The sequence below is a fragment of the Toxorhynchites rutilus genome, chromosome 2 (genome assembly GCF_029784135.1).
Source record: "Toxorhynchites rutilus septentrionalis strain SRP chromosome 2, ASM2978413v1, whole genome shotgun sequence".
Taxonomy (NCBI): Eukaryota; Metazoa; Arthropoda; class Insecta; order Diptera; family Culicidae; genus Toxorhynchites; species Toxorhynchites rutilus.
In genome coordinates, this window is record NC_073745.1 from 70,645,116 (window position 1) to 70,789,294 (window position 144,179).

Sequence of the window (144,179 nt, forward strand, 5' to 3'; positions counted from 1 at the left end):
ATTCTTGATATTCTTGATATTATTCTTCATATTGTAAATATTCTTTATATTCTTCATACTCCTCATATTCTCCATACTCTTCATATTCTTCATATTCTTCATACTCTTCATAATCTCCATATTCTTCATATTCTTCATATTCTTCAAATTCCTCATATTCTTGATATTCTTCATATTCTTCATATTCTTCATATTCTTCATGTTCTTCATATTCTTCATTTCTTCATATTCTTCTTATTCTTCATATTCTTCATATTCCTCATATTCTTCATATTCTTCATATTCTTCATATTCTTCATATTCTTCATATTCTTCATATTCTTCATATTCTTCATATTCTTCATATTCTTCATATTCTTCATATTCTTCATATTCTTCATATTCTTCATATTCTTCATATTCTTCATATTCTTCATATTCTTCATATTCTTCATATTCTTCATATTCTTGATATTCTTGATATTCTTGATATTCTTGTTATTCTTGATATTCTTGATATTCTTGATATTCTTGATATTCTTGATATACTTGATATTCTTGATATTCATGATATTCTTGATATTATTCTTCATATTGTAAATATTCTTTATATTCTTCATATTCCTCATATTCTTCATACTCTTCATATTCTTCATATTCTTCATACTCCTCATATTCTCCATATTCTTCATATTCTTCATATTCTTCATTTCTTCATATTCTTCTTATTCTTCATATTCTTCATATTCCTCATATTCTTCATATTCTTCATATTCTTCATATTCTTCATATTCTTCAAAATCTTCATATACTTCATATTCTTCATATTCTTCATTTTCTTCATTTTCTTCTTATTCTTCATATTCTTCAAATTCCTCATATTCTTCATATTCTTCATATTCTTCATATTCTTCATGTTCTTCATATTCTTCATTTCTTCATATTCTTCTTATTCTTCATATTCTTCATATTCTTCATATTCTTCATATTCTTCATATTCTTCATATTCTTCATATTCTTCATATTCTTCATATTCTTCATATTCTTCATATTCTTCATATTCTTCATATTCTTCAAATTCTTGATATTCTTGATATTCTTGATATTCTTGATATTCTTGATATTCTTGATATTCTTGATATTTTTGATATTCTTGATATTCTTGATATTCTTGATATTCTTGATATTCTTGATATTCTTGATATTCTTGATATACTTGATATTCTTGATATTCATGATATTCTTGATATTATTCTTCATATTGTAAATATTCTTTATATTCTTCATATTCCTCATATTCTTCATACTCTTCATATTCTTCATATTCTTCATACTCCTCATATTCTCCATATTCTTCATATTCTTCATATTCTTCATTTCTTCATATTCTTCTTATTCTTCATATTCTTCATATTCCTCATATTCTTCATATTCTTCATATTCTTCATATTCTTCATATTCTTCAAAATCTTCATATACTTCATATTCTTCATATTCTTCATATTCTTCATATTCTTCATATTCTTCATATTCTTCATATTCTTCATATTCTTCATATTCTTCATATTCTTCATATTCTTGATATTCTTGATATTCTTGATATTCTTGATATTCTTGATATTCTTGATATTCTTGATATTCTTGATATTCTTGATATTCTTGATATTCTTGATATTCTTGATATTCTTGATATTCTTGATATTCTTGATATTCTTGATATTCTTGATATTCTTGATATTCTTGATATTCTTGATATACTTGATATTCTTGATATTCTTGATATTCTTGATATTCTTGATATTATTCTTCATAATGTAAATATTCTTTATATTCTTCATATTCCTCATATTCTTCATACTCTTCATATTCTTCATATTCTTCATATTCTTCATTTTCTTCATGTTCTTCAAATTCTTCATGTTCTTCATATTCTTCATTTCTTCATATTCTTCTTATTCTTCATATTCTTCATATTCCTCATATTCTTCATATTCTTCATATTCTTCATATTCTTCATATTCTTCATATTCTTCATATTATTCATATTCTTTATATTCTTCATATTCCTCATATTCTTCATACTCTTCATATTCTTCATATTCTTCATACTCCTCATATTCTCCATATTCTTCATATTCTTCATATTCTTCATATTCTTCATTTTCTTCATGTTCTTCATATACTTCATGTTCTTCATATTCTTCATTTCTTCATATTCTTCATTTCTTCATATTCTTCTTATTCTTCATATTCTTCAAATTCCTCATATTCTTCATATTCTACATATTCTTGATATTATTCTTCATACTGTTAATATTCTTTATATTCTTCATATTCCTCATATTCTTCATACTCTTCATATTCTTCATATTCTTCATACTCCTCATATTCTCCATATTCTTCATATTCTTCATATTCTTCATTTTCTTCATGTTCTTCATATTCTTCATGTTCTTCATATTCTTCATTTCTTCATATTCTTCTTATTCTTCATATTCTTCATATTCCTCATATTCTTCATATTCTTCATATTATTCATATTCTTCATATTCTTCATATTCTTCATATTCTTCATATTCTTCATATTCTTGATATTCTTGATATTATTCTTCATATTCTTCATATTCTTCATATTCTTCATATTCTTCATATTCTTCATATTCTTCATATTCTTGATATTCTTGATATTCTTGATATTCTTGATATTCTTGATATTCTTATTATTCTTCATATTCTTCACATTCTTCATATTCTTCATATTATTCATATTCTTCATATTCTTCATATTCTTCATATTCTTCATATTCTTGATATTCTTGATATTATTCTTCATATTCTTCATATTCTTCATATTCTTCATATTCTTGATATTCTTGATATTCTTGATATTCTTGATATTCTTCATATTCTTCATATTCTTCATATTCTTCATATTATTCATATTCTTCATATTCTTCATATTCTTCATATTCTTCATATTCTTCATATTCTTGATATTCTTGATATTATTCTTCATATTCTTCATATTCTTCATATTCTTCATATTCTTCATATTCTTCATATTCTTCATATTCTTCATATTCTTGATATTCTTGATATTCTTGATATTCTTATTATTCTTCATATTCTTCACATTCTTCATATTCTTCATATTCCTCATATCCTTCATATTCTTGATATTCTTGATATTCTTGATATTCTTGATATTCTTGATATTCTTATTATTCTTCATATTCTTCATATTCCTCATATTCTTCATATTCTTCATATTCTTCATATTCTTCATATTATTCATATTCTTCATATTCTTCATATTCTTCATATTCTTCATATTCTTCATATTCTTGATATTCTTGATATTCTTGATATTCTTGATATTCTTATTATTCTTCATATTCTTCACATTCTTCATATTCTTCATATTCCTCATATCCTTCATATTCTTGATATTCTTGATATTCTTGATATTCTTGATATTCTTGATATTCTTATTATTCTTCATATTCTTCATATTCCTCATATTCTTCATATTCTTCATATTCTTCATATTCTTCATAATCTTGATATTCTTGATATTCTTGATATTCTTGATATTCTTATTATTCTTCATATTCTTCACATTCTTCATATTCTTCATATTCTTCATATTCCTCATATCCTTCATATTCTTTATATTCTTCATATTCTTCATATTCTTCATATTCTTCATATTCTTCATATTCTTCATATTCTTCATATTCTTGATATTCTTGATATTCTTGATATTCTTATTATTCTTCATATTCTTCATATTCTTCATATTCTTCATATTCTTCATATTCTTCAAATTCTTCATATTATTCATATTCTTCATATTCTTCATTTTCTTCATGTTCTTCATGTTCTTCATATTCTTTATTTCTTCATATTCCTCATATTCTTCATATTCTTCATATTATTCATATTCTTCATATTCTTCATATTCTTCATATTCTTCATATTCTTCATATTCTTCATATTCTTCATATTCTTCATATTCTTCATATTCTTCACATTATTCATATTCTTCATATTCTTCATATTCTTGATATTCTTGATATTCTTTATATTCTTGGTATTCTTGATATTCTTGATATTCTTATTATTCTTCAAATTCTTCATATTCTTCATATTCTTCATATTCTTCATATTCTTCATATTCTTCATATTCTTCAAATTCTTCATATTATTCATATTCTTCATATTCTTCATTTTCTTCATGTTCTTCATGTTCTTCATATTCTTTATTTCTTCATATTCCTCATATTCTTCATATTCTTCATATTATTCATATTCTTCATATTCTTCATATTCTCCATATTCTTCATATTCTTCATATTCTTCATATTCTTCATATTCTTCATATTCTTCAAATTCTTGATATTCTTGATATTCTTGATATTCTTGATATTCTTGATATTCTTGATATTCCTGATATTTTTGATATTCTTGATATTCTTGATATTCTTGATATTCTTGATATTCTTGATATTCTTGATATTCTTGATATTCTTGATATTCTTGATATTCTTGATATTCTTGATATTCTTGATATTCTTGATATTCTTGATATACTTGATATTCTTGATATTCTTGATATTCTTGATATTCTTGATATTATTCTTCATATTGTAAATATTCTTTATATTCTTCATACTCCTCATATTCTCCATACTCTTCATATTCTTCATATTCTTCATACTCTTCATAATCTCCATATTCTTCATATTCTTCATATTCTTCAAATTCCTCATATTCTTGATATTCTTCATATTCTTCATATTCTTCATGTTCTTCATATTCTTCATTTCTTCATATTCTTCTTATTCTTCATATTCTTCATATTCCTCATATTCTTCATATTCTTCATATTCTTCATATTCTTCATATTCTTCATATTCTTCATATTCTTCATATTCTTCATATTCTTCATATTCTTCATATTCTTCATATTCTTCATATTCTTCATATTCTTCATATTCTTCATATTCTTCATATTCTTCATATTCTTCATATTCTTCATATTCTTGATATTCTTGATATTCTTGATATTCTTGTTATTCTTGATATTCTTGATATTCTTGATATTCTTGATATTCTTGATATACTTGATATTCTTGATATTCATGATATTCTTGATATTATTCTTCATATTGTAAATATTCTTTATATTCTTCATATTCCTCATATTCTTCATACTCTTCATATTCTTCATATTCTTCATACTCCTCATATTCTCCATATTCTTCATATTCTTCATATTCTTCATTTCTTCATATTCTTCTTATTCTTCATATTCTTCATATTCCTCATATTCTTCATATTCTTCATATTCTTCATATTCTTCATATTCTTCAAAATCTTCATATACTTCATATTCTTCATATTCTTCATTTTCTTCATTTTCTTCTTATTCTTCATATTCTTCAAATTCCTCATATTCTTCATATTCTTCATATTCTTCATATTCTTCATGTTCTTCATATTCTTCATTTCTTCATATTCTTCTTATTCTTCATATTCTTCATATTCTTCATATTCTTCATATTCTTCATATTCTTCATATTCTTCATATTCTTCATATTCTTCATATTCTTCATATTCTTCATATTCTTCATATTCTTCATATTCTTCATATTCTTCATATTCTTCATATTCTTCAAATTCTTGATATTCTTGATATTCTTGATATTCTTGATATTCTTGATATTCTTGATATTCTTGATATTTTTGATATTCTTGATATTCTTGATATTCTTGATATTCTTGATATTCTTGATATTCTTGATATTCTTGATATACTTGATATTCTTGATATTCATGATATTCTTGATATTATTCTTCATATTGTAAATATTCTTTATATTCTTCATATTCCTCATATTCTTCATACTCTTCATATTCTTCATATTCTTCATACTCCTCATATTCTCCATATTCTTCATATTCTTCATATTCTTCATTTCTTCATATTCTTCTTATTCTTCATATTCTTCATATTCCTCATATTCTTCATATTCTTCATATTCTTCATATTCTTCATATTCTTCAAAATCTTCATATACTTCATATTCTTCATATTCTTCATATTCTTCATATTCTTCATATTCTTCATATTCTTCATATTCTTCATATTCTTCATATTCTTCATATTCTTGATATTCTTGATATTCTTGATATTCTTGATATTCTTGATATTCTTGATATTCTTGATATTCTTGATATTCTTGATATTCTTGATATTCTTGATATTCTTGATATTCTTGATATTCTTGATATACTTGATATTCTTGATATTCTTGATATTCTTGATATTCTTGATATTATTCTTCATAATGTAAATATTCTTTATATTCTTCATATTCCTCATATTCTTCATACTCTTCATATTCTTCATATTCTTCATATTCTTCATTTTCTTCATGTTCTTCAAATTCTTCATGTTCTTCATATTCTTCATTTCTTCATATTCTTCTTATTCTTCATATTCTTCATATTCCTCATATTCTTCATATTCTTCATATTCGTCATATTCTTCATATTCTTCATATTCTTCATATTATTCATATTCTTTATATTCTTCATATTCCTCATATTCTTCATACTCTTCATATTCTTCATATTCTTCATACTCCTCATATTCTCCATATTCTTCATATTCTTCATATTCTTCATATTCTTCATTTTCTTCATGTTCTTCATATACTTCATGTTCTTCATATTCTTCATTTCTTCATATTCTTCATTTCTTCATATTCTTCTTATTCTTCATATTCTTCAAATTCCTCATATTCTTCATATTCTACATATTCTTGATATTATTCTTCATACTGTTAATATTCTTTATATTCTTCATATTCCTCATATTCTTCATACTCTTCATATTCTTCATATTCTTCATACTCCTCATATTCTCCATATTCTTCATATTCTTCATATTCTTCATTTTCTTCATGTTCTTCATATTCTTCATGTTCTTCATATTCTTCATTTCTTCATATTCTTCTTATTCTTCATATTCTTCATATTCCTCATATTCTTCATATTCTTCATATTCTTCATATTCTTCATATTCTTCATATTCTTCATATTCTTCATATTCTTCATATTCTTCATTTTCTTCATGTTCTTCATATACTTCATGTTCTTCATATTCTTCATTTCTTCATATTCTTCTTATTCTTCATATTCTTCATATTCCTCATATTCTTCATATTCTACATATTCTTGATATTCTTGATATTATTCTTCATGTTGTAATATTCTTTATATTCTTCATATTCCTCATATTCTTCATACTCTTCATATTCTTCATATTCTTCATATTCTTCATATTCTTCATTTTCTTCATGTTCTTCATATTCTTCATCTTCTTCATATTCTTCATTTCTTCATATTCTTCTTATTCTTCATATTCTTCATATTCCTCATATTCTTCATATTCTTCATATTCTTCATATTCTTCATATTCTTCATATTATTCATATTCTTCATATTCTTCATATTCTTCATATTCTTCATATTCTTCATATTCTTGATATTCTTGATATTATTCTTCATATTCTTCATATTCTTCATATTCTTCATATTCTTGATATTCTTGATATTCTTATTATTCTTCATATTCTTCACATTCTTCATATTCTTCATATTCCTCATATCCTTCATATTCTTGATATTCTTGATATTCTTGATATTCTTGATATTCTTGATATTCTTGATATTCTTAATATTCTTGATATTCTTGATATTCTTGATATTCTTATTATTCTTCATATTCTTCATATTCCTCATATTCTTCATATTCTTCATATTCTTCATATTCTTCATATTATTCATATTCTTCATATTCTTCATATTCTTCATATTCTTCATATTCTTCATATTCTTCATATTCTTGATATTCTTGATATTCTTCATATTCTTATTATTCTTCATATTCTTCACATTCTTCATATTCTTCATATTCCTCATATCCTTCATATTCTTGATATTCTTGATATTCTTGATATTCTTGATATTCTTGATATTCTTATTATTCTTCATATTCTTCACATTCTTCATATTCTTCATATTCCTCATATCCTTCATATTCTTTATATTCTTCATATTCTTCATATTCTTCATATTCTTCATATTATTCATATTCTTCATATTCTTCATATTCTTCATATTCTTCATATTCTTGATATTCTTGATATTCTTGATATTCTTATTATTCTTCATATTCTTTATATTCTTCATATTCTTCATATTCTTCAAATTCTTCATATTATTAATATTCTTCAGATTATTCATATTCTTCATATTCTTCATATTCTTCATATTCTTCATATTCTTCATATTCTTCATATTCTTGATATTCTTGATATTCTTGATATTCTTATTATTTTTCATATTCTACAAATTCTTCATATTCTTCATATTCTTTATATTCTTTATATTCTTTATATTCTTTATATTCTTCATATTCTTCACATTCTTCATATTCATTATATTCTTGATATTCTTCATATTCTTGATATTCTTGATATTCTTCATATTGTTCATATTCTTCAAATTCTTCATAATCTTAATATTCTTCATATTCTTCATTTTCTTTATATTCTTCATATTCTTCACATTCTTCATATTCATTATATTCTTTATTTTCTTCATATTTTTCATATTCTTCATATTCTCCAATTTTTTATATTTTTCATATTCTTCATATTCTTCATATTTTTTATATTCTTCATCAGCCATTCCATGCCAAACCGGGATAGTGGTTCTCAGATTTTCGTGAAAAGAGGTAATTTTGTTCTTTATCGCAAAACATTAGACCCGTATTTTTTATTTTTTTCAGTAGGGTGACCATTTCCATTTTAGGGTGGTCCGAAAAATCAATTTTTTCTCTTTTTTCCAAACATGGCTTTTTTCAAAAATTCATAACTTCTGAACTACTAAACCGATTCAGATGTTCGACACTTAAAATAAAAGCCAATAAGCTAGTCTTTTTTGAAAAATATTAGGCTTGCGAAAAAAAAAGGATTTTGATTTCGTAATTATTTATTGTATTGGTTTTTTTATAGTTCACATGGTTTCGGGACCAAGGATGCTGTATTTTTTTATATTCTTTCTTGAAATCTGAGGTTTTTTCACATAACATATCCAAAAATCAGAAATGTGTTATTTTTCGTTTTTAAGTTATTATATTTCAAAGTTAAAATGTTTTCAGACTTAGTTCAATATGCGACATTTCCATGGAAGACTGGCTAATTGGCTTTAAATTGATATATCGATCATCTGATTCGGTCCAGTAGTTCAAAAGTAATACATTTCTGAACAAAGTCAGTTTTGGAAAAAAAAGTGGAAAAAAGATTTTTTGGACCATCGGTTAACTTTGAAAAACCATAACTTAAAAACGAAAAAACGTCTCTTTGGTTTCGACATATGTTATGTGAAAAATCCTCAGCTTTTCAGAAAAAACATAAAAAAGCGCCTTTGATCCCGAGACTATGAAAACAAGAAAAAACGAATACAATCAATAATAACGAGAAAGAAATTCGAATTTTCCGCAGGTTTAGTATTTTTCAAAAAAGATTGGCTTTCATCTGATATGTCGATCATCTGAATCAGTTTAGTAGTTCAAAAGTTGTGAATTTTTGAAAAAAGTCATTTTTGAAAAAAAGAGGAAAAAGCTGAGTTTTCGGACAACCCTGACAACCCGTCTTTTCAACATGCGTCATTTAAATCAGTACTTAGTTGAAATTTCGATGCAGAATAACATACCTGAAATGCATTTTTAATTGCAACGCTCGAAGATATGCGTGAAAATTAGAGAAGCTTTCTGTGATAAATAAACGAGAAAAGATTATAGTATTTATGTCTTCAAAATCAAAAATCACACCGCTGTGGTTTGGTACTTACCATGCCATATACAGTTTACACATTGGGTTGTATAGTGTAGGATTCTCCTCCAAACGCGGCAACTTCGCATTTAACCTAAATCGAGCTGCAAAATGGTGCACAGAAAAGCGAAGTTTTGTACTTACCATGATTAATCCTACTTGTCAACGGGTTCCATAGTGTAGTGGTTATCACGTCTGCTTTACACGCAGAAGGTCTCCAGTTCGATCCTGGATGGAACCAGCGAAATAGTTTTTAATGCTACAATATTCGTTGGGCGGATGGCTTTCTTTCGTTACCTTTTATACACATTCTCCAGAAAAAAATCATTTTATACTAAAGTTCAGACATCTGATTCAGAAATTTTCGTGACAGATGTCCCTTAGTCCGATAAATAAATAAATATTTGATTTCAAATCTTCTGACCATAAATTAAATATTCCGTATATTCATCCCAATCGATTGTTGACCTAACTAGAAGTAACGACCTAACATTCTAGACGAAAACCGAAGCCGAACCTCAAATCGCAAAACTTCATTGGACGAAAACGAAGAACTCAACAAAAACTCGCAGAACAGTTAAATATTAACCAATCAACCGTTTTTAGATGTTTAAAAGCCTTGGGAAAAATCCCGAAGATTGAGTTCCCCTTGATTCATCTGACAGACAACGAGAAACCCAAAGAAGTAGTTTCGATATGTTGCTTGCGAGATACAAAAAAAACAATTCCGCACCGGATCTTTACCGAGGATTAAATGTGGATATATTTCAAGAATACCAAGCGCAAAAGATTATCTATTGAAGACAATGCCACGTCGACCGCAAAGCCAGTTCGCTACGCAAAGAAGACAATATTGTGTGTGCGATTCTTTTGAATATCGGTGAAAATGTCAAAGTAATTGTTAATCGTTAATCTTTCGTTCTGGTTTCATTTGCTTACACAACGAAAAAAATTATTTACCGGTGGATTTTATCCTCTTATTGAGTTGTTCGAGTTTGCGGGCTATTTTGGAAACCTTTATTAGAATATGTTGTTTTATTCTCTTTTATTTTTCATTTATTCCAATCAACAACAAAATTTAAATAAGCACTTCTGTAAAGATCAATTCTGAGAATTTATAGAATGTTAGTTTACTGCTTATTATCATTAACATTCGTTGATTATGAACAGGTTCCATAGTGTAGTGGTTATCAGGTCTGCTTTACACGCAGAAGGTCTCCGGTTCAATCCTGGAAGGAACCACTCAACATATTTATTGTATAATACATTCGACCACAATATGATGATAGAAGTTTATAAAGATCTTTCGAATGTTAGTGTATCATGTATCATCATGAAAAGATGAAACTGAATGCTAAAATGGAATTTGGTTGCATATGAATCCAGTTCAACTCTTTAACCTTCTTTTATTAAAACTTCACAAAAACGTTCAGCTGGCACGCGCCATATTCTGCGGCGAGGTTGGCTCCCAAATATTAACCAAAAACTCCTCTGGAAATGGTCCAATCTTTTCAAAGTACTCTGGTAACTCTGAACTGTTGGACACTTTTTCATGTGTAATTTCAAAGTTAACTCCCGCACGGCTTCCTTGCTTGCTGCGGAACGTAAACAAATGGAATAGTGTAGCCGCTCCAGCGATAATCTATCAAACGGATGAACACAAAACTTATGGCTTAAATTAAAAATGGTGACACCTATTCTGGGACACTCTGTACCGTTAGGTTAAGTTGATGAATAATTTAAAAAATAAATTAAATTTATATATTTTCACCTTCATCTACATCAACATCATCACATACACACACATACAAAATACAACACAAACGTCGTCGAAATATTGAACTCCCGGCCCCGTCAGGCTGACGCCATATGAGCCTTAATAAAAATATATATTTTGGAAAAAAAAATCAACATCATCTTGATCAATTCCTATGATTAATTTCTAATGTCAGTTCGTATATGAATAAATTCAGATGTTCTTGAAAACATGGTGTTATAAATAAGAAAAGGGGAAATTGTGTTATTATCGTTAACATGTTAACTGCCACGTCAGTCACCGGTGACTGACACCGAGTTTTCGTTCAGGCCGCGACGGTCACCGGTGACTATAACAGTATAACAGTTACATATGATAAAAAAAGTGAATAATATAAGCATATAACCTAATGAGCATTCCCTTTTGAACAGAAATACCTCCCACTATGATAAGAAACGATGGTCCTAATACGTTTAAAAATATCCATCGAATCGCTATAAAACCGTGGCACTCAACGTGTTAATCGTTTCATGTAAGATTTTTTTTTTCTCTAGAATTCAAAACGAAACAGTTTTGACATCGCAACAACTTGTTATGAGTTGCTAATCAATGGGTTCCATAGTGTAGTGGTTATCACGTCTGCTTTACACGCAGAAGGTCTCCAGTTCGATCCTGGATGGAACCACTAAAACATTTCTTTTGTTTAGGTCAATGAGCGACAGTGCAATAATGGAATAACGGTAATCCACATTTTGTGTTTGTGTGTTGTGAGAAACGTAAAAAATTAGATGAGTAGAGTCGAAGGACTACGAAATTATTATATTCAATTCGCCTGTTTGCCACTTCCGATATTATCCTAAGTAAGAGCAAAATTTAATAATGAACTCTTAAGTAGAATTTTCGGGCTTCCTTGATGCGTTGAATATGTTGTAACTTTGATAATATTCATATCACGTCTCAATCTTAACATATGCTGTTGGCTATTCGTTATCTTAAGCAATGCCTTGTGTTTTTGGAGTTATCCCTTATGTTTACTTACTCTAAAGGGTGTGTCACATCAAATTGCATCACGGGAAAAACGCTGTAGAAATTTAATTTTTAGGAGTTATATCTTCAGCTTTCGCTTAAAATCAGATAAGAGTGTATAGATCACGTTGGCCATACTTCACTGTCAATTTTTCGTAAATTTGGAAAAATGTCGTCGAACGAAAAAGAGCGTCGTGAATTAATCCTGTGCACTCATTCCGAGAATCCGGAGTTGTCACATCGGGACATCGGTAAGATGCAGGGAATCGTCCAATCCACGGTCAGCAGAGTACTGAAACGATACTTCGAGAACCTAACCATCGACCGGAAGGTGAAGAACGGCAAAAATGGATACTCCGTCAGTGAAAAAGATCACAAGCGCGTAGTTAAGCAGTTTAGACGTGATCCGAGAAGTTCGGTCCGGGATGTCGCCAATAAGCTGAATTTGTCAAGTTCATTCGTCCAGCGGACCAAGCAGCGGGAGGGCCTGCGTACATACAAGGTTCAGAAGGCTCCTAACCGCGACGAAAGGCAAAACATGGTGGGGAAGACGCGAGCCCGGAAGCTGTACACCGAAATGCTGACGAAGCCGTATTGCCTGGTAATGGACGACGAAACCTACGTCAAAGCGGACTTTCGTCAGCTGCCGGGTCTGTTGTTCTTCTCCGCAGAGGACAAATTCAGCGTTCCGGAGGAGATTCGCAAGCAGAAACTATCCAAGTTTGCCAAAAAGTACATGGTGTGGCAAGCGATCTGCTCTTGCGGAAAGCGGAGCGCCCCCTTCGTGATGACCGGCACGGTAAACGGGCAGGTTTACCTTAAGGAGTGCCTACAGAAGCGCTTACTACCACTATTGAAGCAGCACGAGGGCCCGACCATCTTCTGGCCGGATCTCGCTTCGTGCCACTATTCAAAGAACGTGTTGGAGTGGTACGAAGCCAACGGGGTCACCTTCGTGCCAAAGGAAATGAACCCGCCCAACGCGCCGGAGCTTCGCCCAATAGAGAAATATTGGGCGATTATGAAGCAGGCCCTCCGGAAGAACCCAAAAGTTGTCAAATCGGAGGCGGACTTCAAGAGAAAATGGATTTCTGTTCAAAAAAAACTACAACCTGACGTTGTACAGAACCTTATGGACGGGGTAAAGAGGAAGGTGCGAGCATACGGGCTTGGGCTCGAAGTATGAATAAAAAGAAAATGCCAAAAGTTGTTTTATAGTTTTTATTTTACTGTCTAAAATTTTCAAAAGGATCGGTCTACTGGGCGAATTTCTACAGCGTTTTTTCCGTGATGCAATTTGATGTGACACACCCTTTAGTTACTCTACGGCTCGCCTCTTTTTCGTAATGTTGTTCAGAGCGGAATTAATCATATTTAGCCGGCGCCGAAAATATGTTCCCACTTACGACATTATTTGCATTCATGTAGACCGCAAATTTTACTAACAACACTGACTCAACGAGAAACAAAACTTTTCTTGAATCAGTTCTTCCCTCAATCGCCGCTCGCCGCAGGAAAAGTTTCTGAATGCTACTGGTAAATAATTTCACTGTAGGGTTATTTCCGAATGATTTTTTTTTTTATAAATCGTTTATTTTTACAGGCTCAGTTACATTAGTTTAAAGGAGCCGAATTCTTAAATATATGTTTTAAAACTATACATAAATAATTTTCCTAACACTATGGTTAGTAAAGTGGAAAACCCATTACTCGCGGTTTACTCGAGTTTAGAGGGTGACATATTCTTTCAGGAAAGGGATGGGATATAAGGGAATTGTTACAATGTTGATGATCACACTCGATTCTTAAATCTGTTCGTATATCTATTGTATATTTACATTTCAACTTATTTTGCTGTTTATACCAAGGGGGCCAATCGCTCGCAATGGATGAAAAGGAGGGTATAAGGACATAGGTACAATCACACACGAAGATCGATAGCTTTAAGGAAAACATATATTTGGGTCATGTAATCAAGGTCTAACCGAGCCAACACATCTCTCACCGGCACATTGGGCTGTCTTCCTCGGGCCCGAAGGGAGTTTTCTAAATTCGATCTGGCGACAAGATACACCTCGCACGACCAAACAACATGCTCGATGTCGTGATAACCTTGACCACAGACGCAGAGATGTTGCTGACAAGATTGAAACGAAAGAGAAGCGCATCTAACGAACAGTGATTGGACATGAGTCGGGAGAAGGTGAGAATAAAGTCCCGACTCAAGTCCAGACTTTTGAACCACGGTTTGAGGCTAACCTTAGGGATAATCGAGTGAAACCACCGGCCCAATTCATCTTCATTCCACTTGCGTTGCCAGTTAGCGATGGTATTTTTACGGACTAAAGAAAAAAATTCATTGAAGGCGATTTGACGCTGGTAAATGTCGCCTTCAATCGCACCTACCTTTGCTAATGAGTCAGCCCTCTCATTACCCGGAATTGAGCAATGAGAAGGGACCCAGACAAAGGTAATGACATAACAGCGTCTGGATAAAGCACTCAAAATTTCTCGTATTCTCTCAAGGAAGCACGGCGAGTGCTTTTCCGGCCTCACTGAACGGATAGCTTCGACAGAGCTAAGACTATCCGTTACAATGTAATAGTGTTCAACAGGTCGTGAGGCGACGCTGTCCAGCGTCCAGTATATCGCTGCCAATTCAGCAATATACACTGAGCAAGGATTCTGAAGACTGTGGGAGGTGCTAAAAATTTCGTTGAACACTCCAAATCCTGTGGACTCATTCATAGAGGACCCATCAGTAAAGTACATATTATCACAATTAATACCCCCATACTTTGAATCGAAGATCGTTGGTGCGATCCTCGATCGTTGATAATCTGAATATCCATGGATATCTTGCTTCATGGACAGATCAAAATGCACAGAGGAATTGATGTAGTCAGGGAAACAAACACGGTTGGGAATATACGATGAAGGATCAACCTGCATGGAGATGAATTCATGATATGAACTCATGAATCCGGAGTGAAAATTTAGCTCGATCAGCTGCTCAAAATTTCCGATCACCAATGGGTTCATAACCTTACACCGGATGAAGAACCGAAGAGATAATAATTTGAAGCGATCTTTTAGTGGGAGTACGCCTGCCAAAACCTCGGTGAATGGTGGAACCTGGGATGGGTTTCGTTTGAGCGCGAACCGCGCTGTCATGGATCAAACGAGAAAGGAAGTTATACTCCTCCAATGGAGGTAAACTATCTCTGGAATTGATGGCTAGAGTAATCGCGTCCGCATATTTTTTCCAGTCAATGTGTCTTGTGAGGTCATATGCCATGTTTATAGATTCAGAAAAATTCGACCCAATGGTGATGGAAATTTTGTTTGGCAAGTGGTCACTACCGTTGGGATCCTGGATTACATTCCACTTGCAATCTAACGATAGTGAATTCGAGCAAAGCGAGAGGTCTTCCGAATGATGACGTTTGTTTTTTTTCATGTATCACTAGCCGACCCAGCAAACTTCGTCCCGCCTCACATTTTTATTATCAATACATCCAAACATTCTCGTTCTCTTACTTAACGAACGTTCAGGGGTCCAATAGCAGAACTATTCATTGTTTGATCTTCAAATTGACCCTTCACAATTTCCTTCTATAAATTACTTGGTACTTCTACCGAAACTTGTCATAATAATGTCAAATTATTTTCAGACACAATTCTCGTTCAAGATTTTTCAATCACAGTCAAATAACATGTTTTCCCGTTACATGGAATACATGTTTAACCCTTTCGTTACGAGTGTCGTCTATAGACGACATCCGCGCGACGAGCTGTGTGTACGATTGTCGTCTTTAGACGACATGAAATTCATACTGCTCTTCGATCACACCAGCGCGATGTGTATACTTTTCGGCGCAGTGCTCCGTACAGGGGTAGCACTTCGGCGGAGCACACTGTCCTAATGAAAGGGTTAATACAGAAAATAGAATAATAAATATTCCTTTCTCGAGTTTTGCGCTTACCAACACTTTTGGCGATTCATTTTTGTTTATATAGTTAGAAGATATATGAGTGCATTTTTTCACCTGAAAATCCATTTCACCATTCGATTGAGTGGCTCTACTCTGACATGAAAGCGTGTAAAATCCGACTCCGTCTCCTAATACGATTAAATTGCTTCCGACTACGACTCTGACTTCATATCCCTGGGTATAGGGTAACCATGAGGGAGTGAGGAGTAAAACTTGCATCCATTTAGCGATATCTTGCTTTGTCTTTCATTTTGCTAAACATTTCGCCTTTTGCTGCCCGCAAGTTGTGTGACGATGTTGTGCCCAAAGCAAACGACAAACTTTACTTTTGCTGCCGACGGCTTGCATCAACCGCTGACCAATCACGACTGAGATAAACTTTCAAACAGGTACTCATATTTATAGATTCTTTCAATAGTTTGCTTTCAAAGCAATTTTCAAACTTTTGAAACAAGTTCGTTCAGCGGGCAGAGAGGTATTAACATTTAAAACTTAATAACATTTTCAATATTTTGCAGCATTTTCCTTGTTTGCTAGCGCATTCTCCAGACTGTCCAATTAAAAAATAGCTATAGAAGACTGCAAAAGACCATCCGAAGTATAAAACAGACTTAGACGTCGTGCACAAATTACGTTACGCGAGTAGGGGGAGGAGGGGGGTCAAGATTTCTTTACTTAATGTGACATAGTGAGGAGGGGGGTAGCCGCGATCGTTGCGTAACAAAATTCAATTTTTATTCCTAAATAAATTCACGTGCCCCTATATGCTTCAGCAGCTAGTTTCGATTCTGAGACCGAATGAGGTGTGTTTCCTGAGCCAAGATGATAATGCACGTGTTTTAATAGATTTAACAGCAATCAGTAAGCAAGCACCGATAGATGCATCTCGAACAGAGTTACAATATCTACATAATAATCTGTATTTCTACAGATTTTTTAGTCTTTTCTAAACCAAGAATCTGTTTTTTTTTTGTGTTTCATACAAAATTAACAGATTTTTCAAAATAGCAATAATGGCTTTAGGTTGATGATATTTTCCCATCTCACCTATTTTAATCATATAGCGTTTTAATAAATAAATAACATCGTTTATCCTATTCCTACTAAAGTACAGAGAATGTAAATTCGGAAAGTGCATCCATACTATCATGAAAACTAATTTCCTTTTAAAGTATATTTTTAAAATGGATTGAAAATGCACATTTCAAAACGAAAAGAAGGGATCAAATCAGTTCAAAAAATATTAAAGCTCGAACCAAAAATACTGAATTCGCTCGCTCTCACTGAAATCCGTCGTTAAATATAACCTAAAGAGATTCAAGTAAGACCGAAATCCTATTTTCCTGTTTTTTGAACTAGTTTTTGCTATTGATTGTTAAATTTAACAAAAAAAACTGAAACACCTGAATTCACTCAGATGAATTCGGACAGCAGAAGACTTTATCTTGCTTTTTTTTGTGTAATATATGTCAAGAGTACATCAAACTTGAAGTTCCAGGACCAGACTTTGGAGATTTAGAAAGGCATCGGATGATATCTACATAGGTGTTGAAGATGTAGAAATAGAAGCTGTTGAACTGGGCGCGAACAAAACAATAACTTTTAGGACCACCTGCTGAACCATCAAATTGTTGGACGAATAAAGTTTGAATAACAAATAAAAATTTAAATAAAACTATACTCGATTAAATTGTTTAGAATTAAAAATCCTGTTTACTACAGTGTATATGTTTCCAGGGATTACGTGGATGCCATCAACATCGTCTAATCAATGACTTCTATGCCAATCGATAAAGCGGAATTAGTACGATATTAAGCCGACTGTTTTACTCATCACTTGAGGACATCCCAGAGCCTTTTGCAAGTAGTGAAATGTAACGACAGGAACTACTGCATTGAACCAAGGAGTAGTGTAAATCAACATCAATTTATATGAGTCCATGTTCCTCTTAGCTTAACGCCGAATGGGTTGAAGGTACCGATCCCAACCCAATCCCAATCCAATGTCAGCATTAATTTTCCGTCTATGTTTGTTCAAAATGCTATGAACTTGTCGAAAGTTCCTCTGATGTCACTACTTGCATATCAGAAACATCCGTAAGAAATTTTGATTCCGACCTGAGCAGATATCTAATTTTTCCATGTTGAACGAACGACTTTCACATTGTGTGAAGATTAGCGTTACGTAACATCAGGGGGGGGGGGCTTTGTCTTGCGTTACTTTTTGTTACATAGGGGGGTGAGGAGGTCAAAAAATGGCATTTTTAGCGTTACGTAATTTGTGCACGACGCCTTATGGAAATACTCACAAAAAGAGTGATATGCAATTCCGATTTTAGCTGTGAAAAATGTGGACTGATTTGAGTCTACATGATTCAACAAAAAAGTGGATCACAAATGAGCTTCACAACATAAAATAAAATTTTTAAATAATTTGTTGATATCACTGAGCTTGAGGTTGCTTGAGCTTGAGAGCTGAGATTTTTTTTCAACGGTTTTATTTAGCTTGCCCTGTAATCTGTTTGTATGTTTGTATGTTTGTATGTTTATAACATGTTTGTCTGTAGCGCTGACCCACATTAATAGAAATTTAACCTCCTTTCTGTTGACCGTGGATCTGAAATTTGGAACATACCTTTATCTCTGTAGTCATTATAAAACTGTGTATTTCATGATCTTGAAAATCCAAGATAGCGGCCGCTACAAAATGGCGGATCACATATTTTCTCAAAACCTCATCGATATGGGTTATCCAAAACCCCATCAATATGGGTATCAAATGAAAGGGCTTGACTAGTAGAACGCAGTTATTTATGAAAAATGCAAATCCAAAATGGCGGACTACATGAGTTAATAAATAAAACTAATTTTATTTTGACGAGAGCGAGGCTCTTCGTTTATTCAACACTAAAAAGGGACTGGTCATTATATCTATGCTAGAGTCTTACAAAGCCTGGCTCTAGCATTATCTCATTTTTACACATTATCTCGTCTCGTTCTTATCGCATCTCTTTCGTTATCTCCTTCTGGTAACATGTGGCAGGGGTCTGGTTTTTACAACGGGTTGTTATTCCAGGATGCGTGCTGACGGAATGGTACAGTACCGATTGCTGCACTGTGTGTTAACTCATGTTTTGTCAAAACCCCGTTAATATGGATATCAAATGAAAAGGCTTCACTAGTAGAATACGGTTATTTATGAAAAATTCAAATCCAAGATGGCTGCCACTACCAATTGGTGGACCACATATTCTGTCAAAACCCCGTTAATATGGGTATCAAATGAAAGGGCTTCACTAGTAGAACACAGTTATTTATGAGAAATACAAACTCAAGATGAATGCCACTACAAAATGGCGGACTACATATTTTCTCAAAACCCGATTAATATGGATATCAAATGAAAGGGCTTCACTAGTAGAACACAGTTATTTATGAGAAATACAAACTCAAGATGAATGCCACTACAAAATGGCGGACTACATATTTTCTCAAAACCCGATTAATATGGATATCAAATGAAAGGGCTTGAATAGAAGGTCACAGTAGATCATGCAAAAAGGCAAATCCAAGATGGCCGCAATCACAAAATAGCAAATTACTTTATTAAACGGTTTTATTTAGCTTGAACTGTTTGTATGTATGTTTGTATGTCTGTAGGGTTGGATTTCAATTATCCACAATTAGCGACTTCATGATATGTCCCACGATTTTATTTTAGTCTTATCAATGCCTTAGACTGATGAAGGAGAGATGTGATAACTGCTAAACGCTACTTGCCTAATTATTTTCTAGCTTTTGAGCTTGAGCTTGAGCTTGGGTAGACTGTACAATTCGTAGTTGCTCTCCGTGATTGACCTGAACCAACCAAATTGCACAAAGAACACACAGAATGACGCTTGGGGCTAGCAAATCATTATCGTTGTGCAATTTTCGGTGATTCGAACTTTAAATGGTCAATAATGACGCCGGCCACGTCCTTACAGTCACCAGGGAAAGTGAAGGAATGTTAGTATGACAATCGCCGCCCGAATCATGGAAGGGATAGTTGTTAGTGGGTAAAGGTACGAATCAGGATTCACTACGGTAAGTGATATGATTATGCGAATTATCGGCTATTCGACGAAACGAAACATCGAAAATTGTACTTGTCACAACAGGCGGGAGAGATTATCTTCAGGTATCCTGACAAGGAAAACCTGTGTTATTATTATTCATCGCACGTATTTTTTAGTCGATATCCAATCGCGACGGCGTAGAGTTAGCTGTGGGAAACCTGAGAAGTTAACCGAGAAAACCCCTCTAAAACCAATCGCATTGGCGATACATTCCAGAGTTATTTATGGGAAACTTGAAAAGGTAACACAGAGGATTTCTCTGAAATCAATCGCCCCGGCGATATATTCCGATATTCGTTGAGCGTACGCCTTATTAACCTTCACTGTGACGGCGTGTCTCCCAATCCGACTACAAAACTGGGATTAAACCATATAAAAACGTCTAAATTTCAATTTGTGATCAGGAACAAATTTGAAGGTAACCCAGATGGTTTCAAGAACTTACAATCGCAAACACAAACATATACACAAAAATGCACTCTACATGCTATACAAAATTACAAAACACACACACACCAACGAACCCTTCCAGCAATACAGCGAAATTCAAAATAATCACACACCGTGAACAGCGGACGTTTATTCGTAAATCACACCTACTGCAAACCAAGCCATCAAATAACATTTTAAATCTTTCCAACATGAAACTGATCTCGTCTATTATTATAAACAACTCGAGAAAAACGTGTACGCATGTATCACATCAAGCAAAAATTTCCAGAAATTGGATCATTACAAACCCCCATGAACACAGACTGGTATGGGAGCCAACACGGCAAATCATATGAACCGTTCAAAATCCAATCAGTGCAAAAAACAAATTCAAAATCCACACTCCATCGGCTCTCGAACGAAACGCTCAAATAATTAATCACATATATACCACAGATAACTACAGACAAACACAGATCCCTATCCACTATAATCAACTATCATCCCAACTGGAAACAATCACGGTACGACAAAAAAAAGCGCAAATTATGACTAAATAACAGCAAAACATGAAGTTGGGACATGAATCCAAATCTGGGATCCGAAATAATAAACAGAATCTGAAACCTTCGACTGAACCGGTAATCTAGCCTTGATTCTCCCCAAAACTCTTTCGTTATCGAAATACACGACAATTGAAAGACATTACTAACCGCAACAAAAATATAATAATATTCAACAGAGAGAATATCGAATGATGAAAGAAAACCAAAAATATGAAATCATAATCACATAATCCTGCATTTTGCCGCAGTAACCAAGTACCATTCCAAAATGATTCCACGATCATTGAACTAGAGATGGGCAAACCGTTCACGAACGGTTCAAAAGAACTAGTTCATCGAAAAGAGTGAACGAACGGTCGTTCTTTTTTTAAGAACGGTAGTTCATCGAGAACGGTTCAGGGAAGAACGAACAGTGTACGATGAACGATGAGCGAAAGAACGGTGTACGAACGAAAGAGCGATGTATGAACGAAAGAACGAACGGTGTACGAACGTACGATATAAATATATGCTGTTGTCGATGCTGCGATTTTCGTAAAATTATTCCCATGTGATTTCGTTGCTGCAGGTGGCCATTTTTCTAAATCTGATTTTCACGTATTTAATATTTTCAATCTTCATTATTATTATTCTTATTTTGAAATAAGAAATTGTATCTAATGGTAAAGCGGTAAATATGCCTGAAATATATCATTCTTTAATATGTATAATACACATTTCAGTACTTTAACCTACCCAAATCAGCGAAGTTGAGGGCTGTAAGGGTGATTTGGTGAAACTAACTAATATCCAACGGTAAGTGAACAACTATTCGAATTTACTTGGTTGATTACAGATTTTTTGGAGACGTTAATCCATATTTTTGGAAATTTTCCAGTGTCAGAAGTCAACATTGATTTCTTTAGAGTTTGCTATAGAGCCGCAACTTTTAAACCTTCTTCTTCTTCTTCTTCAATGGCACTAACGTTCCTAGAGGAACTTCGCCGTCTCAACGTAGTTTTACTTGCGTCATTTTTATTAGTACTTAGTTGAAATTTCTATTCCAAATAACACGCCCTGAATGCCTTCTGAGTGGCAAGCTCTAGAATACGCGTGATCACAGTGCAAGTCGGAGGAAATTTCTTTGACGAAAAATTCCCCCGACCAGAACGGGAATCGAACCCGAACACCCGGCATGTTAGTTATGACGCTAACCACTCGGCCAAGGGAGCACCTACCTATTAAACCTATTAGAAGGTAATTAATAACTATTTAGATTGGTTGAATCGCTTTGATAATATTTTGCAATATGTTTTAGTATTAATAGACGAAGATTTCTCCCATTTCCTACTTTTAAGACCCAATAATACACAACCGAATTTATTAAACGGTAAGATTAAATTAAATATAACTAGACAAATAAAAATTATGTTTTCGTCATTTGCTTTTTTAAAGATGTCTGGAATACCTAGAAACCGTAGTGATATAATATTTGGTACCATTTTGAGAAGCAAGATGGAAAAGGAAAGTGTAGATATTGCCATGTTATATTTGCGATGTCTGCAGGATCCAGTGCAAATTTAAAACGACATCTAAAATCCAAGCATCCATTTGTCCCTCTGGAGAGAGACGTTCAGCGAACTTCGAAATCAGCATCCGAAAGATCCAATCCTAATAAACCTGGACCATCATCAGGTCTCAATCAAGATCAACATTTGAATGCCGAATCATCTTCATCGACGCCTATTCCTGAGAAATCAGTTCCTCAAACTTCACTTTCGAGGTATATTGAAGTTACGAGACCAATATCTATGGATAAACAACGAATGCTAGATGTCCAATTGTTGAAAATGATATGTCGTGAATATCATCCGTTTTCCATCGTTGAAGATGAAGAATTCAAAAAATTTATACATCTTCTTTGCCCGTCATATACACTACCGAGCGGAAAAACGCTTTCCGAAAGCTTGTTGACTGTTGTTTACGACGATATAATGGTCAAAGTGAAACACGATTTAACTGAAACATCTGCAATTTGTCTTACCTGTGATGGGTGGACAAATATTAACAATATCGGTTTTTACGCTTTAACTGCCCACTTTTTCGATAACAACACCAATCTGAAGTCATATTTGTTGGAATGTTCAGATTTCGAAGAAAAGCATACTGGAGAGAACATCGCTGCTTGAATAAAGACAGTTTTGGAAAAATACAGCGTTCAAAATAAAATAACGGCAATGGTTACAGATAATGCAGCTAATATGAAGTCCGCGTCATCAATTCTAAAATTGAGACACCTTCCTTGCTTCGCTCACACGCTCAATTTGACTGTGCAGATGTCTATTGCCAAATCTATAAACGATGTAGTTGAAAAAACGAAAAATATTGTACAATATTTCAAAAAAAGTACGTACGCTCTTTCTAAGCTCCATGACATGCAAGCTAAAATGAATAAAACAGGCCTGAAGTTGAAGCAGGATGTTTCAACACGCTGGAATTCGACCTAAGACATGTTGGAACGAATATTGACAAACAAGGAAGCGATTATATCAACGTTAGCATTACTTGATTCACGATTAAGTTTAGATAGCGAAGATTGGGAAATAATCGAGCACAGCGTGAAGCTGTTGAAAGCATTTTATAAGGTTACCGTTGAAATCTCCGGTGAAAAAAATGTTTCGCTGTCGAAAAGTGCTCTTCTTTGGAAAATCTTGAGGAAGAAGGTCAATCAGTATGCGGCTACTCCAAATATTCCAGTAAAAATTAAAAAACTATCGCCATATACCAAACTATATTACCATATACTAAACTATATTACGGAAAATTAGAATTGTTCCAGTTCCGGTACAAGATAGCGCGAATGTGGAAGAAAGTCGCAAGAATGTTAATTCAACATTGTGGGACGAGTTCGATGATGCTGTTAGCAGACTGCAAGTCAAACAGGACCCAATGGCAACCTCCATTATAGAAATGGATAAATATTTAGCCGAACCTCTTCTACCTAGAATAAGCAATCCTCTTGTGTGGTGGGAAGAGCGAAAATGTGTTTATCCAAATTTGTATTCACTCATGAAGAAAAGGCTTTGTATAACGGCAACATCCGTTCCTTGCGAGAGAGTTTTATCCAAAGCAGGAAATATCTGTAGCGAAAAACGTAGTAGATTAACTACGAAAAAATTTTCTAAGGTCATTTTTATTAATCATAATTTACAATAATTCTAATCCTAACAAATAACTAAATAAAAAACATTTAAAAAAAATATATTCTGATCTGGAACATCTTTTCACTGCTTCAATCTTTTTACTGCGGACCCACAATCAGATTATCTGTGAAATAATATTAATTAAAAAATTGAATCAGTACGATGTAATTACTGATGAAATACGAACACTAAATAAATTGTAGTACACTTTTAGCAGGAACAAAAACTTTGCCATCTGACGTTACCAATTTATTATGAATTTGTTTATTGTAATTATACACATTTCTATAAAGGGTGTGTCACATCAAATTGCATCACGGAAAAAACGCTGTAGAAATTTAATTTTTAGGAATTATATCTTCAGCTTTCGCTTATAATCAGATAAGAGTGTATAGATCACGTTGGCCATGCTTCACTGTTAATTTTTCGTAAATTTGGAAAAATGTCGACGAACGAAAAAGAGCGTCGTGAATTCATCCTGTGCACTCATTTCGAGAATCCGGAGTTGTCACATCGGGACATCGGTAAGATGCTGGGAATCGTCCAATCCACGGTCAGCAGAGTTCTAAAACTATACTTATACTTTCTCATGCAAATAGATTCATTCATACACTATTGCTACTGCTGTTATACTAACAGTAGGAAAATTCGACCCTCTTAATGTATTTTATCTGAACATTAATGATGTTATTTAACAGTTAATGTCTTGTCGTTACCTATTGTACAGAATGATGCTTGCCGATATGGTTAAATATTCTATAATTTTGAAATCCACCCAGTTATTATATTTAGAATGATCACAAATACAGCGGTATCTCGACGACACTGAAATGTAGAAAAATGAAAGCCAATTTTTTTAACAGATAGTAAAAACATGCCATATTGTCCACACATTCATACCTAAATATCTCATTGTGTTTGGCTGTTTATTGAACATACTAATCCTAACACCCGATAGAGTAGCATCGATTCACGATTAATGATTTAATGATTCCCTTAAACATCTGAGTTGTAATCCATTTTTATTCATGATCATTTCTTGTTCTTCATTAATCAATTTCTTTTCACACAATGATATTCTTCTGTATCAATCCTTCGCAGTTTACATTTTACGTTTCCTCGTGTTTAAATATATATTTTATATCACATATAATATCACTTATGCAATAACATAATTTTATCATCTCGTCTCAGAAAATTATGATTTGCTTCATACGTATCAGTATTTCTGTGATTATGCGTGGTCACTACCAAGATGCTGAACTATAGGTGTTTCGTTCTTGACACTTTCAGGACATGACGTGAGACGAGTAGCGAGACGTAATTTTCAGAATTATTTACTTTTTGTTTGGGTGTGTGGTTATGATTTCAATGTCAACTCGCTAAGGAAAATAATTGAAGGAAAAAATAAGCAAATATATATTCGTGGAATATAGTGCACAACCTTCTTTTGCTCTAGCCAATTACTTGTAACGGCCCTTTCCGGATCTCCTTCCCGGTATGTGCATCTCCTCCTCCCTGAGCGAAATCAGTGGAGCCACAATCAGCGTTATTTTTTGTCACTATCACCGTAAGCTGATAGTACTCTTTTCCCCGCCGATGGGAGCCAAACAGAAGTACATTTTGCTTGGAAAGAAAGGCGAAAAGATATACTAAAACATCCTTCTGCACTGTTATGATTCGACAATAAAGCGCGAGCAGCTATTTTGCCAACGAATGCATTTGTCACCAAAAGATACGACTTGTTTTGTAAACAAATTTGTTTTTTCATGAGCAATGGCCGAACAGCAATTTTGACATTGCGGTCCACCTATAGTACTACGCCTTGGTCACTACCTAACGAATGCGCCGTTCACATACGGTGCCGTCAACTATAACCACAAATAAGTTTCGCTTCTAGGAATCTACATTGATAGTATGCGGAGGAAATATATATTCAGAGGCCCAACTGAAAATCGCGTTTGATCCAGCTTTGTAATCGAATTGACTTAGGAACACATACACCAACAGTGTGTTTTACAAGGATTCCTCAAAAGTCCCCACCAAATCACTCTGCATGTTGATGTTGATTTGTCCAGCCATCTATCAATAAAAAATCAAATTATTAATATGGATTTTATGTTTGAAATAACGAACAATGCTCTCTTACCGCTTCTCTTCTTCCTCGTTCCTGCTCCAATTTAAACAGTTCGGCTCGTTTGGCTGCTGACCGAACCAAATTGTGAAGAGTACGTGGTGTACTCGAGGAGGAACTTCCTTGATACGAAGCCTTGATCTTCCAAAACGCGTACCTAGAATAAGCATTCCTCATCCTCATCAAATATAGCGGCATCGCTACGACACTGAAATGTAGAAATTGAATATTTGGCAGATAGTAAAAACATACCTGGAGTTTTGATATTGTTCACTTGCAACAAAGGTGCGCCTTGAATGTCAATAATATATATATGTGATACATAGTTTACAGGCGAATATAATTTCACTTAAACATACCACTACTTTCATTTTTTCACCACTTTTCTTCAAAAGTAAACATCCATCATCTGTCATACCGAAAGAACGGTTCAGAGGAGTTCTTTTCAGTTAACGGTTAGTCGGTTAGCCACTAAACGCTGTTGACATTTCACTTTGTCAAATGAAAGAGCGAAAGAACGGTTCAGAAGATCGAGTTCATTTAAAGGAACGGTTTGTTACTGAACCGTTCATTTAAATGAACTGTTTTGCCCAACTCTACATTGAACCCTTTCGGAAACCCTTCATGTCTTGCATGGCATACATGCACATTGAGTCGCTCATGGTATAGGTAAAAAACAGCATTGCATCACTCCTTTTTGCAATCTATCTCCCCTTTGCTCACTTTCACTGGACGACAACTCATTAGCAGGCAACACTGACGCGCTATGTCTCTTCTTTCTCTCAAACAAGACAACAGTGGAGAGAGATATCAATTGTAGGCATCCGAAACTACGGTGTTTCGAATATGTTTTTGTCACTCAATATATAAGCGAGTGCCGCTCGGAAATCCACTCAGTTATGATTGCGCAACGTTTGAAGTACGATCGTTGGAATGGATGGATGTATCCCTAACACAGACTTTAAAACCATGGAGCCTGTGGAAATCGGCATAGCAAATTAGATGCATTGGAAGGCATCTCTTCATGACGCCAGCTCACTGAACTTCTACGCATACCGTTTGATGATTAGGCAATAAGAAATACAATTGATTACTAAGCCAACGGCAGTCCTACGTCAACCTTGCGGTTATATCATAGGTATAACCCATCCATAGTTTTTTACTTATTGTATTTTTATTATTCATAAAATAGTATTCTGAATATCTCAAGTTCCATTTAATTCACAATTCCAATGAAAAAATCTCAAGTTAAAGCGTACGCTTTAACCCATATTAGGCCAAGCGTTCGAAAAATCGAACAACAACTTCGAAATTTGTTCATGGTTTTGGAAAGCAACCATATGTTAATATTTTGGCATCAAATGATAGCTTAGTTTTTTAGCTACTACTTACCGCCAATTTCATTCATTTTTGTTCAACTTTAAAAATTCGGTTCAAAGTAACTATGTGCGGAAAGTACATAATCTCACATAATAATCATCCATTGAACACTCAGTGCATCGAGTTTCACTCGCAATCTGCATCGAGTTTCACTCGCAATCTGCATCGTGACAAAAACAACGAAACGAAAAATAAACGATCCAAACAAAAAAACACGCCATCTCTTTACTTCTAAATTCAATCTAAGCTAAAATGAGCATCAGAAGCAGCAGCAGAATTTTTATTACGTTTATCTGCAGAGTTTGTCTGCATTATTGAGTACTGCATTGTCAATTTGTAGTTTATTATTTTCCCCCGATATGTCCAACAGGATCCAGTCCTTCATCCCACATCCCCGTTTACTGCATTGTGTCGATTTTATTCCTATTTGTCATCGGCAAGTGGAAGGAGCAAAAAAAGCGCCACGTCTTCCCTACTGGGAGAAGCAATTTAGACACAAAGAACTAGCTCCAAGCGGCGTCGATCGGAGGTGAAATGGGGGGAGGACTGATTTTTTACTTATGTTCCGTTGATTGTCTCAAATATAACTATACCTCCCCCCTCGACATTCCCGCTCGCCAACAAAGCTACAACGGATGCACTAGAACAAACCCGAGAGAATTGAAACGATACCGTACAACAACGGTGGACCAGCTTCAAATGTATTCCCAATTTCCGTTCGTCCTTCTTCAAATTATGTCGAATCCAGCAAGCAAGCCAAAGCCAATCGGAAGTGGCCAGCAGATTGAACTCGGGATCGCATTGGGGGCTTCCGTTTGGGCCAACTTTTCGGGATGACTCATTGAAATTCTTCAGCCAGATCCGTTCTCTTCATTACTGGTTTCAAGCAGCCGGCAACACGTTTTCCTCCCCTCCGAATAATACCAGTGTGATTCGTTCAGGTCAATCAAACTTTTAAGTAATTAAGAACAAGTCTTTTCTTGGACTTGGAAATCATCTTCAAGATTTTACTGGTCGCAACAATTGTTTAAATTCTTTTTTCTTCGTTTCTCATTCGTTGATTCGTCAAATGCAGCATATATTTAAATGTTCATCAAATGCAATCTGCATTTGCTTCTCAAGCTAGAACGAAACTTTGAGATGTGAGCCCAATTCCAACAGTAAACATTACAACGCGGCATTCAAATTCATTGGCATACGAATCATTCCGAATGAGCAAATCCTAGCTAAAATCCGCGCGAATCAGTGTATGATTTATTCACTCCGCAACAACACTACTTCCATGCCGATGACATTATCATAAACTCAATAGGGTGAGACAAGCCGCAACCACATAAATTATGCCGTTGTCTTCACTTCCGTGGCTAGCGCCAAAGCTAGGATCAACACCAGCCTGCAGTTGGAGACGCCGGGACATTACCGTAAGTCCATTCTTTTACCAACATCTTTCGACACTTTCGGGCAATTACAATTTCAATTATGACTCGAATTAAATTTTCAGCACTATTCGAAAAACTCCATGTGTAATTGTAAGCAAGTACTAGAATCAAACAAGATTACCTCCTCTGACGGTAGCCGACTCGTGTACACTCTTCGGACGTGGTTCGTGGTCGTTGCGAGAAACGTGACTTGATCTGATAGTGTTCCAAACGTAAAATACAGTGACCAGCAGGAAATATGACTTACGCTTTCGAATATGAGTTGAACACCTACAAGTTTGTTCGGATCATATTCACTCTATTTATTGAAGTTTGCGGTAATACCATTTATGGAACTTTTTATTGCATTATTAACAAATGGATTATTTCAAATTAAGTATTTAATAAAATACAGCAAGTGCTTCAATCTTCGTATAAAAAAAAAATCCTCTGACGATAAAATGATTGTGACACATAATTGTTCACATTATTCACCACAAAAAAAAGTCCACAATAGAGCTTTTTATCCGAATTAAACATACACTACACATGCTTTAATTGATCTCATGTATGAATGTAATTTAAAACAATTTCATATACGATCTAGCTTGTGCAAAGCTATACGATATCATGTTGACTGGGTGGAAGCTAACTACTCTTTTCAGCAGGATAACGATCTCAAGTATACGACGAAGAAAACGCTCATCTTCTTCCTCTCCTATCTCATCAAGACATAGTTCGCGTGACAATCCCAACATGTAGTGGATCATTTATGTCAACTAGGGTCTGTCCACATACCACGTGTGTAACTTCCCGTCCGTTTCTCGTGAGTGTCTAGCTAAAACCGCACGACGTTCTCACCACAGGGTCGTTCCTCCAGCACTCACCGGCAGCATCAAGCTGTCAATCGGGAATTCGGGATTAATTTCTTAAAAGCGTTATACACATGCTACAAGGGACAGAACCCTCAGCCGTTTTCCAACTTACTCAAAGGCTAGCGATGGCAGCAAAACTAGCAAGCGCCATTTCCACTGTGATGGGGCGCAAGCGCCATTTTCCTTATGTTTTGACGTAATTTCATAGTGATGCGATGTGATTTTTTTTATCTGTTCTGATAGAGTACGATGAACGAGCAGGGACAGCAATATTCACATAACAAATTCTTCCGTAATGAACGTTTAGCATAATAAAAGTCACATGCCTTCTTTCTTGTGAAAAAACACTTTTCCGAAAAGTTTGTCATGCCAAGTATTTTAATCAAAAACAGTCCATCCCCATGTAATGTTACTTTTATTATAGCAATTTTGTTTCAGAATTACAAATCATGTACTAAGAAGCTCACAAAACCATGTACTTTAAATTCATAAAATCAATTTCATCTTAAAGTAAAGTTATCCTAGATTGAAGTGTATTGCTGTTCTCACATATAGCTCATAAAGATCAGAACTAAATAGTTCAAACTCATCAATTTAATTGGTGATTACAAGGATTCCCTAATATGTAGTGTCTTTATTCTTCAGGCATCAAGGGACAAAGCTTCTTGACGATGTCCTCGCCTGTTCAATTTCTCTTTCGGATAAATTGAAGCTGAGTGTTGATTGAAGGATAAATGTCGGGATTGGTAAACAGCTGCACTCTTCTAAATGCTCCAAACGAAACGAAACACATCTTGTAACAAAACTCAAAACATCCTCGCGTAAACTGTATCTGTTTTACTTCGGATAATTTCGGACGGCATTATATTATTTAACACGGATGGTTTCAATTGCATTTTGAATTCGAAAAAATCGGTGCTGTCCATAATTATTACAATCGGGTTCTCAACTACGTTAACCTGCTCGACTCATGCTACAAAGTTGGGAAAGTATGTGAATTCTTCTCCCTGATGCTTCGCTCAACGCAGCATGTTGGAGAAAATAATTGGAAACAGATACTCACATACTTTGATGGATGAACGCCAATCGGTTGTGGAAACAGCGATTTAAATTTGCTGTTTCCACAACAAACTGGCGTTGGTGGCATAGCTTAAATAAAACTGCATTTTTTCAAAAATCAAGCCTATGGCAATGTTTTTCCATCAACAATACACATTTTGTACAGATCCGATTTTCGTTATGTACGCGTATGCTGATTATACATGCAATTTTACAAAAAGTCTCGTACTGAAAATTCTTACCTCTGGCGCTTGCGTCACTTTGCGAGATTACGGCAGTAATGGAAAACTCTTTTTTCCTGATTTTGACGTAGGACTACGTCTTTCATTTCTATACCGGGGTGTAAAATCAAAGTTTCGAAACCGAAAGCGTTACGCCGGAGACCGAGATTTTGAGCGTTAATAGCTCCTGAACAACTGAACGAAATGGTATGATAAACACTTCATTCGAAAGATAAAATGTCTACGAGTTATATTCTTGTTATTTTTTGATCCAAAAACTTGTTTCAATAGCCTTAAAATTGTTCTCGAAACAGGCTATTGAAATCACCAATCGGTATATAAGCGAGCGCCGCTCGGAAATCCACTCGGTTCTAATTGAACAGCGATTGGAGCATGTTGTCGCTGTTGTGGTGAAGCTCTTCATTTATCATGAAAGCGCGGATGAACGGTGTCACCAAGAGCCTGTTTGTGCACCTTAGGCCAGAAGGGAATCCATCAGGAGGAGAGTGATGCCACAAACGGTTCCCCGGGAAGACATCGCTACACCCACACATACACGCGCGTCGCTCAGTCGCCGAAAGTTTCGAGCTCAGAGAGTTCATTCCCCTCTAGTTTTCCTTCCAAATTGCCATCGTAAACCACACCTTCTCTCGATTCAATCTCGCACAAAAAACATACTTAAGCGATATTCTGGTGGTGAGACGCATTCATTTTTCGTGAGGACATCGACAAGACAACATCGTTGCCTAACGTGCTGGAGGAGGTGGACGGCGAAGGATCGACACATACACGCGCAGAATTCTTTCCGTTTGGATGCCATTCAGCATCGAGAAAGTTCCGGAAAGATCTAATCATTGCTGGAAAATAATCTGCCAGTTTCTCTGGGAATTTAAAAATACATTCATGTGAAAGAGTTTATTTTAATGTTTTCTATCCATGTAACACTGTGACCAAATATTTTTCAATCAAGTGCTATTAACAGGTGGTTATCGATTTAGTATTAACAACTGGTGGGCTTCCAGTATCGAGGAAAATGTGGAAATATCTAATCGTTGCTGGAAAATAATCTGCCAGTTCCCCTTGGAATTGAAAATTACATTCAAGCAAAAGAGTCTATTTTAATGTTTTCTATCCATAAAATATCCATATAATACATCTGGTTTTGTGATTTGTCAATCAAGTGCAGTTAGCAGGAAAGCTTCTGAAGATTATTCTTCAGAACAAGGTTTTTCGTATCCTATATTGGATGCATAAAACCTTGTGCGTCCAACGTAACGCTCTCGTTTTCGAAGTCCCTCAAATATTCATTTATTCATTCATTCAGAATGGATTTTGATTCAACTTCAAACAAATGATCTCTAAATCAACGATAGTCCTACGTCACCCTTGCGGTTATACCATAGATATAACCCACTTCCTGTTTTTAGTTGAATAATCATGCCTGTGAACAATTTATATAGAATAATTAATAATAATTAATTAATTCAATTGAAAAAATTGTAAGGGGTTGTATCTAGGACACGACCGCATTTTCGACGTAGAACTACACAATTTCATTATGCAAATCACTTTTTTAGCACTTCGAATATTATTTTAGAATGCATCGAAATTTTTGAAATAACTTTTTAGTTTTTTGTATTGTTACTATTTCAGTAGTAAAAATTTTCATTTGAAATTCGAACAATTTCAAATTGATAGGCCTGGCCTGGTAAACTGATAGAGAATAATATGGATATCGCTACCAGACTGTAGATTTACATATTAGATATATGATATATTAATATATTACATTTACGATTGAACAACGCTGCCAACCCACACCATAATTCCCCATTCTCACTAAGATATCGATCACAAACTATAAACACTTTTGCTTTTATTCCGCTTGAGGTGGAATCGATCCCCACAACATTCAACACTAAGGTATAATGAAGATTTTCTCAGGCTCCTCAGTTTAAAAGTATGTTTAAGGGAAACATATTCTGGTCTGCACAACGACAAGCGAGTACAAAAGTACTCAACACCAAAAAATACCCCCGACTTGCAGGTAGAGACGTCGGTTAATCGTTCTATTAATTCAAAAAGTCGAAAATCTGAAGTTATAATCTATTAATTTTGTATCGAATAAATTGAAATCAATATATGAATACATCGAAAAAGTGTCACTTTAATCGCGATTAATGAAAGAAGACATTTAGACATCACTACTTGCATGTATTTGAAAAGCGGATTCCCTCAGGCACATTGATTTAGAAGTCTGTGTTAGGGAAACACAGCTCGGTGGGAACAAAAATACTCCCAACTCGCATGTATATTTGCAAAGCGGATTTCCACAGGTACATCTATTTTGAAGTCTGTGTTGGGGAAACCATAAATCGGGCCAATCAAAACTTGGATAACGCTTGAAATTCTGCAGTTATTCAATTATTCATCGCCTGAAAAATAACATTTTGTCAATTGTGATAGACGCGTAGAAATATTTCCTATCAATTTATGCAAACATCTTTCCGATCTGTTAAGAAATGTTCGAGTTATAAGCATTCGAAATGCGGGTAGGGTTAGCACACAAATCGACAGAACAAATGTATGGGAAAAAGAAATTCTCCCAGTTTTCATGAATTTAAACCGTTTGGGGATTAGCGAATTGTAATGTTTAGCATATCAAACAAATCTTAGAGATTTTCCGATTCGATTGGTATGCAAATCATGAGAATTCAATCACAGTGAAAATAGTTATTAACGTAAACTTTATTTCATAAAAACGTGACCTGTTTTCTGATTTGGCGCCCTTCCTGAAAGACGTAGTTCTACGTCAAAACACAGTTGGCGTTTACGTCAACCTTGCATATTTGAGCAGCTTAGTTGCCCGTATTTATCAATGGAAGTGTTTTGTTGCTTGATGTTCATTTCAAACACATGACAGTGTGGACATGATGGAGTAGAATTATTGTCTTTCGAGGATCTTTGGGACTAAATTTCCAGGGAAGTACGATTTTGTGTCAGCGAACATAAAGCAGTTTGGGAGGATCAATTAGGTTGATCAAGACAACGACGTTGTGATATTTTGGGAGAAAAATAACTTAAACCACAAAAAACACTAACTTTGAACTATTTTACTTCTGAAATGTCATCAACCGTTTTACGGTCCTTCTTGAACCACTTTACTTAGTCAAAAAAGCGCATTTGCGACATGTACTCATACTTCACCAAAACGACTGGCACCATAAAATCTAAACTAAAGCAGAATAAAGGTTTCGTTCGCTAGAGACATACAACTCGATTCAGGCAAAAGGATGATAGTATGTCTTCATATAGGGGAAATGATCTTGGTTTGTTCGGGTGTTTTCACGCAACTAGTAAATGCAAATCGAATTTTCTTCATGAAAATCACATATAGGGTCTGATCACGAACATCACTGTCACAAACGCTTTCACGTCACTTGCACTTCACTTTTTGTGTCTATCATCATTGTCACGGACAGTTGCGTGTAAAAATAAACTCCGTGAATTGAAAGAGTTCATTCCCGTTTATATGAGACATGTCAATTGCATAATTCCGGGCGTTTGAACGTTATGTCGGTTGCATAATTTCAAAAATCAATAAGTGTATGAGATGCTATTCCATTTGATTGAACGTATGTTTTAGAATGACAAGTTTGCGATTATACCTCGATGATTCGGTATTTCAATGCCAACTATTCGGACTCATTCCATGAATCATTTGCTTGGTGCGTTAGTTTGCTGAATCAAACGCTGGTTCAAAGATCAGGAGAAATACTTGGTTGCTCTCGAATAATGTAGTTGTTGAACATATTGGAATTTAATTTTATTTCCTCTTTCTATACATTACTCTAGAGATAAAGCATGACTATCATGAGTTTAATAATCGATATCTCGCATACTCTTGTACTCAGCTCTGTCTTACTCGTTTGAATAGTGAGAAGTATTTAGTATAGGTGAACGATAGAATCATTTTTAAGAACCGTTTCTACAATCTACAATTTTGATGAATAATAATATCTTCTATATATCAGAATAAACCCAAATTTATCCATCTCATGATCAGTATAATCTGAGCTACTCCCATATGGGATTCTAAAGTTTAATCCTATTATCCATCCCATTCTCGTGTAATTTTATACACGGGACATGAGATTTGATATAATTATTTGACCCTCCTGTACTCGCGTGCAAAATCATAACACGTATACTCACGCACGATGTCACAGACCGAAAATTGAACTTCTCTGTAATGTTGACATTGTGTATTTTTCAGGCTTTATTGACACTTATTTGAAGAAGAAGGTATGATTGAATGAAAAAACTCAAAAAAATATGTTTCCTTCGTTTTTATTATGTTTTAATAGTCTTCTAATTCAGCCTCCTCAAAACAGAGTAATTTTCGATACTCCAGCACAAATAACGAAATTCAAATTTTTCACTGTTATTATTCAAAAAAAACAACTGAATATAATTAATGGAAGTATAAAGAGTTATAAAATAACATAAAAACGTATTAATCGATTGTGGTTTCATTGGAGTAAGAATCAGAACATAACATAACTGCATACTCGAAACAAACATATATTTTGCATTTCATGCAGTTGTTGCGTATTTTTCGGGTCTTTTATCGAAGAGAAGAATATATAACGACCTTCCAGATAATTACCAGATGAACAAGGTTCTGGAATATGAAGTTTGCATGTTCTTCGTCTCTGTATTCTTGGTAAACTAAGAATTAATGTCTTTTTATAAATGGGCATAAAAAGATGATATGAAATGATTTGTAGGAACTTCCCTTTCTTTTTCTTGTTTTCTTGTTGATATTGTCCATTATGAAAAAAATATCCCCGAAACTGTAACTATTCAAAATTACCATAAGTCACCGTTTAGTTTATAGTTTACTGTTTACAATTCTTCCACAAGTGAAATTCTTTCACAAGTGTGTATATGTATGACCATTATATTTAGCAAATAACTATACGGAAGTCAAACATTTATATTTAGCTTTTGAACGTATGAATCTAACGACGAATATATCGACGAATAGTTAATATATGGATCCGTTCAACCCAGTTACAAAAGGGACTGAAATCAAATGAGAGTAGTCGGGTAATGATCTTATGCATTATATTCAATAAATATTCAACGCCACTAACATTAATTTATACATTTCATTCAACAATATTCTAGAATATGAAAAAAGGGACTTGTCCAAAATAGTTACTCCTATACTCGCGTCGGTGTGTCAGACCGAAAGTGGTAAAAAAGTGGCACACGTCCACTTTGTTCCAACATATGCGATACGCTAAACGATGACGAACGACGAAAAACGAAGCTAGAAAGAATCGCAAAGTCGTAGTGTTGATATTTTCTGAGAAATGAACGAATTATTGATTTCTCGGTCTGACAGACCAATGCGCGAGTATAGGAGTGTTAAACAGAAACTGGTCAGTAGCGTCGGTCAGAAGCATAATTTTCATATGAAACATCTGATGAGTTTCAAGGAATTTGCCCAAAGCAGAAAATGATTCAGATTTTCTTTAGACGGATATCAAAATTATGGAAAAAGTACTAGAGAACAATTTAAAAATTGTTAATTTAAAAGCTTTGCAATGACAGATTCATTTTTTTCCTTATTTGAAACTTAAATATTGTTTCATTCAAAGTATGTCTTCAAAACAATATCGTTGGAAATATCTAGTACGTAAAAATAAAAGATCAATGGCCTTATTCGATGTAATTATCGTCCTGATTCGGGTCTTGTCCACCAATTGCGAATGTTTGAATTACAAAAACCAGCTCTGCAATGTTGGAAAAACATTACAGTTATTATTTTATATTCAAAATATCAACAAATCAATATTATACATAATCAATCATAATGATCGTTTTGGACCAGTGGCCTCCATTGCCATTTATGGGGTTGCAACTCTCTGTTAGTCCTTAAAATTGAAACAAAAAATTTCTATTCTTTAGGACAACCGAAATTAGACCTTTCTCCATGTTGCAATCGGGCGAGAGTTACATTTTTAGTCCTCAATTACATCTCGTAGCGCATTTATCGAATCCAAATAAACAAATTTACGGCCTCTAGATACGTCAGGGTTTCGTTCTAAAAATGCCACCAAGCGGGTAAATTGCTGTTTGTGTATCTTTTCTTTCTTAAAAAGCAAGACAAGATTCAAAATGTTAGCAAGAAGCTAAATAAATCCAAAAATCAACTTACTCCATTCCGCGTGACTAGCTTTCACCATCTAAAACACAAGTGACAAATATACTTGTTTTTCCCCGTGGCGTGACAGTATCGTGCTATTCATAACAACACCGAGTTCATCAACGTTGTCACGACGGATGAACTCTTCCGGATTCTACACACACGGTGGCAGCCGTAATAACGTTGTATGTATATTCACTTCGGGTGCAGACCCCCCCACCCCTCCCCCTCTCTTAGGGGGGGGGGTGGCGGTTTGGTCAGCCATATGAATGAAACACAAATTTTCGTATGACTCGAGAATTTTTCAAGCAAATGAAACCAAATTAGGCATGTGGAAACTTTAGGGTGCAATAAATGTTTCTATGGTGGTTAGATACCCCTTCCCCCCTCTCCTAGGGGGGGGGGGGGCGCGCTGCGATACAAATGAAGCACAAATTTCTGCATTACTCGAGAATTTATCAAGCAAATGAAAACAAATTTGGCATGTGGAGGTCATTGGGTGCAATAAATGTAGTGACGGTAGTGAGACACTCCACCCCCCTCTCTAAGGGGGGACTGCCATACAAATGAAACACAAATTTCTGCATTACTCGAGAATTAATCAAGAAAATGAAACCAAATTAGGCATATGTATGTTCAAGGCTGCAGTAATTGATTCTATGGTGGTTAGATACTCCACCTCTCCCCTCCTCTAAGAGGGGGCTGCCATACAAATTAAACACAAATTTCTGCATTACTCGAGAATTAATCAAGCAAATAAAACCAAATTTGGCATGTAGCATATCGGAGAAACATGTTATTTACAAGTGGTTGAAAAATCTTGAACGAGAATTGCGTCTGAAAATATTCTGATATTACAATGTCGAGTTTTGGTAGAAGTACTAGGAATTTTATAGTAAAAGGTAATTTTAAAGGGTAGATTAGAAGATCAATCAATGAATAATTATGCGAAATCGATACGCTTAAGCCGAAATATGGAGTGGAACTCTTCTCTGAATTTTTTTCGAACGATGGCGGAAAAGGTTTTGTATTGCTTTGGCGACAACAGCTAAACTGATACACTGTGGCTGGACAGTTACGCAGGGTAGGAAGGTGAAGTGGAAATCGAGAGTGAAAATAAATCGGCTCTTCCTGTGATCGATCATATCTCGCAGTAAGCAAGATCACAATAACTAGATCACTAGATCAGTATTACTAGATCACAAGACACCAATGTCTGCTGCCTTTTGAGCATGTCATTTATTTTCTTGATTTTTTCTGTTTTCTTACTAATAAAGAAACAAAATATAACATATAACATTATTTACTTGGTCATTTTTAATTTTTAAAAATATCGTAGAATGTCCACTCTTGTCCACGGAGGTGGTAGGAGAAGTCTGAAATCGTGCTTTCTATGTCCACGTGGTATGTGGACAGCTGCTTAGTTTTTCAACACAAAAAATATGCATGTGTTTACAAGTTATATAGTTGATTTACTATATAATGACATCAACAAACGCTGGCTTTCATTTGTCAGCAATTTACATCAAAACCACGAAAAAATAAAATCTATTTATTTAAATTTTCACATGTATTGAGGTTGAATCTTCATTTTTGCCGGTCACTGTAAGTTTATGATATGTTTAGCCCTGAAATTGTGCTCAAACTAGGGATTGTTAACCGGTTTTACCGGTAATGAAATTTTCAATACCGAATAACCGGTTATCGAAATTTTGGCACAGTAATTCAATCCCTAGCTCAAACCATCTATAAATGTGAAGCAGAGGCTAAGGAATCTTGAATAATAAATTGCATTATCATTATTAATGCTCTGGAATTTGAGACAAACTCGGAAAAAAGCATTCAGGGCACTCACTACTTCTCTGTTTTCAATGTAAACACATATCAACTACGACCGAATTCATACACTAAACAAAATGACAGGTTCAAGGTAAGAGGAGAGAGCTCTCGATAGCTGTGACTAAACCAACGAGCGAAAAAACGAACGCAGCCGGTAGGACTTGAACCTACGCTCCCAGAGGGAATCTGATTTCGAGTCAGACGCCTTAACCACTCGGCCACGACTGCTGGATGGGTTCCTCATAGTAATGATTAAATCACAATCTCAATACCAGCGATCATTGTGTATTATATTTCTATTGTTCACACTTATTCCAGTGAAGTCGGTGTAATCCGCTTGGTCTTGGTGTCTTGGAATAAGTACATAGTTACTTGGTTCCTCAAATAAGTAAACAATGAGTGAGCAGTTATTATATTTTTCGAAATAAAAGTTCAAAATAATGATTGATTTGCTCATCAACATTCCTTAACATTTGAAAATTATTATTACAGTATAATATATTTTGTTACACTTTATAAGTCTTTCCGGGCATTATTTCTATTACAGGTCGGACTCGATTATACATTATTCGATTATACATTCTGTCAAATATATACCGGGAATTTGTAACTCTCTTGCTGATCATTTTTAAATTTTTAAAGATGATGCTACTGTCAGTGGTGATAAAGTCAATTCTAAGCGCTAAGATCTCCATTTAGTTTATTTACAGCGCCATTAAAAACAAGTTCATTTTCGGCAATTTTTGATATGTATAATTCTATTAGTAATATTGTGTGAAATTAGATATTAGATGTTGTGTGGCAACAAAATTTCTTGTTCCGAAACGTTGAAAATGTTGCAGAATACATTTGGTGACTCAACTATATGGATAAAATTAATAATAACAATATTAACTTTTAAGTGTTTTACTTACCAAATGTTACTTGAATCCACTAAATCAAGTGTTTCAGAACTGTATGCTGTATTAAATTTTCTCATCATCCAAATGGAAACAACGGTATAGTCCTAGTTATCTAGCGAACTTTTTGAAGTAGACCTAGTTTAAAGCAAACAGAGCCCGAAACAAAACAAAAAGACATTTTCCACGAGGCGATCGTGTTCTCTAAAGACGTAATCCTACGAAAAAAAAAATCAATAACTCTGTCCTATCTTTTTAAGCAATCATGAATGTCCAAACCCTTATTTTATTTTCGTGCGCGATTTCCTTTATCTCTGCTGTGATCATAAAACCGCGTATTCCATGACCTTGAAAATACAAGATGGCGGCCGCTACAAAACATACTTCCTGAAAACCCAATCAATATGGGTATCAAAAGAAAGAACTTAACTAGTGGAACACATAAGATCATAAATATCCAAAGCCAAGATAGCCGCAGTCACAAAATGGCCAACAGTTTGCAGTGGACAGTCTCTTTTATACTTATGTGGGACAGTTCATTTTCACACGCTTCTTTTGAAGTGAATTTTCAACCAGCAATGAAAACACGTTCTCAATGAAAATTATAGCCACCATGCTATTAGAAACAACATACGGAGATGAAGTTGTCCAATATAGGTTTGAGGAAAAAAACAAGACAGAGTTTCGCACAACAGTGATTCAGTACATTTTCATCCAATTAAAAAATAATTATTTTAACCCAGGGTGCGCTACATGGATTATTGAGCCCACAGAATAATATAGACAATTTCGCCGCGTAATCAACATTCACAATGGCTCCTTTAGAAAAATTAAACCATGAACAATATTGGACATGAATCGTCAGCAAAATGCAACAATATTATATGAATTATTCCCATTTTTGGTTTATTCCACTCATTTGTTTTTTTGTCCACTCACTCCTGTCAACAGGCTTTTCACCGGCGTAATAATTATCACCTCCCAGCTATCGAAATACTCAATTTAATTTATTTACGAATACATTGTTTTCTTATGAATTAATGATATGTTATGCTACACCAGGCTGTATCGATATAATTATTTACTCAATTCATTAATGCCACCGAGTGCTCGTGCTCTGCTGGGGCGGAACAAGAGATTATGTTGGATGGACTTGTCAAAGAACCTGGGACCTGGCCGGATATTATTTGACTGAGCAGTTGCGAACGGCAAATCGATGGTTTTTTTCTGTTTCTCAGTTGCGATGATACATACCGCGGCGATTTTTCATTGATCCTACCAAAAAAGAAAAATAGTTTATTATCCCGATGAAAATCTATTTTTGCGAAAATGTTTTCGATATACCTAGAACAGTCAGCTTGGCTCCCGCTCGAATCGGACGGTTGTTTTTTGCCGGTCCTACCTGGCACTGGTAGTTGGCAGCATCCTCATAGGATGCATTCGTGATCCTCAGGTTGTAAATGCCACTGCTATGGTTTTGATTGAGGGAGAAGCGTGGGAAACCTTCGATTTCGTTATTGAAGCCCAGTACAAAGCCGTCCTTTGCCCATTGGACCATGCCGGCGCGATGATCGACTTCACAGTGCATCACCACCTCCTCTCCAATGTGAGCCTCCACGTCGTTGGGACTTATGCGAAATGCCTGCTGGAGAACTTCCGCTTCGACGGTGCCGTGGTTTAGAGTGGTGCTGGCAAGAACTGAAATGAACGAGATTAATCGAGCAATAATTTTTCAATTTTCAATTGAATGACTCACCCAATAGTATTCCCAGTAAATTCTGCATTCTGACAATCAAACGACCCAGTTTAGGGGACATGTTTCACTGGAAATACACCAAAAAAATAAATTCATTAGATGTGTTGAGATTTTCTGTATCGATTTTTTCCTTTATTTTATTAGGCTCAAGTGGATAAAGAGCCACCATCAATCAATACATGTTCAAATTATTTTAATATATTATAACTACATAATCACTAACTTAAGTCTAACTAGCTAAAACTACAAAGCAACTACAGTGCAATATAAAAAATATATAATTTATTCTTTCGTTGTCTCATCGGTATTATCCTTGTATGGAACAGTGCCTGTGGTGGGTCGTAACAACTACATCGCCAATTGATGTAGCAACGGTATCCTTTGGCAGTGAGTGCCTACTTGTTATGTTAATAGCTCCTGTAATGATCTTATGTCAACGGGACTGTATCGAATTTCTCGAATGTCGATTTTCAACTGTTAAGAATCCGATTCACTCTCCAATTTTATCTAAAAAAGACGAAAATGCAAGTCAGACTGAAATTGAGCATGATGTTTATGTTCTCGATACTATAACATCGAATTACGTGCAGAGTCGACTCCGTTCAGTTATTTTTTATGTTAAAAATGCACCTCGCACTGGTAATTCCCGTCATTGGGAATGTTAATAATATCACAGAAATGATTGCTGTTCACCAGAATGTTAACAGTCGCCTAAGAGCTGAAGAACGACCATAAAACAGTTGTGCATGCAGATCCGTTCTGATGGCATAGAATGAACGAGAAGGGACAAAACATTTCAAATAACAACATCAATCAAGGTACAAAGCATCTTACCGATGTTCACTAACCTCACTTGCTCAATGTCTTTTTCGGATGAATTGAAGCTGAGAGTTGATCGAAGGGTAATGTCTAAAATCTCCATCGAAACGCATCTTATAACAAAACTCAGAACATCCTCGCGTAAACTATATTTGCTTTACATCGGATAATTTCGGACGGCATTATCTTATTCAACACGGATGTTTTCAATTGCATTTGGATTGGAATAGAAGATGCTGTCAATAGTTATTACAATTGGGTTCTCAACAACGTTGGCCCGCTCGACACACGCTACAAAGACGGAAAATGTGCAGAACTCTTCTCTCTGATGCTACCTCTTGCTCCACTCAACGGTGGAATGTTGTAGAAAATATTTGGAAACAGATTCTCCCATACTTTGATGGATGAACGCCAATCGGTTGTGGAAACAGCGATTAAAATTTGCTGTTTCCACAACAAATTGGCGTTGGTAACATAGCTTAAATAAAACTGCATTTTTTCAAAAATCGAGCCGATGGCAATGTTTTTCCATCAATTGTACACAATTTGTACAGATCAGATTTTCGTAATGTACGCGTATGCTGATTATACATGCAATTTTGCGAAAAGTCTCGTACTGAAAATTTCTCCCTCTGGCGCTTGCGTCACTTTGCGAGATTACGGCAGTATAGGAGGCTGGTAAAGCCTGTTTCAGTTAGAATTTGGTCGCATAAAGTAGGATATTTCTCAGCATGGAAGTAATGTTCAAAAAGGGGAACGATGTCATATTGTAGGTATTTTAATGAACTTTAAAGGAAAAATACATGAAAATTATTCGTCAGTTGTTCGGATGAAATTTCCAGCTTTTCGTTTGATACCACCCATCATTTTCAGCACAGTACAGCTGGTAACCCTATTTGCTATCTTGTTTCACCACTTCTCCATTTGAGCACATGACATGTGCCGGGTTATGGAGAAAGAAGAAAATGCCAGCGTTCGGAGCCGTGTCAGCGACAGGGCGAGAAGGAAGGGAGCGCAACAATGGGTTGACACGTTGTCTACTGAACAGGAAGAAGCAGCAGCACAGACGAAACCGATCGTTTCCGATCCAGCTGAAGCAAAAGGTGTGATCCCGAAGCAGACAATCTTGAAGCTAGTACTACCGAAAACGTCAATACAGCTTTTACCTATCAATCAACGGAATACAACGCCCAAACTGAGTCCAAACAAGCAGGAAGCTACACTCTGTCCAACTTCTATAAGACCAGATGATGATCTGGCTGCATCGTGCCATTGTAAACAAACAATGCTTCAACTTATATGCTAGTGCAGTGGTGGCCATCCTGCAGAGCGCGGGCCGCATGCAACCCTCCGACGTTGTTTATGCGGCCCACGGCCTGATTTGAAAAAAATCATATGAGCGAAATTATGAATATAGTTGAATACGTTGTCAGTTTATACGTTTATACGTTGTCAGTTACTCGCTGGCGAGTAAACGTCAATTATCCGAACAATTACGAATGTATCCATACCATGAAATTTGACATTCGATTTGTGTAAGTCCAGTCGATTTATTTTTTTTCGCAAATACTGGTGATTCAAAGCCCATGAAATAATTCTCCAATTTTCTCTATCCCATTCAGTTCCGATGCAGAAAACATGCAGATGGATCTCATTGAAACGCAGTGTGATTTAGAGTTGCGTGCCAAATTTCAAAACCATGATGTCTTGGATTCCTACTCCAGATATGTTCCAGAAGCGCGATTTCCAGAACTAATAAAACATGCTCATTTTATTACTTCTTTGAATTAATATCAAAGTCAAGGAACAAAATCACTGAAAGTCGTTTGGAAGACACGCTTCACATCGCTATAGGTGGGACCAGAATGCCGCGCTATGCGTCGCGTTGCGACGATTGTGCTTTGACACTTCATTTTAAATATGTGTGTTTCCATTTAAGCCAGCGCTACACGATGCTACGAACACTATCGAATGCTGGACGCTCGATGATTCGACGCATCGTGTAGTCGACTGACGAGCTACGAACCTCCAATGTCGAGTGTCGAATATTCGCGTTGGAAGGTAATCCGTTCGTTGTGGATTACCTTCCAACGCGAGTGACACGAGTCAAAGGATTTTTGTCGTTCGTTGATTCGACACTCGATGACATTCGATACACCGCTACACGATTCGTCCGAATCTATCTTTGACAGATTGGTTTGTTTACAAGTTTTAGGTGGAGGAACTGTAAAATTGATTCTCAAAGTTCAAAATATTCGGCGAAATATTGCATTCTAATAATGTTGATTTGAAGCATTTTTAATTTACAGCCCGATATCAGTACAATTGCTACGGCAGCAATTTGAATACTCGCATCGTCATTCAGTTTCCTAACGTTTTTGATGGTAAATAAAAACAATAAACATTCGATCCAAATACTCGCCGATTGTTTGGGCCGATTGCTTTGAATCGAACATTCACTTCACCGTGTAGCAGCACATTACTCACAACATTTGACGATTCATCGAGTCAAATGTTTGAGTCCAACATTCAAATGATACGTTGGACGAATCGTGTACGCCCGCATTAGTCGAACACAATAATGCGTTGCGTCATTAGCATCGTTGTTCTAAACGCTAACATTTGTTCTAAACTGCTTGCGCCGAATTCGCGATGATAGATGCATGGTATCGACGTCTGGTGACAACTTAAAATTAGGGCCATAATTTGGATCCCAAACTCATTAGTGTAATCTCTATCAGATTAGAAGACACGAAGCCGATTTTTATATTCTGAAATTCGAATGAAAATTTTCACATCATGTTATTTGATTACTTGAGACACGTGTTTCTGACTTTCATTCAACCATATGGCTAAACAATTCCAACATTGTTGCTGAATTTTTTCATCATAATATAGAGTTGTCTTCATAAACAATTTTCGTATGAGACTTTTTCATCACCTGCAAACAAAAATGTTTTTCATTTAAATAGAATACTAGTTTGATATAGAAAAGCTAATTTTCATTCAGAATTTTAATTTTGAAAACGTGTTCATTCCGACTGAAAATCAGCTATTTTTTCACTCTCCCCTAAACTAGTAATCGAAGCTCAATGCCACCAGCGCGGATACATCAATGTATTGTTTTTAAAAACATTCAACTGATCCGTGGACACAACAAGAATAAGATTTTTATACGAACTTTATTTTGTTTTTGTTTACATGAAAAGTGGTAACGCGAATGCTAGATTGTGACTGCAAATCAACAGACTGCGTCGGGCGAATGTTTTAGTACAAAACGCAAGCAATGACTGCTGATGAGAAGCAACGCACAACGCGGCATTTTGTTTCCACCTTATCTCTCACATTCAAGCTGATTTAGATAAAATGGCTCAAGAAAAGTAGTTCGAATGAAATCGAAACCGTGTTGAACTTCTCTCTCACCAAGTTCCATGGTCCCATCGATACTTGCTCTGTTTCCTAGCAACGACAAAGTTCGGTCTGTACGTGAAGCATGTGGCAACTGTCACGTTATTTAAATGCGGGAAACCGGCAAAACAGATCTACGAGCTGCTCAAACCGTCCGAAGTCTGAGGTCGGTAGGCTGTACAATGTTATCTACGTTTTCATGAACGCGTTCAACGCAATCCTCTTCGGAAACAAAAGTGTCTATCAGTCGAAATTGATTGGTGCGTACATCGATGTGTGAGTCATTTATTGCCGGCCAGATTGAAACGAATATGTTTGGAACGATGCAAAAAATTCCTGGAATGCCAGACTTCATCTCCTCAAATTACGTGCCTGTGGATGTTCTCATTGGGATTACCAATCGTTAAAGAATTCTATCGAGAAGCTGCAGCGATTGACGATTGGCCTTAGTGTTTTCGACTCTGCGTGAAGAAGCGAATAAATTTGCCAAAAATATTAATTCTGGATACTTTTATACCTTCAATAAAAAGGTTTTGTATTTTTCAAGTGTCAAGTTTCTATAAGACCAGTTACATTTTTCCGTTGTTTTAGTTGTTTTGATCAATAAATATGGAAATTGCCAAAGGGAAAAGTGCTCACGGAGAGAAAAGAAAGATAAATCGATGTATTTCACCAAGAAAATGTTGGTATCAGAGAAATTTCTCGTCGGATTGGAAGATTCCATCAAGTATTGATCAATTATTTGACCAATTCTCAAGGACACGGTAAGAAGGAGAGAGTTCCACGTAAATCGAAGCTCTCTGACCGGAATAAGCGGGAAATAGCTAGAACAGCTTCGAGAACCTCAAAATCGCTTATGCAAATGAAGCAATATTTCAATTTAAATGTTACTCGGGTGACAATTCGTCAAGTTTTGGTAAAACATCCTCACATAAGAGGGTTTATACGGTTAAAGCACCTCATCTTACACTATCTCACATCAGAAGACGTCTGAGTTTTGCCAAAGCTCACCTGAACCGACGGTGGGATATGGTATGTTGTGACAAAGAATGTTTGCAAAAGAATGCATTTGCTATATACCATAATGAAAAGTTCTTCAATGTATAGGTAATCTTCACTGACGAAGACGAGTTCAATTAGGATGGTTCTGATGGTTTCAACGGGTACTGGCGTGATTTACGAAAGAAGGAACAGTATTTTTAACCAGGAATTTAGCTGGAAGCTCGTGCATGGTTTGGGCGGGATTCTGGGCAACCGGAAAGCTCAAGATAGCTTTCACATCATTCAAGGATCACATATATGTTCTGGAATCCTCTCTCCTACCGTTTTTGCGTGGATATCGTCACAAAAAATTCACATGTCATATCATATTCATATCAGCAAGGAAACTAAGCAATGAATTAAGGACCAAAAACTTAATGTTTTGGAATGGTCGGCTCGCTCTCTAGACTTGAATCCTATTGAAAATCTCTGGGGGATCCTTGCACGCAGAAACGGTACTCCACGATTGAAGAGCTCAAGGTCGCAATTTCAGAAACATGGGAACAATATCGAGAAAATCGTTCAGCAGCATTTGGTAAATAGTATTCCAACGCGAATTTTCCAGGTTTTTAGCCGAAATGGCAAGGTTGCCAATTATTGACATGTAAATCAGCCGATCGTTTTGAATTTTCCATTGATAATTCTTATGAATTTTGAAATGGTCTTATAGAAACTGGACAGCTGAAGTTATCATATTTAAGCACAATATATAAACAAACAACTCTTTTGAACGAAGTTGACGTTAAATATACTTTATTCTAAGCATTCAACAATGTATGAATGTATCTTGTTGAAATTGTTTGTGTTGCAACGAAATAGAATCAGGGTGATCTTATAGAACCCGTTTGAAACACCTGAAGTGTTCCTGATGAATGCATGGAATTTGCAATGCAATGGAATTTGCCGAAGTGAATCCCCGAGCTGCAAAATGTATTGTGAAGAATCATTACGTCGAGGATTTTAAAGAGTTTCGAAAGCATCGAAGAAGCAGCTGGAATGACTCAAGAGGTAGAGGTACACACACTACAAGCGGACACTACAGGACATAACACTTATAGGGCTCGATACAGCCCGTCTACGGGACGATGTCCTTTTACCCGATGTTGTCCTTTTTACGTTTGTAAGAACTATTATACAGCAATTCTTACGTCAACACAATATCAAAAAATGAGGTACGATTAATAAATAGCAGAGGTGGATTCAATCAATAATTTCCAGTCGAACAGTGCCGTAGTGCTCATCGGGCTCGGTGTGAAGGAGGATTCGGAAGTGCACTGCTTGGATATGCAGCGTCCGGACAAAGGTGAACTAGTGTTGGGGCTACGCTGGCGTCCTAAGGGAGGTCTTCTGGGGTTTTCTACATTGATGCAGTCGGAAATTCAAAAGCTGATAGCTACAGGAACTACACCTACCAAAAGGCAGGTTCTAAAGAGTTTGATGAGTCTGTTCGACACCATTGGCTTACTACCCACTTTTACGGTGCAGGGAAAGGTCCTTCTGCAGGCGATTTGGAGATCCGATATCCAGTGGGATCAACAGATAAATGATGCGTGTCACGTGCGGTAGCGAGAGTGGTGCTGTTAGATGATGTTCAACGTCTCCAAATCCCTCGTGGTTACTTCTTGGTAGCAACTGCTAAACACTATCAATACGTTCAACTACATGTATCAGTCGATGCGAGTGAAGAAGCGTACGCTGCAGTACCTTATATTCGGGTCGTAGATCAGCAGGGGGAAGTGGAATGTTGTTTAATGAAAATTAACAGAACGATGGAGGAAACATTCACCAACACAAACACGAAATAGGTATTCATCCCACCGAGCGCTCCGCACATAAAAGGCTCATGGGAACGGATGGTCGGCTCTGTCTAATCCGCAACAGCTAACAGAGGACCGAGATTGGACGACAAAGCCCTTTTCCCTTTGGCGATAGAAGCAGAAGGAATTGTAAATTCAAAGCCGTTGACCTTCCTCTGGATTTCGAGGAGGCGGAGGCCCTGACTCCCAATCATTTCCTCCTGGGCAGTTCAAGTGGCGAACGGCAACCGGCAGTGAAATCAATTGTAGATTGTTGCAAACTGGACACAGTGCCACAGAGTCCGCAGTGCCTGTAAAGTCGGAAACAGCGAAGATTACGAGAACTAGTGACAGTGGCAGTTGTTCCACACGTCATTCCGTAATGCTCCGTAATGTTTTTTCAACAATTAAATTATTTAGCTATTACTTAAATCTGAAATTGTTCTAACAAAACTTTATTTCAAGACCGAAATTGCAAGTTGAATTTAATTAATTTATAATAACCCAATTACAACGAAAAATAAACTTTTCGCAGCTTTAAGCTTGCCACGTTCAATCATAACCTGTGCCTGCTGAATAGAAGCGGTCGAACCGAAAAAAGAAACTTCTCGGCCGGGCTTACCCCCAGTTCCCCTACATCCATACCTCGCTATACCGCCACTTTTTATACGACATTTCGTTATAACGGCCGTCTTAAATTAAGGCACGTTTTCGATGGAAGAAGTAGCCTTTCGATTTACATTGCAAAACCCGAAAAATTTGCGCCTGGTCATAAGATGCCTAAAAAACAATTAACTTTGCTTCTTGGTTTGAATGTCGCGGGCAATTTTAAGCTTAAACTACTTTTAATATATTTATCCGAAAATCCAAGGCTTTTTGAAGGACTTAATAAAAATCGATCACCCGTCATATGGAGATCCAACAAGAAAGCTACTTTTGAGGATTGTTTCAAAAATCACTTTTGTACAGAAGTGAAAAAAAAATGACGAGACAATAACGTAAACAATAAGACTTTGCTAATTTTGAATAATGCATCAGGGCATCCTTCTAATTTATCCGAACTATCTGAAGATGCACTTTCCGAAAAATACAACAACTCTGATCTAACCAATTAATAATAAAAATTTTACCAGAGTACGTAAAAAATTCCGATGCAGAAGGTAATTTCCTTCCTGAAATTAGGCAGAACATTTTGGAGCTGGCACATGATCTCGGCTTTGAAGGTTTGAAAGAACTTCGTCCTGTCGTTGAATGTTGCGCTAAAGTTTCTCTAGGAATTAATTTAACCATTTACTGTTCTGAATCACTGAAGAACGAAATAGACATGGAAGCAAGGCAAACAACGTTGAACTTTTTTTGACGTAGGACTACGTCTAACCGGAAGATATAGGGGGTGAAATGGAAATCTAGGCACTGAACAAGTAGGAAAAAATGCAAGATTTGGAACGCTTATAACTCGAGCATTTCTCAATAGCTCGCAAAGGTTTTTGCATCAATTGATAGGAAATATATCTACGCATCTATCATAACGAATAACATTTCATTTTTCTTGAGATAAATAATTGAATAATTGGGAAATATCAAGCATTGTCAAAATGCCCTATGTGCCCATTTTTGATTGGTCCATTTTGTGCTCCTCAAATCGTACCGACCAAAACGGGCAACCAGAGCAGCAGCGAAATAGAATGAAGCACCATTGGAAAGGAAAAAGAAAAAAAAGAACGAAACATTGGTCGCTGTCTCACACATGCGTAATTCTCGAGCCAGCCAGTAAGCTTAAAAATCCCCGCTCCACTGCCGTAACGATCATTCTCATTCAAACCGTACACCACATCGGTTCGCATCACAACACATCAACAAACCAACCCAAGCAGCCATGTCTGGACATGGTAAAGGAGGAAAAGTGAAGGGAAAGGCAAAATCCCGCTCGAACCGTGTTGATCTTGAGTTCCCCGCAAGGGTAGCTAGGCCGAGCGCGTTAGTACCAGTGTACCAGTCCACTTAGCCAGCGTTATATAGTTTCGGCCGCCGAAGTGATCGAGTTAGCTGGCAAAGCTGCTCGCGACGATAAGAAAACCCGCATTCGGAACAGAACACATTCGGTTCGGTGGACATCAAGACAACAGGCAGTTGCAGCGAGTGGCGAGTGGCGAGTGGCAAACGCAATCGCAAAACTGCATCAGGTGGCAGAAGAAAAAAGTTTGTTCTTTATACAAACTGCTTTGGTGGCAAATCCAGAACAAGGCGGCATCGAGGGCGTTCGAAATGGTTTTTTTTCAAAACCACGAGTACTAAGTTTTCTAAATTGGAACCATTCCATAAAACAAGGCGCTTTTCAGGGCCATTAAACCTTCCAAAAAAGAGTTTAGGAAATACAGTTCAATGCTTTCTAAAACATTATCCAAAATAATAATAAAACACAAATTGATTTTTTCATAATTTGTTTGCCAGAATCTGATGAGTATGAGAATTTGGCAGTTGTTCTGAGCTTATTGATAGTTGGGGACTTTCCTGATTATTCAATTTTCACCAATTCTTAAATTGTTTCCAGATTGAAAGTACAGTAATTTACAATTAGTTCGACATTTAGCTAATTGGACGGACATGTAATGCGACTTATTTAGTTGGACATTTTTGTAAACATAGAGATCCAAATTATAACCCCACATTTAAAGGCGTCACTGTACCACTGTCATCGCATATGTTCAATTACAGATTAAAATCGCCTCCAATGCGACACTGAGTGGCGCTTCGGCACGTCGCATTGAATGTAATTTACTGTACAATATGTCACAAAGCTGGATGGGAAGAAATTTTTCAACTGTGAAAGCTGTGGCGAGTGGCAAACGCAATAGCTAAACAGGAAGGTTTAACCGAACAAGATGGGAATATCGAGTGATAACAAAAACACAACAACAAAGGTTCTTTTCAGAACCATCAACATATTCATAAAGAGTAAACAGTAAACTAATCCATTTTTCAGGCAGATAGGTAGGTATTCACGTAGGAGAAGAAAATAAAACAATATATTTAAAATATATATTTAATAAAAGCTGTCCCCTTTGTATAGTCCTACGTCACTCCGGTTGTGTCCCCGACATTACCCACCCGTCTTTTTAAGCTCCAGGCCCATTCTTACCAGTGAAAAATGATGACGACAGTGATCTGCAGATTACTATTTCTTCATCGTCTTAAGGTGAAGGTGGAAGGAAGCCAGTGTTGTAGTATAAGTAAAACCACGTGTATTCGTAGGGTAATAGAGTTTGTGAGAGAAAGCAACCGGTTTGTTTTGATTTTGGAACGTAAATAGATCAATTCACTCATCAAACTGTGTGGCGCTTCACTGACACGAATCTTAGATACAATTGAAAAAAAATAACAATTCAATACTGAAGCCAAATGTATGAACAATGTGTTCCGACGAACAATTGCAAATAAAAAAATATATATATGAAAGGTGTATTTGCATATGAAGAAAAATTGTGATCATACGCTAGCGGAACATGAGCAAATTTATAACACGTGCGAATTGGGGCTCTTTTGGTATCAACAAGATCTTCCGTACAGTAGCTCGATGTTAATAATTCCTTAATATTTTCCTTCGTTGATCTATTTTTTCACATATTCACGTTGGAATGCTTAAACCACTTCTCTTCGTTGGCCGAAGCATTTTGATTGAATGTAATACTTTACCGTTTACTATTTTGTGGCAGCAGAGACAGCCGTGGCAATGTTCCGAGCTCTGCAAAACAAATTTCTTAACCAATGTTAAAGTTGCTAAAACTTACATTATAAACCCATTAAACATAAAAATAATAATTGTATTGATATCAACACAATTTTATTTTATTGATTTTCATTACATGAAACGCTATGACTCCTGAATAACATTTTATTGATTGGTTTTTCGGCTGTTTCGATGATGTTGTCTGGCATCAGTGTTGAAAAAACAACGATGCTTTCACCAATACAAACAAAACCATTGCGGCAAATTGAAAAAGTTTATCTTTCAGAACACTAGCTCGAGTTTTCCGACGTTTTTCATTATACATTGCGACGGCAGATGAAAATTTAACATCTTGTGAGTAATCGATTAGAGTTTGGTTGATATTACTTGATAGGAAGTGTGCGAAAACGATCATTTTCTACACACTGGTGAGGGAGGGAGATGAAAGAAATGAGCGCCATTGTGGCAGCCATTTGTGGCTTCCTTCCACCTTCACCTTAAAATTGAATCCATTAAAAAAAAATGGGTATGTATTTATACACATATTTTATGTAACGTGAAGTTATTTCTTTTATGTACAAATATATGTACTTTTTATTTATGTATTTTTGATTTGAATGAAAGAAGAAGACAAAATGCATTTTCAATTATAAACCATGTTACAAATTTAACAAATTTGGAACTAATCCGATTGAATTTATATGAATTTATATTAGAATAGTTGATTCAATTTTATTCTGCATTCTAAATTTTATTATTCTATTTTACAATCTCCTGTCATTTTTTGCCAGCTTAAAAGTTCTATCCCCCCAGGACATGTTTGTTTTCTCGCATTTTTTTATGTTGGTCATAGAGTTGAAGCTTTTGCCATCGAAAAATTTTGCAAATTCGATGAATTGTGGATGAATTGTTAAGTATTTTTATTTATTTTTATGTTATTTGAATCGAGATATATTTGCTATAATTTCACCATTAAAATTGATTCTACTTTGAATCTGACGAGAAAACGGCATATGAAATCTTGTAATATTGACATTGAATTCAAAAAGTTTCTATTGAGTCATATTACACCCTGAAAACGTATTTCCTCAACAACAACTTTGCGGGTACTTATATCATACGAACAATCATACAAGGTGATGTTGTTCCTCAAACTTAATATCGTTCATATTTCTTAAATTCGTCAGATATTCTGGTTTTGTGAAATTATCTGGCACTGTTTGGAAAAACCTCGAAACATTTGTATATATTGGAAGTAATTCGGGATTTTCACTCTGGTAAAGCGATAAAGTAGATTCGCAATGATCATACAATTTGATCCAATGTCATCATTTTACATTTGCGAACCAAAGTGCTATTATTACAATTCTCGTTTCCAAACAGAAAAAACTTTGAAAGGGATCCCAATTTATTTTTTACGGATGATTTCATTCTGATAAAGTGAAAAGTATAAAAATCAGGTGAAATCAGGATCATTTCAGAAAAAAAACAGGCAAAGTTAAATGTTTGTCAGGATATCCGTACCCCGATATCCTGACAAACACTCAACTTTGCCTGATTTTCCCAAAAAATCTGGGAAATCCTGAAAAATCAGGAAGGTTGGCATCTCTGGTGATACATGCTATTTTCCGCAGGTGCTCGGTAGAAGTTTATTGATCAGCAAGCATAATGTGTGATTTCGAATCGTTTCAGATGTAGGTAAATCGTATCGCACGTCTACTCGCATTCTCTCTCTCTCCAGAAGAGTCGACGTTACATTACTATGTATGTGAATCGTACTTCAGTCGAGAGGATTTTCCCCAACATGATGTCCCGAATGGAAATTGAACCTGATTCTCGATGTACGATATACCTGATTAGGACTGAAACCGATCTGCCGCGGCCAAGGATGCTCTGTAAGTTAGGGATATTGGTTGCATTTCCAAATTCAACACTATTCTTTTCTTCCGAAAAGAACAATTATCGATGAATGCAAAAATTCAAACAAATATGAAAATACACTACTCACCGCTTTTTGTAATGTTTGGCCGCACGGGATCCTTAAAGTAAACACATCGGCACTCGCTTAACACCACTTCCACTGAATTTCACAACGGAACCTAACAGAACCAATCCCATCGATTAACACCAACCATGAAAATCTTTCCAAACATTCCAAAAAATGACGACGAAACGAGTAAATAAACTGAGCCCGGTCCAGCAGTGTATGCTGTGATCAAATCTTCCCCCATTCCGGAAAGCGCACGCGCTCCGAATGTCATATGCTGTGTGGAAAATAATTCAATGAATTTGTCATCTCGAAAAAAAACAATGAACCGCTTATCAAAAACGTATGGGAATGTTTTAATTGACATGTTTTTTTTTCATAATATGTGTATAAAAAATAGTCTCCAAAACTGTAACGAATGTTGCACATGAAATCTCTTAATGAAATGTAATTTTCAGTTCCTTCACGTTCCTACAATTCCAACAGTATACATGGCTGGCATGTACGATGTCGAATGATTCGAATAAATAAATAAATTTTCCAGGAGAAAACAGTATACAAAAATGAGCAGAGGACACAATTCAACCCGTCAAGCAATGCGAGCTCGTTCACAGCTTGGGCTGCCATTTGTACGATCCGTAGTATTTAAAATTGTTCTCGTCGCACTTGCGGTCAGCTTCTTTCGGGCCACGTGAGCCATAAACATATTTGATCGGTTCCGGTCGCTCTCGCTCGATGTAATGCAACAGCGGAGTGAAGATCCTCCAGGCTTCACTGAGTTCATCAGAGCGAACGAAATGCATCTGTGATCCACAGAACACATCCAAAATGAGCCGTTCGTACGCATCCGGCAGCTTAACATCCTTGTACCGGTGGCCGTAGGTCAGATCCAGCTCCGTTTCCTCCATATCGAACGTGATTCCGGGTGATTTGGTCATCATTTTGACGTATAAGGCTTCTCCCGGCTGAACGCGAATGACCAACTCATTACGCTTGGGCTTGCCATCGAAAATATCTCCAGGCACATCCTGGTACTGGATGCGAACTTCGGCCTTCCTCTCGTTGAGTGCCTTTCCACACCTCAGAATGAACGGGACTCCGTCCCATCGTTCGTTGTTGATTTTAACTACGGCTAGCGCATAAGTAGGGGTAACCGAGTCCTTCGGAACGGTTGGGTCATCCAGGTAGCCCATACGAGAGTCCTGATCTTGCCCGTTCGGGTTGGCCACATATTGCCCCAAAACCACATCATCTTTCGTTAGTGGTTCCATACTTTTCAGAACCTTAACCTTTTCGTTACGAATATCATCCGGGTGACAGGTAGCGGGCTTCTCCATCGCCACCAGCGAAAGAATCTGCAACAGATGGTTCTGCATCACGTCTCTGATAATTCCAAAATCATCGAAATAACCTCCTCTTCCTTGCGTTCCAAATGGTTCCTTGAATGTGATCAGTACCGAGGCAACATTGTTTCGGTTCCACGTGGGGCTGAAAATTTGGTTACCGAACCGAATCGTCATCAAATTCTGAACCATCTCCTTGCCCAGGTAGTGATCGATTCGATACAACTGCTCCTCGGTGAACAGCTTGGACAGGTGATTGCTCAACGCATTCGAACTGTCCGCATCCCGTCCGAAGGGTTTCTCCACGATAACCCGATTCCAACCCTTCTGACCCATACAGGTGTTCCGGATGTGCACCGTCACAGTTTCGAACACCGACGGTGGCAGTGCCAGATAGAACAAACGGTTGGCCACCTTGCCAACCTCAAACTTGCACAGTTCCTGGTTGAGCAGTTCGAAATCTCGCCGCCCATCGTAGCTCCCGGCAACGTAATAATTTAGAGCCCAAAACTCTTCGAACTTTTCCTGCTGGTCGGACTCAACCTGGGAATGTAGGTTAGTTTACTAGCGATTCTTGAAAGATACAATCGAGGGGCTGTGCAATTCCAAATGAAATCGCACTAAAAATGCAGATTTTAAAAACTTGTATTTTTGATTCGAATGAAAGTTTGTATTCCGTTTAGGTTGGAGGAAATATGAGTCTTCCCCAGCATTTGTGAATTTTTTGACTCAAGTGTAACTTTTGAAAAGGCGTATCGGTTAGTAAGTAAGAAAAATCTTTGATAATTTATATCTCAAAAACTATGAGTCCTATCGAAATAGTGTCTCAGAAAGAGTTATAGAGTATTGATGTCCAAACGTGAAAAAATATACACTGAAAAAAAAATTGGTACTCTAAAATATATATTTTTTATTTCTTTTTTTATCTTCTCTATATATATATATATTGAAATCTCGTGTCACGATGTTCGTGGTCGAACTCCTCCGAAGCGGCTCGACCGATTTTCGTGAAATTATGCACAAAAAACATGGTAGGCATAAGAATAGGACGTAAACTATATATGATACCGCTAGGCTACCGATTACCGTATGTTTAATACCGTTTAGGGTGAACCTATGCAGAAAAAAAATCTAAATAATTTGTATTTCTATTTTTATCTCAAATTTGGCAAAAAAGTACATATAACCTCAAAGGTTCACACTCATCTCCTATTCTTAATCACGATTTTAGTATTTTGGTATAAATAATATACAAATAATCGACCCGTCTTTTGTTTTCGAATAGAACGAATTTATTTACGTTGTTAAATGACAGATGGCGCTAAATTCGTTTCATCGAACTTCCATCCACACATGCGCCAATAACCTCAATTCGGCTAAAGCCATGCGTGTTTCAGGCAAGCCGGAAGACTTTTTGAATAAACATAATGAATGATTCAAAATTCTTCATATCATGCATGCTCGGATTGCAAGGTGACAATCACGTTATTGTCATCAATCCAAATAAAATACCGACTTGAGAAGACGTGTACACCTTCAATGCATATGTTGTTTAAAACATTGCTGGAGTCATGGTAGGCGCCTGCACAGCGACGCGAGAAATTGTAATTCAGAGAAGAAACAATAATCTGGAGTTCATCGCTGACACACATCGCCTCCGATTTGACAACTTTTGGGTTCTTTCGGAGGGTCTACTTCATAATCGCCCAATATTTCTCTGTTGGGCGAAGCTCCGGCGCGTTGGGCGGGTTCATTTCCTTTGGCACGAAGGTGACCCCGTTGGCTTCGTACCACTCCAACACGTCCTTTGAATAGTGGCACGAAGCGAGATCCGGCCAGAAGATGGTCGGGCCCTCGTGCTGCTTCAATAGTGGTAGTAAGCGCTTCTGTAGGCACTCCTTAAGGTAAACCTGCCCGTTTACCGTGCCGGTCATCACGAAGGGGGCGCTCCGCTTTCCGCAAGAGCAGATCGCTTGCCACACCATGTACTTTTTGGCAAACTTGGATAGTTTCTGCTTGCAAATCTCCTCCGGAACACTGAATTTGTCCTCTGCGGAGAAGAACAACAGGCCCGGCAACTGACGAAAGTCCGCTTTGCCGTAGGTTTCGTCGTCCATTACCAGGCAATGCGGCTTCGTCAGCATTTCGGTGTACAGCTTCCGGGCTCGCGTCTTCCCCACCATGTTTTGCCTTTCGTCGCGGTTAGGAGCCTTCTGAACCTTGTATGTACGCAGGCCCTCCCGCTGCTTGGTCCGCTGGACGAATGAACTTGACAAATTCAGCTTATTGGCGACATCCCGGACCGAACTTCTCGGATCACGTCTAAACTGCTTAACTACGCGCTTGTGATCTTTTTCACTGACGGAGCATCCATTTTTGCCGTTCTTCACCTTCCGGTCGATGGTTAGGTTCTCGAAGTATCGTTTTAGTACTCTGCTGACCGTGGATTGGACGATTCCCAACATCTTACCGATGTCCCGATGTGACAACTCCGGATTCTCGAAATGAGTGCGCAGGATTAATTCACGACGCTCTTTTTCGTTCGACGACATTTTTCCAAATTTACGAAAAATTGACAGTGAAGCATGGCCAACGGGATCTATACACTCTTATCTGATTATAAGCGAAAGCTGAAGATATAATTCCTAAAAATTAAATTTGTGCAGCGTTTTTTCCGTGATGCAATTTGATGTGACACACCCTTTATATGTTGAGAAGTTACGTTGAAAAACATTTGAAGACATGTGGGTTAATAGAAAACGTAGCGATAATCTTTTTCAACGTAACTCCTAAACATATAGTTTTATCATAATGATATATTTGGAAAAAGTCATTGAAAATTATAAGCAAATTCATAAAGTTTCATGAACATGGCGATATAACACGACAAACTTATTAAAATATATATATATAAATTTCGTGTCACGGTGTTTGTTACTGAACTTCTCCAAAACGGGTCGACCGATTTTGATGAAATTATGCACAAAAAACTTGGTACGCATGAGAATAGGTTGTAAACGATACCGCTAGGATACCGATTACTACATATTTAATACCGATTAAGGTGGCCCTAGGCAATTCAAAAATCTGATTTTTTTTATCGTAAATTTGACTTTGAACAATTTATATCACCACAAATTGAAACCCCCATACCCTATTTTTAATCATGGTTTTAGTATTTTTTTATAAACAATACTCAAATAATTTTACCGACATTCGTTTTACAAACAGAACATATTCATTTATGTTGTTGAATGACAGATAGCGCTACGCCCACTACATCGAACTTCCATGCACACATTCACATATAACCTCACTTCATCTAAAGCCAGGCGTACCGCCGGCAAGCTAGAAGTATTTTTGAATGAGCACAACAAATTATTGAAATACTTCAAATTACACTTGCATAGTTTACAAAACGACAATCACACTACTGTCACCTGATAAAACACCTATTGGAGACCACGTCCGTAGATTCTATGCGCAAGCGTTTCTAGAATCGTAGAAGGCGACTACACAGTGACGCGAGAAATTGTGATTCGAAGAAAAAACAATAAATTGAAATTCATCGCATGTGAGTCCCAATGCACAATGCGCATGTTATGGAATACATTGCTGGAATCATGGAAAGCGACTGCACTGCAACGCGAGAAATTATGAATAATGTGGAATTCTTAAATGAAATAACAATCTAGAGTCGGCGATGAGACACACACCGTTCATAAGACACTATCAACAGAAGCGATTTAAGAAGTAATACATTCTCTTGACACTATCTTGAGCAACGCCGACACACCTTTTGCTATTGTCATGTCAAAACGCGATTCATTTTTACGGTATTACAGCATGTATTCGTGAAAATGATTATGGATTTTCAGGTTGAATAAGCCGCTTTTGAAACAAAAATCATATATTAAAATTAACTCTAACGTATGAAATATGTGTTCTATGTAAAAGGTTTATTCTTTTACATTCTCTGCAGATTCTCTTCTCGATAATGATTTCATATCCATATACATAAAAAAGATTCAACAAATCTGATGCTAAGCGCAAAACTCGAGGAAGGTATTGTCCAATTTAAGCCGTTTTTGTTTTTTTGTATTTGTCACCCGGCAAACTTCGTCCCGCCCAAAATTTGTTTTTTGTTATCAATACCTTCAAACATTCACGTTTTCTTACTAAGCGCAAGTTCATGAGTCCAATCGCAGAACTGTTCATTGATTGATCTTCTAATCGACCCAGTTGAATTTACCTTTTATTAAAAAAATCCTAGTACTTCTACCAAAACTCATCATTATAATATCAGATTATTCTCAGACACAATTCTCGTTCAAGATTTTTCAACCACTTGCAAATAAAATGTTTCTTCGTTACATGGAATAAAAATTTGATACAGAAAATATGATAGAATGAAGACAGATCCCTCCCCTCTTCTCTCCTTAAAGAGGGGGGAGGAGTGTTCGATCACCATAGAAACGTTCCGTGCCACCTAAAGATCTTCACATGCCAAATTTGGTATTTTCTTGATTAGTTTTCGAGTCATGCAGAAATTTGTCTTTCATTTGAATGGCAGCTCCACCTTAAGGCTGATTTAGACGATGCCAGTCAGCGCTCTAGTTGAAGTATCCAGTGGATAGAGAACAGACACTCTGTTCAAGTTAGAGGCCAATCACTTGTTCGATACTGGTAAAAGTAACTTGAACAGAGTGTCTGTTCTCTGTTCAATGGATGCTTCAACTAGAGCGCTGACTGGCATCGTCTAAATCAGCCTTTAGAGAGGGAGTAGAGTGTCTAACCACCGTAAAAACATTTATTGCAAATTAAAGTTTTTTTTTGTAAATGAAAAAAGTACAATTTTTTTTTCTCAGTGTATATTTTTTTCACGTTTGGACATCAATACTCTATAACTCTTTCTAAGACACTATTTCGGTAGGACTCATAGTTTTTGAGATACAAATTATCAAAGATTCCTCCTACTAAAATCGATACGCCCTTTTCAAAGGGTACTCATATTTCCTCCAACCCAAACCGGAATACAAACTTTCATTCGAATCAAAAATACTCATGTTTTGTCATTTGTCGGTTTCATTTGGAATTGCTCGGCTAACAAACCTTCATATATGGGCGGCATTTTTCCTTCAATTCATCCACAGACAGTTTGCTCCGGGCGTAGCCGAAGAATTTGGTAGCCGACGGTAGCAAATTGTCCCGGTACAGCCACCATAGCGTTGGATAGATCTTCTTTTTCGCCAAGTCACCCTGATGAAACGAAATAATATCAGTGAGAATTCAAGCAGTTACATTCGAATCTTGACTTCGAGAGCTACTGTTCGAGTCGAGTCATCGTGTCGATATTGACTTCTAAGGGTTGCGCAACGTCATTACGGTTCGTTTAAACACATGGACGATGAATTGAAACCGCACTTCGTTTGACGTCGAACCTCGAGAGCCTCCCGGCACGAGACTCGTGTATGTGTACGCAAAAAAACCAATGAATGTAAATTCAAGCTACTTTCAACAGTTTCTTCTCTAATTACCATCCCATTATCATCAATCGGGAAGGTGCACTTAGCAGCGTACTTACGGAAGCTCCGAATACGACAAACACGTGCGGAAAGTTGCCATCGAAATGGGTCCCCTCGCTGTCCATAGCGCTGGATTTTAGATTCCGCCGGATGATGGCCAGCGCTTCCTCACCTTCCAGTGTCTCCAGGTAGCCGTTGTTCGAGCTACCGTTACGATGGCCGTTGCCGTTTTTGGCTCCTGGTGAATGAAATATTTCAAAATTACGTTAGTGGAACTATGAAACAGTGCAGCGGAAGGCCGACTTGCTAGTCGGCCAAGAAATAAATCGAAACTGCAGGGTTCACCGTGCGCACCTCGGTACGATAGTGACCACGATAAAGTGGTGCGAAAAGTTCTCCAATTTACGCACACTTGCTTATCGTGGAGTGTACTGCAAAACACCGTTTCGTGTGTTGTGATAAACAAAGTACGAGTACACAAACATGAGCGTTCGATACACAATTGTGTGCGCGTGATGATGATCTGCGGCGGTTGGCTTTGAAGACGAAGAAATGACACAAGTGCGGACTTCGCTTGGGTTGAATAATATTTCGAAACTATTTTGCTTCCTATTCATTCGTCTCCAATTGCCCATTATCAAGTGACACTGTAGATTGGTATCATTATATCTTAGCTTTTCCAAACGTTGATATTTCCTTTCTGCTACTTTTCCCCATCTTTTCCACAGCAGCCGTACAATTCACGATGATAACATAGACGATGAATATGAGCTTACTCAAAAAATGACTCCCATTCTGACATCTCTATAAGAACGAACACGTTGCTCAGCCATCCCATATTTAATTTTCAATTTAAAGGGGCAATATCTGGAGAATACCGTTTGTCAGATGCAGCTCAATATTTATAATATTCTCACTTTCGTCATTTTGATTTTACCGTCATATTGCACACCACTGCTTACCACAAGAATACCTTTGATTCAGTGAATAAATAACACCAGAGGTAAAATAATCATTTTTGATTTCATGTTACGCCACAATAATTTGTTAATCTTTTCTGTGTTTTTTTTTCTTTGATCTAGAAGTTCATTTTGTTTTGTTATAACTGGTTCTGTACATTGTCGTAAATTGTGAGCTTTCTGTTGCTATAATAAATGTACACTAGGGAGCCGATGAATGTATGGGAAAAAATCAACCCTAAAATTTTAAAAAGTTACCCTATACAAAATGTTCACCACCTCGAAAAAAACACCATATGCCGAATTTCAGCTCAATCGGACTTAAGGGAGAGTGGCGCAAAGCGGTCAAAGTTTGCGTTTTTTGAAAATCGAAAAATCACCCAAGGGGGGGAGTAAAGGAAATCGGGGTTTTCGAATTTTTTTGATGCCATATGTCTTATTGCATGAAACGTCGAAATTTAGTGTCACATCGAAAAATTTTTTTTGTCAAAAATCGGCATTCTGAGTTTTTTTCGTAGTACGAAACGAAAAGTATGGTTTTGGGTGCCAATAAAAAAAAAGTTATATCGATTTTTCATTCGGAACTTGCTACGAATTGTTGATTTGCACGATAATATACCCTACACGAAATATTAGCTCATTCGGACTTTATTTACTGGTGTCAAAAACGTTAAAATTTGAGTTTTTTTGAAAAAGTTTTAAGTTTTAAGACATTTGGCATCCAATTTTTTTTTGGAACCTCGATTTTCGGTGATTTTTCGTTTTTAAAAAAAACTCAAATTTTAACGTTTGTGAGACCAGTAAATGAAGTCCGGATGAGCTAATATTTTGCATAGGGTATATTATCGTGCTATCTAACAACACTTGGATTGCCTCATTAAGCTTCCTGACAAAATCAATCTGGTTCTTCTATGATTTCCTTCCGTACAAATGCTGACAGGATCAGAACAAGCGGCAGTTACTGAGGATACTGCGATGTATTGCAACCAGTGGTTCGTTCATACGATCACTGAACTGGATGGCGAAATCAGATCCAGCCGGAAGGTTATTTTCTATAACTGGCGTTTACACCAAGAATCGGCTTCGACTGCATTCCAGGCGTATGTCAAGATTGGCTTTCGTGGAATCTTTGTTAGTTGATACCAATTGCTGAATTACTAACAATGTTTTTGACATAGGACTATGTCATTGATTTCTATATAGGGTGGTCACTCTACGAACAATTTATTAAGAGTTTTCAAACGCATATTACTCAAAATGGTTATTGCGACATATGACATATGTCCTATATCATTAGACAGTAAATTTATCCAGTATTTTTTTTTTTGCTTCAAACATGAACAGTGAATACAGTAAAAAAAAGTTAACAACTTAACGGTTTAAATGGGTATGTTTTCTTGCGATTGCACTGATCAATCGCTTTCCTCCCCGACGCAACGAGCAATATGTTTGTCTAGATTCGGGAGTTAGCTCATAATGTGAGTTGATGCGTGTAATGAGTTATTCTTCATTTACAGATAATAGCCATTTATCAGTTATTGTATTGTATGTTGCCCAATCAATTCGCGCTCAATTCACATTTTTATCGTGTAGGTCTTGCTACTAACAATTTATGCAATTCTGGTCCAGGATGCCATAATAGCGAGCATGTTGTTTGGTTATGTAAAAATGCAATTAATGAATTTAACTGGCTGCTGATTTAGAAGATCGATATACTCACGTATATCAGATCATGATAGCTTGAGTAGTCGCGATCTTACCGGGCTATAAAGTTATTACAAACAATGTTCCGGACAACGTGGTAATGAAGGAGATAATGCTATTTTTATCTATGATATATTTTTGTAGTCATAGATTGATTTGACTCAGGCTTATATCTATGTAGGCTATTTAGACTTGTGTTTAAAAATGATACATGATGAATCTTTGTCTTCATCTGCGTGATTGAATAAACAGAAGAAAAGGGTAGTAATGGCTTTAATGGTATTTTTGTGTATATTTTTAAACAGAATGTTGTACCGAATTCTACCACGTTAGATCATCTAACCCGTTTAAAGGATACAAGTACATACAGGAGACGGGTTTTCCAAGGCATCCGTTTGATGTATCAAAAGAGAAAAAAAACAGATTTTGAACAATAAAAAACTCAATTTAAATGCAATTACTACACACAATCACAGTCCTATGTCAAGATCCCATCCGTGCCCCTTGGCACGGCCATCAACTTTTTTCGATTTATTTATGTATTTAAATAATACCATAACGCCACAAGACGAATGCTCTCGAAGATGCTATCCTGAACTATATTTTTATGGGCTTCAAAACATAATGCCTTTGTTGTTTGAATAGATTATAAGATTGCTATTCCCTGTTAGAAAAGACGATACTCATATATAATAAGTAGATAAATTGAAAAAAAAATGATGTTCCAAAGATCGATCGTTTCATAAAAACCGCCCAATCCTACTGGGATGCATCGAGCGACATCGGAGTGACAACGAGAGTTCCAGAAAAATTAGACCATCAAGATAAAGGAGAGAGAGAGAGAGAGAGAGAGAGAATCTCATCTCATCATCAGCGAGGTGATTAACGGGCCCCAACGAGTGACATCCGGCGGAACCTCGGTACTAACCTCACGTTTCTTGAATAAAAAAATACATAGAATTAACCTCCTCTCAATACACTATCGATCTGTCCCAAAACCAGTGGGCATCTGAAGGGTGATTTCTAAGTTTCGTTCGAAAAATACGGATTTAAGATTCCTCCCGAGGTCTATGGCCGATCCTGAGAAAATAATTAATAAAAAAAGAGGTGAGCTAAGCTGGGCGGTTCATTTTGGAGGATAGATCAACGCTGGAAAAAAATGTAAACAATGTCCCAGTTGTCGTTCAGAAGAATTTCTGCAATTACGGCGATCATCTCGTGAAGAAAATAAATGAGTGAATGATTGAAAGAGACATTTCAGACAAACTTCGTGCGAAAGTAATAACAAAACCGCCGAATTCGTCGACGGAAACAGCAAAGTTGCGACATTGGAAACGACCGACGAACACCGGAAGACAGTCGTAGATATTCACAAATTGTCTTCGAGCTCAACAAACAGTTCCAGAGGCGAGTGTTTTCTATCTGTCAGGACCGCTCACTTTACTAAAGATAATGGAACATTTTTAGAAAAGATGCGTCGAGCTGGACAGCAAGAGGATGATCGAATACGGCAAGTGGAGGTGAATAACAATTCGGTTGAGTGTGCAGTTTCTGTTTTGACGTACGGCGAGAAGGACTATGGATTCTGACATTGGAGCCAATGTCATCACTTTGAAACCAGCGTTAGGACAACAAACCAAAGCGAGGAGAGAATCGATGGAAGAATAGAAGTGAAGGCAATCACTCAAATCAACGGAACGACCAGGTCGGTTCAGCAGACGCAATGCCACATTCCTATTGTCTCCTGAGAGAAAACGGATCGAAAAATCTAACGAATACTTCAACGGATTGAGCATCGGACCTGTAACAAGAGATACCCGATGGATTTCACAATTGGTAGTCAGACCTGGCGACCCTATGGAAGTGCGGCTAGGCGTAGATATGATAAACACCTATTGGGTTATCTTCCGACAATATTCTCCCTTGCCAGCCTTCGATACTATTAAACCCCATTAGGACAACTGTAAATAAGGGAGGAGAAACGATCTTATTCGCAATCGAGAAATCAATGAAGGCATCAATAAGGTCGTTATGTCGCAGGAACTATGCCAAGGAATTGAAATGCGTTGAAAAATTTGGTGGCTGAATATGGATGGAGAGGTTATATATTGTACGGTCCTGCATGTATTGCACAATTTTTGGTCAACCAACGGCTGTACGTGAGCTGATCATATCAGCATGCACATTCCTCTCTTGTTATCTCATCTACCTATTTTTTACAGCCGGTACATGATCTTTGAAGTACTTAAACCTACTTCTACAAATGGCTTTTCAAGAATAAGAATGGAACTATCAGGCATTTTTCGAGCAGAATTCAAGCATTCAAAGCATTCGACGACATGCTGGACGAAGACCAAGGGGGGAGTAGAGAGGCGAAAAAGAAGCATCCTGAAGATCCTTCGAATTGTTGAACTGAATTACGTTTATTTGTTGACACCATATTCAGCTACTGGACGGATTTGGCATATGGGAGAGAATTCAGAGATTGGATTCCTTTCGCATCAATTGAACGGCCAAAAAAATGGATTTACCGTTCATAGTTACGCCCAAAGCTCGAAATGATCGTATTAAATAAGCTCAGAAATAGTTAGAACAGCTTCGAATTCCTCGAAATCGCTTATGCATTATGCGAAATCGGGAGACAATTCGTCAAGTTGAAGGTTGAAGTTCCTAATTTTACACCATCCCACATCAAAAGAATTCTGAGTTTTGCCAAAACTCACAGTAACCGACAGTGGGACATGGTATGTTATGACAAAGAATGTTTTCAAAACAATACATTTTGCTATATAACATAACGAAAAGTTCTTCAATATAATACGGCATTTTTTTACTTTTAACTTTTCTTCAGTGAAGAAAAAAGGTTAAATTTGGATGGTCCTGATGGTTTCAGCGGGTACTAACGTGATTTACTGTAGGGGGAACAGTATTTTTCAACCAGGAGTTTTGGTGGAGGCTCGTGCATGGTTTGGGCGGGATTCTGTGCAACAGGAAAACTCAATATAGCTTTCACATCCTTTAAAAATGAATATCAAGAATTACATACATGTTCTGGAATTCTCTCTCCTACCGTTTTTGCGTAGATATCGTCGCAAAAAAGTCATATTCCAGCAAGACAATGCCGCAATCCATACCAGCAAGGAAACTGAGCAATGGAGAAAAACTTGACCTATTGAGCTGGCCGGCTCGCTCTCCAGACTTAAATTCTGTTGAAAATCTTTGAGGGATCCTAGTACGCAGAATCTACGCTTAGGGAAACAGTACACCCCGGTTGATGAACTTAAGGCCGCAATTTCGGAGACATGAGAAAGTAGCGAGAAATCTCTTCTGAAAAATTTGGTAAATAGTATGCCAACACGAATTTTCCAGTTTATTAACCGAAATGGCAAGGTTACATATTATTGACATGTAAATCTGTCGTTTGTTTTGAATTTTTCGTTCATAATACCTATGAATTTTGAAATGGTCTTATGAAAACTGAACAGCTGAAATTATCATATTTGAGCCCAATAAATAAACAAACGACTGTCTTGAGCGAAATTGACGTTGAATATACTTTATTCGAAGTATTCAATAATGTATGAAAATATCTTGTTGAAATTTCAACTGTTTGTGTTACAATGAAATATATTCAAGGTGGTCTTATCGAAGTCTTCCATTATACATTATGTATGCCTCTTAGACCGAGAAAAGAAAGGACAAATATTCGCGAAGGTGACCACAGGTCGTCCGAGGTTAGCTCGGATTCTGAGGGTCACCGCTGCCATCAAAAGGAAGATTCGGGCGTACCCAGTGCGTTCAATTAGGGAAATGGCGATGGAACACGGAATCAGCAACTTTACGGCACGGAAGATCGTAAAGGAATATTGCGGGGCAAAGCCAAGGACATGGAAAAAACTCACATGATTACCAACCGCTTCCGAGAGCTACGAGTCGAGCGATGTGAAAAAATCTTGAACTTCCTCAAGCGCAAAAAAAAACCGGTAATCCTGTTCACCGACGAGAGCACGTTTACCATCGATCCCGTATTAAATTCCCGAACCGAACGCTATATTAAAACTTTGACCCCCCGTCACCCAGATGTGGGTGACACTTTTCTCGTTCAATTTGAATAGGATTTTCAAACGAAATTTGATAGAAAAGGTACTTAGATGTAAATATGGTATATGTAGAATAATCAAAAAATCAAAACATAAAATATATAGTTTTTGTACTATGCTTTTAAACGGTTTTATTTAGCATGACCTATTGTAAGTATGTTTGTATGTTTATCTGTAGTGTTGTCTCATATCAATAGAAATTTAACCCCCTTCCTGTAGACCGATTGATCTGAAATTTGGAACACGCCTTTAACTCTACTGTAGTTATAAATCTGCGTATTCCATGATCTTTAAAATCCAAGATGGCGGCCACTACAAAATGGCGGATTACATATTTTATCAAATAAAGGGCTTGATTAGTAGAACACAGTTATTTATGAAAAATGCAAATCCAAAACGGCAACTTTTTTTTCAACTCATCAATATGGCTATCAAACGAAAGTAGAACATAGATATTTGTGAAAATGCAAATCCAAAATAGCGATAAATGGTTTTTTTTCAAAACCTTTTCAATATGGATATCATATGAAAAAGGCTTGGCTAGTAGAACCCATTAGTCCATGAAAAATTCAAATTCAAAATGGTCAATTACTTTTACAATTATTTTTACTTTCGCACAGAGCAATTCCACCCCATAGCTGCTGATCCGACCATCTACGATTTTTTTTTTTTTGAAACTTGGTACAAAACAATTTTCATTATTATAAGATCAATTTAAATTACTACTGATTTTTTTAAAAGTCGTAATTAAAGTGATTGATCTTTCTTTCGAAAAATTGTAACTCAAAAACCATGTCTGATTAAAATATGATGTTTGACAAAGTTATTGGAAAGTCAATAAACCGTTTGAGAAAAATCACATTTTGAATGTACTGTTAATAAATCATTCTCAAAAATAATATTAAAAACTTTTATATCTTTATGTCGTCTATAGTGAGTTCTTCTAGCATATCGTCCAGGACTTCTTCCTGAATATCCGGATCGGAACTCGTTGAGATTATACTCGAAACATTTCTTCTAACACTTCGCTCTATTTCGTCGTCACTACTTCCCTCACTTTCAGATTTACTTCTACGCCGTTCGGTGAACATCTTGAGGATGAAATGAAACACATGTGCGTCTAAGAAAAAAAATGTTTTGAGCCTATCCGAGTTGTGCAATTATTCTCATTCTCAAAAAAAAACTTGCAACTTGCTTGTTTGTTTAGCTTTTTATATTCCAAGCGCAAAGAATAATGAAAACGAATCACGTGAGAAGTCGGAGTTGCCAAATGTGATATAGTTTGTGACGATTATTTTCCCACAAAAGTGACGTTTGTTCTTGATATTTCATCTGTGAAAGCTATATTTTTGATATTCACAAAATCTTCGCGATCGATTGAACAGAATATTCCATATTCTCCAACAAAATTGCAGTTATTCATCGTCATCGAATACAGTATATAGAGCAAGTACGTTCGGTTGAATTTCATCATTGGCAACACTGTATAATTTGCTGAAAAAAAATTCTATAGGTTTTCTAATCTGCAGTCAGTTGATCTCATTCGGATTCAACAGAAAAGTAGTCCTGAATCGAACCCGAATTCCTTATTATCGTTCCCCGCTTATTTCTCTAGCGCACCGAGAGTTGAATTTGGGCCCCGCAAGAAACTCGACCGGATCGCTCTGGGCGACAAAAGTGTTAATTCTCTCCCGGTGACCGACGAGCCTAAAACCTGTATCCTACTAAGCATTCTGCTAGCTTTATGGTATTTGGATTGGTGCCTAAGGATGGCAAAAAGTTTAACCCGTTGTTCATAATAGAAGTCGACAAAGTAAACACGGAGGTCTACATCGGGATTTCAAGTAAGTATGTTCTTCCGTGGATCGAAGAGCAGTACGGTCCAAAACCAAATGTTGTATATCAACAAGATGAGACTCCATGCCACACCTCGAACCGCACTCAGAAGTGGTTGCAGGAACATCTGTCGTTCTGGTAATCCGCTTCTACCGTGAATATCATGTAGGGCTCTCCATAACGTGATTGGGAAATTCAGGTAGCACTCAGGTAGCATACCAAGTCAAAAAAATTCAATTCGTGGCTCTTTCGCGAGAAGTGAAGTGCTGAAGTCATCGATTGAAACAAAAGGCATTTTTCTTCGAATTGAACAGGAAAACTTTACGTGCAAATTGTAGTTTGGAGCCACAAAGATTGATATTGAACCGAGAACAAATGAAGTGAGTTATATGCACTTAACCTGACTGTCATGCCTGATTTCAAGCTTAGTGTCTGCGAACATATTGTATATCACGCACCTCAAGCGCACAAGATCAGTATTCGCACCTCAAAGGTGTGCGAACTTTTGCCTTCCAATCATTCATTCAAAAGCCATTGCTTGAAATTGACATACGCGGCCAGTATCACCTGCCGACTGATCTATCCACGCTCTGGACCAAGCGATAAGCCTCACAGCACCCCGCGTGTAGCACGTGAACAGGCGTTATCTTGCCGCCGGGTGCGTTGTGTGCGCCAGTAATAAAGCACAACGTGATTCGATCTGCGCGATCAGCCGATCGCGTGGCCAACCGATCTCTTTATTGCCAGCGCTTTTACTTTTAAACTTCACGTGTGTATGTGTGGGTACAATCGTAGCACAAGTTGATCTACCGAGGGTGACCGAGCCGATCGCGTGGTTTGTTTGAGAGACGCGCGAATGTCAAGACGCTCGCTCACGACTTCACTGTGCAAACTTCTTCAAACGCAATTATGACCCAACCAACATGACATTTTATAACGTAGAATAACTAATATTTTTGCTGATTACGCGGTGGATGTATACTGATAAAAATGATGTAGATCTCATCATTTCCACAAAATATGTAGATTCGAACCTTTTCACGACTAACTACAAATACCAGCAGTTACCGCTGGAATTTAGGAATTTCAACCGCCTCCAGCAATGAATGGAAGTCCAGCTATTGTAATGTGGCCCAAACACCATTGATGAACGAATTGTATGTGAAACGGATGGAGCTGTTTGGAAGAATGTAAGTAAGTCAGACATCAATTTGTTTTTTTTTTTTGTTCAGCTTTACTTTTGTAAGTCGGTGCAAATGCAGATCAAGTCATTCTGCATCAAAACGCTGTAAATAACCACTATACGAGTTATTTCCCGGGAAACCTTAAAAAACTTGATGAGCGCACGATTATCTTTTTTTTTGCAGAATACCAACCACTTTTTTTAAAATTCATCTTCAACACTTTCACTACCGTTTCAAAATATAACATTCGATTTACGTTGAACATTCTCATGATCTCACTGAACGATTCACCACGTTGATTTTCTGTCGACAAAATTTTCGAGCAGTACACATTTTATTAACTAGGCTTCAAACTCTTAAGAATATTTAAAGTGTCATACCATACATAACAGTACTGGGAATTTGATGATAAACATTAAATATGTTCACGTTGCAATTTCTGTCTATTAACAACATGGAAACTTGCAACGATGTTCCTCCAATCTCCAGAAACGAATTATCCAGCTTTCATATGTGAAGGGAAATTCGAATTTACCCGACGAAGATTATGGTCTCGTTTTTCGCGTTTATGTTTTCGACAATGTAAGAATACACTTCCCATAAACATTTTACCTGATCTAAAATTGACCGTTGTGAGTCACTGCCAGAAAACTACTAAGTTATGATGAGTTGCATTCGGTCTGACTGGCAGGAAAGAACAAAACGCCGATTTGCTAATCAATAGCATCAAGTAAATAAACAATATTTGACGTAACTAATCGTTCTCGTCATTTTCTCATTTCGATTGAAATTTAGATTAAAACCTTGATGGTGAAGGAAAAACATGCTAGAGATCTTGATTTAGATTTACCAATCGCATTGTCACAGTTGTTGAATACTTTCCCGACTATTAACACAACAATATACAAATAGAGACGACGATCTGTGATAAATATGTGATGTATTACAGCGCGGACTCGATTATATACAGTCTCGGATTTCTTTCCACTTTGTATAATCAAATCCTGTATGTAATGGAGTCAAAAAAATTTTTTTTTATTTGTTTTTCATACACATATTTTTCATTTCTTGACTATAAAAGAAGAATCCCCTTAAAGTCATAAAATACCTTTCACATATAAAAAATCCTAATTGTTTCAGAATGTGATAGGGAATCTTGATGATATGATAAAAATCCTTCTACGCATATGTTCGAATTCCCACAATGACAGAGCTATTGAACTATTTCTCTGTTTCAGGCCCTGTTTGTCTTGAACTGGCCCTAATTCCAAAATTACGCTACGAAGGACAATTCTGTTGCTTCCATTTGAAGGATAAGAAAACTATACAGTTTTGAAACTTCCAAGTGATTGGATTTAAGTAACATTTGAGAAGTGAAAAACTTCAATGTTTGTGGTTTTTAAGTTTTCTACAATTTGTTTTTTAACACCCAACTTTTATCTCTTTTAATTTCGTTGCAATATCTTTTAAAACAATTCCTGGTGAATCTTCAACTAAAATCTACTAAAATCACGATTTTTACTTCACTGTACTCGTAATAACCAATTAACTTTCATTTTAACGTTGACCCATTTCATTTTCTCTTGAAATAACATTTTTTCGAACGGTATATAATCGAGTCTAAAATGGTATATAATCGAATCATATATAATCGAGTCTGTATATAATGATGATGATGAATGAATGAATGATGATGATGATTGGATTAAAGAGGCTTTAAACTTTTCAGTTCATTCGCCTCTAATATCAAATGAATTTTACGATTAGCTGCATTTGTTTTTGTGACACATCCAGGATTTCTGACGATGGTAAGACGTTCTCAAAAACGTTTCAGGATATCTTCTTCTTGAATGGCACTAAATAGAAAAATCAGAAATCTGTTAGTTTACAATTTTTGAAACTCCAATTTGTAGCCCTGAAAAAGGTCATTTGTTTTTTGTACTCATAACCGTCAAACGGTTTGTAATGAACAAAAAAAGAAAATAAGCTTCTGACTGGAAGTTCAACTATCTAGCTGAAAATGATTAATGAATATCAGTGTGACACATAACTGGGAGGAATGGTAGATGAAGTATATATATCGTCATTGATTACATTGAATATAAAGTTCATGGGGAAGAAACAAAAAACAAGATGAAAATACTTACGATTCCGTGATATTTTATGGTAAAATACACATGAAATCATGAAGTTGCTTTAGTTTTAATGGATGGCTATGGTATTGTGATTTCATTCCATTGTCTTATTCTTATTATTAGTCTTATTCTAAGACATCGGGAGCAGTAGATTTTTCGGTGAAACAATGTTAATTTGCAGACTATCACCCTTATTCTTGTTTTCGAACGAATAGAAAATGTTCGAAAGTATGCCAAATTCGTATTCTTGTTTTCGTACGAATCCATTTCGTCGCCATTCGAACAATTCAACAAAAACGCCTATTCTAGTTTTCGTACAAATGAGTTCTTTCATCTGCCTAGCAAACGTCACTTTTCTCTTGCGAATCCCGTTCGTTTGTTAAATCAGGATTCACGTTTTTCGGATAATTGGTGCTCAAGTCGTATTGGTTCTATTGCACAATCTATCATAGAGAGAATTGAGTCATTGAGAATTATGAATATGAGTCACGAAGATTATTAACCTCTTCGCGTACAACATCAAGTCTCACTTGTGGTGTACTTGCAAAACATAGGGCGCTGAAATGCTCAGCAGAGTAGAGAGATCACTTGATGTGTGACATATTAAATAATACGAGAAGGGGTTAACATTTCATTTCGTTTCATTTTTGTTATGCGATGTAATGCCGGTCTCAATAAGTTCCCATATGACAATCGCTGCCACCCTCCTAGTATTGATACCATTTTTCGCTGTACAATTGCCCATGTTGCTGCAGCCCGAAGGACGCTCGCTTAAGATGTTCATCACCCAGATGATACATTCGAAAAAAGGTCTTGCTAATTTGTTTGATAGAGCGAATTATTACACACAATTTTGTGTTGCATACAACATTCATGGGAACGAAGTTGAAAGAAAGAATGCATATTACATGATTTACCCTCGCATTCGCTCGCAAAACATACCTCTTTTATTTGTTCACTTGTTTTTCTTTTTTTTTCAATGTTGATGTCTCAGGCGAAAAAAATGCTGGATAAATTTGCCGTCTAGTACATATATATAGACATATTTCGTAAGAACGATTCTGCGTGATAACTCTTAACTCTTAATAAACGAAACATTGTTTGTACAGTGACCCCCTTGTATCGAAATCAAAGACGTAGTCCTACGTCAAAATAAGATCAATCGGACTTCATTTACTGATGTCGCCGACGTTGAAATTTGAATTTTTTGAAAACCAAAAAATCACCGGAAATCTGGGTTTTCAAAAAAAATAATGATGCCAAATGTCTTATAATTGCACAAAACGTCGATTTTCCGTTTTACAAAAAACTCATTCATTGCTAACGATCATACCGATTTGATGCGGTGCGAATTAGGTGCAAAAAGTTACACTCCACTCAAAGCACGTCTCTTTTCACGCGATTATTAGGTGTTGGCAATAAAATAAATCTTTTGATCAAGCTCCGACGCATCAGAAGTTGTTGAAATTCAGTCTGCAATATGTGCAACAATTCGTAATTCGCGCGAGGAAAAAAAATCCAACTCAACGCAGAAGACTCGCATAGAAAGGTGTTGAAACATAACCCAGTAGAACAGCCTGAAGCACAACAAACCAAAGCAAAACACAACAAAGGTTAAGTCATCGTTCCATATAGTGGACTCCACATCACGCGAGCAGCTCTCCGATCGCTTATATTAACCTTGTAATTCTAGTTCAACACAGCTCTGACCGCCAGCACTCAACCACGATCACAGCTGCCGAAGTAGCATAAATCTGGAGACGCTTTTGCGTTGCAGCCTAAGGATTCGAACATCCAAACTTAATCCTATTCGACTACGCGTTTTTCAGCGTTTACATTCGCTGTGAGTCATTGTAGTACGACTGCTACCCTTGGCCCAAAGTCACATTCACCCCGGTCTGGCGAATCGAGATCTTTATCTCCAGATATTGCCGACCCGCACGAGATTCACGGTGCACTTGAGGTTCGCAGCTGAATGATTGTGTCACATGGTTGCAGGTGCAGCTCGATTATTTATGTCGCAGTTTAAATTTAGATCACTCCATAATTACCTGGGTTTGCCATCTTGCACCAAAGTAAATAACTTATCACTCCGAAGTCACAAAAATACACTCAACACACTGTGTATCGTAATCGTATATTTTGGAACACGAAGGTAGCTTCACCAATTTGAGAAAACAAAAAAAACGCGAACCAATTGCCGTGAAGATAAGCCAACACACCTCACGAGAGTGGCGATAAGTCATGCGCGATTCGCTCAACCTTTACTACTGCACTGAGGGGCCGTGCCCACGAAGTGGCTGATCGAAGCCCCGAAACCAACACAGGTCCACACCAGCAGCCAGCACAACATGTTTGTATAATGGGCATTTAACAGTGGAACAACTTTCACGCGCCTAACCCATTCACAATGAGGTTCGCAGCTCCAAGCGGATTCTGCGCGAGTGTTTGTTGCACTACCGCAAACTCGCACCACTACTCTGAGAGCTGAGAGCCAAACCACAAATTGGCAATGTTTGTTGCTACCGCAACTGAATATGATAGAATTCCATCGGAAAACGCTTCACATAAAATCATATCACAGAATCGAGTTAAGGAATATGCAAGAATACAGAGACATAATCAGCAATATGTAATATGTAATATAATTACCTCCGATGTGTAATAAAAAAAACCCGGCGAGTCACGATATAATTACTAGCCGAACACACGTGTTCGCGATTACGATTAGATCTAGTAAACAAAAACAAACCGTTACTCGCGTATTTGTGACGACTCGGAGCAATTGAATACAGTGATTGCCAAGAGTGCAGTTACACATCATGATCGTTTACATTTGCTCCGCATTCAGGGATTCGAGATAGTAAATACATTCTCTATTGGATATATCCCTCTAAATTTCTTAAAAATATATGACTAGCAGTCATTACGCGATCAATCAGTCCGACAATTTTTTAACATGTAAAGGGTGTGTCACATCAAATTGCATCACGGAAAAAACGCTGTAGAAATTCGCCCAGTAGACCGATCCTTTTGAAAATTTTAGACAGTAAAATAAAAACTATTAAACAACTTTCGGCATTTTCTTTTTATTCATACTTCGAGCCCAAGCCCGTATGCTCGCACTTTCCTCTTTACCCCGTCCATAAGGTTCTGTACAACGTCAGGTTGTAGTTTTTTTTTGAACAGAAATCCATTTTCTCTTGAAGTCCGCCTCCGATTTGACAACTTTTGGGTTCTTCCGGAGGGCCTGCTTCATAATCGCCCAATATTTCTCTATTGGGCGAAGCTCCGGCGCGTTGGGCGGGTTCATTTCCTTTGGCACGAAGGTGACCCCGTTGTCTTCGTACCACTCCAACACGTCCTTTGAATAGTGGCACGAAGCGAGATCCGGCCAGAAGATGGTCGGGCCCTCGTGCTGCTTCAATAGTGGTAGTAAGCGCTTCTGTAGGCACTCCTTAAGGTAAACCTGTCCGTTTACCGTGCCGGTCATCACGAAGGGGGCGCTCCGCTTTCCGCAAGAGCAGATCGCTTGCCACACCATGTACTTTTTGGCAAACTTGGATAGTTTCTGCTTGCGAATCTCCTCCGGAACGCTGAATTTGTCCTCTGCGGAGAAGAACAACAGGCCCGGCAGCTGACGAAAGTCCGCTTTGACGTAGGTTTCGTCGTCCATTACCAGGCAATGCGGCTTCGTCAGCATTTCGGTGTACAGCTTCCGGGCTCGCGTCTTCCCCACCATGTTTTGCCTTTCGTCGCGGTTAGGAGCCTTCTGAACCTTGTATGTACGCAGGCCCTCCCGCTGCTTGGTCCGCTTGACGAATGAACTTGACAAATTCAGCTTATTGGCGACATCCCGGACCGAACTTCTCGGATCACGTCTAAACTGCTTAACTACGCGCTTGTAATCTTTTTCACTGACGGAGCATTCATTTTTGCCGTTCTTCACCTTCCGGTCGATAGTTAGGTTCTCGAAGTATCGTTTTAGTACTCTGCTGACCATGGATTGGACGATTCCCAGCACCTTACCGATGTCCCGATGTGACAACTCCGGATTCTCGAAATGAGTGCACAGGATTAATTCACGACGCTCTTTTTCGTTCGACGACATTTTTCCAAATTTACGAAAAATTGACAGTGAAGCATGGTCAACGTGATCTATACACTCTTATCTGATTATAAGCGAAAGCTGAAGATATAATTCCTAACAATTAAATTTCTACAGTGTTTGTTCCGTGATGCAATTTGATGTGACACACCCTTTATTATGAGATTTATCATGAGAATTCGAATTTAATTATTACTTTGAAAAAATGTGAATACACATAACAATGGTTGTTGTTATAGAGGAATAGAACTTAAAGTTGGCAACGTTCCATGATATGTTTAGTTTTATTTGCTATTTCATCATGAATAGACTAACAGCATATTTGACATTTCATTCCTTTATGTTGACTTCACGGTGACGGGACGTTGTGTGTGTATCGCACTTTTTCGCACGGTACCAAATTAATGATCTGCATTTGATGGGATGAAAAGGGTATGATCTACTACGAGTTACTAAAATTTGGTCAAAAGATCAATTGAGACATCTACAGGCAATAATTCATCCGTTTAAACCGTGGTATTGCCGGAAAACGTCCAAATTAATCGACCAGAAACGAGTCGATAATACTCCATCATGATAACGCTCAGCCTCATTGTACTGTTCGAGTTGAACACTATTTGAAAAATAGCGGAGAGGAAATTCTGGTTCTGGTTCGATCGATGCGGAACACTTCGAGTGGAATATGCTTTACTTCAGAACAGAGTATCATTTTTTGGCTTCGAAAGACGAACGCTTGTTTCACGACGGAGTCCAGAAAGTCCAGTTGCCAGAAAGATGGGAAAAACTGGCGGCTAGCGATGGCCAATACACTGAATAATGTTCTAATACATTTTATTATTCAAATAAATTAGTTGTGAGACAAATATATTTAAAAAAACTTTTGTCAAAAATGAAATAATGAAAAAAGACGTACGCACACTCAATAAATTTGAGGATTCAAAAATAATTATTCGTCGTCTCTCTCTCCTCTTCTTTCTCTTTATTTATCTCTCTCTATCTATCTCTCTCTCCCTCTCTCTCTTTCTCTTGTTCTGTAAGTACAAAAGGAAACTTGTATCTTCGATTTCGACCTATCAGAACGCGGTATATCCGTTTGGATAGCGGTTGAGATTTTTCAAAAATGTTGGTCACAATTACACATCTTTGTGATATGCACTCATCTCTGTTCACATCGCATAATATAAATTAGAAATTAGATCACAATGAAAGTCAAATATAGGATGTCCAACTTAATTCTAAAGTTAGCCACAATTACACACCTTTGCGATATGCATTCATCTCTGTTCAAAGCGGTTCAAGGAGAACTATTAAACAGTAAACAGTGAACAGTAAACAACAAACTCAACTGAAATGAATATAACTAACAAACAAAATAACTCAATATGAAAACAAGCAAATTTACAACAACAACTCGGGAAACAATGCTACACACGCTAAGGGTGATTGCACTCCACTTCTGGAACCAGTTGAGTTGCCCTACCAACTATTATCTGTTCGCAGTGACGTAGCGTGACCGGGTGACACCCGGGACGGGTGGCTTGAGTGGTACCTCCAACCAAATCATATTATCAAGTCTTTGTTCCTCGTTCTCTGATGAAGAACCAAATTTACCGGTCCAAGAAACTCAAATTTAGGGATTTGATGATGGAAGGTGATTTTATAAGCGTTTGGATTCTAATTTACAGAACAAACACAGAAAAATTGTAGGAAATATAACATCTATTATTTGAGGTTAAAAATCAATCCTTGCTTTTTTTATAAGATTATTTCATGTAAATGTTGGTCACAATTACGTTTCAGGTGATCCATACGTGAAGTCCAATTTCGTTTTGGAGCATATCGGCTGGTATCTTAACAATAGCACGTGTTTTGTTGTCTTCAAGAACTTAAATTGATACTGATTTATCGGCTTTAACAAGAGATTTGGCATATCCTCACAAATACAGTCCAAGGGCGTTGAGTCGCACAATTTTGGTGGCCAATTAATTGATCTAAAACGTGAGATAAATTGGTCACCAAATTCATCGTGGAATAGGTCCATCATTTCGCATGCTGTGTGTAGTGATGTCTAAATTTTTCATTTATTCGACATTTTTCAATATTCGATTCATTCGAATAATTGTCTTTCAATATTCGATTAATCGAGCGAAGATTTATTTCTTGAAAAAACCTCGTATTACGTTATTATCCTGGTCGCGTGGTCTATCGGGTTGTCGATGTTAGATGTTTGGATCAAAAAAATTATATAGTCTAATTCTAAACCTAAAAATGCATTAACCTTGAGAAAGATTCCTTCTTTCATTAATCACGATTACAGTGACAATTATTCGATGTATTCATATTTTGATTTTAAATTATCCGATACAAAATTACTCGTTTATAATTTCAGATATTCGATTATTTGAATTAATCGAACGATTAACCGACGTCTCTAGCTGTGTGGCATGTAAAATGACTTGTTGAAATCTCTTGTCGACCCGATTTAGCTCGTGTATTCCACAGAAATTCAAATCGTTAGTAACAGCTTCAAACTCACTGTAAATTTTTTAAACTTTTTTTAGAAGTCCCATTCCACAATGAACTGTAACACTTCCAATGCAGTCTAATAATTGGCATCGTTCAGGATAATTCCTGCGGCCTTCAAATATCCATGGGCGAAACTTCGTCACAGAAATTTGTCGGTTTGGAAAACAACTTTTTCAGTTAATTGTCGGATTCTGCTAACATGTGTCTTGCTTGAATTGATTTGAAAATCTCGGCTACTCCTTCTAACAATTTTTATCGCTTTTGTTACTCCAAATGGAATCCTTTCTATGCCATTCTGCAACAGAAATAATTACCAGTGCATTAAGTCTGGTCGCAACTTTACTCAGAGAAAATCCTTTTGTTTGCAAATAGTTCTCTGCTAGATCTAATTCACGTAGTACATCATACCAGAAATACAGATAACACAGGAAATGGAAAATCAAAAATGCTGGAAAAAGGGGCCATGCACTTACTTGGATCTAGTATTCGAGTTCTTCCTAGGATCTCACAAAACTTCAATGGCTGTGATCATCCCAACGTAGTTCGCATAGATTGATTTCACTACATTTAACAATTTTTTTTATTTCACCGTCCATAAGGTTCTGTACACCGTCAGGTTGTAGTTTTTTTTTAATAGAAATCAATTTTCTCTTGAAGTCCGCCTCCGATTTGACAACTTTTGGGTTTGGGTTGGGTTTGGGCTTCAATAGTGGTAGTAAGCGCTTCTGTAGGCACTCCTTAAGGTAAACCTGTCCGTTTACCGTGCCGGTCATCACGAAGGGGGCGCTCCGCTTTCCGCAAGAGCAGATCGCTTGCCACACCATGTACTTTTTGGCAAACTTGGATAGTTTCTGCTAGCGAATCTCCTCCGAAACGCTGAATTTGTCCTCTGCGGAGAAGAACAACAGGCCCGGCAGCTGACGAAAGTCCGCTTTGACGTAGGTTTCGTCGTCCATCACCAGGCAATGCGGCTTCGTCAGCATTTCGGTGTACAGTTTCGTCGCGGTTAGGAGCCTTCTGAACCTTGTATGTACGCAGGCCCTCCCGCTGCTTGGTCCGCTGGACGAATGAACTTGACAAATTCAGCTTATTGGCGACATCCCGGACCGAACTTCTCGGATCACGTCTAAACTGCTTAACTATGCGCTTGTGATCTTTTTCACTGACAGAGCATCCATTTCTGCCGTTCTTCACCTTCCGGTCGATAGTTAGGTTCTCGAAGTATCGTTTTAGTACTCTGCTGACCGTGGATTGGACGATTCCCAGCATCTTACCGATGTCCCGATGTGACAACTCCGGATTCTCGAAATGAGTGCGCAGGATTAATTCACGACGCTCTTTTTCGTTCGACGACACTTTTTCCAAATTTACGAAAAATTGACAGTGAAGCATGGCCAACGTGATCTATACACTCTTATCTGATTATAAGCGAAAGCTGAAGATATAATTCCTAAAAATTAAATTTCTACGGCGTTTTTTCCGTGATGCAATTTGATGTGACACACCCTTTATGACTTGAAATTGCGAACAGCTTCATCAGTTCTCAAAAATTATTCTCCTACATGAAAATTTCCATGGTGAAATTTTTCTCTAAATAATACCTTCAATCACTGAGCAAAGGTGAATGAACTTTCGAGTGTAAAGCCTCTATGAAGCGAACAAAGAGGAATCCCTCACAATTAACGTTCATTCAAATTTTTGAAAGATTTGTTTCGAAACAATATAACTATTATGGTCGCCCCCCGTACACTACGCCGCTGTCTGTTTACAATGGTTTTGTTCATCTGTAGACCTTCTAATCTATCTGTACTTCTAATACATTGCGTTTCACAACTATAGAACCACTTATTTTTTCTTAGTTTCCAGAGATATGTAAGAAGTCGGTTGGATTGAAGTATATAGTATAGGATATGATAACTATCATATCCTATCATTTATAAGACTGGCCATTTGAACTTTATTGTTGTGTCCAGGCGCGAAACATTCAAAAAATTAAAATTCCAGGGTTTCATAACTATAGAACCAGATAGAAAAACTCTCACGCCTTTACAAAATAAACGTCAAATTCACATGAATTATAATAAGTTTGTATTTCGTAGGTCATTTTTAGTTCTCAATCACTTTAAATAACCCATTCGGGGAGGTGTCGACCAAACTACGCCATGTTGTAATGTGTATCTCGTTCTACGCAAAGGTTACTGCTCGTTTAAGCTCTTCAAATCACTCATACTGCTTGTAAGCTGCATATACCATTCGTACGATCACTCCTCATAAGTTCATGATAGGGTTTTGATCTGGTAGACAAGCTGACCAGTCCAGAATCCGAAGCCCCTATTCATTATTCAATGCCATGACTTTCCGGATTTTATGAATTGATGCCAAATTGCCCCATTACACTTCTGACTGTGCATCTGACTGTGCGTCTAGATGAAAAGCTATCTGGACCAGGCCTTTTATGAAGTATTTTTCTCAAACCATCAAACTGGCGCCTGCAAAGATACGAGTTGAAAAATTACATTACACGTACCGTAAGTCCTTCCAGGATGAACAAATTCTGTTCAAGTTGATTTTTTTTTTATCAAAGAAGTTCTCCTGAAATAGTGAAATCCATGGGATTAGCTTCCACATTAGTTTTTGGACTCGCAGCTTTGGAGATGGGATTTTTATGGTTTAGGGGGAATTTTCTCAATAAGGCCTGGCTTTGATAGCTTACTATCAACACGAATGAACGTGCAACGAAGTACTTCAAAATCATTTACTGCTGTTTTTGCACCAAAAAAATATGATAATCGAGTAATTTGGCATCAATTCATAAAATCCGGAAGATCATGGCAGGGTTTGATGAATAGGGACTTCAAACGCTGGACTAGTCAGCTTGTTTACCAAAACAAAACCCTGTCAAGAACTTATGAATAGTGATCGTATGGATAGTAGATGCAGCTTACAAGTAGTATGAGTGATTTGAAAAGCTCAAATGAGCAGTATCCTCTGCGTAGAACGTGATAAATACTACAACATGGCGTAGTTTGGTCGAAACCTACCCGAATGGTTTTTTTGAACTGATTGAGAACTAAAGATGACCTACGAAATACAAACTTACTGTAATTCATGTGAAATTGACGTTTATTTTGTAAAGGAGTGAGAGTTTTCCCATCTGGTTTTATAGTTATGGAACACTAGAATTTCAGTTTGTTGAATGTTTCGCGCCTGAACAAATCAATAAAGTTCAAATGGCCAGTCTTATAAATGAAGATAGTTATTGTACTCTATACTATATACTTCAATTCAACCGAATGCTTACATATCTCTGGAAACTCAGAAAAATGAAGTGGTTCTATAGTTATGAAATGCAATGTATCTGTACAAAAAACCAATCTATCCCGGAACCATCATTGATTGTTATTCCAGTGAATCAAATTTCCAGACATTCGTTGGAAAGCTACTGTTATTGCGCCAGTACATGTCAGAAAGTTGAAGCGTAAACAACATAGTTTTTTTGCCACTTCGAATATGTTGAATTTCGTACCAACGAGAGTGTTTTTGCGGGGAGTGTTACTTCATTACTTCAATATGAAGAAAAAAGCTGCGGAAAGTCATCGCATTTTGGTGTAAGTTTATCGTGACCATGCTCCAACTGAGCCAATGTGTCAGACGTGGTTTGCACGGTTTAAAATAGGTAATTTTGACTTGGAAGGCGAAGAACGTTCCGGACCGTCAAAAAAGTTTGAAGATGGGAATTGGACGCTTTACTCGATCAAGATCCGTCACAAACGCAACAAGAACTTGCAAATACTGTTGGAGTAGCCCAGCATACCATATCCGCCCCTTCAAAAGCAATGGGAATGATCCGAAAGATAGGACATTGGGTGCCCTATGAATTGAAGCCACAAGATGTCGAACGCCGTTTTTTTCCACGTGCGAACAACTGCTACAGCGGCATAAAAGAAAGGGGTTTTTTGCATCGAATCGTTACTGGCGATGAGAAGTGGGTCCATTACGACAATCCTAAACGTCGAACAACGTATGGATACCCCGGCCATGCATCAACATCGACGGCCGTGCGGAATATTCACGGCCAGAAGTTATGCTGTCTATTTGGTGGGACCAGCTGGGTGTGGTGTACTATGAGCTGCTAAAACCGAACGAAACCATCACGGGAGGGCTTGACCAGTAGAACACAGTTATAATGAAAAATGCAAATCCAAAATGGCCGCCACAAGAAAATGGCGTCAGCAGTAACAAAATAACCAACTACTTTTTTAAACGGTTTCAGTCAACTTGACCTGTTTGTATGTCTGTAGGATTGTCTCACATAAAAAGAAATTTTTCACCGTTCCTTCTCACTAATTGATATGAAATTTGGAACACACCTTTATCTCTGCTGTCAAAATATTACTGCGTATTCCATTATCTTGAAAAATCAAATTTGACCGCCGCTATAAAATAGCATTGGTTTAGTCCTACGTCTGTCCGGTTATGTCTCCGACATTACCCACCCGTATTTTTAAAATTTAATGTCTATCGGAAAAATGACATACATTCTGTGAAATATATACCTGGGATTTGAGTCTATATTTTTATTTCCGCCTTCAAAATAGGTCCCTTCTGTAGCAATATGCCTTCTCCAACGAACAATTCAGTCATTGAAAATGTTTTTAATAGATGTTTTCAGGAAACGTTTTCAGCGAATTCGTTTTTTTATGTCTTTAATACTGCCAAAACGAGTCCCACGAAGCGGTGATTTGAGTTTCGGAAATAGGAAAATGCCACACGGGGTCATATCTGGAAAGTAAGGTGGTTGTTCAATCACATTCGTAACATTTTTGGTCAAAACTACGTTAACAATGATCGATTGAACATCTGGTGCATTGTCGTGGTGTAAAATTCAAGTGCTTCCACAAATTTGACAGTTTGCACCGAATATTCTCTTTCAAACGCAACATAACGCCAAGCTAATACTCTCTCATTGATATATTAGGCTGTCAAAAAAGTCCTGCGGTATTTCCGCGAGGTGCCGTTGTAAGTGCGTAGTTCTAGTTGTATTTATTGTATCGAGTCATACTATAGCTTGTTGGAAAGGCGCTATAATAAAGTCCTTGACAGTGTTTTGTTTGGTTAAGTCGTTCGTGAGTTATAGTGTCGCAAATATGGAGCAAAATAAAGAGAAAATCCGACATATTTTACAGTACTACTATGACAAAGGCAAAAATGCATCTCAAGCTGCCAATAAAATTTGTGCAGTTTATGGACCCGATACAGTTTCCATTTCCACCGCACAACGATGGTTTCAACGTTTTCGTTCTGGTGTAGAGGTCGTCGAAGATGCGCCACGCTCCGGAAGGCCTGTCGTCGAAAATTGCGACAAAGTCGCTGAATTAGCCGAGAAAAGACCGGAATAGTAGCAGCCGTAGCATCGGCCAAGAGCTGGGGATAAGTCATCAAACCGTTATTAACCATTTGAAGAAGCTTGGATTCACAAAGAAGCTCGATGTATGGGTGCCACACACGTTGACGCAAAAAACATCTTTGACCGTATCGACGCATGTGAATCGCTGTTGAATCGCAACAAAATCGACCCGTTTCTGAAGCGGATGGTGACTGGCGATGAAAAGTGGGTCACTTACGACAACGTGAAGCGCAAACGGTAGTGGTCGAAGTCCGCTGAAGCGGCTCAGACGGTGGCCAAGCCCTCATTAACGGCCAGGAAGGTTCTGCTGTGTGTTTGGTGGGATTGTCAAGGAATAATCTATTATGAGCTGCTTCCCTATGGCCAAACGCTCAATTCGGACCTGTACTACCAACAACTGGACCACTTGAAGGTAGCTCTCATGAAGAAGAGGCCATCTTTGATAAACAGAAGCCGCATTGTCTTCCATCAGGACAACGCCAGGCCACACACTTCTTTGGTGACGCGCCAGAAGCTCCGGGAGCTCGGATGGGAGGTTCTTTTGCATCCGCCGTATAGTCCGGACCTTGCACCAAGTGACTACCACCTGTTTTTGTCCATGGCGAACGAGCTAGGTAGTCAGAAGTTAGTCACAAAAGAGGCCTGTGAAAATTGGCTATCCGAGTTTTTTGCCAATAAGGAAGCGAGCTTCTATAACAGGGGTATTATGAAGTTGGCATCTCGTTGGGAACAAGTCATCGAACAAAACGGCGCATATTTTACTTAAAACAGATGATTGTAACTAATTTTATGAACAAATGAAAATTCAAAAAAAATACCGCAGGACTTTTTTGACAGCCTAATATATCAAGATATGATATGGATGTATGGATCTATAATATGGATATGGATATGGATCATATCAAAATCGCCGAGCCAAAAAAAGTTTATTTGTTCTTAGCGACGCTGACAGATCGCGCTTGAAATTGACATTAAGACCACTGGCAGCAATACCAAAATATAAATAAATAAAAAAAAACTAAATGTGAAATGTAGAAGAAAGATAGAAATATTTGTTGAAATTATTCAATGAATCGTTTTGATTTGTTAGAAAGTAATAGAAACAAAAAATCAACAGAGATGTATTATTTCGCTCATTCTTGCGCTTTCAAGCAATCAACAAAAAAACAAATTATGTTTCTATTTTCCGATCAACACCAATAAAAGCCGAGAAGAGACATAAACAGTAAGCGAGTGCAATATCATTGCATCGTCATTGCATATTGATCGAGATCAATATATCGAAAATATATCAGATAACTTTGATACGCCTATATAGCATAGATCAAACAAACCATAAAAACACTTGAATGAATCTTCCGTCCTGCTTCGCCACATCCAACTCGATCCGATCACCCTCGTGTGATTGCTTTATCTGTCTCACTTTTGGCTCAGAAATACACATTAGACACACATTCATGACCGCAAAAGCTACAACCAATTTTATTTCGAGCCGAACCATTTCATAACCGCTCCATAATGTCCAAATTGTTCGCAATATTTGGGTTGGTTAGTCGTCACTAATTGAGTTTTCGTTATACTTAGTCAGTATAAAAGATTGCTCAGGGCTCCGAACCATATCATTCGCTGGTGAGTATCAAGTTAGTCGCAGAGCAAATATGTTTAAGGTACTTTGTCAGAGGTTCAAAATTTCGGATGTCATGTTCTAAATCTAGTTTTTTCCTTAGGTTACCTGCATTCTGGCGTTCATCGCCGTATCATCCGTTCTCGGCTATAACCATCAGGAACATGGATTCCATGCGCAAACCAAACATACTGCTCCACATCACCATCATGCTGAGGCTAAACATCATCATCACGAGGATTATCATTCCCACCCAAAGTACAAGTTTGAGTACGGAGTGAGTGATGCCCACACGGGAGACCACAAAACTCATTGGGAACATCGTGACGGTGATGTCGTTAAGGGACAGTACTCACTGAAGGAAGCCGATGGCACGAAGCGTATCGTGGAATATACTGCCGATGCTCACCATGGATTCCAGGCGGTCGTGAAGAAGGTTGGACATGCGGATCACCATCACCATGAACACGATGCTCACGCCGAGGCGCATCATGCCCTACCGGTTGTCCATGATCATCACCACAAGCCAACCGGTGGTCACGGTCACAGTTACAGCCATCTAACCAAATATGAATAGGAATGAATGTGTCTGTGATAATTTTCCCATCAAAATCCCAAAGAAATAAATCCTTTTCCATTACCAAAATTACTGTCGCAATTATAATCGATTATTACGTACTGTTATTAAAATCAAAGGAATATAATTATAATCTATGCTAGCGTAGATGCATAAAATCACCATATAAGCAAGCAAATGCTCACATCATGCAGCATTGCATACACAGTTCATCCCACAAATGTAAACTTCAATTAAACCTCATCTGCATATCGCAACTTACTAACTACAAAGTTTCATTCAAATGCACGCCAGAAGGATATGCATTCGTTAACAGTGAAAAGTGATTCGTAGCATACAGGCTCCCGCGGAAAATGTAAGAATCCTGCCGCAGCCATTCAGACGGTGCATTTCAGTTTACAGCGAAAAGGTGGAGGGGAGGTATTATTATGCGAAAAAGTTGTTCTCGCGTTTTTCTGCAATTCCGCGGTATACGTAAGTTTTAATCTCCCACTCAAGTTTCCATATCTGTTGCTCGAAATTGCATCTTCGTTTTTTGATTACAATTCTCCATGCTTGATTGGACACATGATGCAGAAAATGCAGGTAAGTGCATCTGCATTCTAGTTAATCATATGCCGAACGAATGCGGGCAGGAAGGAAACTCAATACCAAGCGGTGCAATCAACGAGAAGATCTATGCGCGCATAATGTAAATGGAAAAAGGCTTACATTGATTCCGAAATTGAAGCAAATTGTTGATATGTTGGCGCAATACAATGAAACACAACAACAAACAACTCGCAATCAATGTAAAGTATGCAATAAAAAATAAACTAATTTCGGATGGCGATGAAAACAAAAATTACAAAAGATTTTTTCCTACATCCTACGTTTATGACAAAATGCTTCGACGAAATGCAGTTATAAGTGCACCCATGGTCGAGTGGTTAGTGTCACACATTATCATGCCGGGGGTACTAGTTCGATTCCCGGAATTTTTCGCCAAAGAAAATTCTTCCGATCTGCAATGGTACACAGGTATTCTAGAACTCACCACTCAGGATCAGGGTTGCCAATAATATTTTTCAAAAAAACTGGAAGATTGCTCTTAAAAAAACTGGATCCCGTGAAATAGTTTTACTTTAAGAAGTTCGGCTTTGATTTATCTAAAACCATTTTTTTATACTTATTCCAATATCCGAGAAATAGTATTCCCTTCAAAGCGTACAGTAGATAATAAAATAGCGAAATAAACCATGAATTAACCATTCGAGTAGATCAAAATAACGTTTTCCACAACTCGAACATTACTGTGAAAAAACATTTGAGGATCTTTTCTTCTAAAACTTTTAAAAAATATGGTTTTGTTTAGATAAAAAAAATCTCGTATTTTTTGCTCGACAATGAGATTAATTGATGTACACGGTTTCTGGTTATAGATTACTGCATCAAACCTAACCTGAATTTTCTGTTCTTTTCCTTCTCGAATTTTGACATTTCTGTAGTGTTTTTTGACCATCTTCGTAGCTATTTTTTCGCACTCACGAAGAATATGAAATAAAAAAACTTCACCTGCGAATGACGGATCTCTATAGTAGCAAGTCCGAAAAAGAACATCCCAAAGCCCATAAGGAGAAGTTGTAAGAACGGTTGTAAGTTGTGGCTACTACCTAGAGAAAGATAACTCTCCACCGTTGCGATTGAAGTTCGATGCAGAGTACGCACGATTGATAACTTTTTTTTACGCAATGTTAAGTTTATTCTGTACAAAAAAAATTACATAGTTAATTCATATCTAAATAAAATTCCATATTTGGCCCAAGCTGCCACAACTCGAGGGCACTCGCTTATTTATCGGAACATATCGCCGGTAATATTGGATTTAGAGAAGCTCTCGGTTACCTTCTCAGGTTATCAAAAAATAACTCCTCCGTCACGATGAGATTCCTATGAAGCGTACGCGCGAGAGTTTTCTCGGATTCTCAGGTTTCCAAAAGATAACTCTCCCCTTCCAGATTAGAGTTCGATATATTGCCGGTCCGATTAGTTTTAGAGTTCTTCTGATTATCTTTCCAGGTTTCCTAATAATAACTCTCCGCCGTCGCGAATGGAGTTCTATAAAGTGTATACGCTATGAATAACACTGGGATGATTGGTTTTCGAGAAGTTCTCTCAGTTACCTTCTCAGGTTTCCCACAGTTAATTTTCCAACGTTGAGATTGGATTTCGATGGGAAAAAATGCGATAAATAATGGAATGTATAGCCGATCCAAATAATTGTACAGGTTTTCCTTTTCAGGTTACTTAAAAATAATATTTCCTGCATATTGTAACACGTGAGATTTTCGGATTTTCATTTCGTCAAATGGTCGATTGATGTAAACGGAAGGAAGATTACTTGGTTTTCATATTTATTTATTTATTTTATTCACCATCTTCGACAACGTCGTACAGACTGTTTACTTATATAATAAATTAATTTAAATTTCTTATTCTAACACTAAATACATTTTTGGTCAAAGTAAAATCAAACTCCTCACAAACATCATTAAACGATCGCAAACACAAACAAAAACAATTATTAAAACCATAGATCGTTCTGTGAAAAGGTATTAAAAACAATGGAGAATTCCGAAATCGGCGAGGAGGAATATTCCACGGAACCTGCTGTAGCAGTTCGGGGCAATCCACGTTGTCTGTTATGAGGTCGAAGATGAAAAGTCGCTGTAGTTTCTTACGCCTGTCAGATAGGGATTCCAAATTGATCAGCTTGCAGCGGTCAGGATAGCTGGGAAGGTTGACTGGGTCATTCCATGGGAGCTGACGCAAGGCAAACCGCATGAAACCTCTCTGAATCCGCTCTATTGCAAGCATTTGCGTAACTTGGAATGGAGACCAAACCGGAGAAGCATATTCCAAAATACTGCGAACCAGTGAGCAGTACAGCGTTTTAAGGCAATACACATCGGTGAAACCTGAGGCATGACGACGAATAAAACCAAGTACAGTGTATGCTTTAGCGGTTGCGATACTTATGTGCTCTTTAAACTTCAATTTAGAGTCGATCGTTACTCCCAGATCACAAATCGAATTCACACGTTCCAGAGAATCCAATCCCATATAATAATGATGACTAATGAAGTTTTTGCAGCGAGTGTATGATATTGTTTTACATTTCTTACTGTTTACGCGCATACCGTTGTCACCGCACCAGATCAGTAGACGATTTATATCCTCTTGTATTGTGGCACAATCGCTGAGGGATGTAATCACGCGGAAAATTTTTAAATCATCGGCGAAACCAAGTTTGGATGACGAAAGCAACTTATACAGGTCGTTGATATATATGATGAATATCAATGGGCCCAGGACACTCCCTTGAGGCACACCAGATGGAATGTTGAATATCCTAGAGAGCACGGAATTCACCACGACGAAAGCCTTGCGGGCTGATAAATAAGAATGCAACCATTCAGTAATCCAATTCGGAAATCCTAAGTGATTCAATTTTTCAATGATGCGGTTATGCGGCACTGTATCGAAAGCTTTCGCGAAATCTACATATACCGAGTCCACTTGCTGCTTAGATTCTAACAGCCGTGATATTGCTGACACATAGCACATAAGATTTGTTGTTGTAGAACGTCGTTTCATGAAACCGTGTTGGCTGTTAGAGATCATCGGTGAAACAACTCTGTACAAAACTGCGTGAATCAGTTTTTCGAACACTTTACTTAGGCTGCATAGTATTGTAACACCACGGTAATTGGTGACACAACTGTAACTTCCGGATTTATGAATCGGTACTATGGATGCCATTTTCCATGCCAGTGGAAATACTTTGTCCTGAAGTGAGCGGTTAAAAATTGCAGCGATAGGCATCGAGAGTGAAGCGGCACAGTTCTTCAACAGCACAGGAGACAGATTATCTGTTCCGGGACCTTTCTTCGAATCGATGTCTTCGAGAGCTTTTCGAACATCGTCTTGAGAAAACTGGATGCGTGGAAGATGAATGTTGTGCGGAGTAACATACTCAAAGCAGTTTTGTCGTTGAACGGGTGACGCCTTACTGAACACGCTGTCAAAGAAAGTAGCGAAAAGATTGGCTGCTTCCGAATTTGAGCGAGATGTCATACCATACAAGTTTACATAGCCAGGGATGCTCTTGCCAGCTTTCAGGTGCTTGATGTAATCCCAGAAGCGAGAAGGATCCTGTTTGACGGTAGTCTGAATTCTATGCAAATAGTTTTCATGCGTTGCAGAAAGAATGACTTTATATTCCAATTCAATCTCGCGAAGTGTTGCTTTGTCTGCTACATTTTTTGTATGGAAATATCGGTTGCGTGCTTTTCGGAGATGGTTGCGAAGTTTCCGCAGCTCGGGAGTCCACCAAGATTTTTTGAAAACAGATACAGAAGCTCGTTTCTTTCGAGGTATGTGACGATTGATAACGTCATAAAGTAATTCGTAGAAAGCTGTTAACATCTGGTCTACTGTATCGCAATTCGGGAGTCTATTCCACTCGACACCGGTAAGAACGGAATTCAAAAAGTGAAAGTCACATATCGAATAGTCAAGTTTGGTACATCTATCCTGATCGTCCATTAATGTTTGTGCGTCATTCTCGTCAAGTAGTAATATGAAAGGTGCGTGGTGGTCATCGGGAGGCAACAATGGAGCTGGCGGTGTGATCACGTCAAGATACTCGGGAAGGTTGGTGAATACTATGTCAAGAAGTCTGGCATTTGCGTTGATAAAACGATTAATCTGCCTTAATCCATTCGCAAACATTGCTTCAATAAAATTTATCTCTGTTTCAGTCGACGCGTTTGAGGGAATGTAACCATTGATGTCCTCGTCGAGATGCCATCGTAGATTAGGTAGATTGAAATCACCGATCGACAAGATTAAGTCTGATTCCGAGAGACGATCAGCTACTGTTTGCACTGCACTTGCGTGAGCAGTATATAACTCGCTGCTAGAATTTGGTGGGAGATAGATGGCAACGACGTAGAGAAATCGAAGCTGAGATTTTATCCGAACTGCGATTTGTTCAAGTACTTCACTGTTGGTCATCGAAACAGGCTCACACACTAGATAGTTCTTGATAGCAATTAGAACCCCACCACCCCGCGAGTGACGACTGGTAAGATCATTACGATCACAGCGGAAGAAAGCGTTATCGGATGAGATTTCACTGCTATCGATGTCGTTCTTGAGCCATGTTTCCGTGAAAACAAGTACGTCATAATCGCAGCTGGATAACAGCAAGCGCAGTAGAGCGATTTTTGTACGCAGACCTCTGACGTTTTGGTAGTACACCGACAGTTGCATCTTTTCGGTCACCTCCACGTGAATAGCTTCATCATCTAACTGAATTTCCGCCGGAATACGTCGGCTGGAAGCGATCGACATTACTGAGGGAGAAGTGCTCCAAACACGTGTATACTTGCCTGCGGAGACATTTTGGAAGACCCCAACACTTTCCTCGATCTCAGGGTCGGGATGACTGGTGTACACCGGCAGAAATGGCTCGACTGAGATGAGGCGGTTTGGGGCTTCCATGAGACTAGCAGGCGTGCATCCCGACAGCGGCATAATGTTCGATCGTGGTAGTTGATGTTTGTGGGCCATTTCAATAGCCTCGTCTTTAGAATGAAATTCGGTTGGAGTATAGCGGCTAGAAACGACGGACGTTACTGGGCGAGAAGTGTTCCAAACATTTGAATACTTGCCTGAAATGACGTTTTGGAAGACCCCATTGCCATACTCAAACTCAGGACCAGGATGACTGTTGATTGCTGGCATAACTGGCTCGACTGAGATGAGGGGGTTTGAGGCTTCCATAAAACTGTCAGGCGTGCATCCCGGTGAAGTTGATCCAGTCATTATTCTCTCACAGTGACCTGCATTGATGATATAGTGTGTTCTATTACTGCGTCGTTTGTAGTACGATGAGCAATCACATCGTACTACAAACGACGCAGTAATAGAACACACTATATCATCAATGCAGGTCACTGTGAGAGAATAATGACTGGATGGTTTTTTTGCGGTTCCCAAAAATTTCCATTTATCCGGTTATCCGAGAACTCACGGAACAGAATCCCTTTAGGCCACGTCGAGGTGCAGAGCGCTTTCGTTTTTAGTTCTGAATCCATACCAACCTTGAACGAAACGAAGGACAACGTGCTAAGATCACGTTCTTTGACAACAAGTCTTACAACTTCGGTGTCGTCGTTGGCGTTGTTTTGCGAGGGCAGCAACTTGTTCGGCTGAAACATTCCGAGAAATCCTTGACACGTACAGCCAAAACTTTCTGTTGTTAGTTGATACAGTTGAGACGCCTAGTGTGGGAGATACAGAACTACTTGTTCCAGCTATCGAGGTTGTTTTCATCTGCGTACTTCCGTTGTTTGGACCAAACAGACGGCGACTTATTACAGAGGTAGGTCCAAATGCTGGACGATGTGTATTCTTTGGCGTGAGTGAGTTTGAATTAATAAGAGCAGTAAAATTTAGCTTGATTTCCGCCTTGAGCTCCGTCAAAATTTCAGATTTCAAACTTTCCACGATTTTATTGTGCTTTCCCAGCAAATCTTCCTGACCTGTTTCGTACGCAGAACGAACGGATCTTCGCAGACGCATGTCCTTCATGAGATTTGAGCAAGGTTGACACATCCAGAACAGTTGCTTGCTTTTCAATATTTCACCCATGTATTGGATATTGAGACCGCTGCATTTCGGATGGAAAACTGCATTACAAAATCCCTGACAAATTACTTGTTCATCGATAGCATCGGTGGCGCAGGCGTGACAAACAGAAGACATCGTGATGTGAAAGCACAATTCTATATATTAAACTCGATATCGAATTCGATATACTTTGAATTGAATCTGATTTATTCAAGACTCTGTCGGAGCATCAGAGCTTTGCTGTTTTTCTGATTCTGACTACTATGCAACGTTGCATGCAATGCGGTAGTGTGTACTCGCTTGCGGTTGGCGCTAGTGTGTAAAATTTGGTACGGGAGTGGAGATACAACAGTATCACAACAATAGAAACACAGAATAATCCACTTGAGTTTCCTTGCCAATGTTTGCACTGAATATTTGAGACTATAATAACAGTAGCACAAGCACTTAATTAGAATCTCGCACAAAACACAATTCGGAATACAATCAATATATTACACAATGAAATACGTCAAAGTAAAAAAAACGACTTCTATCTTCAACAGATGTCTATCACTATGATCTTCTTAGCTTTAGAATGTTTTGGAGCACCTATCACGTCTGATGCTAAGACGTTATATAAACTCAAAGCCAGCATAGCACGCGGGCTCTGTTATGGACATTAAAGATCAATTGGTCTGAAATTCAGAATGTTTTGGAGGACCTGGAACATATAATATTTATATAAACTCAAAGACATTGCTTGGTAAGGCACCCCACGCACTGCGTGCTAACCGTATGTTTCATGTTTCTTTGTTTTTAAGAGGCTTTAAACTTTGCAGTTCATTCGCCTCCAAATCTAACCGTATTGATTTTCGGATGTGTAAGCAGGAGAAAAATAACACTGAGAGTGCGTAAAAAAAGAAAAGATACACTTTGGATCGATCGAACGAAAAATGTCAAAAAAACTAAATTGGCCAAGAAATAGGAAGGGTGAGGGAGAATGTTAATGCATAATGAATATATTTTATAAAAACTTGGTAAAATGAAGCAACCATATAAAAAACTGTATAAAACTGGACAATGTTTTAAAAAACTGGAAGATTTAAGGGTTTAACTGTTTAACTGGATCGAGGAAAAAAGACTGGAAGTATCCAGTTTAAACAGGAACATTGGCAACGCTGCTCAGGATACGTGTAGGGTCTTGTTCCTCGAGTAAGAACTGCTGAACACAGAGAGTATGATGTGAGCGTATATGAAAAAAAAGAGAGGACGTAGAAGGTCAGAGAGTAGATAGAGGAAAGGGAGTTCAATGGTAGAAGGGATAGCGAGCGGACGGAAATATTTGATGTGCTGCACAATAAAGTCTGATATAAAACTAATTGCTGAAAATAAGTATTTTCATTGAAGTGTTGACCCGACAATACGTTCAAAGCGTGTTATTTGACATACGAAATTTCAACTAAGTACAAACGTTCGATGATAACTGGACCTGCTTTAACTCTGGACCAGAGTTGCCATAATAAAATATCTGCTTATGGTCAGAAAAAATTCTTCTATCTTAGTTTTTTCTCGAAAAATCAGTATTAAAATCTGTATCAAATTTATAAGTCCAATTTTAAAGCATAATTTTGGCTTAAGTACCATAGATTGGCATAATAATTATTGATTAGACGATGTTATCTGGTATCTACGTTAAACCAACAAGTATATACACTGTAGTAAAAATACAATGCTTTATTGAGGTGTAATTGAGATTTGTTCAGTGACCAGGGCATGCTAGTTTACATTGCGCAACGTAAATACATTCATTAATATTTGGTTGAGGAAAAAGTTATCCACTATTTTCTCGTTGGCTGGCTAATGCAATATTCTGAAGAATACCTAAATTATGGATGGATCAATATGATGACAGTAAACTCAAGCAATGATAAATGCAACATCTACTTGAGAATTAGAATGTTTTCATTCAAAAATGGTCGCGTAATATTGATCATACAATTTCAAGTTTAGACTCGTTGTAAAGGTGGCACTTCACACTAGAAAAAAAATATTTTATTGTGTTTTTGTTTGTTCCATTCAGTTGTGAGTTACAGGGTGTTATCAATGAAGATCAACAAAGGGAAAATTCGGTACATTTTACACTTTTTATTTTATAAATGAAATGCAAGTCAGACCGCTGAAATTGCGATTGATGTTTATGGTGCCGATACTGCAACAGTTAAATACGTGCAATTTAATTAATTTTCAATTTTTTTTAAATTTAAAAAAAAAATTTGAAAAATGTCAAAGCATAAAGCACTCAGAATTTGTCAATTTTTATGAAGCAACCGATAATTTTTTTTATTGCTAGGGTAAATGATGTTGGTTTGCCCAGTCGAAAATATGAGCTCAGTTCATCCACATTTTTGAATGCTCTAGTTCAGCGCACCAGTGTCAAATCATGTATTCAAAACTTCCAAACATATAAATAAAATTGTCTTTTTCATGATTTATAGGATATTTTTACGGATTCTATTGGTGTCAACGCGCCCCTCATTTGAGCTAACTTTTATCCAACCACCAGATGATTATTTGGTACGTAATCAGACTTTTTTGGATTATAACACTTACAAATATAGTAAACATCATGCTTGCACACCATTTGTATCAGATTTATATATCAAAATCATGTAATTAATGCATCTCGATGACCTCAATTCGGATCATGGTTTGTCCGATGCACTGATGTTGGTTTGTCCACATGGTTACTAGTTGTAAAGATTCAATTATCGATCTTCAAACTGTCACAATACCAAACACTCGTAGATGTAATGAAACAATTAAGCACTGTTACCATTTTGTGCATTACTTTCGAAACTTTCTCGTATATTCGGATGCTCTTCCAACCGGACTACCGCTCAAGGCAGCAAATTCAAACTGCAGCTGCACCAAAATTGTATCATCATGAATGTATCATTTTAAACAGGGAAGATGTGAAGTTGTATCATATGGATGCCACACTGTTTTTGTTAGAAATTCTTGAGATTCACGCACAATGTTGGAATGCAGATGGAAAGGTACAATTATACGGTACACAAACGAGGGAAAACATCCAAAACTAATCACCTGTTGTCCAAATACGTTGCTGCAGAAATCGTAAATATAAACTTCACACAGGAACTGGAGACTGAGACTGGAGACTGATAGAGTTTCGAAACTCGCAAGCAATAGATTCCAATAGTTCTGATTACGTTGTAGAATTCATATCTGCTGTAATCCATATCCATTCTACCCGTTCTGAGTTTATATTCAGTTGCTGTTTTACGATGTGTGTGTTTATAAACATATTGATGATTATTGCGGTTGATGAAGAGAATGTTAACTTGCTTGCATTATACATCCCGTCTCATATTACATTGCTTACGACATTCGCAGATGAAAAGTCGAGTTTGCTCGAAGATTCTGCTTCACTGAACAGTGCTTTTTATTATTATCTAGTTTACTGTTTTCGTTCATTATGGAGATATTCACCGGCAAAACTCAATCACTATTTTTTTTTGTGAGAAACGGAATTTGATTTCAATAATTAAAAATACTTTCGCTTTTGCTTTTTGCAAAACGCTTCAAGTCTGTTCCATTTAGAATTTGGCCGCATAAAATCTCCAATTTCGGCATGAGGAAATAGAGTACAAAATCGATAAAAATATATGTTTGTAGGTTTTTATTAAACTTTGAGGAAAAATACAAAAAAAATATTCTTCTGCTTTTCTGATGACAAACAATTCGCTGAATACCATTGTCAACCGTATCTGCCGTCTTTTTCCACCACTTTTCCATATCAGATGGTGTTTTGATTGTCTTGCCAAAGTTATTTAATTTACGCTTGACAATTGCTCAAAATGTTTCTATTAGGGTGCTCATACACTGTTTGACCGAAGCCAAATATTTGACTCTTTTTGACAGATAAAATTTGGTCAACGTGTACAGATCAAATATATTCTACACAAAACACGACAAGCAAATATTCAATTATTGGATGCCTAAAATATTTTTTCAGTCTGTTCTTCGAACCTGTCGGTACATGGTTAGGTTACCTTGAATATTTCAGTTGATTTTTTCCATGTTCGGTGTTTGATATTGTTTACTACTGTTGAAAATTGAAGAGTGGCGAACAAAATAGTGTTTGTACAAATATCAAATCAAACCTTATCTGTCAAAAAATATCAAATATTTGACCTCCGGGCAAACAGTGAACGGCCAAAAAATTTTTTTTGTTACGTCAAGCACATAGATGACCAAGTATTTTTTAAATTCTTTTTCAATAACTTTCTTCCAGTTCACTTCATTTAACTATGTAAATACCTTGTAATCTCTGGAATTAAATTAGATGTTGAGTATATTATTATTCAAGCTCCCACGTATTTCAGAACGCATATGAAATTGCAACCTAAGGACAAGAACGCATATGAAATTGCAGGGGCATGCTTGGGCATTAATTTGATGATGACTTCCTTCGTGTTAAATCACGTATATGTTTAAAATACAGAGAACGTTACGCTAACCACCCTGTTATAAGAATGACCAGGGTTGCCACATCCTGTAAAATTTTCTGAAAAATACTGTAACCTGTATTCTTAGCAAAAAATCTGTATGAAAAAACTAACGGAAAAAATGAAAAGGTTTATTTTCATTTTGAATTTATTGCTCTTATTTATGGCTTGCCTAAGTCGTATCAATACAACAAAATAAATAATTGAAAAGGATTCTCATAATAATTGTATGATATTTATACACGGTTTTGTTGAAATTTTCCTTCAATTTCATCCTTGACGCTCCTCTTTTATACTTATGACAGACATACAGCTGTACTACCGCTGTACTTCGAAAATTGTATGTCTGTCACCATGTAAAGCGCTAGAACCATGCAAGCAACTCAGTACAATCGCTGTACCTGTACCGACCTATTTTACCGCTGTACATGGCTACAGTTGTACTGTGCGCAGCGCCATAGACGGTTAGTGGTGGGTAGCATGAACAAATCGAATCAAAACACTTGGTAAACATTCTTTTTTAATGACTTTCTCTTGAGTTAATAACTTTGACTGGAAACTTGCTTGTTGTGTTTGAAAGTAAAGACGCTAAATAAAAACCTTTTTCATTGAAATATGTGGTGAAAATTGGAAAGATTCTGATTGTCAGTTTGACATACGGTACAATGTACAACCAAAGTATGTCTGTCATGGTACGATAGTACCTGTACAACGCTGTACTCTTACAACGCAAGTACAGCTGTATGTCTGTCTCTTGTATTAGACGATACATAGTTCTTTGCTTTCAAAATAGAGTCCATCATTGTGCAAGCCAGCCGATTTCAGAACTTTGTTTTGTTGGCACTGTGAAGTGAGAATATTCACTCAACACATGCTGATGAATGTGGATTTATCAAAAAGTATCCCAAAAACATCCTTAGCAGGAATGGAGAAGTGAGGTGACATTTCATATACATTTTTATAAATCAAGGTACATATCTGCATAACTGAAAAATAAAAAAATAAAAACAAAGTTTATTAGTAAGAAGGAAGTCAGAGAAAATGAACTGTAATTAATAACATTTGAATTTATTAATACTTGAAAAACTATCTTTAAATTCTGTATTTTTGCAGAAAATTTGTAATTTTCTATATACAGATTCTGTATCCGAAATTTGGCGTAAAATCTGTAAAATATTCTGAATATTTTACAGATTTATTATGTGAATATTCTGTATATGTGGCAATCCTGAGAATGACTTATGTCTTAGTAGAAAGTATTATTGCTGTACATTTTAAAAACTCATCAAGACAATGAATGTGCACAAGATCAAATTATTTTTGCTACATATATGAAGTCTGATACCAGAGAAGAATCGATCTTTTTTTCACCGAAAAAGCTATTCTAGCTCACTCAATTCACTGCATGGTTCATAGATAGCATTTAGTAGCAAAAAATCTGAGCCCTAGATTGCATCAGTCTTTACTATATGTTATGAGTGCTATTAAAAACCTTCGATGCAATTCTTTGAACACTCGATTATGAGAGAAATGACGAAATCTTTACTCGGTTACTTCTACACACTGGAATTCGCTGGCCATCAAGAGTCTCTTGCATAGTGGGATTTTCAGCTTTTTTGAATTTGTGTTTCAGCTGCAGGGTGACGATTTCAACTTGATTGAAATAATATCAATAATATTGGCCCTTCTGACAAAACTTTCAAAACAAAGTTTAAGCAAAAGAGAATATTCACAGTGTTTCGCATTTGTCAAGCTTCAGCTTCAATACCATGTTATATTATTATATATCACTCACTTGGTCGCATTACACAAGGATTTTACTAAAATGTTTTCAGATCATCAAAATTCCTCAATGGATAATAAATCAGTACCAAATCATGGAATGAGCCAAAGTGATAATGCAAGAAAAGTTGATTATCATCAGCACAGATGAGGCAGGAGTACAACTAATGTTGTCATATATTCTAGTTAAAACGAAACATTGAAAAACAGTATCCTGCGATGTGAGACATTACTGAAAATTATCTTCTCGTTTTTCCATCATCATACTTTGACGAAAAAGGCTTCATTATGGTTACAAACAACGCGAATCCGAAGGAACCATTTGAAAATCAACGAACGCGGAGATTTAAGGCTTTAACTAACCAATATTTAACCGCATTTTGATATTTTGGTAGTTGTGGATAGATTGGTTTGCGATTTGGATGATTTTATAGTTTGTGAGTAATTTATATTAATATTTATTTATTACACTTGATATTTACTAAATTTTATCTCAATTTATTTTGTTGAATATGATTGAGAAATTTTTTTCTTTACTATAGTGATTTTCAACATTTTTGGCTGATTTGTCACATTACTTCCATTTTTTAGAAAAATGTTTGGAGTGTGAATTGAACTCGTGACCTTTCGCGTGATAGGTGCGGATGTTACCACTACGCCAGATCGCCTCCGTGAAAAAATAATGTCATGTTTATTCATTTACCCACTGCAATGTTTTCAAATTGATAATTATTCAGTAAGAAAAAAAAACTAGGGATAGAATTTTCAAAGAAATTTGGCTATGGGGGTCTAAGGTATGACTTAGTTCTGGAAAAGGGGTCTCTTGCCCAAAACAGTTTGAGAACCCCTGATGTAAACGAATGTAAACGGAAGGAATTTTACTTGGTTTTTTACATTCATATCAATTAAAGTCAATAGAGCACATTGACCCTATGAACATCTGAGCTTTAGAATGATTTGGAATGACGTCTGATGTTTATAAAAATTTAAAGCCTGCATAGCAAATACACCTTGGATCGATCGGAAAAATAATATCAACAAACAAAATTGGTCAAGGAATAAGAAGAGTGAGAGAGGGATGATTTTTATACATCGTGAATTTATTTTACAAAAACTGGATAAAACTGGACAATATTTTAAAAAACTGGAAGTTTTTAAGGTTTAACTGTTTGATTGGATCGAGGAAAAAAAACTGGAAGAATCCAGTTTAAACTGGAACATTGGCAACGCTGGGTGGATACACATTTTCTAACAAAAATTAATATGAAAAAATTAAACTGATTATAACAAAATTCTTCTCGGTAGTAGTGTTGTGATCGACGGCGACGAGTTCGAGGTGCTAGAAGAATTTGTCGACCTTGGCTCGTTGATAACAACTGGCAACAACAACAGCCTTCAAATTCGAAGAAGCATAGTGTACGGCAAGACGGGTCTATGGTACAGGTGAGGCCGTTTCGTCACTAAGTTGGTTAGGGGAGCGGTATATGAAAACAGTACGGAAGAAAGCAGAAGGGGAATTATTTCCTTGAAGCGTGAAAGAGACAGACAGATCACGAGCGAGCTCCGGCACAAGCGTATTGTGTTTTGTTTACAAACAAAACACAGTAGATTTCCAAGATGGCTGAAGAGTGGTTTTAGCAAGTTGGCCCACCTTAGGATATACTTCTACGCGCCTTGGTGTACGGAAGCCGTGCCTACTATGGGCTCCTCAAATCCTTAAGGTCCAACAAACTCCGACACCGTACGAAGTACATCATTTTCAAATCCCAGATTCGACCGATTGTTGACTATGGGCAAGAAGCATGGACGATTTTCGAAGAGGACTCATAAGCACTTAGTGTTTTCGAACGACGAGTGCTTAGAACAATATACGGTGGTGTACAGGAAAACGAAGTATGGAGAAGAACAATGAACCACGAACTGGCGCAACTCTAGGGCGAACCCAGCATTCAGAAAGTCGCCAAGGCTGGACGAGTGCGATGGGCAGGGCAGGTTGCAAGATTGCCGGACAGCAACCCTGCAAAGATGGTGTTCGCATTGAATCCGGTACGAGCGAGATGGTAGGACCAGATGGAACAGGGCTTGGCAAGAATCGGTACAGCCGGGAGTTGGTGAACTGCAGCAACGGACCGGGATCATTGGCGGAACAATGTTGGAAATAAGATCTTATCTCGTCATGGGATGTAGCATCATCTATATATATAAAAATCTCGTTAACATTAGACCAACGAGACCCCGTCACAGATATTTAATTCATTATGAACATCGTTTCTCATTTTGATTTAATATTTATGAACATGCGACGAAACAGAGGGCGCGCTCGAAGGATTTTTATGTTTATCATATGGTGATTTGACATGGTCATGAAACGCCAATTCAAGATATCGTAAGCTATGCCAACAATTTATGGTCGACATATACGCGAAGGTAGAGATTGAACGACTGCAATTCTTACTACACAATCAACAAAAGCGGTGCGAGGAATAATACATTCACTTGCGAGACACTATCATGAGCAACGCCGACACAGCTTTAGTTATAGCTAGACCAAAGCGCAATGCATTGTCATTATATTGCACATGTGTTCAAACACAAAATGAAGTTCGATCGTATTCGTCCCCACATATTGTTAGTTGTATTCTGTTGAATGGAAAAAGCGCAATTTTGCATTCTGTTCAAGCTCAAGTCCAATCGAGTTGAGCAAATGTGACAACCTTGCCACGCAATTCGACGTAAGCAACATTGGTCTCCATGTTCCATTTCTATGAAGCAAAAATAGTAATGGTTTTTCGGGTGGAATAAACACGCAAAATTTAGCATTCAAACACATTCAAAACAAATTTAGCAACCATACGAAATCGAATAATAATTTTCATTCAAATTTCAACAATTTAGAATTATTTCCGGAATTATGCCGATCAGATAGAGTAAATTGAACCACAAATACGGATGACTTATTTTGACCATTGTTTCGCGACAAGGCGAACGAATTTAAGAGTGTAAAAGTTGATTTCGATCGAATTGTAAAATCCGATCACTCATATGCATATATGAATATTGAGTTCTACAAATCGGTGAAGAGTAATAAAAACATCCATGAATAAAGGAAGCAATATGGCTGTGTTTCAAACTTAGATTACGGATGTGAATACTCCTCGATTGAATGACAACGATAAAATAACGCGATTCCAAACAGGCCGATTAATCAGCTCCATTGAAGTTAGCTGGCGTATCGCTGTTTTCCAATTTATGAACGAGACCAAGCTGTTATAAACTAAGCTATGTTGAAAATCACATGCACGAATTGTCTAACAAGGAGACAACAATAAATATTGATTTTCTATATTTCATTTTTTCTACTTTACGACAAAATTCAAATCATTGAATTCGTTTTTTATCGGTCACATTCGATTTATTTTAAAGATCGTTAAAATATTCAAACACACTTACAATACATTAGTGTGTTTTATTCAACACCCAAAATATTCACTAGAAATAATTTATTTGGCAGAACAACGTTTGCCTGGTCAGCTAGTTGTAAATAAATCAATAAAAAGTATTTTGACTGCCCAGATGTTTGAACTCCAAGCTGCATCAGGTACATATGGGTAAAAAAATACAATAGGCTGCGATATTTTGTACAAATGGAAGGTTCAACGAGCTATGTAACAGGTCAGTAGGAACGATACGGATGCGAAAAACAGAAGGCACAGTGAAAAACAAACTTTTGTCACTTATTGAAATCTTAATTAATTTCTATTCACTAATTAGTCGAATATTTGGTATGAACTGGAATGATTACAGGGGCCTAATTAGCTGTCTACTTTTTCGGGACTCTCGAGGTAAACATCGTACACCACAATAGTGTCCACGTTGGCAGAAATATGAGCGCCACCAGGTTAAACAACCAGTTTCCGTAAATCTGAGAAGAACAATGAAAATTGAAAATCATTTCAAAGCAATTTCATTCAGTGTTTTACCATCGAATCTACCACAGAATACGTGATTGCATCCATAGTCGCTGGGAGAGCTTTCTTCAGCAATTCCTTAATGACCAACTCCGGAAAGAGATTAAGGGTAACGCCGAATAACACCAGATAGATGAACACAAGCGGATGCAAGCAAACACAGAAGAAACGAGATAATCTGAAAGAAGAATAACACTATGAAAAATATATCCGCAGCTATCAAATATGATTTTACCCTTTCAGGAAACCACTTTTCCGTGGTTGCAATAGCAAAACGACTGGAACAGTAACCACCGAAAGAATCAATCCAAGTGAAAAGTTCAACATTCCAACAGCGAGAAGTACAGTACCCAATTCAAGCAAAATGGCAATTTGCAGAACTTCTGAGTTGAAATCATCCAGCGTTACGAAAGCTGGTAGTATCAACACGAGAAGCGAGACACAAACCATCACTGTGAACAGGCTGAATTGTGTCGATAGATTAGCATCGTGGAGATAGCTGTTCAGTTCAGAATTGAACGGCAACGAAGTGGTCAGTGCTCCAATCGAATGAGCTAACAATATTAGAAACCCAACTTGAACAAAATTGAATTGTGCCAGAGCTCCCGCGTCGTCGGAATCCTCTTCCTCTTCCGCGGGTGGTTCCAAATCGTCAGAATAGTACAAGGAGAGATAGTGAATGAACGATTTGATGAGCAATGCACCTGCCATAAGACCCAGACTTGGCATATAGTCACCGATGGATACAAACCGATCATGCGTCACCAACAGATAAAAGAAATAACTTTGATGAAACCGCTCCAAAAGATTGTTCAAACTTCTGCTTATCCCTTCGACGATTTTCAGCAAAGCACCAACTCCAGGTGATCCTCTCTTCGATCCCGGTTGTTTCACACATTCCAACGTCAGCGCTTCTATCCCGTACCGATGAAACAGTCCATGATTCCCGGTCGGAACTCCCGTCGATTGACTGAACACCATTGCCAGGAGATTTTCAAACTTCTCACAATACTCGTAAGGCTTCCGCTTCTTCGTTGCAGACAACCGATACGCAGCTGGGATTCCATTCTTCTGCGACAGTTTCTGTGCTAAGTTATGCAAATCCAGATTTGGCAACTGACCGTTCAATCCTTCTAGCTTCAAATTGATGTGATCTACATCAAAATCTTGCACCTCCAAGTTAATTGCAGCTTGAATCGCGCCAGCTCTGGCATTCAAGGAGCCTGCATTTAGCACACGATCACTCTCCGACCCATGATAGGCTTCCAGCCAAGCCTGCATCCCTAGCTGCTCCTGTTCCGTGATCAAAAATATAATGTCCTTCGCCCAGTACTTCTGTCGGCGTGCAAAATCAGCAAAAGCCAAAATCAAAGGAATCCCTGCAGAAACATCCGTATGAACGGATTCCGGTGTCCGATAGGGTACCGAAATGACAAACGATTCCGTCGATCCGATTCTTGGCGCGCGCAGTATTCCGTACACATTCTTACCAGAGAAAACCTTTCCTCCTCCTAGGGGATAGTTCAACGTAAAATTATGACTGTGAGTCTCCAGACCAATCTTTCTCATCTTAGCTAGCAGCCACGCATACGGCATGTCCTTGCGGTGATTCTCTCGCTCACGTTCCAACTCGCCGGCATAGCTCTTCGCGAGAGCAACTGTGTCCATTTTCAACTCTGAATACACGAGCCCCGGTAGAAGGGCATTCTCCGAGAAGTATGTCCCGGAGTTGAAATTCGGGTCTGGGAGCAGAAAAAAGTAGCCCACACCAAGCAGATACAGAGCCAAGCAAATCAGCGTATTGTTGCGAATCAAAGCCTTGCAGTATCTGGCCTTCTGAGAGATCGAAGGATTCGTCAGGAGACCCATGGCGATGTGTATGCACGGGCTCACTGGACTAGAATTTCACTATTCAATCTAAAACGGTGAATAAATAAAAGTTCTCTGGTTTACGCTGAATTCATTATTTACAAATCCCACCGGGAAGTAAATGTCAGATTCATAATACTGGCAACACTAGAAAACAAGAAGTGAAAGTCGACTAAAGCTACGTTAACATTTTTTTTTCGTCGGAGGAACAACGAATGACTGGAAGAAATCAATTTAATTAGAAATAAGGTCTTAAAGATGCGATAGATAGATATAGATGCACAGACCGTTTTTATACAGAAAATGTTATACCGATTATTCCATGGCTCGCAATAATAATAGAAAGTAGTAGAAAATCTGATTTCGGATAAATCGAATTTTAAAAATCGAATTCCAGCGTTTTTTACCGCCTAAAAATATGAGGATTCTTCGTGTAAACATGATCTCTTGCATAGTCACGCATGAAACGACGCACAATCGCCTGATCTCAACGATCAATACGCCAGTAACCAAATTTATTCAACAATTCTTGTGACTTAATCACACAATTTAGTCTACGGCCAAAACAGCTGCCTCCTCATTAATTATCCGCATGCTTCGTTACAATGTATAAAACTAAAAAAAAAAACGATACCAAGTATCAGAGTAACTATTAACTATTAAAGTAATTTCTCACAAAAGTAATTGACTTTCGTGGTACATATTTTACAGTAGCGTAGTATACGAGGGCGAGGAGGCGATCATACAATTTCAAGGCTAAAAAACTAAGAAACATTTTTTTGTTGTTTTTTGTTTGTTCCATTCAGTAGTGAGTTACAAGGTGTTAACAAAGAGAAAATTCGATACATTTTACACTTTTTCTGTCATAAAAGCGGGAATGCAAGCTAGGCCACTGAAATTGTTCCATCAGCAAGGCCACACAACCCCGGGAGCTTAATTGGGATGTTTTAATGCATCCACCATATAGTCCGGACCTGGTACCAAGCGATTACCACCTTTTTCTCGCATTGTAAAACTTCCTGAGTGATAAGAAGTTTGGATCAAGAGAAGAATGTAAAAATCTATTGCTAGATTTTCTCTCCAACATAGACCAAGACTTCTATGAGAGAGGCATTATGAAGCTACCTTTAGAAAAATATTTTGAATATCACCCAAAAATAATGGATTACTTTTTCCCCAAACTATATTTTTTTTCAAAAAAACATTTCAAGATTTTGAATGAACTGATTTTATTTAGAAACAATAGTGGAAGCTGAACATCGATATCGTCTGGACAAAGACCACGTAGACTGCTTTAAATTACCCTAACATCATCGCTAACCTGCTTAAACATTTTTGAGTCTAATTTACATCGAGTAGTTATCATTCATTCATTTTGAGGCAAACTATGACTCAGATCTGCAATCAAAAAAATCTCCCATCTGAGGTCTAGGTAGTGACTTGGTAGCCGGCCACCGGATATCCGGCTATCCGACTTCGAAGCCGGATATTTGGCCAAACCACTATCACTAAAAATTACCAACGGTTTCAGCACAGTCGCGGAGGAGTGTCATCTCGATAAAAAAAATTTTGTCAAAAATCGGCACTCAAGTGCCTCGAAGGAAACTATGTTGAGGAATAAATACAGCTTTGCCCAAAAAACAATTGTTTTCATGTAAAAACCCGGGACTTTTCAGCCCATGTAGTATATACGGCACTAACTGTAGAAAAACAAATATTTGTTTCTGGGATGCCAGATATTTTTTCTAAATATATGCGATAAAAAAAATCTGGAATATCTGTAAACGTGTGCTAATCTGTACAAAATACAGAACAGCTGCACTCCTCATTCGAAACCAATGATGTTTTATCCCGTTTTGCCACTATTTTTAAATCAAGGAATGAAAGTTTGTGACAAAAGTAAAAAGTTTAAAGTTTGCAGACATATCTGCGTATGTGAAACCGTTGTTTTTATTTGACAACCAGAGAAATGAACACCTGGACACATGCAGTGCATTCTGTCACTAACTATAAAATTAACATCTCACCGTATCCGGTACGACTGTCGGAATAGAGCGAGAAAAATTGCGTGATGGTAATGTGACCGTGGCGTAGTCAGAATACCGTCACGTTGTTCAACGACTCTCGAAATAATCCCCGTTGACAATACCAGTTTGTTTGAAAAGTCTAATCACCATTAACCCCGAAATTATCCTATTCGGACAAAACAAAATAATACATTTTGCAGGCTGAAGTAAGAACGCAAGCAAGAATACGACGCACGCTGATTGTGAAATAGCCTTCAGCCGATATACACAGACTAAATACAGAATCCATCTCCTCAACCGCGAAATGTTTACCTCAGAGAGCAACTGCATATCGATCAACTATTAGAATTTCACAAAACATGTTCTTGTATTCCTCCCATTATGACTCGAAAATTTATCAACATATGAAAAATCTCAAAGCATACATCATTTTCAAGATTTGTTAAAGTTAGCTGAGCAGTATTTCTTTCATAAAATAAAAAGGGTTATTTTCACGATCAATCATCTTTTATTTGGGAACTTTAAACAAAATTAAAGTTCAATATGTGACGTTAGCCGATGTTTGACGCTGGGAAAAGTTCCATCAATGACCTCATCCATTCGACTAATGCCGAATTCATTTAAGGGTCGGCGATGGTAACTTCAACTTCTACACCGGGTTCGATATTGATCGAAGTGATCTGCTTCACGATCTCGGATGGTGAGTGCAGATCGATGATACGCTTGTGCAGACGCATCTGGAAGAAAGAAAACAAGGCGTAGAACATTAAATCATTGTCTAATTTGTGTATGCTTAAGATTTGTCTGAACCATTAGAGACTTGAAAAGATTTCTAGACATCAATCAAGCACTATGACGAGGACCATATTGATCTCGGCGCGACTTTTACTCATTCATGCCAAGGGATAGGACATAAATATACGATATACAGTCTGCCTGAAAGTTTATCGTGGAACGGCGGAATAATTACCTGGAAGCGATCCCAAGTCTTGGAACCCTCACCGCAAGGTGTCTTACGGGTAGTGATACGAAGGATCTTGGTTGGCATTCGCACTGGGCCCTGAAAAATACATACATTGGTTAGTTCTGTGCATTCAAATTTTAACGATTACAATAGCTGGGTGTTATTAATGTTCAATTTCTACGAACTCCATATAATCACACAAGATTCAATGCAGCAATTTCGTCGAAGTTATCCAATTTTAATTTAGCATCTACTTAACTAGGGCAAAAGACAGTTTTAAAGCATCCTTAGCCCCCCAGGTAGATGCGAGAACTATTGGTGCACAACAGAAATAAGTATACACACCTTCACCCTCAGCTTCTGCTTCTTGGCTCCGCTGATGAGATCAGCGCAAACCTTCTCCAAGCTTCGGACATTGCGCGAGGTCAATGTAATACGGATGCGATGCACAGTCGCAACCTCGGCAACGGGCTTTTCAATGTCTTTTCCAGTGGCGGCCTGAAACGGATATATATGATTTGAATGGATACTTAACAGAAATTCACGTGCAACTAGGACGCGTTGGAAACATAACCTATAACACAAAATGTGTTCTATAACCACAAGCTCATGGAATATAGACTTACACTTGCATTCTAACGTTTACAAAATGTATTACCATTGTTATTTATTGTACTATTCACGTCCTGGTCGAGTTAATCGAATAGTTAACGATCAGCGCTGAACCAGCGAGAACTTTACTCTTCGAGAGTTGAAAACAGAAGGCCGAAAAAAGAAACGCATAGTTCCACGCTGACATGCGGCAACCAATGTTTGAGAGAAAAGGTGTGTAAAAATTTTACCGCAGAGTGTAAACGCTCTCCTCGTGTTGGATGAATCTTTAACCAAGGCGCGTAGAAGTATATCCTAAGGTGGGCCAACTTGCTAAAACCACTCTTCAGCCATCTTGGAAGTATACTGTGTTTTGTTTGTAAACAAAACACAATACGCTAGTGCCGAAGTTCGCTCCTGATCAGTCTGTCTCTTTCACGCTTCAAGGAAATAATTCCCCTTCTGCTTTCTTCCGTACTGTTTTCATATACCGCTCCCCTAACCAACTTAGTGACGAAACGGCCTCACCTAGTACGATAGACCCGTCTTGTCTTTAACGCTTTAACCCTTTCGCGTACAACATCGAGTTTCACCCGTAATGCACTTGCATAACATAGGGCGCTAAAACGCTCAGCCGAGTAGTGTAAACATTTGATGTGTGACGTATTAAATAATACACTAAGGGGTTATGAAAGCAAGAATCTCAATATTTCCTCGTTGTTATCCAATCGAGGATTATGCACATCGATGTTCTGAATTTAAAACAGAGCTATATTGCTTCCTTAAGTCATATACTTGCGAATGTATTGATTGTTCTCCATCGATCTGCAGAACTCAACATTAATATGATCATTGTACATATTCCATCTGCCTTGCCAGGCGATATAGGTTTCAGATCGACGCATGAGTCATTCTTGTGGTAACAGTATCGAACAGTCATTCTTGTTCCGGAATCCGGTTGGTCTGAAACTCGATCGAATATCACGATTCAATCGGAATCGACTTTTTCATCAAAATAACTCATCCGTATTCGGTGGAGCAATTCATACTATATCAGATTGGCGGATCCGAAAGCAATTTTGAATTGTTGAAATTTGAATGAAAATTATCACTCGATGTCGTTTAAATACATTCAAGACATAGTCCTGACCCTATCTTATTTTTTTTCTATAAATTTCCTTGAATTTCCTCCAAAATTTTCTCCATAATATACACTCGACAGAAAAAAATTAGAGGAACAAAGTGCGAAGTCGAAAATTTTGAGTGATTTTTGACATACAGTAACTTCGTGAAAAATCAATGCATATCGATGGGATGTGCATCATTTTGAAGCTTCCAGGTATTAGACTATTTTACGTATATATTTTTATCTTGGTGTGTGTAGGTGTAGTTGGCAACAATATCGGGAAGAAATGAAAAAAAGATTTTTCTTCGTTTTTTCAAGAATATTCTGGACTAACACAATTTTTTGCTAACCAACTCAACAGCAAATTCAATTAACTATATCAACCAGCTTTTATTTGGTTCCAAGAACGTTCCTATAGGACCTTCCCACACAGAGATATTTCAGTTTGAATGAAAAATTACCCCTTCGTCTTTAATAATGAATAATTCAATAAACAAACATCGCATCGCAAATCGGAAAGCAGTTTTGAAAACTCCAATAAATTCTGCATAGAAATGATATGCTACTTTGACGAAAAGAAAATTATATAAATTTTTTGCATCGTTCCCAAAAAGTGCCAAAAACAGGATTTTTATAGTACTTTACAAAATCCACTGTAGTTCTGCAAATATCGCAGTAATTTCCAATGTTTGCAGGCAAATTTTCAGCCTAGTGTATTCCTTAAACATCCGTGAACGTTTCATGTTGATACGTTCAGCCGTTTTTTTCTAGTCGATTTTCCAAAGTTTGAAGTAAACTAGTGAAGCATTTAATCGAAAATCGTATCAGAAGTACAAAATCCTAGCCGACTCTTAGGCTAAGGTTACTTTGGATAGGAGTACGCACGAAAATTTGATTGTACGAATAGAAACAAACAATTTTGTTCGATAGAAGCTGACGAATACGAACGAAGCAAGGGGGAAGCAATGTAACCACACCAATACAACTCAATGTGGTTGTTTAGCTTCACTATTGCATACAATTCGTACGACCACTTTTCTGCATCCAGTGTCACCCCCGCCTTAGAGTGAACGATTCGTAACTTTCATCTTTATGAGTTTGTGGGTGATGAGTGCAAGATTTTTCCCCATTTGCAGGTAATGTGTAACTCTGTTACATGGAATATTTAACTGATACGGTGGAGGTTATTTTCATTTATAATTTGTTTTCTTGTTGTAAAAGCGTGTTTATTTCACCCAAAAATCATTTTCACTTAACAGAAATGGATCGTCTAGGTCGAATTGCGTGGGAAAATAGCCACATTTAAATTCGATTGGACTTGAGCCAAACGAATTACATAATTCAAAATTGCAATCCATTCAGGCAATTCTAACTCGATCGGTTTCCAGAACACGGGTGAGTTGTTGAACAGTAGACAGATCTGGAATTTCTGAGGAAATTACACTATCGATTTCCTCAGACGGTATCTTGTGGGCTAACCAAACTAAAAATGTATGTATGAGATGATCCCCGCTTCTCCAATTCAACCGAAAACATCCAGCAATAGCCAGACCGGACATCCTGTATCCGACTGGGCTTCATTTTTTGCTTGAACACACGCGCCGTAATGTCATCACATTGCGTTTTGGCCTGGCAATAGCAAAGACTGTGTCGGCTTTGCTCATGATGGCGTTCCGCGATGTATTCTTCCTCACACCTCACACCGTTTGATAAACGAACGATTTTTTTTATTGTTCAATTCAGAAGCTTTCAGCCTCCTGGGCTGGTTCGCCTCTTTATCGACGGCATTGCCGAAAGTTTTGAGATCAAATTAATGCACATAAAAATATTATATAAAAGTTGGACTTCAAGTGACACAAAAAATCAAACACATATAAAATCATTGTCAAAACATAATTTGACAAAAAAAAATCTTGTTTGCTTGCTGGACCTGATGGCAAGGATGTCCTCGGACCATGACTCCAGGCCAGTGGAGAGGAAGCCGTACCATTGAATATGCCGAAGTGTTCTTATTCCCCTTCATCGTGGAGGGGAAGAAAAAAGGATCTTCTTGATTGATCCATTGTTCAGACACTGAATCTTGAAAAATAGTTCAGCATCATTGAAATAGCAGAAAAGCGCTGCCACTCTCGCTGAATCGTCGCTCTCGTATGCTCCCGCTAATTCCATGGAGATTTCGCAGATCATCATATTTGGGGCAACCACACAGAAAGTGTTGGACGGTGTTGTGAACTTGGCAGAGTAGATGGAAAGGTCCTTGGTTGAATCCATGTGAGACCGAGCAGCGATCGGTCCTTAGTCTGGACAGGATTCGTTGTACCTGACAGTCCTGAACTGAACCTGACAGTCGAGCCCTTAATTTTTCTGAGAAACTGTCCTCTCTCTGCTAACCACCTTTCGGTCCAAAAGGTGCGAAAAGAGCTGGTGATCCACAACTTTACGACGTCCAGCGGTACCTCCTGGGACAAACGAACGGAGGTTAAATTATTTGAATATTGTCTGTATAAAAATATCAAAATCGCGTTTAAAAATACTGGATGAGTTTCAAATTGGGGCTATATATATGGTTTGAAGCTAAATTGAGGAGAAAAAAAAATTCAGATAAAATTTATTCCTCTGCATAGCGCCATCCTAATCGGTATTTAATTTATGGTAAAAAAAATTAACATTCCAAGACCATTCACGTTTTCTTACGAAGTGAACGTTCGTAGGTTCAATCGCAGAGCTATTCATTGATTGATCTACTAATTGGCTCTTTGCAATGTCCTTTTAGTATAAATTTATTGTTACTTCTACCAAAACTCGTCATTATAATATAAATAAATTTGAACAACATTTTTCTACATTACATGGAATACATGTTTGACATGTTTGGAATACATGTTTAGATAGCCAACCCTCCTGCACGGGCAAGTATGCTAGACATATCACTTTGCTCTTCTTCGTTATCCCTGGATTGCACGTGGAAGGTAATCCAAGATCCCCACGGTAGTGATCACCTGCCAATAATTTTATCGATCGCCAATGAATCAGGTTCTCGTGAGTCAGTCGATATTGCGTATGACCTCACGAAAAATATTGACTAGAGAAAATTTGCAGAAATAATATCTGAAGCACTTGTTTCAATGCATGAACTTCCTCCACTCGAAGAGTATAACTTTATATCGAGTTTGAATTACGAAAGCGCACTTCAAGCTCAAAAGAAACGTGTTCCTGCTACCACTTTCCGACGTTGTCCTCCATCACTTTGGTAGGACAGGGAGTGTTCAAAGGTCTACCTTGAAAAATCATCCGCTTTCAAAAAATGGAATGGTTTCGAAAGTACCAAGCTCTAGAAGCCAAACTAAAAGGTTTGTTTAAAGCAAAAAAGCGTGGATATTGGCGGAAATTCGTCAATGGTTTGTCAAGGGAGACAGCTATGAGCACTCTTTGGAATATGGCTAGGAGAATGCGTGGCTGGAACCATACAAATGAAAGTGAAGAATACTCTGACCGTTGGATTTTCAAATTTGCAAGAAAGGTTTGTCCCGATTCCGTTCCTGCACAAAACGTCGTACGCGACATTCCGCTCCAATGCGATTATGAGAATTTTTCGATGGTAGAATTCTCAATTGCCCGCCTCTCATGTAACAATTCAGCTCCGGGGTCGGACAAGATTAAATTCAACTTGTTGAAGAATCTTCCCGACTTGGCGAAACAGCGTTTGCTGAACTTGTTCAACAAGTTTCTGGAGCTGAATATTGTCCCGCATGACTGGAGACAAGTGAGAGTGATAGCCATACGAAAACCCAACAAGCCGGCTTGCGATCACAACTCGTAGAGGCCGATCGCAATGTTATCCTGTATTCGTAAATTGTTAGAGAAAATGATTCTACTTCGTTTGGACAAGTGGGTTGAAGCGAACAATTTGCTGTCAAATACGCAGTTTGGCTTCCATCGAGGTAAAGGGACGAACGATTGTCTCGCGCTGCTATCTTCTGAAATCCAAATCGCATTTGCTCGTAAAGAACAAATGGCTTCCGTTTTTCTCGATATCAAAGGGGCATTTGATTCAGTTTCCATGGAAATTCTCTCAGAGAAACTTCATAATCGTGGACTTTCGCCAATTCTGAATGATTTCCTGTACAATTTACTCTCAGAAAAGCACATGTTATTCAATCATGGCAGCTTGAAATCTTCTCGATACAGTTTTATGGGCCTACCACAAGGCTCCTGCCTAAGCCCCATCTTGTATAGTTTTTACGTCAATGATATGGATGATTTTCTAACTAGAAACTGCACGCTGAGACAACTTGCAGACGATGGAGTTATTTCCATCACGGGTACTAATCCCGCCATTCTGAAAAAATCCTTGCAAGATACCCTGAACAACCTGTTCACGTGGGCTCTCAAGCTGGGTATCGAATTCTCTACGGAGAAAACCGAAATGGTCGTTTTTTCTAGGAAGCACGAACCCGCCCAATTCCAGCTTTACCTATCCGGCAAAACGATCCAACACTCTATGTTTTTCAAATACCTGGGTGTATATTTTGATTCTAAATGTACCTGGGGGAGACACATTGCGTATTTGAAACAGGAATGCCAGCAAAGAATCAATTTTCTCCAAACAATAACCGGAACATGGTGGGGTGCCCATCCAGGAGACCTCATTCAGTTGTACAAAACAACGATATTATCAGTGTTGGAATATGGCAGTTTTTGCTTCCGGTCAGCTGCCAGGATTCATATTCTCAAGCTGGAGAGAATACAATATCGTTGCTTGCGTATAGCAATGGGGTGTTTGCATTCGACACATACGATGAGTGTCGAAGTCTTGGCAGGAGTACCCCCGCTTACTCTTCGATTCACAGAATTATCCTACAGATTTCTCATCCGTTGCAAGATCATGAATCCATTGGTGATTGATAACTTCGAAAATCTACTCCAACTGACTCCTCAGTCAAGTTTTATGTCTTTGTACCATGATTTCCTTACCCATGAAGTGCACCCTTCACCGGGCATCTCCAACCAAGTTTGCTTCCCATACTTTTGCAATTCCTCTGTCAATTTTGATCTGTCCATGCGACAAAAAATCCATGGAATCTCAGATCATCTACGCTCCGATTCTATTCCGCCGATATTTTCGGCAGAATATGGGAAAGTTAGATCTGATAAAATGTTTTTTACTGACGGTTCATTCATAAACGGGTCCACTGGCTTCGGCATCTTCAATGAATTCCAGTGTATGTCGCTGAACTGGGTGCGATATACTACGCACTAGGGATCATTGAAACATTGCCCATCGACCATTATTTTATTTTTTCAGACAGTCTCAGCTTAATAGAGGCAATTCGTTCAATGGAAGTTGATAAACGCTCAACTTATTTCCTAACAAGAATAAGACATCTATTGAGTGTTTTGGTCGAAAAATTATTCAAGATTACCTTAGCATGGGTTCCCTCTCATTGCTCGATTCCGGGGAATGAGAAATCGGACTCGCTAGCTAAGGTGGGCGCTTCAGAAGGCACACTTTTTGAAAGGCAAATTGCTTATAACGAATTTTTTCACATTCCTCGTCAGGACACACTCGTTAGTTGGCAGCGCATGTGGAGTGAAGATGAGTTCGGTCGCTGGTTACACACGATTATCCCTAAGGTTTCGACGAAAGCTTGGTTTAAGGGATTGAATGTAGGTCGTGATTTCATTCGCGTGATATCTCGGCTTATGTCCAATCACTACAACCTAAACGCGCATCTCTATCGCATTGGGCTCGCAGCAAACAATCTTTGTGATTGTGGCGATGGCTACCACGACATCGAGCATATTGTCTGGTCGTGTATCCGGTTCCATGCTGCTCGCTCTCAGCTCTCTAGAGCACTGAGAGCAAAAGGCAGACAATCGGATATCCCCGTCCGGGATATCTTAGGTAGCCGTGATCCTGATCTTCTGCTTCATCTATACCTGTTCCTCAGAAACGCCGATGTCAACGTTTAATGATGTTTCCTTCGTTGTGTCCCTGTTTCATATCCCTCCTATCCGATCTATAAACTTTTACTTTGTCGCGGCAATACATACACACACTCTTTACAGATACACGGGCCAAAGGTTGTGCAGTCCACTGATCATCCAACAAGAGCCAAAGGTTGTACCGCTCATGACAACTCTACACGAGCTGATGATTGCGCCGGCTAGTGACCATTCTGACCTGGATTCCTCGAGTCGAGAAGGCGCACCACGCTAGATATGGGGTACAGACTAGGGGGCGTTGCTGATTAATGGTCAGCTGCATCCCAAAAGGAAGTATCCCGTGTCGGGCACAGGTACAGAGCATTGGAGACAGCAACATCACAATTACGAAAACACTTGTAATACTAACCTCGAGCCAACCGCGAGTAATCGGTTACATATTACTAACATAGTTATAAGGCAAACATTGTCGAAATATTGAACTCCCGGCCCCGTCAGGTTGACGCCATATGAGCCTTAATAAAAATATATATTTTGGATAAAAAAAAAAACAGAAAAGTAATTTTTCGTTCATAATTTTTTCCGAAGCTTCTTATTCTAGCTGAGAATCATTTTCGCTTCACACCAACGGAACACGAAGCTTAAGACCATGTTCTCACTGCAGCGGAGCGTAAACGTGGCGTGAGTGAGGCGTGTTCACTTCTCGCAACGATATTTTAATTCACTCACATTGCACCGTGCCAGCGGCGTGTCTTCGGCGTGTTTTATACAAATTGTCAATGTGTGTTTTTGAATGAAAAAATGAAAATTGGTTTATTTTTAAATATTCCAACATCGTTGGACGTATCCGGGACAAAAATCGGATGGTGAAAAATGTAAAAATTAAAAAAACGCGAAAAATTAAAATTATGTCACTACTACAAACAAACATATGCAAGAGAGAAGCGGAGAAGTACAAATATCGCCGGCGTGAAGTGTTTTCTTTGGCATGTCAGCCACACGCCAAAACCACGCTCACGACACGTCAGCCTGGTGTGAACACATCGGTAAGAACACACACGATTAATCGTAAGTATCGCACGCCCCGCCCAAGCCACTCTGACGCCCCGCTGCCGTGAGAACAAGGCCTAATTCCGCAAACGCGAAATCCGATTGGACTAACAACGATGGTATTGTAGAACAAGCGGGAACTATTTTTTTTTAGAATTTTCCCTCAAAGTTATTCAAAAATTTCAAATACCTATGGGCAGAGGCGAATAAAACAAAATAAAGCCGGCTCAAATCGGACCATACCTTGCTCGGGTTTTGCGCATACCAGCACATTCGGTAATCCGTTTTTATTTATATAGTTTCATTCTGCGCCACAATGTATGCAGCTAGACACTAGTTACACTAGTGCCTATTGAAACAAACGAACACAGGCTTCGGAAGAGAGCCACCCAGTACCCAGTACGTGAAGCATCGGCGGTCATACCCCGGCACTTGTATTGAGTATGCAATCTCAGAATAATACCAAGACCCACAACAGCGAGAATGTGTGGAGTTATCTCCCTCGATGGGAGACTGACTTCTTCTTGTTCTTCTCTTTGGCTTTTTTTTTGAACTTTGCCTTTGCCTTTTAACTTTGAACTTTGCAGGTCATTCGCCTCTGGAGGGTGACTTTACTTTGTTGTTATTCCTTCCTGCGCCTGATAGTATGAAGCATAGCATTACACGAGTATTGAAGAAAATCCTGCCTACATCGGTCTCGGATATAATCTCCATTCACCGTGTAAGTCATCCCGCTAGGGATGGTTATCGACAATTAAAATAACTATACGAGTAGACTCTATCTTTTAACAATAAAACAAAAACTAAACGGGAAAAAATATTCATAATAAAATGTAGTTACAAGCTGATAAAGAGAGAAAGCTAAAAAAAAGTTGTGCCATGTGTACACGATTGCAGTTCTTCACGTTTCCCTATTTTCTTAAAAAAAAAATTTAAAAACATATATTTTTTTCTATTGGTTCATGCGATAGAGAGATGCATTCAAATTGTATACATATGAACTCGACATAAATCGGTTCAGTAGAACTTGAGATATCGCGTACGCCAGCTTGAGCTTGGGACTTGAGATACCGCGTACGCCAGTTTGAAAAAACCCGTTTCGATAAAATTGCGTTTGAAGTTAATTGTTATAGCCCAACTAGATAAGATACCGCATCACTAAAATGGCTATAACTCGGTAAATAATGGGATTTTCAAAAAGTCCTTTCTATTGTATATTGTAGAATACCTAAACATCAGAAATATGAAGAAAAAAAAATGATTTTTTTTCCAAATTGCTAGACTAGAATAAGGCCTTAAGAGCTGAGCTTGAATAATGGGTCGATAACACGAGGTCCCACTGCTTGTATCAATTCCAGTAGATATTTGATCAAGCAGGGGTATAATCCTGGTATAAGAGGAACTGAAGCGTGAAGATGAGTCTTATATGGGCATACCGCTCGGATAAGAGTCACTGAAGGCGTGCTTTCTATGGATTATACCCCCGTGTCAGAGGTACTGGAGTGTGAGGAAGATGGTATTCCACAAACTTTGTTACGCCAAGTATCACATATGGCTACTTCACACATTCGTGTGAGAGGTGGTGAAGTGGGAAGATGGTTGACAGCTCTTTGTAAGAAAATGCACGGTCCAGTTCGAGTGCACCGTTGGTCGCTCTTCGTTTGTGAGATATGATACATGACTGGAATACGTGGCGGGAAAACCTTTCTGCGGAGCGTTCTCCGAGCGATGGAACACCGTCCCGTCAGCCTGTGTAACCGGTTTACCATTGAGGGTAAGAACTTTTGAAACAACCTAACAATAGAGGATTTGTTATTTAGACTGCAAGTCTATTACTAAATATAGTAATTTTCCAGGATTTTCTGTCATAGAAGATTCAACTTACTAATTTCAATTCAATCTAGCATTCAATTGCCAATGAAGGATACTGGGAAAGTATTCCCCTCATAAAAGGGCACCTTAAATTTATTCGACGATTTCTCCAATTTGTGGGCAACTTGAAGATCTGTTTCGATATGACGAATCCTGCGCTTGAGCCTCTTAAAAATTCGCATATGACGCTAGCATTAAAAAAATGGACAAATTCTACCAATTTTTCATGCGTTCACCACCACACGTGGTATGCATTGTCAATCTTAGTTACCCATCAGTTTTCAAACGAAATTTGTAAAGTAATTCGCGCTCCATGGTTTGTTGTGCGTACGGGGAGCTCCATCCCGTTGCGAAGAAAGTGACATTGTCAAGTACTTTGAGTCCTGTTCGGATATCTATAATATCCTTACACTTCTGGAGAAGAATGAGAGCAATGAACGGAAGCATGGTTCCGGTCGTTCAATGATGCTACGCAATCGTAAACTGCAGTTGATGTTAAAGCAGCAGACAGTGAAAAAATACTTAACGGAGATGGGGATTATCATGCGGAAACGTAAGTCAAACCCGGTCCTGTCGGAACAGTTAGCTGTTACTCTGAAACGAAGGCTGAAAGTGATAGCGAATGAAATTTATCCGATGAAACGGAAGGTCGTTGTCGTCATGGATTTATAGCTGGATGGCAACGACTGGCAGGGAACCAGCTACTTTACGTTCCCACCAAGAAGGTAAGTCCCGGCGTGAAGTACATCTCCCACATCAAGTTTCCAAACAAGACGCTTCTGTGGCTAACCATCAGCGAAAAGGGGATGTCAAAGCCGCTATTCTTCCGTTCGGGACTTGCAGTGAATGAGGGGAGATTTACAGCACAAAGTGCCTACCGAAAAATATAATCCGGGCGATAATGTGGTGTTTTGGCCGGACCTGGCCCTCCGCTCCGTGAAGAAATCGCCGGAGATGAACTGTTTGAAACTAGATGTGGTTCCGAAGTCCGCCAACCCTTCAAACGTCTCCCAGCTGCGTCCTATTGAGAATTTCTGCGCTAACCTCAAGCGGATGGCCTACTCCAACAATTTTGTGTCGAAACGCAGGAAAAACTAATAAAGCTAAGAAAGAACTGAAAAACATGCAAACAAATGTTTTTGACAGGAACGGCGAAAGTTGTGACCAATTTCCGGAAGCGTCAAAATATTTTTGTAACATGCTCAATGAAATTGTTTTATGGGAATTGTATCCCATTAAATGATCTTTTGTAGCTTTTTATTGCGTTCCGAGAATTATTCATTTTCTTAATACTAGCGTTACTTGTGAAATTCCAGTATCCAATTAGTTTGGAAACAGTACGTAGAAGTTTTAAATGCTCCAAGGTCAGTTTGAAGGCCGCTATAGCAGAGTAAGGAAGATTTACGAATATTGACAGATTGAAGGTATTGTTTGACTAAGATTAGGATCACAACCATTAGGAGCGATTTGACACTCATCTGAAAAAGCCAAACCAAATATTCTGACTGGTCTTGTAGACAATATTCACAACAAGATTAATTGCAACTATTACAACTTCGAGCACTCTGCTATTCAAATTTGATACCAAATATTTATCGATCCTCTGAGAATCGTGGAGATTCCAAATTATCATGACTATGTATAAGAGTCCTACCGCGTTTCAGTAATCAACTCGTCGAAAGCTCGATCAGTTGGCGGGAATATTTCATTTTTTCGGATGCTTTCAGCAATAATGTTGTTTAATTTTTTACACCTGCGATCATTCCTTTTATTATTTACGACGAATGTGATAAAGCAAATGATGGTGTAGTGCTCACATTTGCGGCTTGCTTTCTCGTTACATTATCGATCACTTATCAATAACAACTATCATAATAGTTTATAGGTAGGGTTCCGGGAATTCGAACGTAACGTCACGTCCAGTCAGCTTCTTGTACACCGAGGTAAAGGTGTCAACCTGGAAACGAAAACAAGAGAACGATTGATGAACAGAAAAATATTAATGCCATATACGATGCCAGGAAACATTGCTCAACCGCACTCAAAGTAGATCGAGTATGTAACAAACACAAACTTCTCAAAACACAACACCCACCTTGTGTTCAATGGTTGTCTGCTGATTTTTGTCCAAATGAACCTTGATCAGCTGGGAACCGTCGAGCTTGACGCGGATTCGCTTGCCTACAACCTCAGCCGGGAAGACTAAATCCTCCAGGATGGCATCGTAAACGGCGGTAAGGGTTCGCGAGCGTGGACGCTTCTGCTTGTTGGGGTCACGACGTCCGCGCTGAGGTTTAGGCAGGATACGACGCTCCCCGATGAACACTACATGTTTGCCTGAGAATTTTTTCTCCAACTCACGGACCAGCCGAGTTTGAACCTTCTGGAAGGCCTTCTGCTTTGGCACCGGGACGTAGATCACGATAGCCTACACAAGTACAGCTTGATTAGAAATTAACTGAGAAAACCAAAATAAACTTTTGTTTACCTTCTTGCTGTTGAACTCAACTTCACGGGCACGAGTAATGTGCAAATCACGAAGCTGTGGCTTCAAGTCCGAGTTCATCTCCAGCTCCAGAATGGCCTGGCCGATCTGTCCCTCGAAGGCATCAGGCTCGGCACCACCTGCCTTGATCACTTTTGATCCAAAAACCATCTGCGGGTAGATTAGAATATAAGATAAACACTTTTATACAGACTTCACAAACAACAATCTTCTTCAGTAATCTCAGGAAACGATTCATAATTTTGATTTTGTCCACCGAAAGTGGCCGAGTTGAATTTATCTGTCTGTCTCATTCTAGCACAAATACGCTCCAGGTTATCATGGTATATATTGTCATCAACATTGCTCGTTTCCTTGGGGCCGCAATTTCCAGCCAAATTGAACGGCAATTACACCAAACATAGTACCACTTTGTAGAAATTCTTATTCCGAATTGATTGTTGAGAATTTAATTGAGTTTTGATATTAATTTCCTCACTTACAGCGAAAATAATGTACGTTCACAATGAAATGTGTGCACTCTCACATCAAGGATGCCCGGAAAAAGAGCGAGAAAAGAGCCAACTTTGACAGTTGTTGCTTTCAGATATACCGGAAATCAGAAGACGCGGGTATGCGTTCTTTGACAGCGGTTGCGATAATGACACACTTATTTCAGTTTGCTTTTGAACCCAGTAAAATTACCTACTTGACGTGAAATGCGTTTATGAATGTACTCAGAGAAATAATTATAAGAAACGAAATTTGAACTAAATACTACATTTTGTGCAAGATGCTAAACTATAGGTGTTTCGTTCTTGACACTTTCATGACAATACGTGAGACAAGTAGTGAGACATAGCTTTCTGAATTATTTACTTTTTATTTGGTTGTGTGGTTATGGTTTCATATCAACTCGCTGAGGAAAACAACTGAGGGAAGACATAAACAAATATATATTCGTGAAAAATAGTGTACTATAGCTGCAATAAGGTATTTATATTATATATTATTCGATATTTTTGGGGGACAGTGAGGATTTGATGAACTTGTGAGTGTGATAAAAGTGCTATAAGTCTAAGAAATCGGTTGTCCAACTCCTCCACAGATAATCGTTCATCTCGCGGTTCTCTATCATGCCAAAATTATATTGTGAATATTTTATTTACTTCAGATGCCGTATTATTGTGCAGTAAAAGGATGTGGAAACAAGGTTCTCATAACGAAAAATAACCCGGACATTGTTTACCACACTTTTCTCCGAGATGGAGATAGACTTCATAAATGGAATATTTTCTGTGGCCAATCGAAGGATTGGAAACCTCAGAAAAATCAAGGTATATGCTCACGTCACGTACGAGGAAATATAGGATGTTGAATTCCAAAGTTAAACCTTTTTTCTGCCTTATATGTATCAGTCATTCCATGTCGAACCGATATAGTGGTTCTCCGATTGGAAAGTGGTAGAAATGGAAAGTGGTAGATTTGTTCTTTATTATAAAATATTAGACCCGTTTTTTCTTGTTTTTTTATTAGGGCTGTGTGGTATACGTTGCAAATCGTGAATATTGTCACCGGATTAAGGGCATTGTAGTGATGTAGAACGTTGAACTTTTGACTAGTCTGAAATCGATCCACCGCCGCAACAATAAGAAATTTCACACCGTGCAATTTTTCGAAATGACTGGTATACTCATCGGCAGTGCGGAAATACTCTCGGCATACAAAGCAGCAGCGCAAAGAGGGGTCCAAATTGTGTTTCAGCATACGTTCCACCGTAGTCACATAACAAATTTCCGATAGAAGTCGATTCGCCACTACCATCTCTTTAATTTCCTTCAAAACTTTGTCGTTTTGTAAAATTGTATCCAGCATACGCAGGAATTTCAATCAACAAATATAATCATTATTTAGCGGAATAAATATATCAAACCGACCCACCAGCGTGATTGTTCTGTTCGTGCTGCTCCAGTAGGTTTCGCAACCGCTCCATGTTGAATTGAAAATGATTTGTTCGATTACCTTTGGCATGCTGTTGGATTGGCTCATTACGTGTTATCAAATCGTGGTTCATGAGCACCCAGCCCAACTCGTCCATGTTGACACGAGTGTTGCGGCGCAGTTTTATCTCTTCGAAAAGTTTCTCGCGTAGTTTCCGTTTGATGATGCCTCCGTCCTTGATCAGATTGTGCCGATAAATTCGTACCACGTACGATTCTATTTCATGCTTTTGCCCTGGTGATAAAACAAAAAAAATAACACTCTTTTAAATGCTCAATGAAACCACATACGATTAAAACGCTGCTTGCTTGGAAAGAAAAGCATTGATTGCGCGGCTAGAAGGTAAAATATACTCAAAACATCCTTCTGCACTGTTTTTAATTCGACCGCTGATTATAGTTATCTGAAAAAGTAGAAGCAATTATGAGAAATTGTTCTACGAAAAAATCCAGAAAATTACCTGCCTACAGTAAAGCGCGAGCAGCTATTTTACCAACGAATGCATTTGTCACCAAAATTTGATTTGTTTTGTAAACAAATTTGTTTTTTCACGAGCAATGGCCGAACAGCAATTTTGACATTGCGGTCCACCTATAGTATAACGCCTTGATTTTGTGTTATACTAACAGTTGTGGTTGATGAATAATAAATGGAAATTAAATGTTCATATAAATTGAATTTTGTAAAACATGTGATTATACAATATTACTTTTTTCCATTGTCTGCGTAGATGTAGAAGCTATCTGGTTTGCTGTCATGGGAACACGTAACATACAGAAGCAAGAAATCAATCTTAAATTTTATTAACTGCAATTAACTCTTTGTGGTCGTTTGTCTGCTCTCAACCACCACAGCAAGAAACCATGCCAATCTTATATTTTACTCAACCAAGTATCAGCTTATGCATTTCCTAAACGAAGTTTGATGTCTAGTGTCCTGTTCACGAATCAATATGGTGCTCCCAATGTACTGGAGAAAAGGTAATGAAGATGGTAGAGTTTCGAACGACATAGCATGCGCTGCCATAACTATTTCGCAAATAGTGACGTCAGTCGATGTGATTATCTTTGATTGCCCACTGCATCCATGTGAAAATGCTATTTTAAGAAAGTAATTTATCAATTAAAAGCGTATTTTTTAGAGTTCCCGCTGAATATGAGGCTAATGTGATATCGTGCAGTGAATATTTGTGAAATCATGTCGAAAAAGACAGATAAAAGTGATATTTCCATGTGCCATTTTTACTCCCCCACCTTCATAGAAACAAACGAAGTTTCATTTTTTAACGTTACGAAGTTGATGTTTCGAAGGCTCTCAGTGTCGGTGTGTATGATGTGAGAGAATAATCACCAATTAATCAAAATTTCACCGAAAATGTTACTGCTTTCGAGAACTAAGCATACGACTGCTCTCTGGACCTTTTTTATGTTTTTAATAATTGAAATAAGCCACGATACAATTGTCATCTGTTAAAAAACAAACAGTTGAATGATCTCATGAGAATTTTGGCTAAAATTATCATGAAACCTTGAGTTGATTGTTTTGTTTCTTCTATATACATACCATATTGAATGCAAATAATTACGACACGATATTTTGCTTGCCAATACAGATATACTTTGCCTACTGCTCCACCTCGATATGTAGCTCATTGCGGTGCTGCTATGAGTAAGAAATAACGGTACTCAGTATCAAACAAGGTAGTCACCCACACAAGACAACACACAGTGCGTTGAATGGATAGGAATGTGGGACAAAAATCATAAGGCGTCGTGCACAAATTACGTAACGCGAGAAGGAGGGAGGGGAGTCGAGTTTGCGTTACTTACTGTGTATTAGAGATAGAAAATTGCGTTACGTAGGGGGGGAGGGGGTGCAAAATCTGGATTTTTGTGCACGACGCCTAACAGCTGAATTTAGTCATTGTAACAGTTTTGTGTGATGGAAAAGATTGTTCATATATATCAGAACTACTGTTTGCATGAATGTCTCATGTTATTTTAATAATCGCATAAGTGTCTCAAGCGACAAAATCTTTGGTCATCTAAAGTGAAAAGTTCTGTTCATTTCGGATACGCCGAAATCATTATTTGAGTATCTACTGGTTTAAATTATGTTGAAGTAGCTGTTTTAAAGAGCAAATAATTGTTTGCATAAGTCTTACGTCATCTAAATAATCTAATGCAAAAAAATCTTTGTTAAAAGTGAAAAGTGTTGATCTTTTCGGATACACATTCCTGGCATTATTTACACATTTATTGCATCAATAGCAAAAGTGTCCCTTATTCAAGGGATGATAAAAATAAAAGTATGTATTGATTATACTTCATATGATTTACTCTTGACGGCTCAGTATGTAATTCACAAAAAAAAATTGAAAAAATTTTTTTTCATAATCTTGTATGTATCCCTGCTTTTTCAAGGAAAAATAATTCCGACCAGTATGACACCCAGGCCCGAATTTAATACGACCGCAAAGGATTAAAATTCCAATCTAATTAGAAATTACAGTCCTCCAAAGTGAAATAGTGTATCGGTCGAAATCATAGGAATTCCAGGCAACAAATATCCAACTATCCGCAAACGCGAATTCATAAATTATCTGATTACTGGCTTATAAAACCTTACGAATGGAGTGTTTGATAATTTTATCTGTTAAGAAAACATAGACTTCATGCTCAAAAATATTATTTAAGCACTTTTTAGTCTTTCATTAGATTATCCACGGTAACTTTGCCACTCAATTCCGCGAATAATTTCAGCTCTGCTGTACATGAAAGTTCGATTCCATCTTCAGTACTATCACCGATATAACTTCGACGATAAATTGTGAAATATCATAAGATGCTCATTTCGTCATTTCGGGGAATTAATTTTATCAAATAAATAACTTTGGGTGTTGAGAGCGACACTGAAATTGTACAAGTGCTTTCCGTTAAGTGAACTTTCGCTCTCTTGTTGCGAACTCAACGGAAAACGCTGTAATAACGAAACGGCTATAAGCAATCGAGCGGCGTAAGCATTTTAACTTCTTGACCTCTTTCACATCAAACATTGGTGCTTCCATATGATTAGTTAACTTGGCTCCGTTAATGAGCATTATGGTCCGAACTTTCGTCTTGTAAAGACGAAGTCTGCAAGTTTCTTGGTATTTAAAATAAATGTTGAAACCAAAATAAGTTACAGGTGTTCTAAATGAAAGATATCATAGGTCAAAGATATTTCATGGCGACCGTGACGCCCGAAGATCACGATGGCGACCAAAGATATTTTAATCCCACGCTACATTAGTCCTGATATTGAAAAATTTGTCTTAGCCTACATAAAAAACAAAAATTTTGGAAAAGTGGCGATTTATTTATCAACATAGTCTCCTTTTAGCTCGATACACTTGACCCAGTGATGCTCCCCTTATTGGACCCATCTAAAAAATAGGTTTCCTCGAAATCTGCAAAGTAGGCCTCCGCGAATTAGAAAAAATTTTTAGATCAAAAACACAGATTTTACTATGGCAACCCTGCTTGTGTGCGTTGTTATACTTTCTGTTATCCCCAAAACCCTACTGCTTGAAGCGAGGATCTAACAATATTGTTTGGGCTACGAATTCGTCTGACTCAAGATCTGTTAATCGCTTTACCAGCTTCGAAATCAATCCATTACAGAGCTTTTTATTATCACTGTTGTGAAGGATCGGAAGGAAAGACGATCATAAATATGTACTTTATTTAATATTCCCGACCTGTTGTCTTCCATGGCTGGTTTCCACTATAATATTGCTCAAGCCCGGAAAAGCACTATTGTTTTACAGTTGGTGTCATTGTACAATTGAGACGTTATTCTAGATGGATTCTGCTTATGGTATAATTTCTATTAATTATCCCTTCTCCCGGATTTAAATGAGACTATAGATTACATTTCATGGAGATACTATTACAAAGCAGGATTCAGTGATATCGTTATTACTAATCATTTACATAAGAAAATACCTACGAATACATGTTTTCATTCGATTTTAAATCAAAACATTCAAGGCCCAAGCCACTTATTGCTTTTTATTTTTTATTCTTTTCGAACGTCGAAGTCTTGGTGAAGTGGAATCGCTTCGATGTTTCTTTATTACCAATTTATTCTTTTTCGGGCTTTTCTTTTCTGAATGAACTTGCTTAGCAATACGAGGAAAAGAAAACTCATCCTCTCGCGTTGGAGATTGGGAAAGAGAATCTTGGTACTCAGATCTCAGCTTGGGACCAATTATGGGGAGGGGAGGGTGGAACTTATCCGAAAGGCCAGAAATGCGAATCTGGGTGGTGTGAACCATGCGTACAATTCCCGCGATTCCGGCTAATCAAGTAGGTTAATGGACTGAATTTTCTAAAACTATAGCGGGAAGCCATCGAGCGTAATCGTCGAGATGGTTTCGGTAGAGAATTTTATCACCTCGCAGATAAGTTTTCACAGTGGTTTTGGGAGAAGTAGAGGGTATCGATATCGAACTTTTATGTTCGTTTTTAATCTTCAACTTCACGGGATTAGAACTGTTGATCAATGTATGAGGTACGAAACAGAGGACTAAAAAAGATGGTGGCTTACCAGTGGAGGTAGACGGAGTGTTACTATAATTGAACAGAATCTGATTAAGTTTTCTTTGTATTGGTATTGATCTGTACTTCTCATCCATCAAATATTTTTTTCAGTACATTGTATATAGTCTGTACACCTCTCTCCGCCAGTCCGTTAGATTGTGGGTGGTACGGAGGTGATTTCAAAACTTTAAAATTGTTCAGCTGACAGGCATTGATAAAGGTGGACGAATTGAAAGGCGGACAATTGTCCGAACAAATTTCATTCGGTAATCCGAATAAAAAATACGAATATTCTAGTTTTTTTTCTAGAATACTGTTAGCATCGGTTCTTCTGAGATTTTTAACGTCAATGTACTTAGAATACGCGTCCACGACGATTAAAAATATTTGACTTTTGAAGTGAAATAAATCCAAATGCAATCTTTCGAACGCATGATTGGTGGGGGCCCAACGAGATTCTACTGTCTCTTTCGGTACCCGTTGCGTTTTTTGACATACGACACACGACTTTGAAACTCCTAAACGTCTTTATCGAAACCTTTTCACCAAAAGTAGCTTCTACCAATCATTTTCATACGTACAACCCCATCATGATGTTCATGTAACTTTTCAATTATCTCACGTTGAACAGACTTTGGTACTACGACACAATTATCGAAATATAGGCAACCGTCTCGACTTCAAGATTCGAGCTTATTTTTTCGAATACCCAGTTTCCTATATTTTCGAGCGGTTATAGGTACAATGTGGACCGAGCGACGCAAAGTGCTACAAAAGTGCTGGAATCGTACCCCGCCTTGCTCCCCGCAAGCAACAGTGTCTATAGTTTCAGCTATAATTCTACTAAATAATTTGTGCAGAGCGAAACGGCATCACTGTTTTTGCTCTTTCTCTTTCTCGCAAAACTGTCATTCAAAACACAAAAGCGAGTGTATTCGAAAATATTGAACAAGTCGCAAAGTCGCAAATAGCTTATCTCCTAGTGCAACATTAGGCAAACTGGAGTATCATCATCATCATCTCTCTACAAGCGTTACCAATTCGTCGTTATAGTCAGTTCGTGCCGAACGTCAAAGCTTCAGAAGTTGCAGCACGAAAACAATCGATTCCACTGGTGCACTGGAGGGTGGCAACATTTTGAACTACTTATCGGAGAAAAGCAAAGTGACAACAGAACGCCAGGGGTGCGCTCTATATATTCTATCAGTTGTTGCCCACGGCGTGACCAGTCGCTGTAGAAGCTGTACCTCAAGCGGAAGCTGGAATTACGATGAACATTTTTGGTACTTCGTGAGCTATCGTTGGTGACGAAACAAATGTTGCGAATGTTATAGAATGTAAAGATGAATTTCAATTTTTGTATTATTTTTTTCTTTGTAGATTTGTATAATAAAATGATTGTAAACAACGCTCTTTATCTTTACTTTTCATTTCAACTTTCTTGGACACGAACCGAGCCATAATAAAAGTGCAGCAGTACTGCGATCGGTCGACACGGTGCCAGATTGGCACAGCTTTGGCTCGTAATTGGTTGTCAAATATGAGGGATAGGTCGACAAAATCATTGCAAAATGGCACGACATCGGTATCGTCGTCGATACCATTTTCTGGGACCACTCTGGCACAACAATGTCGAGTGGGTAGCTTTAGCGCGTCTTCGACGTTATGCGACCAACCGTGCTTAACGTAGTTTATTACCTTGTTCAGAGTAACATCAACACTTGTTTGTTCCCGTATCTCGTTTTGCGGGATTAACTTCTGCAGGTTATTTTCGTTCAATAACATGTGTTCGATACGTTTTTCAATCGGTAAGGGTAAAATTGGTTACTCCAAAAATCCCGGCTAACGCTTCTTTATTAATCTGACTATAATTCATCTGAGCGGGACTTAATGTCGACGATGCGAAACACACAGGCTTTTCAATTCGGTCCACAAGATGTGACAGCACGGCACCGACAGCGTACGGACTAGCATCAATTGTGAGAACCAACGGTTTCTTCGGATCAAAAGGCTCTAGCAAATTATTGCTGATCAATGCTTTTAGTGGTTTGTTAGTGTGCGTTATATCGGTAATCGGTAATGAATTAGAGAGACTTTAAACTCTGAGAGTTCATTCGTCTCTAAAGAGTCGAATAGTCTGATATATATAGTCTGATTAGTTTATATTTACTTTCGACGACAAATGTACAGTGTCGACGTCTGGTGGTGATATTAATGCTTGGGAGGTAAATTATTCTCTATCAAATCAGAAGGGCCAAGATCAGTGTAAAAATTTAAAAGTTTGAATGAAAATTTTTTCAACTTTTGAAAGACAATGTCGAATTCCTTGCGACGATAATTTGAAACCAAGGCACTCAATTTCGGTTTCAAAAAGCACGATTTTGTTCAATTGATTTGCACTTTATGCTGATTCAACCTTTCAAAGACGACAAAAAGATTTTTGTGGCATTCTTGGCATCCAAATAAGGAACCGCTTTCGTACCTAACAAAATTTGGTTGATAATGGACTGAAATAAAGACGGAGCACAACGTATGCCGAAGGGCATACGAATGTACTGAAACAACCCTCGATAGGTATTAATAGTGCATAGCTTCTGTGAAGCTTCCGACAACTTAACTTGCAAGTATACCCCCGTGAGATCAATCTTACAAAACACTTTGTAATTCGCCATACTGACTAAAATATCCTCAATCAATGGTAGCTTTACCATCCAAACATATTCGAAATGAGCCGTTTTTCTTCGGGGTGACAACAATGGGACTGGCCCATGCGGATGAGCGGATTGTAAAAGAATTTTACTCTCCAGCATCCGATTCAACGGATATCGACATTTTCTCGAAATCTAAACGGAACTGTGTGAGGCTTGTGAAAAATAGGTACTGTTTCTGATTTGAGAACAATATCAGCCATAAAACCATCAATTGCCTTGGTGTAATCGCCAGAAAGCAATAACGGAAACTTTTGTTTCACTTCAGACAATAGATTGGACTGAAGGACAGTTATGGAAGAAGAGTGCAGACATACCATTTCTCTCCATTTGGGAACAAGGACGTTTAGGCTGAACCTACCAAGCAAAGGAGTAATTCTCTTATCCTTTTCTGGCTGTATGACGAAGAGCGATAGCGAAACCATTTCACTGTTTTTCGTCGTGACATTGACCGCTAGTTTACCCTCGGGACGAATGCTTTGACCTGAAAAGGGTTAAAAACATTTAGAAGAAGTGGTTCAGCATAACATGGGACAGCTTATCGCGATACTGAACTGACGATATCACTGAATCGCATGCTCTTGTATCAATTTCGTGACCGTGACCGTTACCCCTTCGATAATAAGCTGCATGGTGGCTGGCATATCATTCCGATCGATACTTCTCACCGAGTTTTCTACCACCGTTGCTGGAGTCACTCCCGTTGATCCGGACTCCGCACTTCGTTCGCATACTCCACCATGTTCGGGTGACAAAAGATTCAATCACCAGCTCCCCATGGCTTCGGACTTCTTCGCAACTCGCCCTTTTCCTTCGATGAACGACACATCGTTGACACGTGACTGGTCTTTCCACGCGCAAAGTAAGTCCACTACTTGGCGGGATACGATTCCGGGTTGTGAATTCTCCCACAACGACACCATTGTTTTACTTGATTCACTGATTTTCGGAACGATTTATTTGAATGGTTCCCTTTGGTTGGTGCGTTGGCTCTCCTGCTTCACTGATCCTCCAGTGGGCATGACTTAAATTCCGCGCTCGACAACACGTGTTCGAGAACGACTGTTGCCTCGAAAGTGAGGTTAGTTTTGACCACAACCTCACAAAACACAAGACTTATACGATCGGACTTTCAAGTCGATTTTCGTTGTCACTGCACTTCACACGCGTTCTCCATTATCCTCGTCGCCAAAATTTGTTATGAAGGACCGGAAGGAAAGACGATCATAAATATATACTTTAATTTATATTCCCGACCTGTTGTCTAAAATGGCTGGTTTATTAACCCTTTGAGACGTTATTCTAGATGGATTCTGCTTATGGTATAATTTCTATTAACCATTGCGGACCGCTCACGAGTTCTCTCGTGTTTCGCGTTCCGTCTGTTACGGATGGATCACGAAATAACCCGTGTTTTCTACACTTGATGGTTAAATCCTTGGTTTGCCATAATCTAACAAGACCCACCGATGGCTCGCCTTCGTCTCATCCACACCGAAGGGAACGATCTCATTCGTGGAATCCGAATAAATGAAGCGTTCGAGTTTGCCCCAAAACGTGCGGTGCTTAATATGTTAAGTATATCAGCTCATATCAATCACTAGAACTGATTTCTCTTGTTCCATATAATGTTGAACATGTCGAATCATCAGTCGGGAGAGCACAGCAATTCTCGTTAAAACCACAGTTTTCTCCACGTTTTATACCACCAAACAGTTTTGAAATATATATCCCAAAGACATGAAAAATTATAATAAAAAATAAGTAAAAATCTCTATCATACACTATCGACTCGGGTATGAAGAAAAGGCTAAAAAGCAAGGTGAGGGACGAATGACCTTCTGATTAAAATCCCTTAAAAACAAGAACAGACCAACAAGGTAAGGTAAAGGTGACTTCCAGAGTAAAGATCGTCATTCGCGGCGCAGAATACGAGGATGATATTCCAAATAATAATTTTTACTTACTTATTCCTGATTTCGTTCCGGACCCCAGTGAATTGGTAACACTCTCAGCATTTTAGTTGACATGAACAAAATTATGAAATAAATAGTAGTTAGCTATGTGAGAACAATCTTTCGTTCTTTCGAAACGCAGCGCAGAGGAAAATTCTTTCCGTTCCATAAAATGGAAAATCGCACATTATCTTGTAAAATCAATATCATCGATGAAGGTTTTGTCTCTTACATTAAAAGGTTTAATGTAGTTTTCTATTATCTAGATAATTACTTTCCATTAAATATTAATTTTCACAATTTGTTTCATCACATAACACATTTCCTTCCACCTTCTATGGAACAAATGGCATCCACTTTAGCGACGCATCGCTACTGTATCCAATTCCTCGTATGACCAGTGTTTCATTTGACTTTTTTCTTAAATTTATCGTTTCACCCTACAATGAAATACTAGTAGTGTTGCTTCATAGGAATATACAAGAGATAATAAATAGATGAATATCTGACTTATTTCCTTAGATTTAACTCTACCGGTTGCTATTGTGTGTGTTTGTTTAGATTCCGTTTTTGGTTTGTTGCATTCCATTTACAATTAATGACTAAATCGAAGAGACCAGAAAATCGTGCTTGAAGCCGAGGGTGCGGATGGAAGATTGGTGTGGTGTTTTGTTTGTTAGCAATAAATAAAATCACAAAATCACGATTCGGTACAAAACTAAAATCGGTGGGAGCTAACTAAAACGCTAAAGAGGAACTAGAAATGGATCCGAGGACAATCTCCAGCCGCACTTCTCCGTATCAAGTATATCTACCCAATAATTTACTAACGCTAATAATTGTTAAAAAACACGTACATACATACTGGTGTGGTGATTATGGCAAAACGAAGAAAATTTGATGTTTTTTTTGTTAAAACACATATTTGGTTTGATTACGACAGATGACTTTAGCTGATATTTCTAATACCCCCGTTGAGGCTGTTCATTTCTTGGCCTTTGCCGGAACTTACGGTGCCGACGGAGTCGGTGCTCAGGTTTAGCGGAAGCGCTTTACAGCGCTTCGCATTTCGATGCATCAAATAGTACGATTTGTGTTTGAAAAGTTTATAGCAAACCTCGCATTGGAACAGATTCGAACGATTGTGCATAGACTGATGCTTATCGTAGTCGTACTTCAGTTTGAAACTCAAATTGCACTCGCCACATTCGTACAGCCGAGGTTTCCGCGATTGCTTGTGCGGTTCCGGTTCACGAATTGCGGTATTGTGGTGACTACGGATGTGCAGCCGTAGCGTTGACTTAAAGTTGAAAACCTTGGAACAGATTATACATTTCAGATCCGATGTTTTCTCAGCTGATTCATCGTCACGACCGAGCTCAGTGACAACGAACGTGCCACAGGCGGTATCCAACAGCAAAGGGCTTCCCGGAGAATCGAAGTTTTCTGGTGGCGATAATCCTATGTGTAACGGAATTGCGTTGCCCAGCGTCACTACTTGGGGACCAGAAGGACTGGTTTCTCGGTACATTTTACTCAGCATTTCGTAGTATGCATCCTCATCGAAATCGTACCCTAGTTTGGCACGACAACTGCCACATAGGGGTTCAATTTTCCCTCCGGCTGGTGTTATCTGGAAATGGCAACCGAAAAACAATCGTATGCAAACATTACATTCCTCTGAGAACCAGGGTACTTTGGCTGCTTACCTCAATTTTAGCTATTTTATAAATATTCTCCACTATCCGCTTCAGCTCTTCCGGTGATTCAGTTTCGATTGAGCCCAGCTCATCGGAGGGCAGCAAGCACATGAGACATTTCCTCGGCGCGGCGGCCCCCGCCACCAATATACTTTCTGTATCCGTCTGCCCAAATGTTTGGGATGCAATTCTAGATTCACATACATTTCAACGCGGCAGGAAATGGAAACATGAATTAGATTCGGCTCCCATGACATCCCTCCCGGCTTCGGGTAAGTGTGGGGCAGAGCAAAAGAAAAGCGGATGTCGAGTCAACCGAAGAGCGAAACAATACGCAGTACTGGCGCGCAGTGTATGTGTGTGGAAAAGGAAAGAAGAACGAAAGAGCAACCAAAGCGAGTGTGGAGAGAAAATTGATTTCGACATCTTTGTTCTCCTGCAAGCTCTAGCGCTGGGACTGGAAAATTTTCATCGCTTGCAAATTGCCAACATACCTGGACTTATTCTGCCCCACATCCATCACCGGCTGGCTGGAGCGCGCCACAGCGACAATCCTACGGTAGAATCGAGTGGTTCTAGCTTCTGGTTGGTAAATAACACACACAACACTCGAGACTCGCGTTTTTGTGCTATGTTGTATGCTTGTATACTTGGACTCGGGTACTGGGCATATAAGAAAAAAACTCGTTTTTTCTCGTTAGAAAAAGAACTTTGTAGGGTTTCGTTGACATATTCTTATTGGATATTTACCATTGTAGGGTTTTGCGCGAAACAAAATAAAGTAGTGCAGCGCGATTATTTCATAGACAGAACTGTGGAACAGAATACTGAAACATATTTGCTCTACTTGATTAGAGTCACAATCTCGAAATCCCTTGGAGGACTTAGGGGCTCTCCACACACCACGTGGACAACTTTAGAGGGGTAGGGGTTACGAAAATGTCCACGCTTGTCCATGGTGAGCGGAGCGGAGGTATAGACAATATCCACGTGGACACGTTGAATGAACATTTTGAAGAAAAAACAGTTCACATCTGTGTTCAACAATATATAGAAATTTCCGCATTCTGCATTTTCAATAAATTCATTCGTATTTATCGACAAAAAGGATTGAGCTGTCTGATAGTGCTGAACATCTATACTTTTCATATAGTTGAACTTCTTTGCTGAAATGTGTATGTATTCTGAGAATGTCATCATTGGTAGATTTTTGTAATGCAGATTGATGATTAGACGAGGATAGATTTTTTAGAAAAGTTTAGTGAACAGCATCAACTATAAGGGACAGATTATTTTGAGCGTTTATGAGATTGGCTATTTGAATTGAATGATTCATGATTCAGGCGTGAAACAATTAAAAAAACAAAACCGCCAGTGTTTCATAACTATAGAACCAGATGGAAAAGTCAGGAGTAAAACGAAGTATTTAGGAATCATTTGTTGCTGTTTTTGTGTCAAAACCACCTCGATTATTAGGTAATTGGGCACCAGTTAACGAAATCCGGACGGTCTCCAGGGACTAGAGACTTCCCAGATCAAAAACCATTCGAGAACTTGTGATGAATAATTTTATGAAGGGTAGATGTAGCTAAAAAGCAGTATCATTATTTGAACGGACATTGAACTGAAATGAGTTACGGATTAGAAACTGGTTGTAATTCATGCAAAATCGATTAAAATTTTGAATAGGAGAGATAGTTTTCCATTTGGTTCTTTATTTATAAATCACCGGCATTTTTTGTTTTTTTTTTTTTGAATTTTTAGCGCCTGAACAAAACAATAAAGTTCAAATGGTCTTACAAATGTTATGATATCCTACACTATATACTTCATTTCAGTCGGAAGCTTAGAGAACATTCCAGCTTAAAAACTGAAACAGCAACCTGCTTACGTTGCTTCATGACAGAAAATGTCCGAGACTAGATTCACTAGTGATGATTCTAACTAAACAGTGATACAAATAAATTAGCTGTTTCTGTCCACGTGGTATGTGGACAGCCCCTTATTTGGAGTGATAAACTTCTATGATGGCTTTATTTTCATTCAGAGAGACGCTGTGTGTAAGAGATACAGTCAATCGCAAAATAAAGTATACACCTCGTGTTGGTTTGTTATTTTTGAGTTTTTCGAGGTTAAAAAGTAAATGATTAAAAGCGACTCATATTCATTGTAAAATTGATCCTTTTCACTCTCATGTAGTGATAACAAAAAAATTTAAATGGTCACATTTCTACTTCATTTTAAAAAACACAAAAAATATTCAATTCAAACGTTGCAAAATGGAGTGTACAGTTCAAGTTTTTCTTGAAAAGACAATTGAAATTCAATCTCCTAGTATTTGGTACGGCCCTCTTTGGTGTCCAGCACTGTCTGCAAGCGCCGAGGCGCGATTTTTGGTCTCTATAAACGGAATGCTCTCCCAAATCTCCTTAATCGTCGTTTCGAGTTCTGCTTCGTTCCCTGGATTTTTATTCTTCAGACATTTCTTGATTCTTCACCATAGATGATCAATAGTGTTCAAATCCGGTGATTGCGGAGGTTTTTTGAGTTAATTGGGACATTATAGAGTAGGCACTCCCGCACGATGAGATCAGTTTGCTTCGTGTCATTATCCTGATGAAAGTAGCAATCAATAAAGAGACCCAATTTCTGCACGGGACACAGTGTTTGTTTGTGGACATGGAGTGCAGTGGACGTTTGAGGATATTCAATGAAGCCATCTTGTCCATCGATGAATCGATAGACTCCGTGGTTCAGGTCCAGAAGCCGCCATCGTACCATACATCATCTGACTGCCGCCGCCGTGTTTCACTGTGGCAACCAAATGCTAAATCTGAAGCACCGATCCTGGTTTCCTTCACGCCATCTGTCCTCCATCCGATTCAAAGAGATTGGTTTTCATATCATCCGTATGTAGGACCTTGCTCCAGAACTCAACTTGGTTTTTCTTTGCTGTATAGAGGGTTTTTTCGAGTATAGCTGCTATTTCCGGCAATGTCTTTCCACGACAATTCATACTTTTTAATTCACAGTTCTAACTGTGATGTATTTTTCCTTTGTGAGATATTGTTTTCTTCAGACGAAGAGCTGTATATTCACGATTTTAACATTAATAGCCTCGAGCGAAACGATCGTTTGATGACGTGCTCTTGGGGATAAAAAAATGTCACTTCTCCATTGACAGACATTGAAGTTGTCGCTTGTCAGACACATATCAAAGGCAAATACCTCTGCATTGCCTCGATATATATATATATATATATATATATTATTATGGATTATCCGACTTAGAATTTCGGATGTTAGCGATTGAAACACGGAGATGATCGAACAAAGACTGGTTTATTTTCTGTTTTACCATGCAGGAAACTTATTCTAATTGCCTACAACGCCACGAATATCGAATTGTTTGATAGACAGATTTCATACGATGAATTTTTCCAATTACTGCGTCAGAGTTCCCTCTTGAGTTGGCAAACCGATTGGAAGTCTTGGGCGGTGGTTATATTCAATTATTCCAAATGTTTCTTCGAGAGCGTGGTTCAAAGGTTTGGACGTAAGTCGTGACTTCATTCGTGTAATGAGTAGACTTATGTCCAACCACTACTCGCTAGATGTGCACCTCCACAGAATAAATCTTGTTCAAAACAATGTCTGTCGGTGCGGAAACGGTTACGATGACATCGATCACGCAGTTTGGCAATGTACGGATAATTACGCAGCCAGAGAGTACCTTTTGAATGCCCTTGAGGTCCAAGGAAGACAACCCTATGTTCCTGTTAGAGACGTGTTGGGAACTCGGGACATCTGCTATATGCAGTTGATCTATATGTTTGTGAAACGGTCTAGTATAAGAATTTAATGCTTTTGTGTTTTTTTTCTTTTTCGTTATTAGTTTGTTTGTCTTGTCCCCTCATCTCACCGTCGCCCACCCTCGACAGCTAGTCGAACACCAGATGCTATCCCTGGTCATTATGCACAATGCTACAGTGTGTGCGGCAACCCTCGGTTGAGACAATGATACCTCATATCCATATCCCTAACCTGACCCGTCCCACAAAAATTGTTGCCCCTCTAACCTCGAGTAAACCGCGAGTAATCGGTCGAAACCTACTAAACATAGATTTAAGATGAAATTTTTGTATAAACAAAACTTGAGTTAGCGGCTCCGCAAAGCTTATGCGATTGAGCCTTACAAATAAACGAATTGGAAAAAAAACGCCACGAATATCCTTCTCGCTATCTCCTGTGTATCGCTTCATCGCTGGTGGTCAAAACTCGTTCTCCTATCGCATTTCCTGTTCTCGTTGTAGCTTATCTCTTCCATGTGGCTGAGGTCTGTATTTATGTTTGTTTCGTTTGTTTGCTCAATGGTTTCGGTTTCCGAGCTTGGTTTAGCTTATCATGTGATAAGCTGTTGGTTCTGTTCTGTTGGTTGAAGCGCGTTTAGTGCTTCTTCCAATATCCGTTGCTGCTTTATGAGGTGGGTCAGTTGAGCTGACATAACTTATATATATATATATATATATATATATATATATATATATATATATATATATATATATATATATATATATATATATATATATATATATATATATATATACAGATTGCATCCAGAGGCCTCCCATCAAGACAATCGCGAGCCATAACAACTGACGACAACGGCTGACCACGCGACATCATTCAAAGGAACCCGATCTGGAAACAACGCGACCGTACGGATAACAAGGAATCTGCTGACGCGAGATACCGACATTATAAAAAGGCAGGGAACAGAAGATAGCATTTAGTCTTAGTATGAACGTTGATGTGTAATCTTTAAATTTAGTGAAAATAAATTTATTTTTTTATATTGTAATCGCCACTTCGGTCATTACTGGCGCAGTCTTTGTGAAAGTGTTGTGTAGTGCTACTTCCTGGGAAACCATCCGCGAAAGGACATCGCTGGAGTTACGGGAGCTGCCGAACAACTCACGGAACCACGCTCATCGATAACATTAACAGACTCCGGGAATGAGGTTACTGATACTGTAAGTAATTTTCACTCTCGTTATTAATTAACCAAAAAGTGATCAAGTGCAACCAACAAGTGCAACCATTGCTTCAAGAAGAAAAAGTCACAGGAAGGTTGTGTCCGAGACACGACCGCATAGTTGACGTAGGAATCCGTTAGGCTATCTGTTGATTCTGGATATGCTTGAAGAATTACATAATTAAACTCTTTGATAATGATGACCCTGAAAAAGATGCCGAATGAGGCATGATGAAAACCGCCCTCTGTAGCCCTAGACGAGATGCCTCCTGTGTTACGTGAGGATGAAATAGAGAAAAAAAAACTCACCAATGCAATATAAGATAATAATGAATACCGAACACAATTATCAGTTTCTGTCATCAGTAAAAACATGTTACTCGAATACAGTAGAACCTCGATTATCCGGATCCGTGAAAGCGAGTTCACTTGTAATTCTATAGAACTTCCCGGAATTTGCCAGTGAGTGATAGGGTCTTGTTCTTTTGTTTTGGTTATGTATTTTACATTATCTTATCACTGGTGTGAACGACCTTACAGATGGATGGTTTAATGATTTCTGTATCGATGCCTCAATATCTTTTTTGTGTCTGCACCTAATTTTCAGCCCTTCATTGCGTTATCTTCGATTTTCGCAATTCGCGGTGAGCTAGCCTGACTATTCCGCGGATTATCGGGGTTCTACTGTATAGAGAAAGCATTTTTGAAAAGGAAAAGATAATTTTATTTTATAATTTTTACTTTCTGAGGGTTTATTCAACCCAATGCAAATTTTTATTTGACTAACAACTCCTAATACAATATGGAGAGCATATGGGAAATCTCTTTTCGAATATTTCTTCACTTTTCCAATTTTTCTCGCCGTATGAATATTCCTTGGGTGAAAATGAACACAACAAAACAGACAGCTTTAACCGAACGACCCGTTCTCGAGTGGGAACACACCTTGGATATTATTTACGAAAATTGAAATGAATCGTTTCTAATTTTTAACATTTTTAGTACAACTGCTACCATATACAATTTTACACTTACACTTGTGCTAAATTTTTCACAACACACTATCGCTCATTGATATGAAATTTGACGAAGCAACCAATATCAAAGTTCCAAATTTAAATTTTCTTTGCTAGAATTAATCGTGCACTCACCTTACTTGCAATACAAAAATGCTTGCGACTTGCATATATTTGCAATGCCTATTTCTCCCGGGCACCTTGGTTCTGATGTCTCTGTTAGGGAACACATTTCGGTAGGAACAAAAGCTCCCCCTGCTTTCATGTAATTGCAATGCCGATTTCCCTCAGGCAGCTTGGTTTTGATGTCTCTGTTAGGGAACATATTTCGGTAGGAACAAAAGCTACCCCTACTTTCATGTACTTGTAATGCCAATTTCCCCCAGGCAGCTTAGTTTTGATGTCTCTGTTAGGGAACCGCCGCATGTGTCGTCAATTTTGACCAATCATAAGTGGGTATTTCCGTTAAGACAGCGGTTGAAATTTTTCAATTGTTTGATGTTAGTTTAATGACACATATTATTTCATTCAATATAAAAAATTGTTATGGAGGGCCGAAATCGATTGACGCAAAAATTTCATCAATCCATCATGAAATGACTGAGCAATAAGCGTTTGAAATTGGACAATTTTCACGATGTGCTTGATTTTCGATTTTCAATTTGTACCCCCATATGTTTCCGAAAGACGTAATCCTACGTCAAAAATTCGAAACACGAACGGTTTCAACAGCATAGAGACAGCATAATGTCCTGTAACCTTCGGTCACTTAAGACCTTTGCAGCTTCGCCACAAATCGATGCGCCAAAATCTCCACTGTCTGCTTTGCATCTGTCACTTGACATATGATAAGCATACGATGGAGAGGGGACCGTAGGACATGGAAGAAGTGGTGTGAACGTTGTAGGTGTGTGTCCAAGAGTTGGTCAGCTCGCACAACTTACAACTTGATAGGACAATTAGGTGTCCGGTCTCTCGACATTTTATTTGTTCTCGGCTTAAACTGTGCTCGTTCTTTCTGTAGTCGACTGTCCTCGAGAATAGAAGTGCGCGTCGTGAATGTAAATTTGTATAGATAATTGTTGCATGTTCAAATTCATAATCAAGTGTTTTTTGTAGGTTTAAAAAAATACAATTAGTTTGAAAATATCAATATATATATATATATATATATATATATATATATATATATATATATATATATATATATGTGTGTGTGTTTGTGGTTTAAAATTAAATCGTCATAAAATTATGGTCAGTATAATAAAAATGGTCAATATAATAAAACGAAACAATAATCTTACCTTAAACTATAGTCACACTAAAATCAGTGAGATAATATCAAGGAACAACGAACACACTTATAAATCTAACACATTAAAAAAAAAGGTAATTGATTAGAAACTATTTCAATGGATCATTAAAATAAAAACTGGTGACATCATACAAATGTACTAATGCATTTTGTTGGTCAGGTCCGGCCAACGGGCCTTTTTGTATTGGCTTATCTCTACAGGCCCGCACGGGGACGTTATACAAGGTCGCACAGGAAGAGGCCCTGACAAGGGACAATCTACCGGATTACTGGTCAATCAAGACACCAGTGACTAAATCAAAAACTGTAGCTGGTATATCTAGCCGAGAAGGAGAACGGAGGCAACTCACAAAAAAATTGCAAGTACCGTGTGTAGTCACCAATTTAATCACCCTCACATCCACCCACAAACAAAATCCCTAAAATAAATT

At 37.7% G+C, this 144,179-nt stretch overlaps 7 protein-coding genes and 3 non-coding genes across 14 annotated transcripts; 3 read left to right on the top strand and 7 right to left on the bottom strand.

Moving 5' to 3' along the window:
- The first annotated feature begins 10,055 nt into the window (after window positions 1–10,055).
- Trnav-uac (transfer RNA valine (anticodon UAC)) lies at window positions 10,056–10,128 on the top strand. Its single transcript has one exon. It is a non-coding gene; the product is annotated as a tRNA-Val (tRNA).
- Window positions 10,129–12,255: 2,127 nt separating this feature from the next.
- On the top strand, window positions 12,256–12,328 carry Trnav-uac (transfer RNA valine (anticodon UAC)). The gene has a single exon. It is a non-coding gene; the product is annotated as a tRNA-Val (tRNA).
- A 27,923-nt stretch (window positions 12,329–40,251) lies between these two features.
- On the bottom strand, window positions 40,252–40,333 carry Trnas-cga (transfer RNA serine (anticodon CGA)). The gene has a single exon. It is a non-coding gene; the product is annotated as a tRNA-Ser (tRNA).
- A 1,583-nt stretch (window positions 40,334–41,916) lies between these two features.
- Window positions 41,917–55,775, bottom strand: LOC129771194 (kin of IRRE-like protein 1). Of its 2 annotated transcripts, XM_055774607.1 has the most exons (5): window positions 55,560–55,775; window positions 55,404–55,444; window positions 42,761–42,827; window positions 42,349–42,702; window positions 41,917–42,279 (listed from the first exon to the last, which is right to left on the bottom strand). In XM_055774607.1, exons 3-5 carry the CDS (start codon window positions 42,819–42,821, stop codon window positions 42,239–42,241), a joined length of 456 nt encoding a protein of 151 aa, XP_055630582.1. In that variant the 5' UTR covers window positions 42,822–42,827; window positions 55,404–55,444; window positions 55,560–55,775; the 3' UTR covers window positions 41,917–42,238. The 2 variants fall into 2 exon arrangements, with proteins under 2 accessions (XP_055630582.1, XP_055630581.1); XM_055774606.1 differs by lacking the exon at window positions 55,404–55,444 and having other exon boundaries at window positions 55,560–55,772.
- Window positions 55,776–55,870: 95 nt separating this feature from the next.
- LOC129771193 (glucose-6-phosphate 1-dehydrogenase) lies at window positions 55,871–98,471 on the bottom strand. 3 transcript variants are annotated; one of them, XM_055774604.1, is made up of 4 exons: window positions 98,332–98,471; window positions 62,466–62,644; window positions 61,994–62,140; window positions 55,871–57,424 (listed from the first exon to the last, which is right to left on the bottom strand). In XM_055774604.1, exons 2-4 carry the CDS (start codon window positions 62,529–62,531, stop codon window positions 56,147–56,149), a joined length of 1,491 nt encoding a protein of 496 aa, XP_055630579.1. In that variant the 5' UTR covers window positions 62,532–62,644; window positions 98,332–98,471; the 3' UTR covers window positions 55,871–56,146. The 3 variants fall into 3 exon arrangements, with proteins under 3 accessions (XP_055630579.1, XP_055630577.1, XP_055630580.1); XM_055774602.1 differs by lacking the exon at window positions 98,332–98,471 and adding an exon at window positions 76,376–76,606; XM_055774605.1 differs by lacking the exon at window positions 98,332–98,471 and adding an exon at window positions 72,802–72,890.
- Window positions 88,006–88,566, top strand: LOC129765830 (cuticle protein 7-like). The gene is made up of 2 exons (XM_055766266.1): window positions 88,006–88,032; window positions 88,093–88,566. Exons 1-2 carry the CDS (start codon window positions 88,024–88,026, stop codon window positions 88,564–88,566), a joined length of 483 nt encoding a protein of 160 aa, XP_055622241.1. The 5' UTR covers window positions 88,006–88,023.
- A 6,464-nt stretch (window positions 98,472–104,935) lies between the features above and the next one.
- Window positions 104,936–107,491, bottom strand: LOC129767462 (glycosylphosphatidylinositol anchor attachment 1 protein). Its single transcript, XM_055768390.1, has 3 exons — window positions 105,741–107,491; window positions 105,518–105,683; window positions 104,936–105,459 (listed from the first exon to the last, which is right to left on the bottom strand). Exons 1-3 carry the CDS (start codon window positions 107,372–107,374, stop codon window positions 105,358–105,360), a joined length of 1,902 nt encoding a protein of 633 aa, XP_055624365.1. The 5' UTR covers window positions 107,375–107,491; the 3' UTR covers window positions 104,936–105,357.
- Window positions 107,492–109,886: 2,395 nt separating this feature from the next.
- LOC129768888 (40S ribosomal protein S20) lies at window positions 109,887–111,171 on the bottom strand. Its single transcript, XM_055770827.1, has 4 exons — window positions 111,024–111,171; window positions 110,711–110,863; window positions 110,372–110,461; window positions 109,887–110,138 (listed from the first exon to the last, which is right to left on the bottom strand). Exons 1-4 carry the CDS (start codon window positions 111,024–111,026, stop codon window positions 110,022–110,024), a joined length of 363 nt encoding a protein of 120 aa, XP_055626802.1. The 5' UTR covers window positions 111,027–111,171; the 3' UTR covers window positions 109,887–110,021.
- An 11,514-nt stretch (window positions 111,172–122,685) lies between these two features.
- On the bottom strand, window positions 122,686–124,079 carry LOC129767524 (40S ribosomal protein S7). The gene is made up of 4 exons (XM_055768518.1): window positions 123,939–124,079; window positions 123,439–123,606; window positions 123,046–123,378; window positions 122,686–122,907 (listed from the first exon to the last, which is right to left on the bottom strand). The coding sequence occupies exons 2-4, from the start codon at window positions 123,604–123,606 to the stop codon at window positions 122,830–122,832; spliced, it is 579 nt and encodes a 192-aa protein (XP_055624493.1). The 5' UTR covers window positions 123,939–124,079; the 3' UTR covers window positions 122,686–122,829.
- Window positions 124,080–134,869: 10,790 nt separating this feature from the next.
- LOC129770570 (zinc finger protein 805-like) lies at window positions 134,870–137,058 on the bottom strand. Of its 2 annotated transcripts, none has more exons than XM_055773491.1 (3): window positions 136,877–137,058; window positions 136,392–136,572; window positions 134,870–136,315 (listed from the first exon to the last, which is right to left on the bottom strand). In XM_055773491.1, the coding sequence occupies exons 1-3, from the start codon at window positions 136,900–136,902 to the stop codon at window positions 135,632–135,634; spliced, it is 891 nt and encodes a 296-aa protein (XP_055629466.1). In that variant the 5' UTR covers window positions 136,903–137,058; the 3' UTR covers window positions 134,870–135,631. The 2 variants fall into 2 exon arrangements, with proteins under 2 accessions (XP_055629466.1, XP_055629467.1); XM_055773492.1 differs by having other exon boundaries at window positions 136,392–136,648; window positions 136,877–137,019.
- Between the last annotated feature and the right edge of the window lie 7,121 nt (window positions 137,059–144,179).

Coding starts and splice junctions, on each gene's coding strand:
- LOC129768888 (XM_055770827.1), bottom strand. Junction 110,462..110,710: donor AGCAGAAGCTGAGGGTGAAG/GTGTGTATACTT, acceptor TGTATTTTTCAG/GGCCCAGTGCGAATGCCAAC. Junction 110,139..110,371: donor AGACTTGGGATCGCTTCCAG/GTAATTATTCCG, acceptor TCTTTCTTCCAG/ATGCGTCTGCACAAGCGTAT.
- LOC129771194 (XM_055774607.1), bottom strand. CDS start 42,821: ATGTCCCCTAAACTGGGTCGTTTGATTGTCAGAATGCAGAATTTACTG. Junction 42,703..42,760: donor TTTACTGGGAATACTATTGG/GTGAGTCATTCA, acceptor CGTTCATTTCAG/TTCTTGCCAGCACCACTCTA. Junction 42,280..42,348: donor AGCCAAGCTGACTGTTCTAG/GTATATCGAAAA, acceptor CTTTTTTGGTAG/GATCAATGAAAAATCGCCGC.
- LOC129767462 (XM_055768390.1), bottom strand. CDS start 107,374: ATGGGTCTCCTGACGAATCCTTCGATCTCTCAGAAGGCCAGATACTGC. Junction 105,684..105,740: donor AAAAGTGGTTTCCTGAAAGG/GTAAAATCATAT, acceptor TTCTTCTTTCAG/ATTATCTCGTTTCTTCTGTG. Junction 105,460..105,517: donor ATTCTGTGGTAGATTCGATG/GTAAAACACTGA, acceptor TGTTCTTCTCAG/ATTTACGGAAACTGGTTGTT.
- LOC129767524 (XM_055768518.1), bottom strand. CDS start 123,606: ATGGTTTTTGGATCAAAAGTGATCAAGGCAGGTGGTGCCGAGCCTGAT. Junction 123,379..123,438: donor TTGAGTTCAACAGCAAGAAG/GTAAACAAAAGT, acceptor GTACTTGTGTAG/GCTATCGTGATCTACGTCCC. Junction 122,908..123,045: donor AGACAACCATTGAACACAAG/GTGGGTGTTGTG, acceptor TTTCGTTTCCAG/GTTGACACCTTTACCTCGGT.
- LOC129770570 (XM_055773491.1), bottom strand. CDS start 136,902: ATGGATGTGGGGCAGAATAAGTCCAG. Junction 136,573..136,876: donor GTGGGGCAGAATAAGTCCAG/GTATGTTGGCAA, acceptor ATGTGAATCTAG/AATTGCATCCCAAACATTTG. Junction 136,316..136,391: donor ATAAAATAGCTAAAATTGAG/GTAAGCAGCCAA, acceptor TGCCATTTCCAG/ATAACACCAGCCGGAGGGAA.
- LOC129771193 (XM_055774602.1), bottom strand. Junction 62,141..62,465: donor TTGTCGTATTCGGAGCTTCC/GTAAGTACGCTG, acceptor TCGTTTCATCAG/GGTGACTTGGCGAAAAAGAA. Junction 57,425..61,993: donor AATGCCGCCCATATATGAAG/GTTTGTTAGCCG, acceptor CTACATTCCCAG/GTTGAGTCCGACCAGCAGGA.